This window comes from Castanea sativa, chromosome 11 (genome assembly GCF_040712315.1).
Source record: "Castanea sativa cultivar Marrone di Chiusa Pesio chromosome 11, ASM4071231v1".
NCBI lineage: Eukaryota > Viridiplantae > Streptophyta > Magnoliopsida > Fagales > Fagaceae > Castanea > Castanea sativa.
Window position 1 is genome coordinate 69,774,879 of NC_134023.1, and position 127,411 is coordinate 69,902,289.

The 127,411-nt window shown below is 32.8% G+C and overlaps 8 protein-coding genes and 3 pseudogenes across 11 annotated transcripts; 5 read left to right on the forward strand and 6 right to left on the reverse strand.

The window, feature by feature from the left end:
• Positions 1-7,153: 7,153 nt before the first annotated feature.
• Positions 7,154-9,060, reverse strand: LOC142617050 (carbamoyl phosphate synthase small chain, chloroplastic-like). The gene is made up of 4 exons (XM_075789748.1): positions 9,035-9,060; positions 8,590-8,896; positions 8,198-8,363; positions 7,154-7,182 (listed from the first exon to the last, which is right to left on the reverse strand). Exons 1-4 carry the CDS (start codon positions 9,058-9,060, stop codon positions 7,154-7,156), a joined length of 528 nt encoding a protein of 175 aa, XP_075645863.1.
• Positions 7,282-20,272, reverse strand: LOC142615699 (putative disease resistance protein RGA1; annotated as a pseudogene).
• An 8,199-nt stretch (positions 20,273-28,471) lies between these two features.
• LOC142614470 (uncharacterized) lies at positions 28,472-34,107 on the forward strand. The gene is made up of 7 exons (XM_075786990.1): positions 28,472-29,154; positions 29,916-29,965; positions 30,052-30,124; positions 31,214-31,291; positions 32,528-32,644; positions 33,465-33,544; positions 33,627-34,107. The coding sequence occupies exons 1-7, from the start codon at positions 28,630-28,632 to the stop codon at positions 33,733-33,735; spliced, it is 1,032 nt and encodes a 343-aa protein (XP_075643105.1). The 5' UTR covers positions 28,472-28,629; the 3' UTR covers positions 33,736-34,107.
• Positions 34,108-35,531: 1,424 nt separating this feature from the next.
• Positions 35,532-40,200, forward strand: LOC142614999 (protein N-terminal asparagine amidohydrolase). 2 transcript variants are annotated; one of them, XM_075787649.1, is made up of 10 exons: positions 35,532-35,743; positions 36,768-36,950; positions 37,173-37,237; positions 37,338-37,437; positions 37,547-37,585; positions 37,686-37,877; positions 38,651-38,829; positions 38,998-39,117; positions 39,907-40,005; positions 40,126-40,200. In XM_075787649.1, exons 1-10 carry the CDS (start codon positions 35,702-35,704, stop codon positions 40,130-40,132), a joined length of 1,026 nt encoding a protein of 341 aa, XP_075643764.1. In that variant the 5' UTR covers positions 35,532-35,701; the 3' UTR covers positions 40,133-40,200. The 2 variants fall into 2 exon arrangements, with proteins under 2 accessions (XP_075643764.1, XP_075643763.1); XM_075787648.1 differs by having other exon boundaries at positions 39,907-40,149.
• Positions 40,201-47,315: 7,115 nt separating this feature from the next.
• On the forward strand, positions 47,316-54,091 carry LOC142617113 (uncharacterized). Its single transcript, XM_075789812.1, has 3 exons — positions 47,316-47,805; positions 47,899-48,466; positions 52,710-54,091. The coding sequence occupies exons 1-3, from the start codon at positions 47,357-47,359 to the stop codon at positions 53,742-53,744; spliced, it is 2,052 nt and encodes a 683-aa protein (XP_075645927.1). The 5' UTR covers positions 47,316-47,356; the 3' UTR covers positions 53,745-54,091.
• A 540-nt stretch (positions 54,092-54,631) lies between these two features.
• Positions 54,632-58,244, reverse strand: LOC142614683 (zeaxanthin epoxidase, chloroplastic-like). The gene is made up of 10 exons (XM_075787241.1): positions 57,737-58,244; positions 57,129-57,291; positions 56,975-57,049; positions 56,778-56,878; positions 56,535-56,650; positions 56,125-56,336; positions 55,637-55,728; positions 55,446-55,560; positions 55,233-55,336; positions 54,632-55,124 (listed from the first exon to the last, which is right to left on the reverse strand). The coding sequence occupies exons 1-10, from the start codon at positions 58,165-58,167 to the stop codon at positions 55,094-55,096; spliced, it is 1,440 nt and encodes a 479-aa protein (XP_075643356.1). The 5' UTR covers positions 58,168-58,244; the 3' UTR covers positions 54,632-55,093.
• Positions 58,245-59,737: 1,493 nt separating this feature from the next.
• On the reverse strand, positions 59,738-66,534 carry LOC142615807 (protein EMSY-LIKE 3-like). 3 transcript variants are annotated; one of them, XM_075788648.1, is made up of 10 exons: positions 66,220-66,534; positions 64,313-64,518; positions 64,110-64,219; positions 63,779-64,031; positions 63,437-63,655; positions 63,287-63,355; positions 60,831-61,073; positions 60,681-60,749; positions 60,474-60,537; positions 59,738-60,164 (listed from the first exon to the last, which is right to left on the reverse strand). In XM_075788648.1, exons 1-10 carry the CDS (start codon positions 66,245-66,247, stop codon positions 60,115-60,117), a joined length of 1,311 nt encoding a protein of 436 aa, XP_075644763.1. In that variant the 5' UTR covers positions 66,248-66,534; the 3' UTR covers positions 59,738-60,114. The 3 variants fall into 3 exon arrangements, with proteins under 3 accessions (XP_075644763.1, XP_075644764.1, XP_075644765.1); XM_075788649.1 differs by lacking the exon at positions 63,287-63,355 and having other exon boundaries at positions 66,220-66,533; XM_075788650.1 differs by lacking the exon at positions 66,220-66,534 and having other exon boundaries at positions 64,110-64,256; positions 64,360-64,495.
• A 12,380-nt stretch (positions 66,535-78,914) lies between these two features.
• LOC142617051 (oxoglutarate-dependent flavonoid 7-O-demethylase 1-like) lies at positions 78,915-85,012 on the forward strand (annotated as a pseudogene).
• Positions 85,013-88,548: 3,536 nt separating this feature from the next.
• LOC142617052 (G-type lectin S-receptor-like serine/threonine-protein kinase RLK1) lies at positions 88,549-89,145 on the reverse strand (annotated as a pseudogene).
• Positions 89,146-95,432: 6,287 nt separating this feature from the next.
• LOC142617435 (oxoglutarate-dependent flavonoid 7-O-demethylase 1-like) lies at positions 95,433-100,045 on the forward strand. Its single transcript, XM_075790308.1, has 4 exons — positions 95,433-95,733; positions 97,577-97,824; positions 98,408-98,732; positions 99,588-100,045. The coding sequence occupies exons 1-4, from the start codon at positions 95,482-95,484 to the stop codon at positions 99,834-99,836; spliced, it is 1,074 nt and encodes a 357-aa protein (XP_075646423.1). The 5' UTR covers positions 95,433-95,481; the 3' UTR covers positions 99,837-100,045.
• Positions 100,046-105,074: 5,029 nt separating this feature from the next.
• On the reverse strand, positions 105,075-107,797 carry LOC142617312 (G-type lectin S-receptor-like serine/threonine-protein kinase LECRK3). The gene has a single exon (XM_075790099.1). It carries the CDS (start codon positions 107,785-107,787, stop codon positions 105,331-105,333), a length of 2,457 nt encoding a protein of 818 aa, XP_075646214.1. The 5' UTR covers positions 107,788-107,797; the 3' UTR covers positions 105,075-105,330.
• Positions 107,798-127,411: the final 19,614 nt, after the last annotated feature.

Consider the following 127,411-nt stretch of genomic DNA (forward strand, 5'->3'; position numbering starts at 1 on the left):
ATGCATTTTTCTAAGGTCTTCTCTGCTTGAATCTAAGAAAGGTCCGAATCTCATACCAGATCTCTTTAATATAATCATTTTTTCAACAAAAAAAAAACAAAAAGATACCCATACCTTGCAGTCGCTTCCATTTTTTTGGTAGCGACACCACTTCGCCGATCATTCTCCATCTCATCTTTGTCTTTGGTTTTTTTCTTCTTCATCTTTCGTCCAAACTTGCTCCACTTCTGTTTTTCTTCTTTATTGATTGATGTTTGTTTTAACTTTCTTTGCTTTTTGTTTTTATCAAATAAGAGACTTCACCTTTTGTTAAGTGTGGGAGTGTGGCCTGACACTACCCACGTCAACTTGGTCAACTTTAAATTTTAAATAGATTTTTATATTATTTTAATATTAACAGACACAAGTTTCGAAGGCCTCTGACACAAGTTTCCAAGGCATTTGACCATTCAAACTTGTATTACTTTGGCTAAAAGGATACAAGTGATCAGCCATTTACAACTACAAACTTATATTATTATTATTATTAATATAGAAGAAATGGAGTTGTTTTATAAGAGTTTAAATATATATTTTCAATTTTTAAGGGGGTGTTTGGGAGAATAATTTAAGTTATGTTATTTGAGTAATTTTGATATATATGTAGGTGAAAAAGTGTATGAAAAAGTATATAATGTTGTTTAAAATGTGTTATAATATATTAAAACTACGCTGCCAAACGGGCCCTAAATAATATTACACGTATTTTTATACATTTTTTTTATCCACATGTATTTTTTAGAAATACAAACAACATTACTAAAACAATATTATCAAATAGCCCTTAAATATTTTATTTTAGAAGAATTATCTAAGTATTTTCTTTTATTTATTATTAATTAGCTGACACTTTAATCACAAGATTCACATATTAAAGCATACATGTAAATTATCATTTTAAATATTTGTAATAAATTTTATAGGTTTTGAATAATGAATATATATATATATATATATATATATATATATATATATATATTAGTGATAATTTCGAAATAGTACACCAATGTTAACCAGTATCGAAATATTTCATTTTCTTAACTAAACGAATATGGTATCCAGTACGACTCCCTTGTTTAAGCTATATGTCTCTTTCACTATCTTCTTTTTTTTTTTTTTTTTTTTTTTTTTAAGGGTGTGTTTTCACATTTGACTGTAAAAATGATATTCTATTATAATTTTTTTTAATGATGATTTCAAAACCCGCTATTCCTATTATTGAAATATTGAAGGTTGAAAAAAAGCTAAGGTCAAGAATAGAAGCATTGAAGATGCACATTATAGTGAATAACGATAGTCATTTTATATGTCTACTTGTATATGAATAAGTTTTATATGTCTACTTGTATATGAATAAAATGATAAGCTAAAAGTCGTTCTACTTATGATTATATTAGCATTAGTGTAGGTGACGTGTTTGTTTTAATTGGTTTCTTGTAAGTTGGTTAGTTTGTATCTTTTCCTCTTACTCTGTTCAGTATATATATGACAGAATCTCTGTAACTTAGTTCGTCATGTGAATATAGAAATCATTTTCCAAAGTATTGGATCATCTACAAGTTCTATGGTTTCCTCAAGCAAGTTTAATATTAATAAAAAAGAATAACTCATAAAAATAATTTAAATTTTTTTAATGCACCACACATGTGAAGGTAGTTGTGTTTGTGTGTGATAATTGAATGATGGACAGTTGATGGGAAAATTAAGACTTGGTTGTACAATATGTATGTATTCAAAAGATATCAGTTTTGAGTGTGTGTGTGTGTATAACTATATATATAACTTTTGAGAGTTTTGTTTTATTAATTTAAAAATTGTGAATTATTTTGTAGCTAGGTTTTTGTAATTATGAACCTGCACCGAGTTGTTGACACACAAAAGCACATATGTCTAGTATTAACAATTTATATCTCTAGCTCCTAGCAACCCAATAACATTCTAGGTTACACAACACTTGTAAAACATGGAAAAGAATAGAAGTTAAATATTTCTTCCCATTGTATTTTATTTTATTTTATTATGAATTTTTTTTTTAATAAATGTTATCTTGCAAAATATCTATAATATGTATATTATTAACTCTAGTGCATCACATGAGTTTGCACGTGGTATTAGTATGTGTGTGTATGTATATATATATATATATATATATATATATATATATATATATATATATATATATATATTTTGAGAACTCTTATTATATTATGGGTGTAGCGAATGCTCAAAGACAATTGTTAACAAACTATTATAAAAAAGTTTTGATACCACTTTAATAAAAAAGTTGTCAAAATATAAATTGTTTTTTTTTTCTTTTCCCATAATTTTTTTTTTCTTAAAATGGTTCATTAACAAATACCCTTAGGTCATTCATTAACATTTCCCTTATATTATTCCCACATGTCATAGCCAACATTTTTTTAACATTTGGATCTCAACTCTCAACTAGTTCGCCAATTATAAAATATTTCTTTTAATAAGTATTTTATAAAATAAACCAAGAAAAATTGTCAATTGACATAGGATTATTATTGATATTTCCTGAACAAATACCCATCCCTTTGCCAAGTCATCATCTTCAGTATCAGTTTCGTTAATCCAACCCCACAAACCCACCTCTCCTTTTTCGAGTCATAAATGTCTTTGATGCATAGTATCTCCCATTTATCATACTTCAACTGAAGAGTGGATCCAATTAGATTTTAAATTGTGTGTGTGTATGTGTGTGTGTATATATATATATGTGTGTATATATATATATGATTGGTTTTAAATATACTCGTGCATATGTATGGAGTTACACACTAATACGATATAATGGACATGCAAGCACACAACATTTATCTCCTTCTTTTTTTGTTTTTATCACCTTCTACTTCTAGTGTTAAAAATGTTTCTAATACAGTAAAAAAATTTATAGTTAAAAATATTTATAACACAGTAAACAAATTTATAATTTAGTGATGTTGTTTTGAGTTCAAATCTTCAATTCATCCCTAATTATTGCCAGTTAAAAAGAAAAAGAAAATATAAAATATTCATAATATGAATTGAACTTCATCATAGCCAAACAGCCCAATTATTTTATCCATACTCCTGTAGAAAAATCAGATTTTAATTTTTAATGGATCTTATTAGTCATTAATAAACCAATAGAAATTAAATTTTTTTTTAATGAAAAACCAATAGCAATTAATTACTTAGTTTATGATTAATTTATAATATGTCTACTAAATCCGATCCTTTACTAATAGATCCGAATTGTATTTTGTAATGTGAGTGATATGACTCATGGTTACATTGGACACGATGCAATAAATGAATCAATCATCGTGCTTAAGGGTGTTCATTAAACCACACAAACCACAAAATTTGCACCAAAACTGTTCACATAACAACATAACCCCACCGAACCGCAAATAACAGTGCATTGCACTGTATAATGTAGTGCAGTCTGCAATTTTATAATAAGAAAACCGCATCACACCGCATCCTCTATATATATTAATATCTTTATTTTTTTAATATTAAATATATTATTAATAGTTTAATAACCCTAGTTTTGTACAAAAAAATAATAATAATAACTCTAGCAAGTGTTGATTAGGAAAACCAACCCAAAATATAGAAAAACTAACTCAATAGTTTAAAACAGGCCCAAAAGAAAGAGAAAAATTAGTTTTGGGCTAAGCAGGAAAATCCCAAAATTTGAAAATTAGACTTGCTTTAAACCACATCTTATACACTGCACCGCACATATAACCACAAAAATGAGTTACATTGCGGTTATGATTTTAGCCAAACTCTAAACTGTACTGCACATGTGATTACAAAAATACGGTGCGGTATAGTTATGGTTTTGGCTAAACTGCACCGCAAAATACAATGTTAAAAATGGCAAAAACCGCAATACACTGCACCATGAACACCACTAACCCTGCAAGCCAGAATCCTGTAGAACCAAATCACACCCTCTATGAAGTGCCAAACTAGTATCATCCTTGTCATTTTAATGATGCTTTAAATTTTAAAGACCAGATTGTGTACCAACAAAGATCCAACCCTTACCAAGAAGTTAAAAAAAGAAAAAGAAAAAGAAATTGATGGTTATGTTTGATTGCTGAGAAAGTGTACGAAGATACAAGAAAAACAAAGTCCCACATTTTTTTTCTCTTTCTCTTTTTAAATTGAAATTTCAATTTAGCTGTTGACATAACATTTTTTTAAAATTTTTAATTATTTTATTAGTTATGTCAACTTTAAAATTGTTTTTTTTTTTTTGGAGGTAAATGTCAACTTTTAAGCTTATTGGCATACAGACATTTTTCGTCAACAATAAGGAACAAATTAATTAAATTAATTTTAAAAAAATAATAATAACCAAATTGATCATGATCAAAATGTAGGACTAAAAATTATAATTTTTTGTAAAAGGTAAGAAATAAAATTGAATCAATCAATACATGGTAAAAGATCCCTCAAAATTTCCATCTCCCGCCCGGCACCAACTATTCCTAGAAAATTTGTCCTCTCAAATCTGAAATGAAAATTAAAAAGTTCAAATATACATACCTTTTCATCTCTCTCTCTCTCGCTCTGGGTTTTGTGGGTTTCACTGGGTTTTCTCAACAATTATTTTCCCATCAAAATTATCAGACACACAAACCCACAATTTTAGCTCAAAATGGTTCTTGATTTGTTCATCATTGAAGACAAGTTTAGCTATTGTCGTCTTTCCTAGGCCTCCGATTCCAACCATCGGAATGACCGAAACATTCTCTTTAGCATAATTGACACAATCCAACAGAGATTGAATAATAGTCTTCTTATCATCCTCCCTCCCAATAACAACTTCAGCATGTACATGAGAGTAAGTCTGCTCTCTTGTCTCTCCTCAAAACGTTCGTCTAAGTGAAGTCTGCTCTCTTGACTTTTGGAGCTCTTCGATGACAGTGAGGTCATAATACTATTAAGCATGTAGTTGTGTTGTGGGATACAACGATGCAAAGTTTCCCCATCAATGATCAAAAGCAGACAAAAGCAGTAGTCCAAAACTTCTCTTGATGGGCTTGAGTGTGGCCCATCACTTTTTTAAGGGTTAAGTAAGGCCCATGGTCCAATTGCTAATGGGATGATAATATTAGCATTTTTCACAGAATATCATACTTAACAGATTTCTACACTATTAGATCTTTTTCATATGTGAACTTAAATGGCTGGCATTCACCCTCATTTGTCTTTGAAGATAAAAATATAATTTTGATAGGATACCCATAAGAAGACAAATATCTTTCTATCGATTCTTTTTTGGCCTATTATGAATATGTACAATGCAATGTTGTACTTGTTTATTTAGTACATTTGATTGCTAAGCTCTTCAATTCTAGTCTATAGTTTCTTTTGGCTCTTTGTTTTATTTGAGGAAGCAATTTACCCTATCCACAGGAATTAAAGTTGGATTTATAGAATTCTTAGAGTATCATGTGAGAATTCATCATTGGGGTTTTTTGATGCATCACTACCTAGCATGCTAGCATTTGTCATGGGAACAAACAATCACTAGTATAAAAGATGTGAATTTTTCAAAGGTCTTCTCTGATTGAATCTATTTTATCCATTTCTTAAGTTTCATGCCATTAGAATCCCTTTAATGGACTCATTTTTCAAGAAATACTAGATTTAACAGTAAAGAACTATTGGTTAATTTGGTTTTAAATCATAGGTTTTCTCAAAAAAAGAAAAAGAAAATAAGCTATTAAAAAAAACTATTAGATAAATTTTTTTCTTAAAAAGTAGCACACTTTCTATCTAAATGTATCTCATGTACATTTGATACAATTTTTTCCAAAAAACTTGCACACACTAAACCCATCAGTTTACTCCATTTCAAATCCTAAATTTTAGTTTTATAAAAATCATTTTTGTATAACCTTACTAATCATAGATAAATTCATATTGAAAAATTATATTAAAAAAAAAAAAAGTCTTATCGCATGGGCGGAGTGCGTGTAATGAGGTGGATAGCATTCACATTAACTCATGCAAAACATTTTGTCTATTTTAGCATAAGAATAAATATATAGTCTAGATGAATTTTCATTTAAGAATAAATATAATAAGGTTACCATATCTATATATATTAATAGCTAAAGGTCAGAGAAAATCCAATCAGATTTTAATTGGATTCTCAATTTTGTGCCACGTGTCCTATTTAATTTTTAATTTTGTGCCAAGTAAATTATTGAATATAAAAAGTTCATCATCTCCTTTTACTTAGCAAACAAGAAATTTAAAAAAGAAAAAAGGTTCAATTATCAGCTTAGCTGCAATGCACTTTGTTTAAAATGAAGAAGTCAAGAAATACACATGTAAATAAATCGCTGGTTGCAGGACTTTTGAGTTTCCTAGTAGTTTTGGAAAAAAAAAAAAAATTGTGCAACAAATTGTGAAGCTTTCTACATCTTCCTAGAACTTAAACTTTTTTGTTGACATTTGGTGTTATGTTTTATCATGCATGGCTAAGATGCAGTTTGGTTGCCCCATTTATGGTCAAGTATGTAAGAGAGATTATACATTACACTTAAAGATGACTTTTTTTTACCTAATTAGCTTAGTAAATAACTTTTTAGTTTTCATTGGTCCATCTTCTATCACTAATGATGTCTTAAGGTTCAAGGAAGCAGTCTTTATGATGAGTATATATATATCCGTAATAGCCTTGAAAATTCACCTTGTACTCATCATTATATATATATATATATATATATATATATATATATATATATATATATATATATTACACTAATTTTATTATCAAGTAATTCGGTAAATTAAAAATGTGTTGTGAAATGAAAATTTTCATGTTTACTCAGCAAAATTGTGCCATGGCATGAATTTAAAAAATATTAGTAATAAAAAAATTGTATTATGATTTCATGTACATATATTTGAGTATTTCTGGAAGCAAGATGGAGAAATAATGGCTTCTTATGACCGCCATATTTGTTACACCATTTGAAGGGATGTATAACAAATATGTATACCATATTTCTGGAAGCAATCTTTTTGAGAGTTTGTTAATCCATTTTTAAGGTGACCATTGTTGGAATGATTACTAAGCAGAGCTGTACCGGCTGTACCACTCTTCAATTAGAAGTGAATAAGCAATTAGAATTTTAGAATGCTGAATATGGGTATAGATAAGAGGCACAAGCATCATCACAGACTTAACAAGACAGTATGCAGGCCAGCAAAAAATTTATTCTGAAATTTCTTCAAAAGTACCCTTGAATCTCTAGACATAGGGGAGGCATATAAATTCTCTCTCTCTCTTTCTCTCCCCCCTTCAACACACACAGAAAACTAAGACTAGGACTTGGACTAAACTTTATTATTATCCAATATGACTTTATTTTAAACTCCCAATGAGACTAGGACTTGGACTCCTTGGGCATTTTTACTAAACCTAAACTAAATAACTAAACTCAAATGAAACCAGAATAAAAACTGATGGACTAGCACAGCCCATCCTAGAAATTATGAAATTACAAAATTGCCCCTACCACTTAAAAATAAATAAAACAAGATAAAACTGAGATTTGACCCCTGCCTGCATCAGCATGTCTTAAATCATTCATTCTTCTAAAATCATCAATGGCTTGTTCAATTTAGCACATTGTCAATTATTTTATCAATCCTATAAACATTAACAAAACTGACAATACAACAGTAGTCTCCTCCACATAAAGTAGCCAATGTGAACTTCATGGACATTACTAAGATTGCTTAAACTGCCACCTTGTGTGCTTAAGTGTTTTCTTTTGCTCGCTTCATCAGCTCTATGAATTCCTGAAAAGCTGTAGCAAGAATACCTTATGTCAATATTGTGATGGAAGTTATGTCATACGTTCTATATAAACATAATTCACAATATGGGCATAGAGAAGCTGCAAAGAAGAATTAAAAAGGAAATCCACAAGACCAGCTCTTCTCTCATCCATGGACTCCAGAATTCTTTGAGATTTGCATTAGCCATGACTTTAATACATATCTTAAGGAATGCTCTAATACAAATGATGTGAGCACCTTCCCAATGGGTGAAAATGGATTCTATATGTGCATGTGAGAGAGAGAGACAGAGAGAGAGGGTGTCCATTACCATTGTCTGAATCATGAGGTCCTGGGGATGCTTCAGGGTGATATTGAAGAGACATGATGTTTTGTGCAGGGTAGGCAAGACCAGCACAGCTTCCATCATTAAGATTGACATGAGTTACTTCCACACCCTCAGGAAGTGATGCAGGGTCAACTGCATAATTGTGATTCTGCCAATTTATAAATTTATCGTGAAAACACTCCCATAGAAAATATATATATACTTTGACAAACTGTGAATTCTTAGTTTTAAATTACTAATGTATCAGTAGTACTGGGGGAAAAAAAAAAAAACCATTCGTCAATGTCATATTTAACTGTTCCTCAGAGAAAAGTTCAAATGTGATTAAGGGAGAGAAAAAGTTAATAGATAAGAGTTAAATAAAATTAACACACCTGAGCACTAATTTCAACATGGCCACTCCGAAGGTTACGAACCGGATGATTTCCACCATGGTGACCAAACTTCATCTCAAAGGTTTTACCTCCTAATGCCTGGCCAAGCAACTGATGACCCATGCATATTCCAAAAACAGGAAGCTTCCCCAGTATTTCCTTCACAGTTTCAGCAGCATAAGGAACCGCAGAAGGGTCTCCGGGGCCATTGCTGAAAAGAACCCCATTTGCCTTTATCTTTAGAGTCTCTGAAGCTGGCCACGTTGAAGGGACGACTGTAATCTTACAGCCATAGGATGCCAAGCGTCTAAGTATGTTATGTTTGATCCCAAAATCATATGCAATAACCTTCAGTTCATACAAAAACAACTAAAAATAGTAAGAACCAATGCCAAATTATTTAGGGATAGTAATTTCAAAAAAAAAAAACTTAAAAAATGCTTACATGAAAAGTGTTTTCATCTCTCCCATTGGCGTTAAAATCCCACTGTGACTTTGTGTTGTCAGTCCATTAATAAGGGGTCTTGCATGAAACACCACTTATCAAATCAACACCGGCAAATTAAAAGCAAGAAAACTATGGACTTAAATTTTGGCAGAAAAACTAGGGAATAGGGACTTAAAATTTTAATATTTGGCCAATGACCTTTATGTCAACTGGCACCTCTTAGTGTTTCCAATGGACATCTATGGAGACATCCAGGTAAAAATCCTCCATCCCCCACTTGAAATGTTAATATTTACAAATCCCTTTAACTAACAGCATCAAATCCTTACCAATAATGTCCCATGAACAGGACAATTCCACTAGTTCGTCATCTGTTTTAGATTCTTCTGTGCTCAAAACACCGATAAGGCTTCCATCTTGCCTTAATCTACAGGTAATAGCACGTGTGTCAACATCATCTGCAGGATAATGGCACAGCATCAAAAGCAGAAGGGAGGTCAGAAGTTACATGGAGAGAATAGCTCAATAATTTAAAATTGCACATGTCAAAAGTATTGGTCTTAAGATAACTCGTGCTATATTAAATAACTTACAAATCCCCATGATGTTCCTTTCTGCTAAATAATCACCAAGTGTTTCTGCACATCTCCAATTTGAAGTACTGGAAGCAATTTATAAAATAATAAATGAGCACAGCTCAACAACAAAGTTGCTAGCATGAAAGTCCAAAGCAACATTAACAAAGTGTACCTGATACTTAAGCTTCTAATGACTAGACCACCAAGGAAGCATTGCATTGATTCTTCATCATCTGACATGAAAGACATCGAAATTAGATTTCAAATAGTCTCCAAGACATCAGAGTTTGCAATGATTCAACGGACAAATTTCACCCACCAAAATTTACACCAGTGTTGCCGATATGCGGGTTTGTCATCAGGACAAACTGTCCAGCATAACTAGGGTCTGTAAGAATCTCTTGATACCTGCAGTATACATGTAATACAACCAAAAATCAAATTCCAAGAATGAGCAGGCACGTTGCACAACTAGTCAACTCATGAACCTTATTAAGTTCTCTCACTACTGTCAAAAGTGCACCTAGGCATGGTTAAAGCACAAAGTACCAAACGAAAAGCACTCCTTGATCTAAAATAGAAGCATATTTTAGGCATTGGTTTGTATTTTGTGACCTTATTTCGGTAGTAGGTTTTTTTAGGCCTTAATTTGTATTTTGTGATTCTAGAAAAATGCCTTCTCTCTTTTATTCAGTCCACTCCTTTGTATTTTCTATTATGCAATTTTGTAATCATAATATCTTAGCTTATATAAAACGTTTTAAGAATTTTCCATATTTGATGTCACACACTAGTCACATATTTAGATAAATGTACTGAACGATTTCCATATCCAGTTTGGCAACCTCAGAAAAATAGCACACCAATTTATGTAATCTAGTACAAGATGAGAGTTCAGATTAGATTTTGTGCAACAAACAGAATTGTCACTATATTTTGTCATCTTCAGACTGAAGGCATGCAAGTTTCTCAGGTGCCTGGAAGAATCACTATGATTTTGACCCAAACAGCAAATATTCATATGGAGTTTTTCATAAAGGTTATGAGGTTCTTGGCACAACCTTTATGAACAACTTTTTCCATCCCAGCCCTCTTGAAGACTCTTGGCTGCTTTCTAGGAAGGGTTCATCTCCAATCTGGGTGTTCAATCAGATATTCCTCTTGCCTGAAAAGGAAAATTTAGAAAATAAATTATAAATACAAAAACTATTTGTAATTTCTAATCAATCATTATTTCACGAGATATATGTGCTGCAAGTTTCCAACAAAACCGGTATGCATCTAATATTTCACAAGATATCCTCATCCCTCTCTGCATCTCATTTTCTTTTCTATTCTGTTTTATAAGATTTTGATTGCAGTTTGTGCTGCAAGTTTTCAACAACAATTGATTAGAAAACAAAAATATAGGTGCTGCAAGTTTCTTAAAAAGTCTTCATCCCTCTTTGCATCTCATTCTCATTTCTATTCTGTATTACATTTTGATTGCAGTTTGTGCGTGTAAGAAAAAATATTGCATTATACATGCCACCCCTTTATTTTCCCTTTCTGTTGAGGGTGAAGTGGTTGTTATTAAAGACACAGAAACCGATATATTTATTTTTTCTTAAATTATCATGTTCTCTATCCAGTCAATAGCTATCACATATTTGGCATCCAAAATGCAAATTGAGTAATGCTCATAAATATTGCCTAGTAAGTACTAGTTAAGACGCTTATGTCGCAGACTAACTGAGGACCCCAAAGGGTAGCACAATTGGCTGGGGACCATGCCTCATAAAGCAGAGGTCACAAGGTCCCATTCCCTTCCCCCTCTCCTTAAAGCCCAAAATGAACTAATAAAAAAACTGTAAATCCAAGATTTATTTTAATCAGACTATACCTTCTTCAATTATACAGAAAATCTGGGGCCTCAGCAGAAGGAGAAGTAGAACATCTGAGGAGAATTTCAAAATTAGAAAGGCTATGAAGTGTCCGAGAAATATATTTTTGGTGAAAGCTCCTGTGTCAAAGGAAAGAAGAGCTCAAAGCGTCAACATAAATGGTGGAAAGAGTGAGGAAATACATTTAAAAAATAAAAACCAGAGAATTGCTTTGGAAAGCAATGAATCCTGTGCTTTCTTTGAATGCAGATAATAGAAGTTGTAGTTTGTAGGTAGTTTAACAATTGTACAGGCAGCATGAAGCAATTCTGAATTGATCAGCTTGAGTATCATGTGTCTCAAGCAACTTGCCACTCCAACTAGGGTCCTCATAGGATGCGGTGACTCAAATTCTCCTAACAATCTCATTTGGACATCTTGAAGTTCTATCAAAACAGGCAGGGGTAACTAATCCAGTGGAAGCTTATACCTGAAAATTGTTGAAAAGATTAAAATCAATATTTTAGAAAATGGCTGCAAGCTTCAACTGCATGCATTAACCAATAAGGTCTGCAAACATTTCATAAAACTATAAAGACCACACAAGTAACTGGTTTAGTGATTATGCATCTTGCCATGCCATTAGTCAGTCCATACTAGAATCTGTCTTGCACATGTAACTAGTCTAGTCATTACTCATTAGATGCCCTTGCCTTGCCATTAAATAGATCCAAACTAAAATATGTCTCATATAGTAGTATAAATATATGCTTCTTGATGAACCAAAACTATATGATCCATACTAGTAATACTTGTTAGAAATCAATACTAAAATCAGAATGCATATCAAATAACTCTTTTGGCTTTTGTTTCAGCACAATTGGGTTTTTCTCTAACTGAGACTTCAAATATGGCAAATTCATCAGAACTACAGGCTTAAATCATTCACAGAAATGTAAAGAGAATATATGAGAATGCATATACCAAGTATCTAAATAGCTGCCTATTACATGATATTTCCCACATTTTTAAATTAATAAGTTCACTCACAAGAACTTTAGTTCAAGATTGAAGCTAAGGCTGTATATATGGGCCGGGAAAATAATTTTTTCCTCAACTACCTTGTCCACAACAGAAACTAACTAGCATTTTGCTAATTCAAGTTTGATATTCCCAAATTGAAAAAAGGCTCTATTTCTTTCAAGCAGGTCTTAATGCATTTGCATGTCCCTAAACATTGGTTAATAGAGAAGTAGATTTCCTAAGTAACTTTCCAACTTTGATAGGCAAGTGAAGGTTATATGTATAAGGAATTTGTTTTTCTCTCTACCTATAAAAGAGACATTCAGCTATCTAATCATATATGCTGAATAGTTAAAGGGAAAAGAGGGTCAAGAGAGAGAAACCAATCCTAGATTATAGTGTCTTTTATATTAAGACTTGATCTTAAGAAAATTTCAGCAATGGATTGAGGTAAGATCATTAGTTATTTTTGCGTAGATGTGAAAACATGATAATTCAATATTCTAGAATTTATATGATAATTTTTTATAATTTAACAACATAAAGAAAATATTTACACTAAACACAGACAATATTTAAATTATAGGGATCATAGAGTTGAAGCTGACCGCTAAACCATTGAAAATGGGGTATGCATTCCCTTTGGAATCCCTTCTAGTGTTATGCCCAAGAACGGAGAGATTCTGAACATGAAAATGCTCTGGTCATGTGAAATTTTTTTTAACAATTTTGTACACAATGGAAAGGAATCACCAACCAACTGTGCCTGGCTTTATGATCTAGTGCTAGAGTAAGCATATTGCACAAAAAGTTCAACACACTCAACTTCAATTATTCAAACCCTCGGATAACTACATCTTTGGAAAATCAACAATAACATAGAGGATCCTAAGCCAGACATTTGGTGAAACGTCTTCAAAACCACCAACAAGATGCACCTGCATTCATTTAATTATGCAGTCTTTTCAATTCGAGAAATAGTAATTCAGATCAATAAGGAGATGGCATTGTTGAGAAGCCAAAACTATAGAGAAATAGAGAGTACATCCAACTCAGCATCCAAATAGTGACCAATAACACAAGAGGACGTCTGGGAGAGTCCCATGTCCACAATATTTGGAGAATCCATATGAGCAACTGAGGTCCTGCACTTAAGAAAACAAAGTTAGAAGCAAAGAACCAACATTCGATCAATTCTTACACTCCATTTTGCTTGTGGTGAATAACTAGGCACACACATGCACTTAAGAAAACATAATCAGAAGCAAAGAACCAACATTCGATCAATTCTTACATTCTATTTTGCTTGTGGTGAATTACTAGGCACACATAAGTTGTTGCTTCATCAGTGCCAACAAACTTATCATATGAAAGGGGACAAAACTGACATTAAGAAGGAAGTTGGAAATGAGAATGCTAAATGGCGCTATAGTAATCTGTCTAGTGACAACTATTGTATAACACATTTCCAACATTGTAATCAATTCATAAAACCTTACAATTTTCTATCTGAAATTCCAAATGGGAGTATCTTAATGGTTTTTTTTTGGAACACAATCATCAACAAATGCAGGGCCAATACTCAATAGTTGCAAATTCAAATTGGAACACATAAACCCAATTATTCTTTGTCCATTTACTTAATCCCTCCATGCCAGACTCTTCATAAATGAGAACTTCCTCTTTGGGATAGCCTTGAATGAATTTGAGGCAGATACAAGAAGTGGGTCTTCCATCAAAGCAACCAGGGTATTACTTCCCTGTTCATAAGCAGAATTTTTCATGTTCTTTATTTAATTCATATAACCATGTTATTTGTCAGATAAAACCCAAGATTTCCAGTCCTAAAGGCAAGATTTTTCTCAGGGAAAATGTGATCATTTACAGAATTATATTTGCCCATTATGCAACCAAAAAAACATGAAATGAAAAAAACTTACGTAGGAACCACTGACAAAAGGTTTCAAATCTATTGTAGGACCAATATGAACTTTCTTTTTAATCTTCTGCCCAGGATCATGTGAATGAAAACGCTTTTAATGAATGGCTAGGACATATGGAGCCTTGTGCACAGTAAGCTGTTTGAGAGCCCTAACTTTCTGCTTGCATTGTTGGCACTGGCATTGCCTCTCTCCTCCATCTAACTGCTCTGCAGCAGTGATGTTCGCAAGTGCTTTATGCAAGGAATCTGCCTAGACTATTTCAAGACTCAAATCCAAGAATGGATCAAATTTATTGGAGCAATATGAACATTGCAAGCATTTAACCTGCAGAAGTAACAAGAAAACTTATCGAATAAATCTAAGTAAAAAAACTTCCAAGCTCATTTGCAAAATGTCTAAAAACTCTCTAAAACCAATTCCCAAAAAAACAGGTTGACCATTAACAAACATGTCAAATATTATACAAGGTAGAAACAAAGGGTTACCTGACTCCTGAGGCGACCTCCGAAGATCTTGTGTACCAAACTCTTCTCATAAGCACCAGGGGATTCACTCAGCACTCCAGAAGGTAAACAACATTTATGCATTGATTCCAGCAAGATTACCATGTACTCATGAGCACCTTCCTGTCTAGCTTTTCAAAAATTCCGTGATATGCCTAATAGTGTGGTTAAGATCAAAGCAAATGTTGAAATTGTATAAATTTAGATGCATTTTTTTTTTTAAGGTAATTGTATAAATTTAGATACAATTACCAAGAACCAAAACACCTCTTTTTAGTTTTCTTCACCAACCCCCTCACTGGCTAACACAGTATTTTTGGTTAAAATAATCAATAAAATTTCATCAACAGTCATCATGACAAAACACTGAACATTCCATTCAATTATCAAGAAAAAAAAAATACACTTAGAAGAACAGAAGGATACACTGCAAGGTCCTGACAAAATCGTTAGGTGCTAATATTCTTCCGGTTGACTGAAGAGCACAGCTAACATGTTTATGGATGGCGCACAAAACACAAAACCCAGCAATATGGCCTTCATCAAACAAGGAATGAAATTAGAAATGACATGAAACCTGCACTCAAAATTTTAAACCCAAAAACACATAATGTAGAACCTGTGAACATCAAGAGGCAATGTGGTTACCAACTATTCAAGAAATTAAAAGTTCACTTACTGTTCCTACTGAACTAAGTCAGTGTTTAAACAAACGAGTTAGGGCCTTCATTCTGTAATGAAAGTGGGATCAGTCAAAGAAAACGTGACTGATCACCGCTTTTCGACTATAGTGAGAGAGAAAGCAAAATTCAATTTGCACAACCTAAAATTAACACAGCAACAACAAAATCATTATATGAAAAGGTTCAGTTTATGCTCTGAGTTTAGTCATTTTTAAGAGAGAGAGAGAGAGAGAGACTGACAGCTGGAGGTTGGAGGAGGTGAGAATGGAGAGCTTGTGAGTTTCGATCTCCCATGGATGCCGAGACTGTGGCGGCCGTCGGGTAAGGGTTCAGTGCCAGCGGCTGAGTTCTTTCTCTTCCACTTTTTCTATCCGTAGAAAAAATAGCTTAAAAAAAAAGGAATCATCTTGACAGGTCAGTGGAAGATTTCTTTTTCCTTTTTTTCTTTTTTTTTTATAGCTCAAATCAACCAACAATATTAATCAACAAAGTGAGAAAACTTAGTTAGTTCATTGTTTTGTTGACATCTTCCTTTCTAAATATCAAGCTAAATTTCAAAATAAAGCATGATGCTTGAAAATTATATTTTACTATAAAGCATGATCCCATAGTGATTTGACTTAGATAAAAATTGTGATAAATGGTAAATCTGTAGACATAACAAAGAACTGGAATTTTATAAATATAAAAAGGAATTAAAGCAACAAAAATACCTGTAGAATAAGCTGATTCTTATGCCATGGTTACCCAGTTCAATTCTCCAATTTTGAATCTGTTTACACAATGGGAAACGAAGCACATCAATTACATCACCACATCAACCCGGTTGAAAATAGAAGGATGGAATTTATTGAAATGTAAGAAATTAGATAAAGGGAAAAGGAAAAGAAAAGAAAGGAGATAGTACCAGTGAGGGAGTTGTTGAGTTGTTGAACAATTCTGACGAGTAGGTTTCTTGCTTCTTCATTTGGTTCTTCTTCATCTGAAATTTAATCAACAAGAAATACAGATGTTGAGAGAGAACAACGGAGAAGAAGAATTGGGCTTTTGGATTTTTTTTTTTTTTTTAATCGAAGGTTGGGAGTAAAATGGTGACTTTTATATACCTGGCTCTTCTTCTTGCAGAGACAAATCTCCTTCCAAATTGGGAATGTGAGAAATTTTATGCCAATCTTCTCCGATTTGCTTCTTGCATCTGTTCAGTAAGAGGGGACATCCTTCAATGCGCAGTGTTTGCAAAGAGGTAAGGGCACCGATTCCTTCTGGCAATGATTCCAATTTAGGGCAATTCCGAATTTCAAGTGATTGAAGAGATATAAGTTTGCAGATCGACTCCGGTATAGCTATCAAACTATTACAGTACAAAATTTCGAGATATTGTAGAGAGCTGACATATTGAAGACCCATTGGGAGAGAGACCAACTTCGGAAGTTGAAACAATTTCAAAGAGGGAAGGGTCCTAAGTCCTTGCCATTCCGTCTCATCCCAATCATTGGATATATCAACCACCTCAGAAATCCCAACACTCAGATGTTGAAGTGCGGTAAGATATCGCATGCCTTGAGGAAAAGGACATTTGTATAAAAATAGAGTACGGAGAGAAATGAGATTTGGTAGGCACTCCTCTGGCAAAGCTTCTTCCGTGTTCTCTATATACATGTCACTTAATTTGGAGAGAGGGGCAACAATTGTAGCAGAAGAAGAAGAAGAAGAAGAAGCGATTGATGGTAGATTCCCTGAAGAAGTCTTGTTGTTTATCATCATCCTCTCCAATGACTGCTTCAAGTTCGAGCTACAATTACTTAGCCACAACGTTTCGAGATATGGAAACAAAGGAAAGGAAGTCAGCTGAGGGCAATCATAAATTCTTAAGTCGGAAAGACGAGGAAATGAAGGAAGAGAGTCCCTACTTCCCTGCCACCATCCCTTTAAATTAGGGCAACCCCAAATATTGAGTTTCTCCAAAGATGGGTAGAATAAAGAATCACTGTTATCTCTCTCTGAATCTGATATGTGCTCTAAACAACCCAATCCTTTCAAATTAATAATTTTAAGAGAAGGAAATTGGTCCAACGGTGGAAGATATTGGCATTTTTTACATAAATATAATTTAAATTGGACAAGATTTGTGAGCGTCTCAAGCCAAAGTGGAAATATCACTCCCCTGTACCGATTTAAACTCAATGCTTTGAGATTTTTATGTGGTTGCAAGGCTTCCAATGACATGTCACAACCAACACCCGTCTTATCAATGTCTACTTCTACCCAGTTTAAGTCCAACCTGTCAAGACGTTGTTTCTCTTTTAAATTTGCATCCTTATACTCTAATGCAACATCTTTTACTTGTTTGAGATTTTCAATTGAGAGATTTCCTCTTAGCTCATTTAGCTTGTTAAGTTCCTTCAATCCACCGTAACTACTTGGCACTGAATCGATCCTATCCTTACTCATCACAAATCTTGACAATGTCCGTAAATTAGTCAATTGGCCCAATCCATTTGGCATATGAGTCAACCCTGTACGCCAATCAATTTCAAGAAACTTGAGGTTGACTAATTTGTTAATATCTCTTGGCAATTCTTTAAGGTTTCTACACGCAGAGAGTTTAAGTGTTTGCAAATTGTACAACTTGACAATAGAATTAGGAAGCATCTCAATGTCTTCATTCATCGAAAGATCAAGATATCTTAGATGCTTCAACTTTTTTATAGAACTTGGAATTGTTTTAATCCCCATGTTATGCAAATCCAACAAGCGTATGAACTTAAAACTAGCAATAATTTCACTACAAATTGAATCATTTGAATTTCTAGTAATATACTTTGGTTGACATGGCAAAAAAAATGTTTTTATCCTTCTTGCTTTGGATAATGAGATCGGAATTTTTGACGATGAGTACAATGTATCCCCAAATGACACGTGACGAGTTTTCTCATCAATGACTTTGTCTTTTGAATAAATGGTGGTGCTCTCTGATCCCATTACTTGTATTGCTATATCATGCATGAGATCATGTATTTTGAATTTTGAAATATTGCCAAGTTCATCTTTTTCAACTTCTTGAAAGAATGATCTCCAAAGCAAATCCATAAAATACTCATGACCAACATCTTCCAAACATTGCTTTTCGTCATGCAATGTGATGAACCCCTGTGCCATCCACATATTAATCAAACTTGATTTGTCAATCTCGTAATCCTTTGGAAATAGACTACAATAAGCAAAGCATTGCTTCAAGTGTGACGGGAGATGATCGTAACTCAACTTTAATGTTGGTAAAATGTCACTCTCCTTTTGACATATTTTTGAAAGTTCATTGGTTTTGAATGATCTCCACTCTTTTTCGGATTTTTTGAAATACAATAAACCACCTATTGTTCTAATTGCAAGCGGAACCCCTACACACATTTTTAAAATTTCCTTCCCAATTTCTAAAAAGCTTGCATTCATCTTTTCTTCCCCCTCTTCAAATGCCATCTTCTTAAATAAAGACCAGGCAGATTGTTCTTCTAAACCCTTTAGCACGTGTGGTTGAATAGGCTGTGAAATCTTTGCCACGATTTCACTACGTGTAGTCACTAAGATTCTACTGCCTTTTGCACCACCCATTAAAATTTTTTTCAATTCACTCCATTTTTCCCGATCCTCATTCCACACATCGTCCAACACAAGCATATATCTCTTTCCATTAATTTCTCTTTCGAGATTAATGACTAATGTGTTCATTTCAAGGTCTTTTGGTTTCTCAGTTTTTATACATTCCAAGATTTTCTCAACAATTATCTTCACATCAAAATCGTCAGAGACACACACCCACAATTTTAGCTCAAAATGTTTCTTGATTTCTTCGTCATTGAAGACAAGTTGAGCAACTGTCGTCTTTCCTAGTCCTCCAATACCAACTATCGGAAGGACAGAAACATTCTCCTTAACATTGGGATTCAACAGAGATTCTATAATGGCCTTCTTATCATCGTCCCTCCCAATAACATCTTCAGCACGTACAACAGAATGAGTCTGCTGTCTTGCCTTATACCTGACTTGTCTCTCCTCACAACGTTCTTCCAAGGGAAACTGCCTGTCCGCAGCTATACCAACTAGCCTCTCCCTCATCTCCTTAACCTTATGACCCATTCTAACACCATATGCAAGCTGATTAGATTTAGAAAAGAAGATGCGTACCTCTTTGGCGTTCTTGTCCCGGGTCATCACTTCCCGTCCTAGGGCCTCAGTGCAGATTTCGTCCAGCTAGTCATCCGCATCACACATGGCATCCTTCAGCCTTTTCAGCCACAGTTTGATCACTTCACTGTTGTGTTGCTTCGCCTCTGCATCCAAAAGCACAGCACTGATTGTAGAAACTGTCTCCTTGAGTTTGTTGATCTCGTCATTGACACCCCAGATGAGCGCAACCTCTTTGAGTGCTAGGTCGCCCGCCTTCCCAATGATTTCCTTAGCAATGTCGAACAGAACTCCTTCCGCCATTTCTTGAATTAGAGAGAATTGAATGAATGTTGCTCTTTGTGAGAACTGTGATCTGTGATAAGGGATGGAATAGCAGATTGAACAATTGATAAAAGACTCTCCTACTTTTTGAGTGCTTGGATGATAGTAAAACACGTAGTTGTGGGGCACAACAATGTGAACAAAACATGCATCTTTCCCCAACTTGCATCAATTATTTAAAAGCTGGCAAAATACCCAGTGGCCCTCAGGACCACCGAAAGAAAACCGTGTGGACCCCAAGTGTTCCCTCTTCACTCTTCACCATTATTAAAGCAACCTTATCATATTCATATACTCACTCACGCACTACTGTAGTTTTTAACTTTCTATCTATCTTTTAGACCTTTTTCCAAATGGGTTCTTGTTGATTCACAGAGGGGGTATTTTTTTTTTTTAGAATGTGGCCTTCGAATTTTTTTTTGAGGGAAAGAGATTTTTTTTTGTGGAGAATGTGGGGGAAAGAGATTGCACCTAAGTTTTCCACTTCTTTTGGTTTGGTAGAACTAAGATAATTGACTCGAGGCAGTTTTCACATGTTAACACGGTTTTGCATATCATTTTGGATACTAATAATACATGAGTTTATCAAATTAAATAAGATGAATATGAATTTGTGCACTAAATTTGGCTTGCTTTTGTATATATAGTCATTTACATTTCACCGTCTTTGGGATTGGGAATGGGAACAGAAATACAATTTCAAAGGATAGTGATGGAAGACAAAAATCACAACAATTTATACATATATCTAATGTCTTACAACTTTTAAACGGTGCAAAGTTAATTTCATAAATATTACTATATTACAAATAAAATAAAGTACTTGAGTACTTAACTTGCCAATAGGCTAATAACCAACCGCATTCCAACATTATTATTATTATTTTTTTTTTTTTTTGATAATTCAATAGGTAGAGGAGTGGGGATTTGAATTATAAATGCGTTTGTTAGAAATATTATAAAGTGCTAATTAGTTGAATTACAAGACATTTTACCCTTGTTGATAGCTATCATTTATAGGTTTGATATGTTTGTATAAGAGCTTATGAGTTAACTTATGTGTTTGTTGGAAATATTATAAAGTGCTAATTAGTTGAATTACAAGACATTTTACCCTTGTTGATAGCTATCATTTATAGGTTTGATATGTTTGTATAAGAGCTTATGAGTTAACTTAGAATTTTTTTTTAAAATTGATATATTGTTGTTTATGAAGTATGAACAATGGGAGTAGTCATTGTTTACTAAATATCATCAACAATCCCTATTCAAAAAAATAAAACAACTCATCAACAATCCTAGAAAGACCAACCAAAGGACCAACGTTGCTTTCGTTACAGCCACTACTTGGTTTTGGTGTGGTATAGAAAGATCTAATCAATGAGTGAATTAAAAATGCTTTTGCTTAGTCATACTCCACTCTTTTGAAGGATTACAAATCTTCAGTGCCATTTTTTAAGTTTCATCCATCACAACTTGTGTTTTTTAAGTTTCATCCATCACAACTTGTGATGCATTTATTTCACTTTTTATATAAAATAATTAAAGTTTAAAATAGAAAAATAAAAATAAAAATAAAAACACATGACATACTATAATTGGTAGAATATAAAGTGAAACACAAAAAATAATACTCCTTCCGTCCCACTTTGTTTATTCTGTTTAAAAAGTCAAATTTTTTAAGGGAATATCATTTATTGTCTTATATACCTTATAAAAATGTATAAATTTACAAAACTGCCCTTAAATAAATTTATCAATTTTTTTTAAAAAAGAGTTATTCTTGATGAGGCAACTAAAAATATGCAAATTGATTTTTTAAATATTTGTTAGTTTTCTTTTCAAATAGTTTTGAAAATAAAGTAGGGGTATAATAGGAATATTAGTAAATTAATTAATTTTATTTTTGAAAACAACAATATTTTGGGACAACCCAAAATGGAATAGAGGACAAACAAACTGGGATAGAGGGAGTATTTTTTTTATCAAATGAAAAAACAAACAAAAAAGAAAGAAAAATGTTACGTCCACAATATTTTTCACAACACTTTTACAACAAATGCTAAATAATAGGTTGTTACAGCCTGTTATGAATGGCAAAATAATAATTATAATAGTGTTTTCAATTAGAAAACAAAAAGCAACTTAAAACCTAGGATTTGTTGTGAAAAATATTATAAATATTGCACTTCTAAAAAATAAAAAAAAATAATAAGAGTTGAGTTAGCAAACTTTTACTAGTTTTCATCTTAGGTCTACCATTAACCCACTCGTTTACTTATCATTATCAATCTGCCACATTAATAAGTGTGAAAACTTTTTTCAAATTTTGTGTCTATAAAATTTGTAAAGAATGAAAAAATTTACGTTGTTCATGTTAATTAGTAGTAATTTTTCATTTAAAACAATATAATCAATTTTTGTCTTAGACCCCTAAATGCATTAAGTCACCCCTACAGCCACTTTCCCTCTCCTCCAGTTAAACCCTCCAGTTTATGGTTAATGTGGGTGGATTGGTTTTGATATAGAAATTTTGTTTATTAAGTAGAGGCAGTTTTCTTTTCATTTGTGATCAAGAATCGAGGTCTTCTGCTTCACTCCACCGTAGAATATTAAAGTTGTTCATTGAATTTGGCTGGTGCAAAATTGCACGGGATTAGTTAGAAATCTTTAAGGTTGAGATGTCAATGTTTACTTCTTTAAGATGTATTGTTTTTTTCTAAAATTAGACCTTTTTTAATAGGTTTTTTAAGGTTCCTTCTTAGGTGATTTTTCTAAATTAAAATATTTTTAATTCTCTCACTTTTCTATTATTCCAACCTTTCAACCAACTAGAGCCTAACTTTCATTTATAACAATGAAATCATGATCCCAATATGCTTTCTTTGCAACTATTAGAATTAATCCTACAATATGCTTTCTATAAATGATTTGGCATTGTCAACCAACTTAGACTCTCAAGTACTTATTTTAACTTTTGAAACTTGAAATCCTATAAAGCCAGAACTCTGGAAGTTGAGGGGGAAGTAAGAAACAACGATAGAGCTCCAGATGATTTTGGTTTCTTCTTGGATATCTGTGAGGGCGTTGCTTTCTCAACTGGGTTGCTAGCATCATCTGAGACCCAACCTGATGATGACACAAAACAAGAAGAGATGGCCGAAAAGAGTTCCATTTTGAGGTTTATCTTGTTAACTAAATGGCCCTTGGAAGGTGAAAAGAGTCAAGATCAAGTTAGCCATGGTGTTACTCTTTGCTAACACGCGCCAAATTTTATTTCAAGTTAAGAGTGTTATTTATATAATTTATAAATACAAAAGTTTGAAATTTAAATATTTTATAGATGAGATTTCTATTAATCTTTTATCATCTTTGGATTTATCAAAGTACACATCTAATAAAAAAACATTGAATTGTGTAACATTGTCAAAACTCAAAAGTTAGATAAATGATGTGTCTACAACATTTTCACAATATTTTTACAATAAATCTTAAGTGGCAGGTTGTTACTGGTTGTTATTATTGGGGCAAAAAAATAATCTTAAAGTTAGGTTCAAATCTGAACCAATAACAACTAACCATCTTTGAATTATTGTAAAAATGTTGTTGACGTAGCACCCCTCAGTTATACTACATATGTGTTTGTTTGGGAACATTTTATTTAGCTTTTTGTTGAACATTTTTCGATGAAAGTGTATTCAAATATACTTGAACCTTGGAAAAATTTGAAAAATTGAGAAAAAAGAGAGAGAGAAAAAAAAATGGTTTTAAAAAGTTGTATATAAAAGTTAAAAGTTAAAAGCTAAAACTTAAAACTAGTGTGCGTTTGGATAGTGCTGAAAACCACTATCCTGCGTCTGCGTTTTCTTTTTCTTTTTTTGAGAAGCACGTTTTGTGGCTGTGGTGGCTTTTTCAATGGGTCTCGTGCACTGTTTACAAGAACCACAAACCTCTTTTTTCAACAAAACTTTCATTACAAATGGGTTTCACGGTACTATTTACACATTAAAATTTATTTTGCTACAATGTTTTCAGTTTTCAGCAAAATAAGCGGTATCCAAACCCACCTCTAATGTCAAACTCACTTGTAACTTCTTTTTTTTTGAATAAACTCACCCATAATTTTTACCCAACTCCTGATATATTATATATTTTCATACATATGACACTAGTATTATATCTATGCTCCCATAAAAAAAAAAAAAAGAAAAAAAGAAAAAAAGGAAAGTATTATACCTATGCTATGCATGGGTTAATATAAAATTATTTACAAATTAGTATTTTCTTAATGAATGGTGCACATGATGTGTGTGTTTGTTATCGAATGATATTAAGGTCATTAATGAGTGGCTTTGAACTAGTATTCACCATTTTGGATGCACCAATTAATATAATAATACCTATGCTTTCCCATCAGATTCTTTTTATACATTCAAGCATTCCTCGAAGCTGAGGCAATAGGTTGTAGTGTCCTTGCCCTATCAACCTTGCCATACCCTATTGCTAAGAAATGATTAGCAATGAGTGTTCAAATACTTCTAACTTGATGGCATCATGACTACACTGTTTGTTTCAGCTTTCCTAACCCAAAAAGCATGTTTTGAAACCATAAATGTAATATATGCGTTTGGTGGAAGCTAAAACGCAACTTTTTGGAAAAAGTTGCGTTTAGCTCATGTGAAGAGAATGTGCATTCTCTTAATGGAGCTGTGAGGAGCATTTTCCAAAAGCCCGTGCACTTTGAGAAATCCTATTGTTGGACTCTGGGTGAAGTTACCAAATTACCCTTTAATAAATCAAAAGATAAGCTTCACGCCATTCCTCATTCCTCTCATCTCTGCCCTCTGCCCTCTCATTAACAAATTTTCAAATCCAAACACAAAAAAATCTATAACAAGTTCCCCAATCAGTTAAGGAAAAAAAAATCTATCCCTTGCAATTAAGATTCCTCAAAATGCAAAACAAAAAAAATCAGAATATAGCAAAATCTTTCAAATGGAGTTTGTACCCATCTTGCGGTGGATGGATTATGGAGGTTTGGAGAAGAAGTTGAAGAGTCTCTCCAAGAGGATGGATGAGTTCTTGCGGTAGCTCTGTGGACGGATGAGTTCTTGCGGAAAAAAAAAAAAAGGAAAAAAAAAGGGAAGAAGGAACGTTCTGGAGTTTGGAGGAAGCGGTAGCTGGTAGGGCAAAAAAGAGGAAGAAGGAACGTTTTGGAGTTTGGAGCAAGTGGTAGCTGGTAGGGCAAAAAAGAGGAAAGAAGGATAAAAATAAAAGAGTAAGGGTACGTGTGTGCAGGAGAAAAAAAGAGGGGAAAAAAAAAGAAAAGAAAGAAATGCGGTACGTGGAGGATAAAAAAAGAGGTGAAAAAAAAAAAAAAATGTTATCACAATATTTTCACAATACTTTCACAATAAATTTTAAGTGGTAGGTTATTATTAGCTAATATTGGTGAGAAAAAAATAATTTTTTTAGAAAGAGAAAAAAATAATTTTAATAGTACATTCAAATTAAAATCAGTATCAATTTTTATCACAATATTTTCACAATACTTTCACAATAAATCTTAAGTGGTAGGTTATTATTAGCTAATATTAGTAAGAAAAAAATAATTTCACAATATTGATTTAAGTATGAAATAAACTCCGTTATATATATTTTGTCCTTTTTGGTAATTTACCACTCAAACCACCATTTTTATAAGTGTTAGCCAAACATTCAGTCTTTTTAAAAAGCATTTTTTAACAGTTTTAACCAAACACTCAACTTTTACAAAAAGCCCAGTTTTCATACTGCACTTTTTGAAAACCGCACTTTTCCAAAAAGCTCAATTTCAAAAAACTGAACCAAACTCCCCCTAAATTTGTTATCTAGCCAATATATAAGTGGTTTTGAAATCCGGACTGGACCGTATGGTCGAATCGGGATAATCAAGAATTGGTCATCATTCTAGTTTTTTAAACATATAAAATCTGAAATTATATTTTTCCTGTGAACCACTGTGAAAGAAAGATAATTTGTTGCTTTACTCTGTGTTTGAGAAATTGGGGAAGACAAGAGTGTAGAGACTGAGATGGGGAATAAGAAGTAAATGTTGGGAAGAAAAGCAAGAGACTAGAAGAAGCTATCAGATTTGGATTGCTTGGGAAAAACGTGATAGTAGGAATGAATTGGGCTTTCTAATTATTTGTTTAAATTATTTTTTAACTTAAAAGGCCAAGTATTTTCTTATTATTTGTTTAAAGGGTCTGATTAATGTATGCCCTTAGAGCAACATACATTAATCATCCATTTTGGAAAAGGTTTTATGGGAAGACTTAGCCTACAGGCCTAGTGACATGCTCATTGCTTAGCGAGATCTTAGATATCACGAGTTGAAAATTTGTTATTTCTTAAACGCAATTCACATTATCTATATATATTAAGAGTCTGAATTTGGTAAGAACAAGTGTAAAATCCATATTTTACACTATCCAATAAGAGATTGCCACATCGTAATTTTACTTAAAATTTAATATATCCTACCATACCTAATAACATCTCAATAAACTCTCAATTTGATTGAATTTATATTTGGGTATTAAAAATGATACAAGATAGAATTTATATTCTAGTCTAATCTAATTGTATATGTGTGTGAAGTTCCCTCCTAGAGACTTGAACTACGGCTCTTGTCCCCCACACCCTACAAGCATTTATACTTGTAGAGTGACCACCATGTTGATGTAGCATGTTGGGATTGAAGGGGTAAAACATGAGTTTTACACTATATCCTTACCGAATTTTGATCTCTTATATTAAAGAACTTATTTACTTGAAACTTGAAAGTATTATATAAATAATAATAATAATAAAACATACCAATAAAATGAGTAAATCTTTGTATTTCTTTTTATTTTTTGGAGAATCAAAACATAAAGTCATTATATCTATAAACTTGAATGATTAATGGTAATTTTAATGTAATGTTTTATGCTTTATTATTTTTATATTTATTTAAAAGTTGTGATAATGTACTTAAAATTTATTTAATATTTTTAAATCAAGATTGCTTATTTTTATAGTTTTTTCTTATTATTTTTTTTATTTTTTTATTAAATGTTTTATGACGCCATCACGGTTCAACTTCGGTTAAACCTTGGTTCACCCCAAAAAACCTTGAACCTTTCTCTTTTCGGTTCTATGAATGGACCAGGTTTCAAAACTAAGTTAATAACTTCTAACACCTCCTTGTTTCATAGAACAAACTCTTCTTTATAATGTAGTTTAGGCTTTTCGTATTGAATAAAATTCACTTATCTCCCATATATAATTAAAAAAAAAATTCTAGCACCATTAATATAATATTACTTGCTAATGTGAAATCTTTCCTATTTTCTAAAAATTATTTAACGAGATCCATTCACAAAATAAGAAATATGCTATTTAAGTTTATAGGATGCCCCAAGCTAAGGTAATAATTGATGATACAATTTTCTTTGTAAATCAATAAAGTAATAAATTATCAGCTCTTTAAGCTTAGACTTATTTTAATGTTCCATCATACTAGAAATTATCGTATAAGTCTGTCTCATGGAGCAAGCCTCTTACTAGCTTGTGAACCCTACAAGTGTAAGATCCATAAATATGTGAGATGCCTATCCCGTGAATTTTTTTTTTTTTGAGAGAGATAATTACAACATGTTGTTAACCTTGCAACTCGAACCCTTTCCCCCCCTAAACCCTCAAGTACTTTGTGCATGGGGAGGTGTCAATTCATTCATGAATTAGATGTACAAGATTCTATCTCTCTCAATATAGTGCCTATCGACGAATTTTCAAAAAATATTTTTTAATTGCCAAAAAAAACTTACAAAATAAATTATTTTTAGTTTTTTTGATTTTTTTAAATGAAAAAAAAAATTCAAAAAAACCTTTTTTTTTTAGAAACAATAATACTTATTAGAACATACACGAAAGTATATATACTAGTGTTTTAAAGTGTTTTTTTTATAGAAAATTCTCATTTTTTTTATACAAGATAGAAATCCTACTCTAACTTATAAATTCTATAACCTAATCTAAGTTTGTATGTGTGAATCTCCCTCTTAGAGACTTGAACTTCGGCCATAGCCTCCCACACTCTACAAATATATTTGTGAAATATCCATCTAATTGATAGTATGTGAAAATAGCTTCATTCTAAAACTGTATTTTCTTCAAATAATCTTGGAGAAAATATTTAATAAAAGTATAAAACTATATTTTCCATTATATTTGTAATTTATTTGAATCTCGCCCCCCACCCAAAAAAAAGAAAAAAGAAAAAAGAAAAAAGAAAATTGAAACCAAACAGCGGGCTCCAAACATGTAGGATAGATCTATCAAAATCAAAAGCACCTCTCTCTCTCTCTCTCTCTCTCTCTCTCTCTCTCAAATTTTCAAAAACCCCTATTTATTAGAACTTTTACCTCTCACCACTATTCCCCGCCATCACTTGCCGCCACACACCACCATGGCCTTGGATCCCCAACCCACTCCCACCACCACCACAACACCAACCGCAACCACCACCACCACCACACGTCCTCTCACAAACATAAACACAAACATAAACACAAACACATCCCCTGCACAACCAGCAAGACCCGTGTACGTTCAAAACCCACATCCCCACCAGCACCAGCACCACCAAATCCCCCATTTGTACCCACAAGTCCGATCCCCAAACCCCACCCAACAAGGAATCCTCTACCCTGTTGCCTCCTCTGGCCGTGGCTTCATTCCGAAACCACCTCTTCAAAACTCTGTCACTGTTGCCGCCAACAACAATGTTACAACAACAGCAACCGCTGCTGCTACTACTGCTCCAAGTGGTGTTGGTGTTGGTGTTGGGTACCCACCTCGGCCTTTGGTCTCTTACCCTCAAGTCCATGTGATGAGGCCTCCTCTTCACCACTTACACCAGCAACACCCAACTTCTCAGCTCCCCTCTGCTACAAACCCCATCAAGGGCATTCCTATCTCTACGCACCAAAAGGTTCCAGCTTTTTTTCTTTTTTGGGCTTTTTTGCTTAATGGGTTTTGACTGTTTGGTAAAGAAATTTGATGGGTTGGTTTTGGTTTTCTTTGAATTTCGTTTGTTTTGTATGTTCAATTGGGGTTTATGCGTGATGGGTGTTGTTTGTTTCTTCAAAACATATGGAAAACTTTGATGGGTTGCTTTTGGTTTCTCATTTTTTGTTTGTTTTCTATGTTCAATTTGGGATTTTTCGTGATGGGTTGCTTTGGATTTATCGTATTTTGTTTGTTTTCTGTGTTGAATTGGGGTTTATGCTTGATGGGTAAGGCTTTTTTTAATCAAAATTATATCAACAAAATTTGTGGCTTGCTTTGGTTTCTCATGATTTGTTTGTTTTCTATGTTCAATTGGGATTTTTTGTGATGGGTAGTGTTTATATAAAAAATGTATGAGCAGCTTTAATTGGTTGCTTCTGGTTTCTAATATTTTGTTTGTTTCTGCTTTCAATTGGATTTGTGAGTGATGGGTAGTGTTTAATTATCAAAATTAATTCTGAAAATTATGTGGTTTGCTTTGGTTTATCATTATTTTTTTGTTTTCTGTGTACAATTGGGATTTTTGAGTGATGGGCACTAGTTCGATATTTTCATCTTCATGAGCTCCATAACTGTTAGATAGGCTTGATTTTTATGCTGACATTGGCATGGTCAGACATGGGAATTCAGTGGCAATAGATAAAAACAATACCGCAGATATTGATTGTCTTCTCCTTGTTTTAGGTTGCTCCTCCAACTTCAGTTTCTGACTATAATGGCTATAAGGATCCCAGGTAACTTCTTTATAAGACATCATCGTTTTTCTTTCATTAATGCATATATGTGCAGATTAATTGATCTCTTGTGGTGCTTTATGTAGGGACAAAAGTTTGGATGCTTTCTCTAGAGGCAAAACTGTAGACGAGTCTTTGTACACGATCAGAGATCGAAAAGTAAGCATATGCTTTTTTTTCTTTTTTTTTTGTTGTTGATTGGATGTATATTTGCATCATGCATGCAGAAGGAACATGCACGACTTGATTCAGTATCACTGAAAATAGCTACCTGAGATATTGGTTTTTCAATTGTTCAAAAACTTTGGTTATGTTGTTCAAAGGATGCATTTTATTTACTAATTGTGGGATGCAAGATGCATGTGCAATGGGTTGATAAGAAAATTATTCTGTGTAATTTGAAGTACATTTGTCCCTACCCCCTTTCCAAAAAGAAAAAGAAGCAAAAACTCTGTAAGAACTTATCTCATTGCTTGGCTCATTTCTATTCCCTGTTACATCTCTGACCACCAAAGGTGAGCTGAGTAGGTTTGTTTAAAATCAATATAAAATTTTAACTTTCACAGTTCTGAACTTACAAAAGAAAAGGAGAAAAAACACATGTTGATAAACAGAGAGAGAAGCACATGATACTTCCCCAAAAAAGGAAAATCAATACGAGGGAAGTTACAGAAGGGAATAGAGTTTTGGACATTTAGTGAGACATGAGATATAGAGGCTGAAGCAACTTCATGTAATAGCTAGAAGGGGAAAGGATTTTTTTTTACAGAATTTCTATTTTCATTGTTTAGAATAGATGGAATCGTTAAAGTGTTTGGATTTTGTTTGGAAGGAAACCTGCTCTGCTTATCTTCTGCTAAAATTTTTTGGAATTGGCTGAACTAGATTTAGCTAAAGAGGAGTATTCATTTTGAACCCTTGTTTGATTTTATTTTGGAAAAAAACCATCAATATTAATATAAATCTGTCTTATATTCAAATATCACTCATTGCAAATCAGGAGATACAAATATATTTAATGCTGTCCTATTGCCATCCCTATCTCACTCGATTACCTCACCATCCAAAACTATAAAGCGGATAAGAAGAGAGATAAAAAAATCTTATGTTAGTGTCTATTATTTTTGTTAATTTGGAGTGTTAATCGTTTTAAATTTTTGGTGTACTGTTTATTATAACTAAAATGTCGACTTGAATTAACATTTTGGCCTTTCATCATGACACATTTGTTGCTGCTTATGTTTGTAGGTCAATATAACACCAGATGCTTCTCTATATGCACTTTGTCGATCATGGTTGAGGAATGGTATCTCTGAAGAATTTCAGGTTTGCATAATTTTGGATGGGGATTTTTCTTATAATGCGTTTGGAGTATGCTGTGTTTTTCATTCACTTTTACGTCAATGTTATTACTCGTAAGCAATCTCTGTGTAGATTCTTAATGTAGCTATCAACTTTTACATGTTAATCTTATGTATTAAAACAAATTTTGCATGTGCAGATTCTCTTTATGCAATTTTATTTTTGTTAGCTTTTATGCTAATGCCAGTTTCTTATTAATCAATATTTACATATTGACATGTGCATGTGCATCATTAGCTAAGAATATAGGAGGTAATGTAAATTTATTGCATATTTGATTTCAAAGAGCTTATACAGAGATGTGAGTATAATGTCATTTTAGAATGCTACTACCAATAGCCTTTTGATTCAGTACTGATCTTTTGTAGACTTCACTACAAACTTGGAGACACTGTTTTGTGCATGTGGCCAACTTTGACTAATCTTGTTGAAAATCCATAGTCAACCCCAAAAAATCTAAGACTAAAGCTTTTTTGTTGTTCTCTTTTTTGAGTATATTCAATAAAGTTCTATACTCTCTCTCTCTCTCTCTATATATATATATAATTCAGACCTATCTAGTCTTATTTTCTGTTCAGTACAGCCATTTCCCCACTATCTAAACTCGCATTTTTTGTTGTCATCCTCTTTTCTTTGTAATGTTTTTTAACTTGAATCAGATCGCACCTTATTGTTGTGGGCTCATTTATGGGCACCGTGTGTGCCTCCTAACATAATTTTGAAGATGCTGCTGAAATGATTGATAGTTTCAGCTTTCTTTGAGAATAAAAAATTATAGTACATATTTTCACTTTAACTCATTTTCTAGTTTATAATTCTACTATATGTGTATGATGACGTCTCCCCTGCTGTTTCTAATTCTCATCTTGTACCTAGTGGATTTCTAGCATGTAATGGTAGATGATTTAAGTTGATGATCAATATAAATCCTTTAGTTGAACCTTCATCAATGTTGTTGTTGAAGAATATCAAGAGTGTTTTAAGGAACTCCTCTCTATAAATTTTGTATTAGCAGTTCAGTGAAGCTGGCAATCAACTGAATTTTTGTGATTTCCTTGTAACTGCTTTTAAGAACATTGTTACACCAATTCAATTAAAGTTTATGTGGATTGTGCTCTTTGGTTTACTTTTCATCAATTGGGCCTTAAAAGTTGGTTGCATGAGTTAATGCTTTGTAAATTCATTTTTCCCAATTGGCAGCCACAATATGGGGATGTTGTGAGGCCTTTCCCAAAACCTTTGCCTATATCCACGGCAAGCACTCATCCGTCAAAGAAAAAGGAAGGTGAAGAAGAAGAAGAAGAAGAAGATGAGGAGGTTGGCTTATCTGATCATTATTATCATGATCTTTATAATTATAATTGTTATTTTTATCGTTTTCTATATAATCATTGTTTTTAACAACCAAAGAACTATCAGTATTATTGTCATAACAATAATGGGGTTTCCTAAATGAAAATGCCGTAGTGATCATTGTTATCGATGATCAATTATCTATTTCTGTTTATGTATTCATTTGGTATGGTGGGTTATTAGATGAGCCCTGAATCCTTTAACCATAATTTTGTTTTGGGGGCATTCCTTAAAAATGCCACTGTTATCATGAAATGATGTACTTCATGTTTTAAACTGAGGATAAAGCTATATTTTCAATTGCAGATTAGTGAGATGATTTTGAACTTATTTGTATTTAACAATTTAATGACAAGTTGACGTAGATTTATGAAAAATTATATAGTTCTATTTAATACGTATATGTTACAGAGTTGAATATGTATGTTACTGAATCTTCAGTCTTTTTTGGATGTTTAAGACTTTGGTGTGTTTGGGCCCAGCTTATCTGCTAAAAGCTTTTTGCTTTTTGTCTCAGCTTTTTTTTGCAAGTAACCTAACTTTTAGTTTTTTTTTTTTTTTTGGAAATAAGATATATATATATACACAACATATATATATATATATCTATCTTTTGATAAACACTACGCAAATAAGCTACTAGAAATAAGCTGCTAAATACTACAGGCTTAGGAACTTAAGTGAGGCTCTATTCTTATTTATCCATTTTCTAAACCTAAAATTCTGGTAAGTGTAGATACACATCTGCCTCCTTCAACACTAACTTGTTTGTTTCTGCTTTCAGGGTGACGAATCTGTTGAGGATTTATCACCGAAAGATCTGTTAAAGAGACACGTTAAGCATGCTAAAAAGGTTCGAGCGCGGTAAGTTTCTCTGTTCCCTATGGTATTGGTACCATTTTTGTAATTGCAACAAATAACATAGCTATTTAATGTTTTGATGTAGATTAAGGGAAGAGCGGTTACGACGAATTGCGAGGTATAAGAGTAGGCTTGCTCTTCTCCTTCCTCCCCTTGTAGAACAGTTCAGAAATGATACAGCTGCTAGAAACTGATGCACTTTGAACACGCATTATTGTCAACATTGGGGTATCCTCATGAGATGCATGCAAAGGCAGTAGATCAGTGTTTCAGGAACGACGAGAAAGTGAAAGTACTCAAATATGTTGGCAGGCTTTGATGATCAAGATTTAAGCAGACGATAGGAAAACCATTAGCGTCATATGCTTATGAATATACATAGAAATGTTGTCTTTGGTAAAATTTTTACAAACCAGAGTGCAAAAATTGTTCTCTTCTGTGTAATTAATTAAATTTTTTGTTCAAAGATGTTTTCTACTTCCTTAGAAACCCCCAGTCATTTGGTAGTAACAAACTTTGTCTTCTCTTGACGATTATAAATTCAAGGGCTGAGTTCTTGTTTGTTTTGTTTGTGTTTTTTTCCCCTTGAATAAAGCAAGGGGGCGACTATCCAAGGTTAACCTACTTGGGTGTGGGACTATATATGGAATCAATGTTTGAATGATCTGGATGGACTGTGTGTGTGCGCGTGCGTGCACACGTGTTTGAACTCAAGTTCTCTTATGGGAGAATTGTGTCATAAGGTTTTTAGCCTCCTTGAGTGCTGTGTAGCGAAGAATTTTATTTCAGCCTTTAATCATTTGGTGAGTTATAGAAAGTCTGTTATTAGCTTCATGTTCGAAAGTAGTACAATTCTTTGGTCCCAAAGCAAGAGGCCTTGATTCGTCCACAGGTATAACTAATTCAACGACCAACCTTTGAAGAAGATGCTTACCCTCTTCCTAATGCAAAAACAAGATATTGACTCAATAATGGAATCATGGCAATTTCTAATCAAATCAGGTTAATCCCAATTATAAAATGGGGAGAAGCTTAAACAAAAAACCATCAACACACTTATCATATACCCGTTGGGATCTTGTCCCTTTAGAAACCCATCCCATCATCCAAATACCATGCTGAATATCTAAGAAACCATGTCCATGTTCTCTTCTATGATCTATCCTAGCTTTCATCTTTTGATAAAAAAAAAAAAAAAAAAAAAAAACTATCAATTCGTCTATTAGAGCATCCACATTGGTGGGGCCATAAATTTAGTAATAAGGCTTTACAAAAAACTACTTTATCTATTTTATCTTTTCATTTTACAAAACATCCAATATCAGTAGTTTTATTTTAGCTTTTAACACAATAAAACAATATAAATTCTACTATAAAATAATATCTTCACTACAAAGTAGTGTGAACACATAAATAAAATAATATATTAATATAAATTAGTGTGAGTACATAATTTAATAATATTTTTTTTTACCTATGAACATTGTAACTGTGGAGCTAAATTTTTTGGTTTAGACTCCACCCATGTAGCATAAATTTGTATTTGATGGTGCTAAAAAAAAAAAAAAGTTTTTTAACATCATCGATACTAATGCTTTTTTAAGTTAGATCCATTCATCTATTATAAGTTAGTGCCACAAAATATAAAATATCTTTATATACTCGTGAGAGAGGCGCCCCGTAAGATAAACATATAAGTTACTGTCTCAAAAAAAGAAAAAGAAAAAGAAAAAAAAAAAAAGGTCGTAACAAGGGAATAGAGAAATTTATAACCGCATAAAAAACAGATTTTTACGGTTTTATAAAGAAATTTTGTACCCCTCAAGAGTGAAAATTTCTCTCTCATTCATCACTGATTTACATATTTATTCGCTAATATGTGATTTGCTCTTGAAAATGTCATCAGGTGCATAGATTTCTAGAGAGTTCTTAACCTTGGACTTGACCCTTCCTTAAGTCTAGGAAAAGTACCCAAGCAAACGAAAACATTCCTGTCAGCCCCCACAACTCACGAAGCTCGAACGTTAAATAGTGTCCTATTGTAGTCTCAGTCTGCCACTCCCAACTCAGAAAGTCAACAGAGTCTTCCTTTCTCTGCAACTCACTCTGAGAGATCAATCTATCAAAGAAATTTTCGGAGGCTATTTTTGCACCAAAATCATGATATTTGTTGGTGGGGTCCCATTTTCATCTTCGTCTCAGGTGCTTCCTTCACTGTTTCTTTCTTTCTTTCTTGTCCATTTCACTCTTTTAATTGCACTTTTTCAAATACCCATCTGCTTATTTAGCATTAACATAAATCTGTTTGGTAAAAATTCAATTTTTTTAAATTATGTGTTTCCTTGTGCATTTGTAGGAGTGATATTTGTAATCACTGTAGGTGTAAAGAGTGTAAATTTTGTGATTTGACTCTTTGTGACTATTGTTTATTTGATTTGGAGAGAGACTCTTTGATTGTCAGTTCTGTGTAGGATGATAATTTAACTTTCTTGGGTATGAAGTTTTGTGATGAAAGTTGTTGAAATGCAAATTGGGTTGGATTTTCCTTTCTTTTCTGCTCTACCTTCTTGTTGGGTTGTGAAATTTCATTGCTCTTATTATGGTCTGAGAAATTAGGATAGGTGTAAATGCAATTGGGGGGGAATTCCACCTTACAACTTGCTCTTATATGATGCTTAATGTCAAGATTGGGGCCTCAGTTAGCCTTTCTTATGGTTCCCAACTTCTGGAGTTTAGAATCTTTAATGATGACAAGCTTAGTTGAGTAGTTGATATTGTACATGTGAGAGCGTTCTTGTGGTTCAAATTTCTTATACTTGAAGAGAATGAAAAGGAAATAAATGTGTTGCACCATTTTGGTTTCATACTATGGCAATTTAATTCTGGAAAAGACAAAACTTAGGTACTATATCTTAGGTTTCCCAATTAAATTCAACCATGTAATTGCATTGACCAATAAACCACATGGTTGAATTTAATTGTCTTTGCAAAAAGATGTGCTGTATTGATTAATATATTATAGTGCCACGGAAGAACCTAAGGTACAACAACTAATGAACTATACCAAAATTTTATACTTCTGGAAATAATTACATTTTCTCTGAGAAGAATCTTTCCTGTAGGATTGTAAATTCTTGGTTTTATCTGACAAATAATCTGCTTGCATAATTCTGTCTTATATTATGTGTATAACTAACAAATGCGAAAAACTTGTGCTTATGAACAGGGAAATACTCTGGTTGCTTTGATGGAAGACCCTATATTGGTATCTGCCTCAAATTCATTCAAGGCTATTCCAGAGAGGAAGTTCTCAGTTTCTGAAGAGTCTGGCATGGATAGATTGACGAAGAATAAATGGGTTTATCTATTCCAAAGAGAATATGGAACTGTTGACCCTGCATTTGTTGATGTATGTATTCCAAAAAATAAATCTGTAAGATAGTCCCATTTGGAATTTCGGATATAAAATTGTGTGGTTTTATGAATTGAATTTACAATTTAATAGCCTTAGAGCAATGTTAGAAATGTTTTCGTACGATGAATTGTCACTTGATAGAGTACTGCAGTGCCGTTTAGTATTCTTATTTCCAACTTTCTTCTTAACATCAGTTTTCCCCTTTCATGTGATAAGTTTGTTGGCACTGATGAAGCAACAACCTGTGTGGGCATTGTTATTCGCAACAAGAAAAATGGAATGTAAGAACTGATCATATGTGGGAGACAGAATTATTAAAAATATCACAGTTTTATTCCGTTTGGTTCTTTGCATTTGATTCTGTTTTTTTTTTAAGTGCAGGACCTCAGTTTCTCATATGGATTCTCCAAATATTGTGGACATGGGCCTCTCCCAGATGTTATTGCATGTTGTTGATCACAATATGGATGCTGAGTTGGATGTACTTCCTCTATTTCTCTATAGTTTTGGCTTCTCAACAATGACATTTGCTTATTGGTCTTAATTACTATTACATGGACTGAAAAGACTGCATAATGAAATGAATGCAGGTGCATCTTGTCGGTGGCTTTGAAGATGTTTCACCAAATGTATGGTTTGGGATCCTGTACTTTATTATTGATTTTCCCATGATGTAGTTTTCCAAGAGTCAGAATAATTGAAGTTGAGTGCGTTGAACTTTTTATGCAGTATGCTTACTCTAGCACTAGATCAGAAAGCCAGGAACAGTTGGATGGTCATTCCTTTCCATTGTGTGCCAAAATAGTTGAAGCTTTGTTCACAAGACCAGAGAATTTTCATGTTCAGACTCTCTTTGTTCTTGGGCATAACACCAGAAAGGATTCCGAAGGGAATGCATACCCCATTTTCCATGGTTTAGTGGTCAGCTTCAACTCTATGATTCCTATATTTTAAATGTTTTGTCTGTGTTTAGTTCATGCAAATAAATTAAAACCTGCTTGAAAATAGAGCCAGATCTTTCTTTCAAACTGGGAATATCAAACTTGTATTAGCAAAATACTAGTTGGTTTCTACTGTGGACAAGGTGGTGGAGGAAAAAATGATTTACCCAGCCCATATATCTGCCTTGGCTTCAATCCTGGACTTATAAATTAAAAACAAAGTGAGAAATGTCATGGAAGAGGCAGCTATTTAGATACTGGGTATATGCATTCTCCCATATTCTCCTTGCAGTGCTGTAAACTTAATGATTTAAGCCTGTAGCTCTGATGAATTTGCCACATTTGAAGTCTCAGACAAAATCCCAAATGCACAGAAGCAAGGCCAAAAGATTTATTTGATATGCATTCTGATTTTAGCATTGATTTCTAGCAAAGTATTACTAGTATGGATCAAATAGTATCGGTTCATCAAGAAGTGTATATATATAATACGATTTGGGACAGATTCTAGTTTGGATCTGTTTAATGGCAAGGCAAAGACATCTGTTGAGTAGACTAGTTACATGTGTGAGACAGATTCTTGTATGGACTGACTTAATGACACATAGCAAGACACATAATAACTAAACCAGTTACTTGTGTGGTCTTCATAGTTTTTTGACATGTTTGCAGCCCTTATTGGTTAATGTATGTGGTTGAAGTTTGTAGCACTGTTCTAAAATATTGATTTTAATCTTTTTTAACATTTTTCAGGTAGAAACTTCCACTGGATTAGTTACCCCTGCCTGTTTTGATAGAACTTCAAGATGTCCGGATGAGATTGTTAGGAGAATTCGAGTAACCTCAGCCTATGAGGACTGCAGTTGGAGTGGCAAGTTGCTTGAGACATATGATACTCAAACTGATCAATTCAGAATTGCTTCATGCTGCTGGTACAATTGTTAATCTACCTACAAACTACAGCTTCTGTCATCTGCATTCAAAGAAAGCACAGGATTCATTTCTTTCCAAAGCAGTTTTCTGGTTTAAAAAAAAAAGTATTTCCTTGCTCTTTCGTGCATTTATGCTGATGCTTTGAGCTCTTCTTTCCATTGATACAGGAGCTTTCGCCAAAAACGTATTTCTTTGACACTGCAAAGTCTTTCTGATTCAGAAATTCTCCTTAGTTGTTCCACTTCTCCTTCTGCTGAGGCTCCAGATTTCGTGGATAATTTAAAAAGGTATAATCTGATTAAAATAAATCTGGGATTTACAGTTTTTTTCTTATAAGTACGTTTTGGGCTTAAGGGGAGGGGAAAGGGAATGGGTCATTCAAACTAGTGACCTCTGCTTCATGAGGCGTGGTCCAAAGCCAATTGTGCTACCCTTAGGGGTCCTTGGTCAGTCTGTGATATAAGCATCTTAACTACTACTTAATAGGCAATAGCTATTTGAGCATTACACAATTTGCTTTTTGGATGCCAATATACAAGTCAAAATGATAGCCATTGACTGGATAGAGAACAAAATAATTTAAGAATAAATAGATATGGTGGTTTTTGTGTCTTTAATAAGTCATGACTTGGGTTTATGGCATGATGTTTTGCTACCTAAAAGCCCCCGCACCCCCAACACACACACACACACACACAAAAACCCCAAAAGGAGCATGTTATAATGCAATATTTTTTTCATAGACACACAAACTCCAATCAAAATGTAATAAAAATAATAGAAATGAAAATGAGATGCAAAGAGGGATGAAGACTTTTTTTAAGCAACTTGCAGCACATATATTTTTATTTTCTAATCAATCGTTGTTGAAAACTTGCAGCACAAACTGCAATCAAAATCTTATAAAAGGAATAGAAAAGAAAATGAGATCCAAAGAGGGATGAAGATATCTTGTGAAAAATAAGATGTTTACCTGTTGAAAACTTGCAGCACATATATTTTGTGAAACAATTTTTGGTTAGAAAATAGTAATAGTTTTTATTTTTATAATTTATGTTCTAAATTTTTCTTTTTAGGCAATGGGAGTATCTGATTGAACACCCAGATTGGAGAGAAACCTTTCCTAGGAAGCAGCCACGAGTCTTCGAGAGGGCTGGGGATGGAGGATGGAAAAGGTGCTGATTACAGTTATGAATTTCTTGGCACAACCTTTATGAAGAACCAGATTGGAGAGAAACCTTTCCTAGGAAGCAGCTATGAGTCTTCGAGAGGGCTGGGGATGGAGGATGGAAAAGGTTGTGAAAAACTTCATTTGAATATTTCCCATTTGGAAATTGACTTTTTTGTTTGGGTCAAAATCATAGTGATTCTTCCAAGCACCTAAGAAACTTGCACATGTTTAGCTCGAAGATGAGTCTGTACAGTGACATTTCTGTTGTTGCACAAAATCCAATCTGAACTGCCATCTTGTACTAGATTAAACAAATTGGTGTGCTATTTTTCTGGGGTTGCCAAACTGGGTATGCAAATCAGTCAGTACATTGATCTAATATGTGACTGGTACGGTTCATTTGAATTGAAGATGTGATTCCAGTAAGCTTTTATAAGAGACCAATTTTACAAGTCAGTTGAATGCTGAATTGGTTCCCGGTTATTCAGCAGCTGTAGCATAGCTTAAAAATCTGTTTGTAGTGCTTTTGCTTTTGTTCCCAGAGGTGTATGGTGCACCAGGTTTTTTTTTTTTTTTTTTTGGTTTTCATTGATGCTTAAATGAGCTAGATGATCATGCAGTTTTTGTGGATTAGAGTAAAATGCAGCTAAAAAGCAATAGATCAGTGCATTGTCATCAAGGTTCTACTTCTGCATTTAGTAAAGTTTGATGAAGCTCAAATTTAAGCAATATCAGTTGTAGGTTTATATGTGTTGCCTTTGTTTGCTTATAGAACTGTAATTATACTACTACTATTTAGTGTTGAGGCAGGGCCGGCTTAAGAAAATTTGAGGCCTTAGGGCGAAAATTTTATATGGGGCCTCTTTATATGTACATATTAATTAAATAAAATTATATAATACTAATTAAATTAAGACTAATTTGATGTAAATACAAAAATTGATGAATAATACTAACTAAACTAAGGATAATTTCACATAGAGGATTGAATATCATAGTTGAACCATAAATTTAAACAAAAAGAACTAAAAAAAATATTATTTTTTTAAAAAAGAAACTTACTTTAAGTTGGATATGTGACTATGCATAGTTAAGTACAGTTGTAATCTAAATAATTTTATATATTTTTTTAAGAGAAAGAGATAGATAATATTTGGTGTATGGCTTTGTAGGAGATTAGTTTACAAAAACTAAGGTCTCAAACTATTAGAGGAGATTAGTCATCATTGATGATCTATAACATTTGCAGCATCTTTTTTGAAATATTTTAGGGTTTCTATTGGTTTAAATTTCTATTGGTCTCCTATTTTGGAGGCCTTGTTAGAAATGAAAAAAAAAGAATACTAAATATATTACAAAATATTCACAATATAATATAATAATGACTGTAATTGATGAATTTTAACAACTTAATTTATTTGTATTTGAATTACTCTTTTATGTGATTGGTGATTTGTTAATTAAACTTATAGTAAACTTTGTGATATATTTAGCATCAATCTTAAAAAAAAGTATCAATTATTTAAATATTATTATATTTTTATAAAATTTTGGGTCTTTTACGAAAGGAGATGAGACATTTTTTTAATAGGAAATTTTTTATTTTGTTATGGGGCCTTAGGCCTAGGCCTAATTTATGGGCCGCCCTGTGTTGAAAGTAAATTGCATTTTTGGTTCCTCGATTTTAAAAGGTTTGATTTTGGTCTTTCAAATTTTAAAATTTAACAATATAATCCCTCTGTCTAAAAGCCATAAAAGTTGAAATGTTGGCAAAAAAAAACCCATTTCCAAGGGTAAGTGCAACTCTACAAACTCAGCTGTAAAAAAGAAAAAGAAAAAGAATAATAATAATAAGAGCAGCATCGTTATGTTCAAATGGCAGGAAGCCACAATGGTGGACCACCAATCCATTTACAGAACAAAAATGTATTTATGTAAAGAATCTAATGAAACATCCATTTCACATGCACATTGGATTCCTTTGAGTGAATTATAGATATATGTAAGAGATTTTACAGCATTAGAAATAACTTCGAGTGAATTATATATGTAAACTTGATGAGAAAATATCTTATACATTTGTTTTATATATCCTCCTTTTTAGAGCATGTGAATTTTTTTACGGTTGTCGGGTTCTCACTTCACGTAATGTAAAAAGAAAGATACATATATCTAATGCGTGAGATTATTATTAAAATTTTACATGAATTTGAAAGAGACATTTTATAGATCTGTTATATAAGATGTTACACTTGTAAGGATTTTAGGTAGCTAGCGTTTTGAAATGTAGAATGGCTGCAAGGTCTAAGATGGAAAAAATCAACTTTAAACTGTGCCTCGTGTTGCATGTGGAGAATCCTGTACTCTTATTTTACTTGACAGAATTCCTGGATGCTTGCTTAGTGTGGATCTGGTCTTGCAATAGCTTAGCTTCTATGTGGTTTCTTGTTCAATCTATGTGTTGGCTAGCTTGTTTTTGGTGCTATCAACTTTTTCTTTTAAATTTTTTGGATACTTGTTTAACTAAATTTGAACAGATAGGCAACAAGTAATCAACAAAAGGTAACTTTCAAACACACACACACACACACGTGTTTTGCATAACATATTTTCATTTGGATAAAATTTATTGCTGAAAATTGAAAACTGAAAACACTGTAGCAAAATAATTTTTAAATGTGTAAATATTATTGTGGGACTTATTTTTAATAAAAAAATGTTGAAAAGTGAAGTTTGTGGGTCTCGTAAACAGTGCACGGGACCCACTTATACACAGAAAATGGCTAAAAAGTCTACTTTTGCGGCTATTGTTCATGCACAGTACATGAACAGTAGCCTTTGTCCCTTAAAAGCTGCGCAGAAGAAAAAAAAAAACTGAAACGTGAACGTAGATGCAGACGCTGGATCCAAACGCCACCTAAGTGTTTCTATTAAGGGTCTATTTAAATATCACTTATTTTGCTTAAAATTGAAAATTGAAAACACTGTAGCAAAATAATTTTTAAATGTGTGAATAGTACTGTAAGACCCAATTTTAAAACTTTTTTTTTTTTTTGGAATAAAGTACTTGTAGGTTCTATGAACTGTTCATAGGATCTACTGGAAAAACATAATCCCACATCTGAAAATGTGAAACACTCTTAAAAAAAAAAAAAAAAAAAGAAGAAGAAGAAAATGTGAAACGCAGATGCAGTGCTTTTTAACACTATCAGAAGGGATACTAACTATATAAAAAGAGTGAAACTCTCTATCTACAGTAACTTTTTGGCTTAATCATTTAGTGGGCAAAACTCATCCTTTTATCACTTGTTTTATTTGGGCATAAAATAAAAACACTTAACCCACACCTGTTATGGTTCACCAAATGTCCAAAAATGTTTTTTGTGGAAAAGAAAATCAAGTTCGACATGGGCAAAGAGCAAGAAATATCTTTTTCTTCTGACAAACTCATTAGAGAGATAAACTTGAGTTGAGTATGCATGTGTGTAGTGGTGGTGCAATCCGTACATATTTGGTGGGATAAGGCTCAGAGACAGAGGGTTCTAGGTTTGTAAGGGGAGAGGATTGTGTGGTTTAAAGGATGAGAAGAGACTTTGCTGGATATTATGGGTGGGTGTGGGTTTCTTGGAAGTTGAGAGAGAGAGAAGTAGAGGACGGTTTGGCATTCTCAGTTCATCACAATATAAGTATCTCTCACCCTAAAAGCATTTGTATAAAAGGTTGTATAAATATTATAATGTTATTTTAACATCTAAAACACTAAAAAGCAACTTACAACAAAGGTTGCATTCTTAAAAAAAATAGCAACTTAGCTACAATAAGCTTTCAAAGATGAAAGCTCACTATACGTCATATTTTTAAAAAATAATACTATTTTAATGCTTTTTCTTTCTTTTTCCCTTTAAAATTTTTTTTTTTGAAGTTTTATTTTATTTTAATAAGTTGTTTGTATTATTTTAATGAGATGAAGATAAAAATAGAACTTTTGATGTTGGATGTATTATAAAATAAATTTTTAAAATTGATAAAGTGGTTTTTTGAGATGCTAAATGCTAAAATTTTGATGGAAATACTCTAATATTGTGAAAAAGTACAATAATACTTGCATTTTTTTTATATAAGAAATTGAAGCCTAAAAAAATTGTATATTGCTAAGAGTCATATAACTCAACTGATATTTTATGATGTTTTTATTAAACAAGTCTAATTTTAAACTTAAATCTCCCTTCCAAAATTACAGTTTGGTAAGAGTCTAATTTCTAATAACGTTGTTTAAGTATTATGAAATTATATGTGGGTGAAAAAGTGTTGTAAAAATATGTGTTGTGGTGTTTAAATAATGAAAATTGTGGTTTAAATAACATCAAATGAACCCTGAATTATTAAAAAAAAAAAAACTGCATCTCCAAGGCAAACAACACGTTTAAAAGCTTGTATATCGTGGGTTTCAGTTAGCTCGATGGGTAAGTCTTTGATGGTTGAATAAGGGTCCATTTGGATACAGCTGAAAACTGAAAACTAAAAAATACTCTAGCAAAATAATTTTTAAATGTGTGAAAAGTTACTGTTCACGCCTAAAATCATTGTTCATAAGCCTAAAATCACTGTTCATGGCCAATGAACAATGACAAACAAGCGTCTGGAAAAAAAAAAGGGGCTGAAACGCAGATGCACTACGTTTCAGCCCAATCCAAACGTTACTTAAGAGATATGAATTTCAATCTCCGCCAACATAAAAAATTGATTGGTTTCTTAGTTTAATGATAAAGAGCTATTATCAGAAGCAGACACTATAAAGTTGAAACCCTCTCTCCCAAAAAAAAAAAAAAAAAAGCTTGTCCATCTGGACTCGCTTTATTTGTTTGGACTTTAGGTGTAAAATGATAGCACTTGGGGAGGAAATAGCCAAATTGGTCAATTGGGCCAAGCTAGGCTCTAAATCACACAAGTAGACCCTAATTTCATAGGCTAATTTCATTGGATCTAGACCCTAAATCCTAAACACCCACATTCAAAGCAAACCAAAAGTACACCAACCAAGATCGAAAACCAAAAACTGTTGGGCCAATTGGTGAATAAAAAAAGATTCGCTCCATAAACAATTCGAACAAAGGACAACCTAGCTATTCTAATCAATACACAGGGACAACAACGTAAATTATACAGAACATCACAGAGATGCTGAGTCACCGTACCCAGTTGCGTGCTCTGATAAATTATTCGGTACAATTCAATGTATTGCACTTTTCTTTTGGATTTTATTATTTTATTAATAAAATTAGGTATCACTATTCAAAAAATAAATAAAAAATAAAAATGAGGTATCACTTATCATATTTAATTTTACGTTAGTTTGTAAGATTTATGTTGTAAAAGTTATAATACTATTAGCATTTTTTTATATCTTTTATAAATGAGTTTAAGAATACATCCAATCACATACCTAATTTTGCAGCTTACTAATCATATAAATTATAAGTAGTGAATACTTTTTGTTTACTATTACTTTTCGTTAACCATTCACAATTTCATAAATTAATAATTTATTAAATTAAGATTCTAAGTGAGAATAGTTTATTTTGCTGAAATTGAAATGTTTTTTACTAAAAGTACCGTAGACAAAACTAAAAGATAGTTGAAATAATATTTGAGACTTATAAATAGTATCAAAAAGTACAACAGGACCTATAAATAGTACAAAAAATAAACTAAATAGTAATTAAAAAAAACTAGCTTTTTAAGCCAATCCCAAATGCACACTAAATATAAAAATGAGTCCATATATGATACATATATATAGAATTTACTTTTATACGAGAGAAAGATGTTAAATTTATAATATTTAATTAAAACTAGAATAAGAATTCATTCAAAACTAGAGGATTTCACAACTCTAAACTTATTGAAAGTTTTTTTTTAAAAAGAGTTTCAGTCTATGACGTTCTCTTCTGATGATCTAATGATAGCTTTTTATTATTAGACTATGACACCAATCAGCTTTTTATGTAAGCGAGAATTAAACTCCAAAATTTTTATTCAACTATTAGAGATTTTACTAGTTAAGCTAATTAGAATCGACTAAACCTATTGAAAGTTGAACTATTGTAATAAACATATCTTATCGTGTCAATATATAAATAAAAAAGAAGTAAATTTGTTTGTCTCTAGCATACAATTATTATCTTAAAACTTGTCTTGTTTAAAATAACCACATGTGGGGGGTAAAAAGACCTTGAGGGGAGTATGGGCCGTTGAGTCATGCTAAGGAAGGCCGACCTGCTCTTGGGTTTAGGACTTCTTAGTACTACGGGTCGGTCCATACGCCGAGGGTCCGAGGATCCAGCCGAGGATGATTTTTCCCTTCGGACTGACACCGAAGAACCCGGGACTTCATGGTAAAGGTTAGGGAAGGACACGGACAAAACCAATGGTTAAAGGGGTTGAACCCTTGAATGTCCTAGAAGCACCGATGTTGGAAAAATGTCAAAGATAAAGGCTGCTACCTCCACATTAAAGACCCTGCACCTACCACCCTGGCCGCATTAATGGGGAAGTGACACTTAAACAGTGGAAGAGAAACTTCTGGTTACTATTCAAAGGCACTAAGAAAAGAAATATCTAGGCTAAGGGGGAGTTGGGGCAACACATGTACAAAGTATTAAAAAGAGGAGTATTTAAGGAGGAACTTGGAAGGGAAAAAGGGACGGACTTTTTGTAACCTAAAAGGAAAAAGAAACAAAGAGAAAGATATAATATAAGAACAACTCTCGGCTTACATCCGAGGAAGCTGATTTACAATATTCCTTGTTGATTCCAAGTACTTGCAATCTTTAGTTTGTCATTGAATCCTCACACACTTCTAACCTGGGTTTCAAGCCCACACTCTACAAATTCATATTGTTTAAGGCTCATTGGGTCTGAGCCCATAACTGTTCTTGGGAACAGGTACAATTGTGCACTTACACCACAAACCCCAAAAAAGGAAAAGCAAAAACACTCATCCAAAATCTATCTCTTTCATATCAATATAAAGATTGAAGTAAGAGAAACACGTTTATTACACAATAACCTAAACCCACAAAAAAAAAAATGGACCCATTGCAATCATGACACATATCTATTTTCAGGCAAATATCATAATTATAACAGGTCTAATGCACTGGAAGCACTGGACAGAAGTCGTGCCAAAAGAAAAAGAAAAAAGATAACCCTAGCTAAACTTACTTTTTTATATATATATTTTTTATTTGAATGAAACCCAAGCCAAACCAAATTGGAGGGACAAGTTTATAGATACTATTAATATATATACATGGTAGTACCAAAAAAAAATAAACACAAAAAAAAAAAAAAAAATGAAAGAAACAGAAACAGAATCACAATCAGAAACAAAAACGAGTAGTAGTAATTGTATAACAACGACGACGACGACGTCGTCGTGGGGAACATGGGAGGAGCTATTGCTAGCGTTCGCGGTTAAACGACACGGTTTCAAGGACTGGGATTCCGTCGCTACCGAGCTCAGTCTCCACTCTTTAAAACCCTCCTCCTCCTCCTCCTCTTCCCCTCCTCCTCCTCTCCCTCTTCACTGTATGAACAAGTTTCGCGACCTCAAACGCCGCTTCTCTCTCCTCTCCAACAACCAAAACGACGTCGTTGCCGATGCTAGCGAGAACGAGAACGAGAACGAGAAAGAGAACGAAGAAAACGACGTCGTTTTTTACGATGCGTGGTTGGACGAGCTCAGAAAACGCCGTGTCGCCGAGCTGAAACGTGACCTCCAACGCTACGACCTTAACATCGTGTAATTATTATTATTTTAATTAATTAATTAATATTTTTTTTGAATTTTGGATCTGAGATTTTTTTTTTTTTTTTTTGGTTTTGGTTTTTGAAGGTTGTTGGAGAAGAAGGTGAAGAAGTTGGAGGAGGAGAGAGAGAGAGGCGAGGAAAAGCCAGATCTAGAACGAGATGGATCTGGAAATGGCGAACCGGAGGAGGACGAGGTGGCTCCGGTGACCGGAGAGAATTCCGACAAGGATAATCGGTCGTTTAACGAATCGAATTCCACCGAGGGTGAGAAGTCCGGGGAGGGAGCTAAATCGGAGGGTGAACCGGTTTTAAAAACCGGTTCGGACGGGCCGGATCCGGGCAGGGAGGACGTGGAATCGGAGGAGGAGGACGTGGCGGCGGCTCAGTCCGAGTCGGAGAGGAAAGGCGGCGGCGGTGGCGACTCGTCCGAGTTGCGTACGGACTCGGCGGCGAGGGGAAGCAGCGAGGTGCAGAGCTCGTCGGCGAGCCTGACGGGGAAGAGGATGAGGCGGAGGAGGAAGGAGGTTTCCGGCGGCGTTGAGTCGCCGGAGACGGTGGAGTTGGCGGTGAAATCAGAGCCGTTGGTTGAGATTTTGGAGATAATCCGTGCGTGTGAAAACAGCTCCTTATTCGAGCGCCGACTCGAAAGCCAGGTAATTGGTCCGTTTGTTCTTCAAGGGCATTTTAGGTATTTAAAAATCATTTCTATATTTTACAATAAAAAAATTAATTTTTTTTTTTAAAACTTAATTTTTTGGATAAAGTAAATGAAATAAATAACGACAAACTAATACCCGAACTTACACAAGTAGATTCTTTGTACATGCGTGTCAAGTGTCGTTAGCGAGAAAAAAAAATAATTTTTATTTTATTTTATATATGTTTAAAAGATTTTGATATTTATTTTAAAAAATAAAATATGCATAAAAATATGAATTAGTTGTCATATCATATCTTTATTTTTAATAAATTTTAAAAAAGAGAAATGATATGTCCATAACATTTTTACAACAAATCTTAAGTGGCAGGTTGTTACTGGTTGTTATTATTGGGGCAAAAAAGTAATCTTAGTGTTAAGTTCAAATTTGAACCAATAATAACTAACCACCTATGATTTGTTGTGAAAATGTTGTAAAAATATTATGGACGTAGTACCTCTCTTTAAAAAATTATTGTGAGGAGTTGTGTTCGTGTGTTTACTTCTTAGATCAAATGTTTATTAGGAACATTGAACGTTACAGACTTACGATGATAGTGGTTTTATGATAATTTGATAGTTACCGTAAAAATAGATTTGAATTTTGGATAATTAAAATGACAAAAGTTTCTAACTATTAGGTGATAGTTATTGCATGATATTAGATAACTAAAATAGAGACAGAGTTATAGTTACTATAAAGGGAGGATGATTTGAATATTTGGACATTTAAAATGACAAATGGCTCCAACTATTAGATGACAGTAGTTTTATGATAATTCGATGGTTATAATAGAGTAAGAGTGATTTGAAAATTGAATGTCTAAAATGTCAAAAAATTTCCACTAATAACGCGGAATGCTAGAAATAATTTAAAAAAAAAAAAAGAAGGTTGAATGTGTAGGTGCATTAGGATAGTATAGAGGTTCACATGCAATGGTTTCTGTGATTTGTTGGTGGGTTTTTTATTTATATTGGACACTTTAGGTCATGTGCAGTCGAGTATTAATTATTGTCCAATAATTTAGGACCACTTTTGAATAGTTTGGCTTTGGTTTTACAACTTGGGGTTAAATGGTCTGACCCACATTTCGGTACGGGTCCATTCACCACTCCGAGAGAAAAAAAAGAAAAAAAAAGAAAAAAAGAAGAAGCAGCATGCCGCATGCGCGTGAATTACTTACCACAATTTCGTCCTACCTTCTCCAAACTCCAAAGGATACTCTGGTACAAGCCAAGGTAGATAAGGAATGCTTCTCCAAAAAAAAAAAAAAAAAAAAGTAGATAAGAAAAAGTCATTGACCAATTGAGAGAGTTATGAGAGGAGTCAAGTTTAGGTCCAGTGTCCAATGATATTAGACTCGTTAAGATGATAATATGTGTTTACATTTGAATACGTATCATCATTTGATTCAGTTCAGTACACTGGATACATAAGACCTAAACTAAGCCTTTATGACAACTCCAGTAGCGGTTAACGATGTTAAGTCAAGAAGGCTTGTTTACCAATTTTACGTTTTTTTTTTGTTAAAAGATAGTTGTTAAAAGTTCTTTGAGAGTCTAACTATTTCTTCGAGAATCTAATACTCATACATATTAAATAATTATTTTTTGAGAGTCTTACTATTCTTTGGGAGTCTCATACTTATATTATTAAATAATTACAAGGAATAGTTGTTTGGGACTATTTCATGATGTTGGAGTCATGTAGATTTAATAAAATCTTAGAAACCGGACCACCTCTTTGAAATTATAATTATTCAATATTTTGAGTTTTATCATAAATTTAATTAGTGAAATTCATTGATTTAAGAAGGAAATAAATATTATTTTGGAACTATCCAATAATTACTAGGGTTTTTGAAAATTTGCATCCATATGAAGACAATGAAATTTTGCATGCTGATTTCATAACAGTTGGATAGTCTTGGATAAAATAGCTGACGTGTGGTGTAAATTATAATTCGAAATTTAAAATTTTCATGTTTTATATACCAAATTCTATAATTTATTGAATCAAGTCATGAACCCACTTTTTGTTCCTTTTACCCAAAAGAAGATAATAGAATTATTTGTTTGTTTCCTCTTTATATAGGAAAGTAACAAATATATTTTGGGACAAAACAAAGTGACGTCGTTCCGATTTCTCACACACGAACCACTTTGGAGGGCTAGGAAAAAAAGAGCAATTTTTTTTTTTTGGGGGATTAAAAAAAAATTAAAAAAAATTTGTCGCTTAAAATAGTGCAACGTGGTCGTGTAGCTTCTTTACTTTTTAATCGGAAATACGTGGCATACATGCGGTGCATGTCAACCTCCACGGACCCACTTGGCGTGTCTTCTTTATGTCTTTGCCTTGTTTTAACGTCCCAACCGTTCATATTTCTTTGGTCTTTTGTGTTGGAATAATTGCTACTTTTTTTTATTATAAAGAAGAATGAATAATTGGTACTTTGATACGGAAAAGTATTTTGTATAAATTAATATCATATTATTTGTATCAAAATTTAATAAATGAGAGATTTGTGTATAAAAGTAACTGAATTTTTTGTTGATATTTTTTACACTTATTGAATTTTGATACTGCTAAGATATATCATTTGATACTAAATGCTTTTGGCAGAGAAAGTTAGGCCAACTGTTAGGAGCTTTTATGAGGTTTTTCCCCTTACCTATAGGTTTGAGGATGGAGATAATTCGTATCAAAACAGTTTTCTAGATAAGAAAAATGAATGTTTAAAGTTTTTGATAAGCTCCTTCGAAATATTTTTAAGATTTTTTAAATGTAGTTTTGATAAACACGTGTATCCTCATGTAGCTATTAATGCTTGAAAGCGAGCGTGATTTTTCCTACTCAATTGACTATAAAAAGGGTAGTTCTAGAAGGAGCTCACGGCAACAAGACTAGAGTTTGAAATAACCTCTTATTCTTTTTTTTTTATTAAGTCTTTGTTTGGCTAGCTTAGTTATCCATTTATTTTATTATTTAGCTTATTTTTTGTATTATGTACCTTACAGAATTTTTCGGTACTATTCATGGGTCATACTGTATTATTTCAATTAATATTTATTTTTATTTATATTATTTTTAGCAAAAAATTTTCAATTTTAATAAAATAAGTAGATCCTAAGAATTTTTTTTTTGTCATCATAATTTTCAAAGTGTAATTAATTAAGTAGTTAAAACTAGTATATATATATATAGTCTTCGTTTGAATTTAGAACCTCTGGTTTTTGCTTGGGACAAGGTCTTTTTCTATTTATTTTATAAAAAAATTATAATGTATTTGGTAGCGACAAGGTGGTGGTTTTCACTTTTCACTTGTTTACCGTGTGTGTGAGTATTTCCATGCAACGTGCTTAATTGGTTGCCGTGAAAGAGGCTCATGAGTTGGTTGATGTTGTGTCATCATTATCACTCTACCTAAATGTTTTATAAAACCTGATCATCTCATTGACTTTCTGGTTTTGTGGGCCTACCAAGGCAAAAAAAAAGAGGGAAAAAAAATGGGCCCCCAATTTTCCATTTATCGTTCGAAATGCTTCTCGATTTTGATGTATCCCTTTAGGGCCATAACTCGGACCAAAAAACCAGAGATGCTTTCAATTACATGAACTGTACATTTCATTGTTAAAATTGGCTTTAGCCCGTTTGGAAAAAACAATACTTCTGCCCATTCTGCAAAGTGCAAAAGAACTATATATTTATTAGGCAAAACTTACGTAGTTGCTGTTTTTTAGGTTTTTTTTTTAAGATTATTTCATATGACTATTTAACTTAAAAAATACACTTTAATCTATGAAAAAAAGTTACGTGGTAGAATCTTAAGAAATGAATTTAAAGAATTGACATTTAAGTATTGTAACTAAGTCTTGCTTTTATTTATTTGGTTGTATTTATGACGAGTAAAATTTACACATTACAAAACTTAAGATAAAAAATCTTACATAAAAAAAAAAGTTTTAGTCTTTTAGTTTTACTTTTTTTTTTGGCTGGATAGTGTACTATACTACTATATATTCAACAACTTTAACATTATTATTTGAATGATAGGTATCATTTATATAAATTATGGTGGGTTTTGTTGGTTGAAAGAGTTCTCTACCTGTTATCAAGTTCTTTGAAGAAACAGTATATTTGTTGATGAAATTTCAAAAGGAACAAAATGAGAAACAAATTTTGTCTAATTACTTTGCAGGAAACTGACAATTACAAAAACATGGTCCGGCAACACTTGGATTTGGAAACAATACAAAGCAAACTTCAAAAGGGCACCTATTCCTCTAGCACCCTCACATTCTACCGGGACCTCTTGCTCCTCTTCAACAATGCCACCATATTCTTCCCCAAATCCTCCATTGAATTAACCACTGCCCACCAACTTCGCCACCTTGTGTTAAACAAAATCAAGAATAAAATCCCAAAACCAAACCCAAAAGAAGATTCACCTCCACCTTCCCCTTCACCTTCACCAGTAACAATAACAATACCAGCAAAAACACCAACACCAAATGCAATTCCAGAACCTAAACCTGAACTAGAAAGAACTGATTCATTGCTTGCAAAACAGAAGTCATCAGCTCCTATAATAGTTTGCCGTAAACGAAGTTCCATGTCAGCTAAACCTTCCTCTGCTGTCTTTGGTCAAAAGGACAAGCAAGTGAGTGATGAGAAGAAGTCGGTTATTGATATAAAGCCACCTCCAATTAAGCCCTCTTCCACCAATACAGTGGAAGACAATAGTGTGATTAAAACTCACTCGAAAGAGAAGCCTATCACTGGAGCTAGAAGCTTAAGAAGGGGCAACAAGAACTTGACAAACAATGTTAGTGCTTCTAGCAAGAAACAAAGCACGAGTCCTGGATCAAAAGCCAGTTCAGGTAACAAAGTAGAGAGTTCCAAAACTGACAAGAAGAAAATTGAAGCATTGCCATTGGAGAAAAAGCGAAGTGCCGCGGATTTCTTGAAAAGGATTAAGAGTGGTGGTGGTAGTAGTAAAGAGCAGAAAAGGAAACTTAGTGGGAAGGAAGATAATAGTAGGAAAGAGAGGGGGTTGAGGCAAAGTAGCGATAAGAAACTTGTAAAGGAGGAGAGTAGTCCATCAAAGAGGAGTGTTGGAAGGCCACCAAAAAGGGCAGCCGAGGTGAGCCCAGTTTCAGCGAAGCGTGGAAAGAACAGTGGGGGAAAGGAAGCGGCGGCCTCGAATCGGCCAAGAAAGCGGGCTAGGAGGTGATGAAAATGGCTTCTGCGGTTGGTTTTGTATATTATGTAACTTTAGGTTAAAATTATTTACCACTGATTAGTATTTGTAGATCTTTGGGTGCCTATGAGACTTAGCTCAAATGGTATCTTCTTCTCTCTTAGAAGCTAGGAAAGCTAAGATGAGGTCGTGGATTTAAGACCTATTGATGTATGTGTAACTTGAAAAAAGAAAGTAGTTTGTAGACCGTCTGGTCTCTGTAAGTTGTATTTTTTCCTTTTGCCTGTTGGTAGGTACAATGTGTTTCAGACGGAATGCATGACTAGTGTGTACTGTTGTTTAGTTTGTGAATGAATTCATCCTTTTCCAATGCTCTATAACTCTCAAAGTACATAGCCATTGGATACAAAAATCTTTAAAAAGCATGATGAAAATGAGAGTTAGTCATAGGCATCGTAATAGATCAGAAACAAGGAGTTGCTTCAATCCTATGTGCATGATGTTTGTGCAAAGTGGTCGGATTATCAAACCAAAAAGCAAAAAGAAAAAGAAAGACTAGTGAAGTAATCTCTTTAGATTATGGCTAAAGTGATGGTCAAGATGACTCGTACATCCAATAGTATGAAAGAAATTCAGCAAAAGCACCCTCCATTTTTCTTGAATTTGAGCAGGGTTGATTACGATTAAAGTGTGATTTCAACTAGGTCTTTCTAAAGCTTAACCAAACCCGAGCTTGAACATGCCCAGCAAGTATGAGCCTGCTTCATTCACACCACTTCAGGCATAGTAGGAATTAAGAAACAAACCCAGCTACGTTTGCATAAATAATTTAAAAAAAAAAAATTTAAATAAAGCATAATGTTCATCAAATATGGTCTCACTTGCCATACAAATTTTCCATATAGACAAATCTTACTGTATTTACTTATAAAGTCTTTTTCTTTATATATGAGAATATTGAGGTGCAGCAATGCAGAATTCGTGTCTCTTGCTAATGTAATGGTCCCATTGGAATTGTCCAATCTACAAAATAGTGAAAATACAAATCATAGAGATTAAAGTACATGTAACTTCTGGTTTTTAAGGAATCTAGCATTGGAGAGTTTGGCGTTTATCAGAAATTAACCCATCTAATCATTTTCTCACACTTCCCCCCACTCTGCATATAGGTATCATATTTGTTTCAACAACATAAACGTTAGCCTAGCCATATGAAAAATCTGCAGAATACTGTTATATGGTCTGCAGTTTGTGATAGTCTCCATGACTTCTTGTTCAAATCTTCTCCGTCTTCTCTGGACATCACCATTGAATAACATATTTTGCACAAAAGTCAGGTGTTGTGATCACTAATGAAACTGCTCTTAGTTTGTTGTATTTGTTCATGCACTTTTTTTCCTCTTTATGTGGAACCTGCAAGAACAGCAGCATGGAAAATTAGAGAAGGCAAGGGAGGGAAAGATGGTGGAGAGGGGGTGGAAATTGTTTAATTCTATTTTCTACATGGGATCCTTCTCTTACCCATGTCCTGCTACCATCCAAGTCAGGAAGTGTGGCAAACAGAACTGCAAAATTGCACGAGCCACGTGAATTGAAGGATGTTTAATCCTTAGTGTTGATAGATGCTGCCACAAAAAGAACAACATGAAATACACTTCATTTCTAATTCAAGCAATGAAGCAAAGAGAAGCATTAACATGATGTGATGCAAAAAGCAGGAGGAAGATAACTCACAGACAGAGGGCCAGGTGAAAATTCCATGTAAGGTTGGTAAGTGTCAATCATTTTTGATGCCATTCTGCTAGCTGCATGCACTGTGCTAATACGGAACATTCTTTTCTTCTCGTATCTATTCATGATGAAGCCACAGAATTAGAATGCAGGGTAACCAAGTAAGAGTTTTTTCTCCCACTAAGACAGATTACCTTCTAAGTGTTGGGGCAATTTCATAAGACTGTTGAACATCTGAGCCACTTTTGGCCAACTTATCAAGCTCAAGTATAAGCTGGTAACAGTCCTGCAGATATAATTGTTACCATAATGAGCCTATAGGAACTTGGAAGAGATATTTATCACCAACCTCAGGCATCCATTAGTAATAAATTTCATTTGCAATCTATCTGCATTTTCTGAGTACCAATGACCAAAGTATCCAGTAGCCATGCCAGATAATTTTCATTGCATTTGACAGGACATGGTTATGCTTAAATGAATATATAACAAAAGAATGCTACATAAAAATAGAATTTCACGAGAACATTCATTTCTCAAAATCCTAAAATTATCCATTTCAGAAATGGTTCTAATAAAATTACTTTGTTGCCATGAGAAACAAATAACAAGGGTTATCCACATGCTCCTTAGAATGTCTAAGTAGCTAGAGAGTATATACATCTATTCACAGATAAGATACCTCAATTGCCATGCAACCCCCTTGACCAAAATTAGGCTGCATAGGATGAGCAGCATCACCTAACAGGGTAACTCGTCCATTTCCCCAGCTGTAGATCATGTCCCTGTCGTAGATGTCTCTCCGCAAAATCATGTGCTCAGGTGTTTCCCTGATTAAAGTAATCACTTCATTACACCAGTTTCCGAACAGCTCCAGAAGCCTCTTCTTTTTACCTGCGACATTTAATGCATGAATACATGTAATTGACTCTTATTAGTCTGTTAAGGATCCATAGCCAATCCCAAAATTTTAGGACTAAGGCCTCTTCGTTAGTTGTTTCAGTTACGTAAGTGAGATGAACTTAGTTAGCCAAAACATTATCATGAGAGAGAGAGAGAGAGAGAGAGAGAGAGAGAGAGAGAGAGAGTTACCTTTGGGAGGATCGGTATTTCTTTGGGGTTCCTTATGGAAGGCATACCATTGCATTTTCCCATTCCCAACATCTGAAGCAACAAAGTACTGATTCAATCCTAGGAACACCCGATACCTTCAAACAGAACACTAAAATAAACAAACAAACAGAATGCATAACTACTCAGCATCTCTACATATTCTTATGTCATTTTAAATACATCTATAAGCTAAGGTTGTGAATATAAAACCAGGTAACATACCCTACAATATCGATATATGGTGGCACAAAGTTAGTTAGTCCACTATAGCATGTATAACTTGAATAATTTGCTTCCTGCTCCCCAAATAATTTTGAACGCACCTAAAGGGAAAGTTGAACAATAATTTGAAACTTGAAAGTGAGGAAGAAGAAATATTGCGTTGGAGTTCAATGATAAAGAAGGGTTAGATAACATACTATTGACCAAATTCCATCTGCTCCAACTAATATATCTCCATCATACTGCTGTCCATCTTGAAGTATAGCTGTTACCTAATAAACCATGAAAGGGCAATGAAATACATACAGAAATTGGTTTATTAGAATTCAAGTTGTTAAAACATTCCAAAACCTTGTTGGGGTCTTCCATGAAGTCCACAACTTTAGACTTGTTTCTCACAATTTCAGACCCAACTGCATTGATTAAGATGTCTTGCAATTCCATCCTACATATTACTTGAGTGATAGGAAGTCCCTTCCTTACAGCAGGAGTAAAAAGGTCTAACTTAGTAAACCTGAAGCAGAAGGGACACAGAAATTTTGACATCAATTACCAGCAAATAAACACTAATTTAACTTCTAAGAGGGTCTTATGGGAATAAGAACCATAAATTTGACAACATGCATTAACTGTCATGACTAATAGCTATTCAACTAATGGTGGGTATCTTTGCTTATGACATTCAGCACTCTTTTAAGTACAGTTCCTAACGCATACTTTAGATTCTTCAATTGAATACAACCACATGATCAGTATAAATAATGGTATCTTTTTCAAGGACAATTAAATTCAATGATGTAGTTTGTTGGTCAAAGCAACCATATGGTTAAATTTAATTGGAGAACATAAGCTACAACACCAAAGAACTGTCGATCTGAGAAAATCAACTACATGAAAAGCCAGCCAAAGAGCTTAATAGGCAATCAAGAAAGACTATGAGAGAAAAGGTCACCACTTACCATTCACCAGAGACACCATCTGCAAGGCCATTGATCCTATTGCCAGTAACACAACCTGCTTTCATAATTTGCTCAGCAACATTCTCATCTATCTCTTGCAACACAGCCAAAGCACTACTTAAGAGTTGAATAGGACCACGGTGCCTACCCTCCCCTCTCACTGCACTCAAATCCTTCTCAAAAACCTTTACTTCAAACCCTCTATGCTTTGCAGCCAGAGCCAAGACTAGCCCCCCTATGCCCCCACCTGCTATCAGAATCTTAAGTCTCTTTCTTTCTTCACTTTTCTTTTCATCTGACTTTAGATCATCATTACCACCTTCACATCTAGCAAAATAGCTTCTCATACTGGCTTTTTTGGCTCCAAGGTGAGGAATTTTATTATATGTCTGGTTTTGATTGCATGGATTAAGGTACAAAAGAGATGCCATTCTTGTTCAAGAAACAAAATGTTAGAACATATGCTTAATGGGGTGCTGTGTTTATTAGGAAAGCAACGAGTTGACAGTCACTGTATAACACGTGTACTTTTGCCTGTTATGCAATGCATGAGGTAGGTCCGTTGAAAAGACTTCTTGTTCTCAGATGGTGCTAACCAAACTATACGCACCAAAGGCAAGGAAAAGTCCAGAGATAACAATTATATCTAGGAATTCACAAAAAGAAAAAAGTTAAGAATGGTAAGAACCGAGTCATGTTATTGATTTCTACGTAGATTCAATATTGACAACATTTTATTATCTTTCACTGATAAGTTGTTGCTTCAATTGTTATGAAAAATATTATGCCGACAGATTTCTTGTTAAGACTTTCAATTTATTCTAATTTTTATTTAGATATAAGACATATAATATTTAAAAATCAAATGCAAAATGAAAATGAGAAGGAAATGGAGGATTTAGTGGGACAGATCCTTTCTCAAAGATGTGCTACAGCTTTAAAAAAAAAAAAAAAAGTGCTCGACTTTTTATGACAAACATTCATCAAGAAATGAATAAAAATGTGGGAGGCATGGAGCACATAAATAAGGAGTCATTGGCTCATTGCAAGTGAATTAAGTGCGAAAATATTTTAAAAGATAAGATCTTTAGCAATATATTAAAGGGTTTCATTTGCTTCAGTTCCCTTTTTGGTAAACAATTTGCTTCCATTTTCACATGCTGCTTAGTGAAGCCTATAAAATATTGGACGGGTCTGGTATAATATCCAATACACTAGCACGCACATGCCAAACTCAATAATATTAATGTTTCAAAAGAACTATCATTCCAATAGAAACATTGAACCATGATTTATTTACTTGTTTCAATACTGTTTTCCTTGTAGTCTTTCTAAAAGCAGATAAAAAGTGGGGAAGTTACTTCAAGTAAAATTAATGTCACTTTCTTGATTTGTTTGAAGGGTAACATGAATGAGATGTAAAAGATGCACATTGTCTGAGCATAGTTAAAGTTCAATGGATGACACATGTTCTAATTTGTTTGGAGAGAAGAGCTGTCTACTAAGAAATAATTGCATGGTGGGGCCGGCCTAAAGACTGCATATTGAGCTTTTGGTCCTCATAAGTCACTGTCACACAAAAGGGTGAGCATAGAGCTTGGCTTATTGGGAAGTTATTAAAAATACGTTTATCTTGCCATTTAATTGAAAGTATTTTCTTTTATTTTCTATCTATTTTTGGAGAAACAAATGTACTAGAGATTACCAACTATTTACAGAAAACAGGATATATATATATATATATATCTCCTGCTAAGTGGTTGCCCAAAACTTTTATTAAAATTTTAGTACTAAGAAAATAAAATTGCTATTGTCCGATATAAATAAATAATAAAGATTAAAGTACTCATCAAAACAAATAAGTAGTACCTGGTACTAAATAGAAGATGAGGTGAGAGGCCAAATGAAAACAATTTTAAAAGAACATGCCACGGCAAAACCTCATGTTAAATATATACCGATGATTTGTGAGAGAGAGAGAGAGAGAGAGAGAGAGAGATGTTACGCATGAATAACACAAATTTATACAGGACCACCACACGTTAATCACTAACCAAATAATGTATTGTACACTAGCATCAGCATCTCCTAAGTGAACTCAGTTAACCAATAAATTATTAACCCAGCAGCAGCTACAACAATACCCATCCATCCCTACAATAGCACTATCCTACTAATTGTCCCAAGCCCAGAGTCATCCCCAGCGGGGGAGAGAGAGAGAGAGAGAGAGAGTTGGAAGATGGTAGTATTATACTAGAAAGTAACCTTCAAATCAGATTTTTCCATTATAAAATCTTAACACTATCCATCATATTAACCTTCCTCCAGCCTTAAAATTGTATGTTATAATCCTGCTTTCTGTTGTAACCAGTCCCTAATCAATCTCGATCCATCGACTGCCCAAGCGAGAACTGGTGGCCACCCTCATCTGTTTAAAACAGAACAAAAATGGGGCATTAAAATGGAATCAAGTCTAATAATTAGCTTTAATTAGGGGGGTAAAAGGTATGAATTATGGGTCCACGGAATAAAAAACAAGATCATTCTATTTCCAAAGCTAAGGAATAAAAAGGACTTCTTTGATGAGATTTATCATCGAATGCTAAAGAACAAAGAGGACACATTCAATATCCATGGACTGCTTAAACAGCCCTTATTGGACACAGTTCTAAAGTTAGCTTACATAGGGCAACCCAAGCTCCTATAAATAATGCAAGGTAAGATCAAATAATTGTACCGCTTTCACCATCAGAAATCTCATTAAGCCTTGAAATTGCGTCAACAAGTGCTTGTTCTTGCTCCTGCAATGATGTATACATGCTGGTTGAGCAAAGAGATGTAAAAGCAACAAAAGCATGAGAAAAAACTCAGGAGTGGGGGCACCCTCGACAAAGTACTTGAGAAGGGGAAGGGAGGGTGGGGTGGGGTGTTATTCCTTTCTTACCTTTAATGCTTTCTTGGCTCTCTCAATTTCAAGAGGATCTGGATGATTTGCACCAAAAACTCTCTCCACCTATCCAAATTCCCCAGAAAATTATACAAATGTAAAGACATTAACAAGTTTACAATTACAGATGATGGAGATTTCACTTACCTCCTTGATTAGAGTATCTGTGTGAAGAATTTTTATATCATCTGGTGCTTTCTTTCCAATTCCATTTTGCGATGGCAGAAAATCTTTTCTGGCATGACCCTTTGTAGCCCCTCTGCCTCTTCCTGCACCTGGTATACCATCACGGCCAACAGGTCTATTCATCCCATGACCTGATCCACCATAACCCCCCCGACGGGGGATTCCAGGATCCTCGCCAACCCATTGGATATCCTCAGGGGAGATCTGCATTAAGAACTATGAATCAATAAAAGCAAAATAGAATATGTATGGAACTAATATATTGTTTCTTCAGGGAGCAAGAAAAAAATCTTAATGCAAGAAGCTACGACACAATGTTCTGATTTGAACCTACAAAGGCAAAATGGAAGATAACACAATATATTAACTGCCAGATTATACCATACAAAGGGACATCTTAGGCATCCCAACACTCAGCTTTGCAGCATATAATACATGTCGTGTAGATGTGAAAAGTGCTCTTTTTTAGTCTACATGAAAGTCCCAACCACATTAATTTTTTTTATAGGAAATAAAAATTTTATTGATGAAGGATTATTTTTGACAAAGAATAATGAAATAGCCAAAAAAATATGTACAAAAACAATGAAAAAAAGGTTTATGTACAAGAAAAAAGGGAATCTATAAACAACGGAATGGAATCACTTGAAGTGAATCACCAAGCTTGAGACCAATATAACATCCCTGCAAACAATGCTATGAGCCAGTCCCCTAAATGCTCAGAATCCTCACAAAAAAAGACTATTACGCTCCTTCCAAATGATCCACATCACACAATGCAGTACCAAATTCCAAATATTCGACGTGTGCTTCCCGAACCAATTCCTCCATTCAGCCAATAGATCAACCACCCTCTTAGGTAAGACCCAAGAGACTCCAAAGGATCTAAAAGCATAACTCCATAACCAGGAAGCCCCTACACAATGAATCAAGAGATGATCAACATTCTCCCCACTACACCAACACATACAACACCAATCCATAATTGTGAAGCCTCATCTCCTCAAATTATCACTAGTAAGAATCCTCCCCCATGTGGCCGTCCAAACAGAAAGATACCCTCTGTGGAGCCTTCACACCCCAAATACTTTTTAAAGGAAAAGTGTCAGCACCAGGATCCTCAAAGCATTATAGAAAGAGCAAATATCAAAACCTCCATCCATTTTCAACCTCCACCTCACTCGATCCCCATCCTCATTACGAAGAGTAAGACTCCAGTAAATGAAGAAAACCCCCCACCAACTCCACCTCACATCCCAACTCCCTCTTTCCCCTTCACTTTGCCACTCCAACAAATTTGCCACCAACACCTCCCAATTAGCAGCATTCTCAAATAGATTCTATATGTTTCACAAAACCTATGCAAGTGTTAAAAAGTCATAATACAGAAGTTTGAGGAATATAGTTGGTACAATTTTGAAGTGATTCCTTGTAAACTGGATCAATTTCAGCTGAAACACGTCTATGACATATAAAAATGATGCAAGGCATGGAAGAAACAAACCAAGGCCAAATGACCAAATAGTCCACTTAGGTCGGCCCAGTAATTAGCATAGAATCTAGCAATCTTGTCATTTTATGTTGGCCTTTAATACTATGACTTAAGTTAATTTTATAAATTCATGACATTATCCTGCTAAAAGAACTGAACAGCATTTGACTTTTAATGGCTTAGCTGGAAGGAATTGGAGGGAGGGAGGGAGGGAGGGAGGGAAAAATAAAAGTGGGAAGAGTTCCTAACCACAGACTAGATGGAGAAAAAAAAAAGAATGGGAAAGAAGCTCTCCATCCCAGGCCCACTTCTACAACCTGCCCAATTGTGGCTAGATATGGATGGAGGTACCAACAAATTTTACTTTCAACTTGTTAAATGAGAAAGGGCATAATGGTCCATAAATGATGTAAGGTTTTCTATTCTCTTTTCTCTTTTTAACATCCAATCAACATGAGAGAGAATATATATACTTTCCCCTCCTCCCGTTTCCCAAAAGATAAAGCTTTTCTCTCTTCTCCTTTCTATACAAAACTCCAAATTGTGTGGCATTAGTAAACTTGAAAAGGCTGAAATTAAAAGGACATGACAAATCAAGGGCTGGTATTGTATGGTGTACTAAGGGCCTAGTATCTTTTAGAGTCTTTTAAGCAGCCTTTTGCCATCCAATATTTCAGGCTTTAGCTTGGGTCCCTTGAATTGAACTCAAACACCAGCTTAAATCATTTCCCTATCATCCTTTCTATTCTGTTTCTTCTTGGATCATACTCTTGGTGCTTATTGTTGCTTCAATCAGCTAGAAAGGCGCTGCACCTTTTCTCTGCAACAAGCAGATCTAAGCCCTTTCTACCACCTTAAAAAGCTTCAGAAAGCTGCAGGTTAGAGAAAGTTTCTGTAGGCCATGGGGAAAAAGCATCAGATATACCTCCGAGAGATTAACCCATTCCCATGTCTCATTTGCACTGCCAATATCATAGACCAGAGCATGTCGCCCCTGACAAAAATTAAAGATTAATATTCAGCCACATAGATTGCTGCAATATAGATTTAAATGCAATCAAGACCAAATATACACCTCAACTGGATTGTGGTCAGTTATAACAGCTTCGTAAAAGTTATTGTCATCAGGCCACCTGGTCCTCACTCTCCTCCCAATCAATGGATCAAAAGTCGCTCCTTCGGGATGCTCACCCGCAAGAGCACCAGAAGAAACCCTATTAGCAACCTGACCCCTCCCAGTAGGGCCTGACAAAGGATACTGCTTCATTGAAGAAGCACCAGGCAAAACCTGACCCTGTAAACAAAATGGAACAGTATGGGAACAAACCAATCAAATGCAAAACTTGCAAGAAATCATACACATGAATCACTTACAAATTTTTTATGTTCAACTCCAAATTTCATGAATTTAACTTACAGGTTTCTGCTTCTTGCCCTTTGGTCCTGGGATTGATCCTCGCTTTGCGGTGGACGAAGATGGCTGGTGAGATGCTGCTACTGCTTGTTGGTGAAATGTAGGAGATGGTCCACCATAGGATTGTGACGGTACTGGCTGAGAAATCTTTTGTTTCTTGCGAGATGCAGAGACAGTAGGACTGGGTATTGGATCATGAGCAGCTTGACCAGTACCGAGCATGCCAGATTGATGCCCACCTGCCTGTCTCCACTCCCTAATGACATTACCCAATTCAGCACCCATTAAAAGATGAGAGAAAAAAGCTGTCTACAATTTAACATATCGTACAGACCTTATCCTTCGAATGACATCATCTGCATTAACCCGTCCTAGAAGCTCTCTGTGTTCCTCATTTGATAGTCTCAACTCTTTTCTAAGTTCTGTTATTAAACTTTCCTTCTCCTGAAGAAAATACATTTCATGTAGCAGTCATTTAACCCTGATCAAGCAAATTTAAAGACATTAGATTCCTGATTAAAATAAATGACAAAGTACCCAAGTAATGGCATCAGCTTGAGCTTTAAAGGCTCTTAGAACTGAACTGTATGCTTCTTGCTCGAGTTGGTGAATTTGGGTCTCCATATCAGTTTCACCATACATCCTAGGGTATGGAACAGAAGCCACAGCAGATCTTCCATTTCCGGCAACACGCCCTCTAGGAATTCTATTTTGATGTGATGGAGGAAGATCATCATCAGTTCCTGCCATTTTTTTTGAATGCAAAAAAACCTTTATTAAAGCCAAAGAGTATTGGACACAGCCCAAATTCGGTGAAATAATTTTTTTAGAAAAAATCATGCCAGGGGATGATCACACATGAAGCATGGAAAAATGATCTAATTTGGTTATTGCAAGTTCTAGAAAATGGCTTCTTACAAACAAAGACAATTTGCATGGGTTGATCCATATAACTATAACACAAGAAATTACATGGCAAACAAATAGGTCAATTCATTAAGACTCATTTGATCAAAAAGCATGTGATGACAAAGATCAGTGACATTTTTTTCAGCAAATAGGCCACTTTCATAGCATGTTCATTTAGAAAGTTACTGTAGCACTTACAAAACAAAAAGGAAAAAAAAAAATAATCTATTAGTTGGTGATAAAAATTAGAGAATAAGAACTCAAAACAAATGCAAATGGAACTGCACGTACATCGTAGAGAAAACTACAGAAAAAAATAGTAAACACAGTACGTCAAAGGTGTTCTTAAGTAGCACTCGAGCCAATAAAACTTATGCACTTCAAAACAAATGTGCATTGCTCAATGGAAAAGATGATAGCTGATGTGCAACTAGAAGTTTTGGCCCTTCAGGCATTAAGCAAATGCTTTGTACCTCAGATTTATGATCCCAACATTCAACTGGCTCCATTGAGGTAATGGGTTTAAACAAAAGGATCATAGGCCAGGAAAGAGTGGGCAGGGGGTTAAAGAAACGGGGGGACAAATGGCCAAGTGTAAGGAAAGCAGTAGAGAATACTCGTTATCCATTTAAGGTTAAGACTGATGAGGAGTACATCAACCAGATTTTCTCCCTTTCTGGACATAAAGTTATTCACCATTAAACTAAAAAAATTCCCTTTCAGGAAGAACAAGAAGTTCTCCTGAAACTCACGATATCAAGAAACTGCTCCTAGCTTATGAAAAAGAGGTGCAATTTTTTAATGAGTATGTTTTTGGCCTCGAGGATATGGGGATGGCGGGATTCGAACTAGTAACTGCTGCTTCTTGAGGCGTGACCCCAGCCCATTGTGCCTACCACTAGGGATTAACTAGTAGAAACAATAACTCCAGTAAGCTTTAGAAATCTAAACTCTCGGCTGTTTTGATGTAGCTTAACATACATCATACAAAGCATTATTGCAAAATTTCATTCAGGTTTTCTCATTCCAATGCGAACTTCCCTGAAGTCAAAACAAAAAGATTTTCTTTTTAACACCATATCTAACCTATTGATAACTTTAACAGTTTTAATCTAAAAAACTCATACATACAAAAGCTCCAATAACATTCAAAGACTAAGTCTTTCCATTCTCTAAAACCCCATTGATAAGCTAAAAATAGTTAAGCTCATAAATCATACAAAAAGCTCAAAACTTTAACACTCAAAAACCCCTAAATTAACAGACCCAGAAACCAAATTCTCATACAATCCCAATCCCAATCCCAATCCATCAATAATTTCATCACAGTCCAAAAACCCTAAAACCCTAAGTTTCTTTCACTCCAAGAAAACCCAAAAACCCCCATCAAGAACATTGACGAAGAAAAATTAAAGCAGATAATCCCCAACCCTAATTTCCCCAAAAAAACAAAACACACCCACATAGCAAAAAAACCCTAATAACCCAAAAAACACAGCAAAAATTGAAAATTTAGAATAGAAAAAAATGCTTACCACTGCTATCGTAGGGCTCGTAGTCCATAGCCAGCTTAGTACCAAAGCTTTTCTCCCCCAATTTGAAGAGCGAATAGAAGAAAACCCTAAAAGCTTTTCACAGAGAAAAATTGGGAGCGAAAATTGGTTTTAGAGAGAGCTGAGCTTGAATTTGAGCTTGAAAAAAGTGGAGCTTGAGAAACGACAACGTTTGGATGTGGATTTGTGATTCTGTGAAGGCGAGGGATTCAACGGCAACTCTCTGATTATTGATGAGAGAGAGAGAGAAAGAGAGAGTTTGGGGTTTTTCGGACTTTGTGTGAGAGAGTGAGTAATACGTGCCACTTTTTTTTTTTTTTCCTTAAAATTTTTTTTTTTTTTTTGTGTGTGAGAGGAGAGAGAGAGAGAGAGAGAGAGAGAGAGTGTGTGTGTCGGATTTCAAATGGGTTTATGAAGTGGGGGGATGTGAGTTTGTTTTCAATTTATGGAATTACTTTGAGTTCCGCTGTCTATTATCTATAGACTTTGATTCCAATTTACTTTGAGAAGAATGTAAACATAACTAAGCATCAATAAAAGTATCATGCATCAACCTCGTCACTTTTATCATTCACAAATCGCGACAAAATTGTTGAGGATAAGATAGAGTAGGCAAAAATAACCAAATACCATCTTTGGCTGAAAAGCTTGAAATCATTAGTAATCTATCACTGTTTAAGAAATATTTAACAATCTACAACCTTTTTAAAACTCGAGTACCATAATGGTGTCCAATAAGTTGGAATTTTTTAATTAAAAAACTTTATGTGGAACTCGAGTTCCTTGTAAATAAAACTCGAGCTTTATAAGCTCAAGTTATGTAAAAACTTTTATGCATACTCTGTGTGACTTCTTGTATCACATAAATAAATTGATGTTTGAGAGTGCAAAACAGTCTTATGAACTGCTAATGTTTTTAAAGCTTTGCTTTACAGATATGTACAAGTGGCAGATTAGAGTAATTGCAGGATAGCACCAATGCTAGTGTGGCTAATTGTAGAGGGCAGCAGCTGTTTCTAACAGACAGAGAAATCGTAGACTTCTTATTTTTCGAAAAGCATTAACTAATGCTATACAACTTGGTTTTTGCCGACTTCTTATTTTGATCAGTACTAGAGGAGTGGATGACTGCAATTTGGGAACTCGAGTTTTATTCCCTCGTTCAAATTTTCACTTATAAAGCTCAATGTCCACATTGCAAACAACTCGAGTTCCATGTGGACTTTTTAATTAAAAAAATGTCAAGTCAGGACATAACTCAAGTTTATGGAATTCGAGTTACATGTAAAACTTGATTTTCACAAACTTGAGTTCCAAAAGAGTGGTATTTCATTAATTATTTCGCAAACGGTGGTAAATCACTAATTATTTCTGCCAAAGATGGTATTTGACCATTTTCGCCTAAGGTAGAAGAACCCCTATTAATGTTGGTGCAACCCAACGCACATCTCTCTCCAACCACCACACCATTACCATAGACCACCATCAATCCACCCTAATGTGGATCTCTTTTGCTATGAACTCTTTTGGGGCCATCGCTTCCATGCCAACAACGATCCATCTACCACGCAAGCCCTAGGGTCGATATAGGTGGAGATAGGGGCTCTAGAGTATTTAGAGTAACTTGGTTTGGTAGAGAGGGCTTTGAGATTGGGGATAGAGATTGAAAATTTGTGATTTTATTGCGAGGACTTTGTGGGACTTAAAGGCAAAGTGAGAGGCTGCAATGGAGTTGATTATGGCCCATAAATTGGTTGAGTCAGAGTCAATTGGTTGTTGGCACTACTAAAAAGATCTGATTCTAGGCTAGGTTTGATAGTGGTGGATGCTTCAATTAAAGTGACAAATGTGTAAATGAGTAAATGAATAAAGAAATAGGATAGAGATAACATTTAAATAGAGTAGTGATAAAGTCTTTAGGCTAACGTAGGTGAACAGAAAATAGGTTGACTAAAAAAAATACAACTTTTTTAATGTCAATTTAGCTAAAACACCATTGAGGTTAGCGTACATGCTATAACACTTCCCCCCCCCACCACACACCCTTATGCAAGAATGATTTGTAATCTTTGTTCTGATGTTTGGTTGGAGTGAAATGAGAGTGGATAAAGTTTTCCACCTAAGTCCACCATTGTTTTCCTTCCAAATTGGTTATAAAAAAGGGGGAAAGAAATAACATTAAAGAATAAAAGTACAAAATTATCCTCACTATTCATCCTTTTACTTGATAGCATAATACTATAATAGTACTTTACTCTTTTTTTGTTCCACGTTCGCCCTTTCATTTCTGTACAAGTATTGCTTAAAAAAAAAAAAAAAGAGGATAGTTGTGTAAGTTTATCTCTTTAAAATTTAATAAGTAGTAAAAATTTGATAGCAATGCAAGTTTATTAGATATGCCATGACATCTACACCCATGAAACACAAATAAATCAAATTGTCACACTTTAACGTAATAACCTTACATAAATTTTTTTGTTAGTGTTAGTGTTAGTGTTACATTACATTTGCATTACCCTAAAACATGGGGTTTAAACTTTAAACATTTTTTTTTTTTGAAAAATCGTGATTTATAGCTTGAGTTTAGATTAAGTAGAGTATGTGATTTTTGTTTTGTTTTGTGTTTTGTTTTTTTTGGTTAAGTGAACCAATGGGAGGGTGAAACATGTGTGGTATAGGTTGATTTAAAAAAAAAATTATGGAAGTTTATATTTGTGTGTGTATGTATTGTTTTAAAGTAAAAAGTTATGTTTGGTAATGATGAAGAGTGTAGTGATAAAAAGGTAGTTTACATAGAAAATGCGTGTGATTATTATGGTATCTTCGATTTTAATATTGAGACAATCCATGAAGCAGCCTGACCTCCTTTGATTGCGTAGTTCGACCCTATCCTCATGTGTGGAGGAAGGATCAGGCTTGTGGACATTGACACTGTTGATACCTTATTTTGTCCGCCTCGATTTGCATGCCGGACCCCGAAAAATTCAAAAATATCATTTTCTCTCCATGGGGTCACAAGAACATATATAATGGTGTGGCGTAACCTGTTCAGACATCGGAGCGCTCAAAGTGCATTTTTCAGCCAATATGCTCCTAGTCAACTCTAGGTTGACCAAAGGTCAAACAAGATCAAAATCCTCACAAAACAACATTTTTCATGGTTTTATATCAAACCTGAGTTCCTCGGAGATTTTTAGCAACTTTGACCAAGTTTGACCTGAAGTTGACTCTTGGTGGGCCCCAAAAACCCTAATCTTGATTTGATTTTCAAAACAAGTTGAGACCAACGCCATTGTGAAAATAATCAAATTTTCATTCCAATGACTATTCATGGGTTGGAATCGGAGCTAAAACGGTTGAGATATTAAGAAAACCATGAAAAGCGTGTCAGCACGCTTCTTGAGGTCATAACTTATGGGAGCTCTTTGCGCGTTTTTTGGGCATTTTTTTCTCCCTCTTTTCTCACCATATTTCTCTCCCAAAAAACACAAAAACACATCACATTTTCTTGATTCTTCTCTCTTATCCAAAAATACAAGGTAGTGTTCATACCTTCCATCTTCCTCTCCTTGGTTCCATACATTGGATTTGAGGTTTAAGGGGTATGGATGTAGCTTTTTAGCTACTATCCATACCCCTTTTTCTTTAAAGCTTCATTAAGGTTTTTATCCTTTCTTTTTGCTTAAATAACATGATTTATTGCTTTCTTTAGCATGTTTCTTGCTTTATTTGTGCTTCTAGCCTAAATCTCCTTGCTTTTTTATGCCTTATGCCATGTTTTATGATCAGATCTACATCCTTACATGCTTATATGTCTAGATCTACATGTTTTATGCTTTATGCCATGCTTTAGATGCTTAGATCTTCTCTTTGCCATGTGTTGTTGTTTAGATCCACATGCCACATGCTTAATATTGTGTATGTCTTGCTTAGATCTATATGTGTGTATGTGTGTTCTATGCTCCTATGCCTATGTCTATGCCTTCACATGCTTGTATGCTTGAATTTGTGTCCTTCCATGCTTTTATGCTTACATCCACATGCTTAGATGTACATTTACATACCTTCATGCATATTTCCATGCTTATATGTGTAGATCGGTGTGTTTACACGCTTAGATCGATGTTCTCTACGTGCTTTATACCATCATCTATGTGCTTGCGTGCTTCACACCATGTTTATGTGCTTAGGCTTAGACCTTGTTTGTCATGTCATGTGCTATTGTAGCCCTTTTGTTCCTTTATCGCATTTTCTTGTGCTATTGTAGCTTTGCTTTACAAGCATGTACAAGTGGTAGATCAGAGTAATTGCAGGAGAGTATCAATGCTAGTGTGACTAGTTGTAGAGGGTAGTAGGTGTTTCTAATAGTTGAGGGGCAATGGCAGGGAGATCGCAGACTTCTTGTTTTTTGAAAAGCATTAACTAATGCTATACAACTTAGTTTTTGTTGACTTCTTGTTTTGATCAGTATTAGAGGAGTGGATGACTTCAATTTGGGAACTCAAGTTTATTCTTTTGTTCAAATTTTCACACAACTCGATTTTATAAAGCTCAATTTCCACATTGTAAACAACTCAAGTTTAAAAAACTCGAGTTCCATGTGGACTTTTTAATTAAAAAAAAAATGTCAGGTCAACACATAACTTGAATTTATGGAACTTGAGTTGCATGTAAAACTCAATCTTCATTAACTCAAGTTCCAAAAGAGTGATATTTCACTAATTATTTCGCAAACGGTGGTAAATCACTAATTATTTCCAACAAGGATGGTATTTGACCATTTTTGCCTAAGGTGGAAGAACCCCTATTAATGTCGGTGCAACACAACCCACATCTCTCTCCAACCACCGCACCATTACCATAGACCACCATCAATCCACCCTAATGCAGACCTGTTTTGCTATTAACTCATTCGGGGCCATCGTCGCCACGCCAACACCGATCCAACCCCCACGCAAGCCCTAGGGTTGGTATTGTTGGAAAATCTGGTTTTGTATCTCATACAAAACACACAGCGGAAGCAACAATCACGGATCTACTTCATTCATGAGAGATAACATATAACCTTGAATTCTAAAATAAAGAATAGAAAGCGTACTTTGAATCAGTGAAATTCAAAACCAAGACTTGAGAATATCTCTAATCTTCATCTCAATTCCACATGATTCCCAAGAAGTGTGGTTTCTCAATCAGTCTTTTTGTATGTTGATTCTCAAAGAAAAATCATTCTTCTTTTTCTTGTAGAGAAAAACTGTTTTCTTTCTTTTCATTATACGTACATCTTAACTACCTTGGCAGTTACTTTATTTAATAACTCTTATTAAATAAAAACTGATTATTTAATTGGGTTAGCCTTTTGGGCCTACCCAATTGGGCTTTAGTTTGTGGTTTGAGATGGGACCAAAGGGAACAAATAAAACTCTAGCTCCAATGAGTTTTGGGCTTATTTGTTAACTCTTAACAAGTTCAAAGTTATCATTAATTATATTTAATACTACTATATAAATATAATTGCACTTTAGGCCTTATTAATAAATTATATCCCAAGACTCTAATGATATCATTTGACCCATTCAGGAAATATCAATAGTGAACAAAGTCATAATGAACTGTCACTTGTAAACAACTATTTTATCTATGAATACCCGGTTTAATCTTTTAGTTATTCACATTTATTGAACTTCAATTTCAATAAAGTGGGCGCCTTGAATAACCAGGTCCCATTAAACTTATCTCAAGGGGATATTTCATGTCTCTACAAAAGAGATTATGAATTCCACTATTCTCTCAAGATTGAGAGTCTATGAAATTAGAAGTCATGAGATTAATTATTCAAGTGATAGTTGTTGATTGAATAATTAATTTCACAACAGTCTAGTTCAATATGTCTTAAATCTTAAGACACATCAACACATCAACTAGAAGTCTCCACTTCCATGATCAAGACAAATCATCTTAGTTGCTGTGTTATAGTTTTTATAGATGAAACACCTAATTTCATCATCGACTACGAACTACATTTTGAGTTTACAAGGAACTTGTGATTTACATCTTCTATGACTAAATCACATACAATGCATCTCATGGATTATGATAATGTCCCATTAGTTCATTTATAAATAGTCTCATATAATTAAACAATCTAATTATTTATAACATGTCAATAAATTGGATTTTAGGGCATAAACCCCAATAGGTATAGGTGGAGATGGGGGCTCTAGAGTATTTAGAGTAACTTGGTTTGGTAGTGAGGACTTTGAGATTGGGGATAGAGATTGGAAATTTGTGATTTGGTTGCGAGGACTTTATGTGACTTAAATGCAGAGTGAGAGGCTGCAATGGAGTTGATTATGACCCATAAATTGGTGGAGTCAGAGTCAATTAGTTGTTGGCACTACTAAAAAGATTTGATTATAGGCAAGGTTTGATTGAGGTTGATGCTTCAGTTAAAGTGACAAATGTGTAAATGAATAAAGAAATAGGATAGAGATAGCATTTAAATAGAGTACTGATAAAGTCTTGAGGCTAATGTAAGTGAACAGAAAATAGGTTGACTAAAAAAAATACAACTTTTTTTTTTAATGTCAATTTGGCTAAAATACCATTAAGGTTGGCGTACATGCTATAACACTCCTCCCCCCCCCCCCCCCCCCCCCACACACACACACACACACACACACACACACACACACACACCCTTATGCGAGTATGGTTTGTAACCTTTGTTCTGATGTTTGGTTGGAGTGAAATGAGAGTGGATAAAGTTTTCCACCTAAGTCCAACATTGTTTTCCTTCCAAGTTGGTTATAAAAAATGGGGAAAGAAATAACATTAAAGAATAAAAGTACAAAATTAACCTCACTTTTCATCCTTTTACTTAATAGCATAATACTATAATAGTACTATAGTCTTTTTTTGTCCCACTTTCACCCTTTCATAACTGTACAAGTATTGCTTAAAAAAAAAGAGAGGATAGTTTTATAAGTTTATCTCTATAGAATTTGATAAGTAGTAAAAATTTGATAGCAAGGCAATTTGATTGGATATACCACAACATCTACACCCATTAAAAACAAATAAATCAAATTGTCACACTTTAACGTAATAACCTTACATAGATTTTTTTGTTAGTGTTAGTGTTACATTCCATTTCCATTATCCTAAAACATGGGCTTTAAACATTTTTTTTTTGTTGAAAAACCGTGATTTATAGCTTGAGTTTAGATTAAGTAAAGTAGGTGATTTTTGTTTTGTTTTGTTTTTATTTATTTTTAAATTTTGGTTAAGTGAACTAATGGGCGGGTGAAACATGCGTGGTATAGGTTGATTTTAAAAAAAAAAAATTATGGAAGTTTATATTTGTGTGTATGTATTGTTTTAAAGTAAAAAATTATGTCGTGTAACGTTGAAGAGTGCAGTGATAAGAAGGTTGTTTACATAGTAAATGTGTGTGATTATTGTGGTATCTTCGATTTTAATATTGAGACAATCCATGAAGCAGCCTAACCTCCTTTGATTGCGTAGTTCAACCCTATCCTCATGTGTGGAGGAAGGATCAGGCTTGTGGACACTGACGCTAGTGAGTATATACATTGGCCCCAAATAGGGATTGAATTTAGATTTTCATTAGGCTTCAATTTTATATTTTATATATATATATATATATATATATATATATATATATATGATAAGTAAATCTCATTCATAATTTTCTTAAAAAATAAAATAAAAGAAAAATTATTATTTATTTTTCATTTAGTGAGTTCGCGAAGAATGCATAAATATATTTGTTTTCATTTGAATACAAAGATGCCATGAATTTTATGATTAAAAGTTTAGGTCATACTCTGCTTTATCATACATACAGAAGAGGAAAAAAAATTTCATTTTGCTTTTTTCATTATTTTATTTCTCGTCATATTGTATGTGTATATATATATATTAAAATTTTTTTTTATGAAAACATTGTATATGTTAAAGCATGTAAAAATGATTGGGTGTGTATTGGTAATATACTTTTATATATATATATATATATATATATATATATATATATATATTCTCATTTGTCACATAAGTTTTTCTTTAAATGTTCCAATTCAATGAATATTTAAACTTAGAATATCCAATTTTTTACAAAACAAAGAGATTGCCAAAGTATAAAAAAAAACTTTAAATAAATTAATTCTGGCCAAAAAAAAAAAAAAAAGGAAATGAAGTAGGCACTCAGGGAGTGCAAAAAAGAGAAGTTCCATTGAAAGGAAATGGACCAAAAATTACAAAGAAAAGCCGATCAGAACAACCGAAGATAAAGAAGTGGTTCTATAAATGTGTTTATGAATTAATTTTGGATGTGGTTGTACATTTTTCTTAGATACCTAGGGTGTTTGGATATCGTTTATTTGCTGAAAACTGAAAACTTATTGTTAAAAATATTGTAACAAAATAATTTTTAAAGGTGTGAATGCTATGAGACCCAAATTTACCTAGAAATTTGTAAAAAAAGTGAGTTTGGTGGTACGTGAACAATACCACAGAGACCCACTAAAAAAACGTGAACTCGGGATTGGACAAAACGCCCAATCCAAACGCATGCCTAGTGTCCGTTTGGCATGATTAATTTTGCTAGCTTATTTTATTATTCAGCTTATTTTTGTTACTATTCATGAACCCACTGCACTTTTTTATACTATTCATGGGTCTCCCTGTACTATTTCAGCTAATTTTTACCTTTATTTACAGTACTTTCAGCAAAAGGTTTTCAGTTTCAGCAAAATAAGCGGATCTCAAAAGTGCAGTGGGTTCATGAATAGTAGCAAAAATAAACTGAATAATAAAATAAGCTAACTTTTTAATTTGAAGCCAAACGTACGCTAAGAGTCTATTTGAGATCCTCTTATTTTGCTGAAACTAAAAACGCTTTGCTGAAAGTATTGTAGATAAAGGTAAAAGTTAACTGAAATAGTACAGTGCGATCCATAAATAGTACCAAAAAGTGCAGTGGAGTCCATGAACAATAACAAAAATAAGTTGAATAGATGAGTTTTACTGTACTTTTTGATACTATTCATGAGTCACACTGTACTATTTCAGCTAACTTTTACCTTTATTTACAATACTTTTAGTAAAAAAATTTCAGTTTCAGCAAAATAGCTGATCTTTAGTACAATAAAATCCGTGAATAGTACCAAAAAGTATAATAAAACTTATGAATAGTACAAAAAAAACTAAATAAAAAAAAAACTTTTTAAGTGAATGCCAAACGCACACTAAATAGAGTAAGTTGGTTTTTATTTTTTATTCAATATAACGTATATTCAAAAATGATTTAAGAAATATTAATCATGATTAAGGGGGATTTCATGGGGAGTGTGCTGCTACTCTTTTATTATATATTTTTATAAACTAATAATAAATAGAAAGTTGTGCTTTAGGACCTACCTCCGATGGAGTATGATCTAGATTCTAGAGTGGATTAGTACAGTTTTGGTGGTACCCACTGAAGTCAGCAGCTTGGTAAATTATATGTGTTGTGTCTATTTAGCAAAAATTATTTTTATTAACTTATTTTATTATTTTACTTATTTTTATTACTACTTATGAGTTTTATTGTATTTTTTTGTATTATTTATTGGTTCATTATACTATTTTAGTTGACTTTTACTTATATTTACTATTTAGATTTTTTGTTTAAAATTTAAATTTTATTTTGATATTCTATATATTATTATTGGGTCATGATAACGAAATTTATACCTTATTTCGGCATATACATCATCGCTCATACAGAAGGTGGGTCTCCTAAATGTGTGCGACTTACTAGAGAGAGAAATTATTCTGTGTTACGGTTGTATGTTTCTTTTCTCTCACATAAAAGTGAACTCCACAAGTGAGAGTAGACTCCACGTTTGTGAGGTACACCCTTGTGAGGAATTTTTTTTACCTGCGGAGTGGGTTAGTACACTTCCAATGGTCTCCACTGAAGTTGCCAGCTTTAGTATTTTTTTTTTTTAATAAACAAAGTCGTCAGCTCAGTAAATTTTACTTGTTGACTTGCTTTTAATATATTTTAGCATTTTTTTTTCCACCCTTGAGTTCTATATATCATTATTGAGTTATGTTAACGGAAAATTATTACAACAGGTGGGTCCTGCAAATGTGTTCGATGTTCTACTTGTTGAGCAGGTTAGTACTGTTCCGGTGGTCTCTACTGAAGTTGCCAGCTCGGCAAAATTTTTACTTGTCGGCTTGATTTTATATGTTTTAGGCTTTTTTACCTTGAAAAAAAAAATTATGCCTCTCGGAAGGAATGTTCACAAGAAAAAGTGATTCATATATTCCTATTTTGAACACAAAAAACCAAAGAACTAATAGAATTCTTGGAAGTAATAAGTTATTTATTATCTTGCAAGTTTGGATCCTTAGCACTCAAATCTCACTAACAGTGTTGCATGTTTGAATTCCTTGGTGTGATGATGCATCATCATCATCATTATTACGCAATTTGAGAGGGAAGAGATAGGAAGATGTGATCCAAGATGAATGTGAAGGAATATTAATTAGTACCATCTTATTGCCTTTTTTAAGTCACAATTGAATTCCAAGATGAATGTGTATTTTATACTTACCTTTTTAATCCATGTTGAGGAAGAGATCAGCCAATCATGACACTTCAAAAGACATTTTCTTATTTAGGACAACTGGGGACAATGACACTAGCTTACAAAACATCAATGCAAAACTTTTTAATTAGGTTCTAATACTTTTTATTTTTTTTAATGAAGTTTGCCTCTATGTTTCTCATAAAAAAAAAGTTATAATACTTTTTGGTCCCTCAAGTTTTGGTTCTTTGTTATTTTGGTCCATTAAGTATAAAAGCTTGCAACTAACATCTCTTACTTTATATCTATCTTTTATCTCAAAAAAAAAAAATCTCTTACTTTAAAATCGTTTTTAATATTATCTTCTTGTCAAGATCTATTAACTGTAAACATTATATACTTTTTTTTATATATAAAAAATACTTTTTAAACTACGTCTTAAGATTCATGGCCAAAAAAAAAAAAGACACATAAATTAGAGGTTTTTTTTTCCTCCCATGAGGCTAGTTTCTTCATAGGTTCTAATATTTTAAGTAATATTTGTTGGAAAATTTCTTGTATGAGATGGTCTTATGAGATCTTTGTCTAAATGACATGTGGGTTTCACATGTCATTAAGACACAGGTCTCATGAGACTGTCTCACACAATACTTACTCTATTTGTTGTCGTGTTTCACCGTAGCTGGACCCACAAGGCTCCAAGAAAAAATTATAATATAGCTAGGGATCTTGTACATGAGCTTTAAAATGTAAATAAAAACAAAGAGATCTTTTAAATTCGTTTAGAAAATGAACTATGCTATCTATGCGTAAGAGGTGGATGGATTTAAAGGAAAAACGTTTCAAAAAGACTCTTTACTTTTCCATAAACGACTTTTATTATGCTAAGGTATTTTATAGTTTCAAAATGACTTTTATTATAGGATTTTTGTACTGCTTTTTGATTTTATTATTAGCTTAAAAATATTAATTCTTGTTATCTTAATTATCGCTGAGATTAAAATTGATCGAAATAGGAAAAAATTCTTTTAATTGTCATAATCCATTTCATACTTCCTAAAATAAAAGTCTAATAAGTGGATTTGAGGAACAAGATCCTCTTAATTTCACTTTAAATGAAGAGAGTCAATTTCACTTAAATGATACAACACTTATTAGTGTTATTTATTTTATAATCAATTATTATAACAAGTAGAAGAGAGATTTGAACATTTGTTTTCCATATAAAGAAAACGTTACACAAATACAAGATTTGATTTAAATCATATTGAATATTTAGTAATATTACAAGACATTTAGTACTTGTTTATATTGGTAATATTTAATCTAAATCATAAAATGAATTTATCAAATGGAGAAATTTTTTTTTCCTGCATTTAAAAAAAAAATTAAGGATTATTGATTTTATTTTTAAATAAAAAGGATTGCTGAATTTTTTTTTTGAATGTAGGATATTACTAAACTTGAGATAAAAGAATCCAACTATATACATGTTTTTGTTTCCTTTTGTTTCATCACAACAACAATATGATTTTTTATTTTGTTGTTGAAGAGAGAATGTAAATCTTTCTAGTCCACAACAATAATATGAACACTAATTAGTTTTTAGACAAGTCCACACTTTATAGCCTACAGCTTTTTTCCTTTAGCCTTTATAGCCTATAGCTGATTATTCAATATTCAACTCCTCTAGTAGAAACTTCTGAAGCAGTTTATTCAAAGTAAACATGGCATCTTAAACAACATGCGGGGTTCTTAATATTCTCAAACCTCATTATGACACCAAAAGAGGTAATAAAAAAAGCCAAAAACAATACTCTCTTTCTTAATTTTTGGTAAGAGTTTTGAAGAGAGATGATGTCATTTATGTAAATGCATGTGTGAACTTCCTAATTAGCATAAGCAATAAAAAATAAAAATTACCAAATGATGTGATATTTGTATAAATAACAACATTTTATTGATTGGGAGGTCAGGAGGACCACATTAATAGTTCTTCTGGTAGATCAAATAATTTCTCTTAAGACTATAGCACAATATCCAATTCATTGATCAAAAACCAAAAGAGTTTGAGTAATGGCTTTAGCACCATCAGAGAGCCTTGAATGGACTCTACCAGTTCCAAGTGTTCAAGAGCTTGCAATCCAAAGGCTTGATAAGGTGCCACTTAGATATGTAATGGATGACTTGGACCTGATAACTCCTTCCAATCCTTCTCTTCGTGCATCTTTGATTGATATGAACAAGTTGGTCAACCCAGAATTCCATGAAAAAGAGCTCCAAAAGCTTCACTTTGCATGTCAAGAATGGGAGTTTTTCAGGTAATTAATACAAAAACATTAGGCACTACACTAGTACTTCTTTTTTGTTATTGTTCTTTCTTCTTCTTCTTCTTATAATATGAGACATTAGGTAATATATATTGCTTTTCTTTCATTTTCCTTCATTACCTTAGAAAAATATGATCTTGGGGAATATTGTGCTTAGATATTTCTAATCAAAACATGCTTGTTTATGGCTTTTGTTGTTCATATACTAATGAAGCTCTTCCTATTGATCAAAATTCACCTTTTATAATTGCATTTCTCTTTCTTCTTCCCTTATCTTTATTCTCCAAATTCTTTACTAATTAATGAGATTCAAAAGACCATGCTTTCTTCTTAAAAGCAACTTTCAATGATATGAAATAGATCGCAAACTTCAAGGGCTCTTAAAGACAAATCAGATGTCCAACAAAGTGATAATGATTATGACTTGTAGATGTGGCTTACATAGATTGTAACTTATATATGTGGCTCAAATAGGTTATGTTTATTTTCATGTGCACTGTGCAGAGTTCATGTTACAGTTCATTAAGATGCAATCTCATTAATTATATTATTATTCTTTGTTTTTCATACATATATATATATATATATATATATATATGTATGTATGTATATGTATGTATGTATGTATATATAAGTAGCTAGTTATTGATTAAACGCTATAATTTATACTAGTGTTACAGTTATGTCGGCTTAAACAACCACTCGTCTGGTTATGGTTTTGAACTAATAATCATAAATTATAGAGTAAATTGCAAATTACACCCCTAAAATTTAGAAGGTGATTAGATTTTACACCCTAAAGTTTTAGAATTCGGATTTTACCTCTTGAAATTTGAGGTGTTTAGATTTTACACCCTAACGTTTTAGAACTTGGATTTTACCTCTTAAAGTTTAGGGTTGTTTGGATTTTACACCCTTAGAACTTGGATTTTATCCCATAAAGTTTAAGGTTGTTTGGATTTTACACCCTGAGTAAAATCCAAACACTCATAAAATATAGGGGATAAAATCCAAATTCTAAAACATTAGGATGTAAAATCTAAACATCACCAAACTTCAGCAGGTAAAATCTAAATTCTGAAATTTCAGAGTGTAAAATTCAATCACTCCCAAACTCGCAAAATCAATCTTTCTTAATAGACAAAGTTAGTTGACTAATTACAAATTAACTTAATTTCAAAATTCAATGTACACTGGCACTTTAGGATATTACTAAACAATTGAGAAAGCAGTTCCTAGTGAACCATGCATGCATAAGGTCTAATTTATGAAATAATAAAATATTTTGCTTGCCTTTTGTTTCGTTTTGTTTTTTGTTTTTTATTTTTTTGTTTTTTCTCTTCTTCTAAATGAAGTAATAGATAACAGATAAAAAACATCATCATGCCTGCATGACGTGTAAGGAAAGGAAAATTCCAGTCAAGAATATAAGTATAAATTACAAGCATATGATAGAGACAAGCCAAAGTTTCTGTGCAGCTATCTTGAATCACTCAGAATAATTGTAAATTAAATTGAAGGGAGACTGTTTTGAAAGTATTTTTTTAAAGAAAATTTTATTGCCCTTGGACCAAAAGTTTTTCATATTTTCCAAAAAAGGAAAAGATTCAAAAAGAGAGAGAGAGAGAGAGAGAGAGAGTAAAATAGTAGACAAGAAATGCATTCATGACATGAAAGTCTTCCGATTGAAAATTTGTTATCCATAAGTCCATACCGTTTGCCAATTAATAAGCCTTTTTGCCTCCTTCAGTTATGCTAATTTGATTTTTCAATAGTGTCAAATTAAAAGAATCAAAAGCTTGTTGGCTGAGTCAAAAGTAATCACTTAAGACACGTTTGGTAGATTGTAAACCTAATTACATAGGAATAGAAATAGATATTATAAAGAATATAAGACGCTGTAATGTAATACTTATTGCAATTCATTTGTTTGGTGACAACACAACAATAGAACCCTAAAGATAATGGAATGAAAGTATTTTTAAATCAAATTTAATATATATTTTAGGAAATATTTTACTCATAATATTATATTTCTTAAAAAATAATATTTTAAGTTGAAAGGGAGATTAATTATTTTTTAATGATTTTTTATTTTCATAATTGTTACGTGCATATGGAAAGTTTGTTTATTTGGAAAAATATTAATTTTTGAAATTAATACACTTACTAAGAAATAACTATTATAACCCTTTTAGATATGAATAATTATTAATTATTCCTCATTTTAAAAGAATAACTATTTATAAGGAATGACTATTCCCGGTAATAAAAGCATGACCAAACTACTGAATAGCTAAACTATATGAATAACTATTACATTACCGTGCTTATTATAGTTTACCAAACGTATTATTATTATTATTATTATTATTATTATTATTATTATTATTATTATTATTATTATTATTATTATTATTATTATTATTATTATTATTATTATTATTATTATTATTATAATATGGTAAGTACCACTTGTGAGATGCTTTAGTGGTAAGAAGCCTACCAACTCTTTGCCTTATGTGTTTGAAGTTGAGAGTTCAAGCATTGATATATCCCATTAATTGTGTGCATGGTTTCACATCATTCATAAATAGGGTTTAAGTGGATCTGAGAATGTAGACAATAAACTCACATGCAAGCTCTTTTTTTTTTTTTTTTAATTTTTCTTCAATTCAAAAAAATAAGAGTTCTGGTCCAAAAAACAAAACAAAATAATAAGATCAATATTTCTTCCTCTTATATATATACTAACTAGTAACAGATGTCAATATGGTGAGACCCACCATGTGTGTTTCATGTGCTAGTTAGAAATGAATATCACTTAACTCTATCCATAGCCACATTAAGACATATTTCAATTTCGGGAAAGATCCAAACAAGTCAATTTTTTAAGTATTAATAATGCATTATTACAAGTCCAATCATATATGATGATGTTTAATGGGCTTAAAACACTGTATGTACTAATCATTGCTAAACTTTAAACACGATTCAATAGTTTGTTTATTCCTTAATCTTGCAGATAATAAACCACGGAGTTTTTGATGAATCACTAAGCAACATGAGAGAGCAAGCTCAAAAGTTCTTTGACCTTCCTTTGCAAGAGAAGAAACGTTGTGCTCAGAAACCAGCAGGAAGTCTAGAAGGTTATGGTCAAGCATTTGTAACTTCTGTGAAACAACAGCTACCGTGGAATGACACGCTCTTCCTCAAAACTCTTCCCCTTCAATTTCGAAATTTGAATTTCTGGCCAGAAAACCCTCAAGAGTTCAGGTAAATTCTAACTGAGTCATACGATTGACCAATTGATATACCTTCACGTTTCATTCATGCATATAGATATACACACCCAGCAATATGCTCACATGATGGGATGCTAGCTTATGCATAAATTTATCTAAGTCATCATATATGGGTGAAGTGGATTTTCTTTTCTCCAAGTGTTGTCTATATTGCTAACGGTATTCCTAAAATATCTAGGATATTCTAAACTAGAAGATCATATATATATATATATATATATATAGAGGATTGAACTCTATAATAATTACACTTTACAATTAATTCAAGAATCTAATGAATCTTTTTTCAGTGTAGGTGAAATTTGAATCCAAATCCCTCATTTAATTATAGGAGATTTTACTTGCCGAATGTCGGGGACGTTTTTGCGACAAGGGTCGAAAATGTGAAAACGGCCCAAATCTCCCCTTGGGTTCTTTAGAAGTGTTTATTATGGAGAATCAAGCTCAAAATGCCAAAAGATTAATGAACAAAAGGCTAATAGTGCTTTGACAAGAGATAATCAAAATGCTAATAACAAAAGTGCAGGAAAAACATAAAAACATAACAGGTCTGAAAGTTTGACCCACAGTTAGCAAGAAGAGGAAATTGAGAAAGGTTGTGAGGAAGAGAGGGAAGGTTCTCCTGTACCCATATTTTCATCCCTAAGGTTCAGAATTGTGAGAATGTTTCCTGACTCAGTAAGCTTTTACTCTCAAGTTTCAGCTTTATGGGGAAAATGTGGTTTTGTTCCTTTTGAATCTAATTGGGGCCTTTTGTATTGAACTTGGCGTGCTCTAAGTAACTATTTTTGGTCAATAAAAGAGGCTTTGAACCCCAAGGTATCAATCAAAGAAGTTATGGTCAGATTTGATTTAATTGGGTAAGAGGGATGCCTTGCTTTTTGCATAATTTGGGAAATAAAGTAGCCTAAATTCGTGGGTTGATGTTTCCTAGACATAGCAGCTCCTTGGAGATTGCATTTGGTTGTTGTAGCAGACAAGGCCAGCCACTTAAGGCCATTTATGTGTTTTAGGCAAAAAATGGTAGAGTAGAAAAGTTGGGCCACAGTTAACTAGAGCATAAAAGCTCTTTTGAGGTGGAAATTTCGGGTACAAGACCTTTTCCATGAGTCAAAGGTACTACCAGTGTCTCTTGCCCACTTGGTAGCACGCATGGGCAAGGCTTATGCAAAAGGTCTGAAAGGAAACCTACCCATACACTCTAAACCACATTTCCTCAATTTTCTCTAGTAAGTTGCATGAGCTTAGGCTATGCTTAAAAGAATAGAATATAATACAATACATGAATTAAGCCACAAGGAAGTGGAGCTTGATTGAATTGGGCTTGTACAAAATGTATTGCGAAAATGAGTATCAACACCTAGTCAAATGGAACTCACATAATAATAAGTGGCCTTCTCATTCATTATTCATATTTTAGAGTCCGGAAGAAGTACTTAAACAATTTTTTTCTTTTCTAGAGTATAATTTTTTTTTTCAATTTAATTGGTGTGAATTAGAAAAACTCTGGAAACTTTATGAAGATATGAGTAATGTGGCAGTATCTATTTGTGAAATTAATAACCATGGGGCTTGGACTTGAGGCTCAAAATTTTTGTGACAGTGAAGGTCCGTTTGGGATCTGCTTATTTTGATGAAACTGAAAATTTTTTGCTGAAAGTATTGTAAATAAATGTAAAAATTAGTTGAAATAGTATAATAGGACTCATGAATAGTAGCAAAAATAAGTTGAATAGTAAAATAAGTTGGTAAAAATAATTTTTGCCAAACAGACACTTATAAAGAAGGAAAGTACCAAGTAAGGATGAATTTCTATCCTCCTTGTCCTGAACCTGAGCGTGTTATTGGGCTCAATCGACAGTTGACATCTCCGGTATAACTCTTTTACTTTAGTGCGGCGACACACCAGGATTGCAGGTTTTGAAAGACGAAAACTGGGTTAATGTTGAACCTGTCAATGGTGCAATTGTTGTAAACCTTGGCCATATCATGGAGGTAAATACTACAAGTTACATGTTAATATTTGTTAGATTGTCATAGCAATATTGTAGATATGTACTGTTAACTATGGTTTTTAAATTTTTATTATTATTTATTTTATGTATAATATCTCTTTAGTATTCTGAAATTTTAATGTGAGTTATGGTACCGTAAAATCCCTTGTTGTTAAATAAATGACTACTTGAAATACGTAACCCCACACCCGAATTATTTGAAGATAACAGACTATAAGATTGCAGTAGAAAAAGTACAAATGCAAGGTAAACATAGTTGACAAACTTATAGCATTTACTTTGATCATGTAGATTATAAGCAATGGGAATTACAAAGCCCCAGATCATAGAGCAGTGGTGAACAAATCAAAACAAAGGCTGTCAATCGTGACTTTCTGCTATCCCAATTCATCAGTGGATATTGGACCAGCTAAGAAAGCTTATCAAGTCCACCTGTATACAGGACCCTAACAAATGCAAAGTATTTTCATAGCTTTTACAATCGGAAACTTGAAGTTTCATTCATTGATAACCTGAAATTCTAGTTGTCATAGATTGGGCATTTAATGGTGAACCCTGCAGTGGACTTAATCTAAGATGCTAGCTGGCCCATCTCAGCTCAAGTTGTAACATTTAAGTAATGGGGTAGTAGTGAGGAATAAACTTCTATACTAGATAATTTGCGCAACAGCTTTCAGATTTTGGTTGTTTTGGCAAAAAGATAAGGCATGCAGTGCATGCAATATATCTTCAACTTAGCATAAGAAAATTGCGAGGAAAAAAAAAAAAAGTAAAGAATTAACAAAGAAATCTGTTTGATATTTATTAATATACTTTGCCAGATGGATTGATGTGTCTGAAATAGATCCCATGTTCTACAATACTATTGATTTTTCACCCAACATCATCATTCTTTTACAATTCACATTCTTTCAAAAGCTTCACAATATAATCCCCCCCCCCCTCCTTATTCTCTTACCTCTCTTTCACAAATTAATATGGTCCTTTAATTACCATTCCAAGAAAAAATAATGAAAAATCTAGGAAAAAGAAATTTGACATATAATAAAATAGTTATAAAAAGTACATGAATATCTTTAGAAACAAATGACTAGAAAAATCACAAAAAAAGACTTAGAAAATTAAAATACAAAAAATTACAAATATAAAACATTACAAGATTAACATTCTTTTTCCCTACTATATATTATGCACTGAAAAAGAAAAAAGAATAAAAAGAGGCTCATTAATTAGTATTCAAAGCATCAAAGTCAAAAGCATGCTTAAAAGCACTTTTAGCCTAAATTTTTTTTTTTGGTAAATCTTTTAGCCTAAATTTATTAGTTTATTAATAAGACAAATTAATAAACCTCCGTGCCCATCAAACTGTCCATAACTCAACCGAATCCAACTCAGATTATAAAATTCTTATGATTTAAGTTATTAGGAGTTCGACTTGGTCAACTAGTGATGCTTTGCTTTGTCCAAATTTGAGGTACATTATAATTCACTTTTATGTTTGAATTTGTCCATAGGTAGGGTAATAGAAAGATTACAGACATATGGATCCAAAATTCCATACAATACCTAGGTTATGCACAAGATGCAATACTAGTGAATGACTCGGAGCAAAAGTTAAAAAGTTAACTTTTCTCTTCAATTGTCTGATCTGGAAAAAATAGTAACTTTTAAGTCTCTACCTTTCATTTTTTCTTTTTAATGGATAGCTAGGGAGTTAACTTTGTAATTTTTGCTCCTAACCGTCTATATAAGGTATATATGGTCATTGCATGGGATAAAGATCCTAGATTCATGCTTGTAACGAGTTATTGTGAAGGGTGAAGATCTCTAATGTTGTCAAATTGTTATTCATGGTCTCTTTTTAATTATTTATTTAATGTATTGTAATAGTTATTCATGGTCTCTAGGACATAGAGTTTATCAATTGTGTTTTTTAATTATTTATTTATAATAGTTATTCATGGTCTCTAGGACATAAGAGTTAAAAAAAAAATTGATTTTCAGGCTATTAATGAATAAAACTTCAAGCTTTCGATTGAAAAAACTATGAAAATAGTCTTTATTTGTAAGAGTCTTGTATGCAGGTGGGCTTCCTGACTTGATAAGCTTCTCAGTTGGTCCAATATGCACTAATGAATTAAGATAGTAGAAAATAACGATTGACAGTCTTTGCTTTGACTTGTTCACCACTGCTCTCTTTGATATGGGGCTGTGTAACTCCCATTGCTCATAATCTGCAGGCTCAAGTGAATGCCATGAATTTATTAACAATGTTTACCTTGCATATGTCAATGCAGTTCTACTTTTTCTACTGCAATTTTATTGTCTATTATATTCAATTATATTAAGGTGTGGTTATGTATTTTGTCATACTTTATTCAACGACAAGAGACTTTATCAATTAAGTTAATGTAAAAACATATCATTTATAATTTTTTTTTAAAATTTAAATCATAGTTAACAGTACATACAATAATATTGCTACGACGGTCTAACCAATATTAACATGTAACTTATAGTATTTACCTCCATGACATGGCCAAGGTTTAGGTTCAACATTAACCCAGTGTTCATCTTTCAAAATCTGCAATCCTGGCGTGTCGCCACACTCAAGTAAGAGAGTTATCCTGGAGATGTTTGTATGCGGATTAACCCCAATGACACGCTCAGGACAAGGAGGATAGCAATTCATCCTTACATGATACGTTCCTTCTTTGTATGTGTCAGGGAATTTTTGAGCCTTGAAGTCCAAGTTTCATGGCTATGAACCTTACAATAGAAACCGCTACCTTCCTCATATCTCCAAAATAAGTTTCCAGAGATTTTCTAATACACACAAAATTGGAAAAATTATATAACACTAGAGAAAAGAGGGAAAAAACTCTTACTAATTACTTTTCTCCTAACTCTAAAATGAGAGTAGTATCATTAGAATAATGAATAAGAGGACTGATATTTATTCATTAAATAAAAAAAGGAGGACTATTTACTATCATGTGGGTTACATTTAGTTCAATAGGTAAAGTCCCTAATAATAAAATAAGAAGGCTAGATTCTTTTTTTGAGAAACAAACACACGCATGCACAAGGGAGAGGGAAATGGATTCTAACACAAAGGCACATCACAATTTCACTCAAAAGATTCAAATCTTGTTTATCTGTTTGGATTTTAAAATTTTTCTTGGTCTTTCTCTTTTTAGAAATAAACTAGTTTTTTGCTTTTTGTCACCTATTTAATATAAAAATTACTAAAATATGCAAATAAATTACCAAAAACAAAAGTCAAATGCACTTCAAAGAGACATTGGCCAAATTCTGATACCATAGTAAAAATAAGAAAAGGTGTGTTGCACCAAACCTTTAAAAATGATTGCTAAATACTCAGTTGACCCAAGTGGATAGTTACAAGATACAGAGCATGTTTGCTTCAAGATAATAATCCTCAAATCCAAAAGGAGAATTTTAGAATCCACTAGAAAACATAGGAGAAACCTCTCTAAAATGATATGAATGAGAAAAACTTTATTCTGAATTGAAAATCTGATTATAGAGTTGTCGGCTAATTTAAAGGCTCTATAAAACCTAATTGATATGAAAAAACATTCTAAAAGAAATCTTAATTGATATCCTACAATAATAAAACCCCAATTTGACTAAAAAAGTATTTAACCTAAAATCAAGGAAATAACAATCCTAAACCAAAATATTTGAAAATTAGATGAACATAGATGTACAAAGTTGCCCGCTATCACCTATCACAAATGGTCACAAGTATGGCAATGAAAACTCGAGAGCTAGTTTTTTAATGAAGGTGGAGAAGATGTAAACAATGAAGGGCTTGGGGGCACATAAACTTCAATCACTCCCTCAAGATTTGTGTGACCTCATCGAGGGCCTCAGTAAAGGATCTTCTTGAATACACCAAATCGCCACAATCACAAGTCTTTCTAGCTTCTTCATGTCATTCCTTGCCTCATCATTTTCTATCAACTTCTCTAATTTTTCTTTTTAAAATCTTTGTAGCATGCATAAGCCCAATCTATCAATGCCTCCTCTTCTCCTAGCGCAAACGCAACACTACACTAGACTTACAACAAATGATCTCTAGTAAAATTACACCAAAACTGTAAACATCAACCATAACTGAATTGGATGCTTTTTAAACCATTTAGGTGCAAAGCATCCAATTGTCCCTCTTATTGCTGTATTAGCTACTTGAGTTTGTTCTGCCAACAAAAGCTTTGCTAATCCAAAATCAGCAATCCTTGGCGTAAAATACTTGTCCAAGAGTATGTTTTGAGGCTTTATGTCACATCGGATGATTTGGGTGCTGCACTCTTCATGTAAGTACATTAGGCCTCGTGCTATTCCAAAAGCAATTTTTACTCTTTGGTTCCAATGAGGTCCGAATATCCCAAAGATAAAGCTAGCTGAAGAGCCATTACTCATGTACTCATATACTAGAAGCTGGTGCTGCCCCTCATCACAATAACCGAGCAAATGAACTAAATTCTTGTGATGAGTCTGACTGATCACGCTCACTTCTGTTTTGAATTCCTTCTCACCTTCTTCTACCACCTTACCTAACCTCTTTGACTGCAACAAATATTTTAGAATCTGATGGAAGGACCCATTTATAAACAGTTCCGAAAGCACATTATCCCACTGTTTGCTTGAAGCCCCTGGTTGCTTCTTCGAGCTCTTTATATGTATAGCTTTTCACATTTGTTGCAAGTGTGCTATCAATATTCCATTGCGAATTCAGCCTTTTGCGGTACAAGTAGATAAAAGCCACAATACTAGCTATGAAGAATAGGATATTAAGAAATGCAGAGCTGCAAAGGAGTAGTGCCAAGACAACTACCATAGACTGGTCTTTCTCATCTTAACCTATATTTTCCTTGGTGAGAACTATGCTAGTATTACTTTCGCGATATCTTCCATTGGACAGAGGAAACTTCTTCTTCCAACATGCTTATAAAGTCCTTTGAATACCGCAACAAACTGATCACATATGATAGAAGATTAAGAAAGAATTTACAATTAATTAAATTAATAATAATGATACCTATTTTTTGTTTGTGGCTATGTGAGCGTAGGTAGGAATTAGGGAATGAATAATACAATATAGAAAAAATTAACAAATACCCTAAAGACATTGGTTTAGAAGGTATTTTTAAAAACTTTTTACATGAAAAGAAAAAAGTAATTGATTTTTTAACAGTTTTTATATTTATCATAAAAGTAATATTAAAACGGTTTTAAAATAGTCTATTAACAAATGTTTTAAGGGTGCCTGTTAACAAGACTTTACAATATAATGCACCCCTACTTATATTTGGGACTAACCTAACTTTTCTTTTTTCTTTTTAGAATCTGCCGACCTAAGCCCTAAATTTAATTTTTTTTAATTATATATTTCTTATTATATAAATCTAAAACCGTAACTTCACCAAACAAAACGTGTTGTGTTGCGGTCTCGGTCGGCTCTTCTTCAAGTGTTTATCTTCTTTGTACTTCTAAGTAAAATTTTATTATATAGCTAAGTTTTAAGAAAAAAAAAATTATCTTCTAAAAAAAAGTTTCAATAAATTTAAAATTCTACATTGACTATAGTTCATTTTGCTAAAACTCTGTTAGTTAAGTTACAACAAATTTTAAATTCTACTTCAATTAAAATTCTATTTAAAAAAAAATCAAGAATTTTAAAATGAAATTTAAAATTTATTTTAATAATCTATCAAAAATTTGTATATTTTTAATATAATATAAAATTTATATAAGAAATAATGGACTGAATAGAATTAATGGACAAAATAGGACTGAAATGGATAGAATGGACCAAACGGGGCCAAATTGGACTGAAGGGGATCAATATGGACTGAAGTGGATATAATGGATCAAATAGAACCAAAGTGGGAAAAATGGGCCGAATAGAACGAAAGTGGATCGAACGGCCCGAATAGAATTGAAGTGTATCAAAGTGGACATAATGGACTGAATAGAACCAATGGATAGAATATGACCAATGTGGATTGAATAGGGAAAATGTAGACTTATTGGACCGAAATGGATAGAATAAGACCAATGTGGACTGAATAGGACAAATGTAGACTGATTGGACGTAATAGAACTTTAGTGGACAAAATAGACTAAATAGGACCGGATAGGGCCAAATTGAACCAAAAAGGATAGAATGAACTGAATAGAACCAATGTGGACCAAATAAGACTTTTGAATATTTTTCATTTTCATTGCATTTTTAGGGCTCATATTTCTAACTTCTAATGTCTATTTTAGTATTTTCTTTGTATTTTTTTAACTCAAAACTAAATATTTTAGCCTAAATATAATAAAATTTCGTACTTTTCAACTCAAAAATTAAGAAAAAAGTGAATTTTTGAGCTAAACTTGAAAATTATACCTACAAAAAGAAATGATTTAAGGCCCAATTAAATAGACTGAAGGAAGACTGAAATTGACTGAGTGTACCAAATTGGACCGAGTATAACAAATAGGGCTGAATGGGATCGAAGTAGACTTAATTGGACCGAATAAAAATTGCTTAATTTTTAGAGAGAACAAATTATTTTTAAAAATTTTAGAGAAAAAATTATACATTATATTTCAATACAAAATAATTATTTATTTTCATACATCGCATGGGTCTGCGATTAGTTATATTAAAAGTGAAAAGACAAACAATTACAACACTACTGATGACAAGAAGCATTACATCTCATGTTCACACAAGTCATCCAAATAGAAGTCCGATATTATAGCATCTCAAGTGAATTAATTTTAATTTCATCTAATAAACATGATAGATGGAAATTGTATGAATCTTAGGATAGAAGACCAATATTATAACATCTCAAGTGAATTAATTTTAATATAGACGGAAATTGTATGAAACTTAGGATAATGAAACTCGGTAGTAAATAAGATGTATTTTAATAAAGAAAAAAGTGGGTTCCAGTTAGCTCAACTAGTAAAGTCTTTGATGGTTGAATAAAAGATCTGGGTTCAATCCCCGCCTACACCAAAAACTGAATGGTGTCTTGGTCTGATGATAAAGAGCATCATCAGGAACGGACGCCATATGTTGAAACTCTCTCTCAAAAAATAATAATAATAAAGAAAAAAAATTTTCTTCAAAAATAATTACAAGTTGTAATGCTAAAATTCAAAGCCATTAATTATGAAAATTGAAAAGAAGAGCAACAGGAAAAGACTTGTGTTGTGGGTCTGTTCTTCGGGTTGATATATGTTTCGGAACTGCGGTCTTATAGTTTACAAATTCAACAAAAATAAATAGCCCAAACAGTGGGCTTTGGTTTTGTGGGTCGATTCTTCAGCTTGGACCTAAAATATATAAGCCTAACATATATATATATATATATATATATATTCAATTGATTTGGAAAATTTTATGGGCACGGGGGTTATTATTTGGATATATAGCATGATTTTAGCATATCAAGTAAAAGAAAAAGGTCTGTTTAATACATATAGATACAACTTTTCTACATAACTCTCTTTTTTTCTTTTCATTTCCTCTTGTCACCATTGTGTTAGAAGTAAAAAGATAAACAATTACAGCACTACTGATGACAAGAAGCATTACATCTCATTTTCACACAAGTCATCCAAACAGATCGAAGACCAATATTATAACGTCTCAAGTTAATTAATTTTATTTCATCCAATGAACATTCTAGATTGAACTTGTTTCAATCTTAGGATAATGAAATACTGTAGTATATAAGTATTTTGAAAATCTTTATATTGGATATGAATTTTGAAAATCTACCGATAGATTGCACAAAGTTCCGAGAAGATCAAAGATCAATAATTATTTATTAATCAAATATTTAAATTTCAAAATTTTGTTGTTTAAAATTGTACATAAATAATAATTTTATTGATAGAATAATAAATTAAATAAAATCCAATAAATAGTTTCGGTGGCCGTGGGTTGGTAATGGCCTTGCTGCGTTTTGGTGGCCATAAGTTTGGTTCGAACATCAATCTGAATTCCATTGCTGTTAAGATGAATCTTATTGTGTTTAGAATGACGTGGATAAATTGGCAAGTGGAATGATTTAATTGGAGAACCTAAGGAATTGTTTAAGAATGATGTGTACATTATAAATCTATAATACATATATTTAAAATTTTTTTTTGATACAAGATAGAATTTCTACTTTAGCCTAATAAACCATACAATGGTGTTCTCTTATTTGGAATTAATAAGCTTAGACAACAAGTAGTGATGTGTGTTATTGCAATTGATATATAATAAAAATGGTGACAATGATGAGTATATACGAAAATAATATTATCTTGATCTCAATTTGTCACACGTGAAAATATTTGCTCCTCATATTGCTAGTTTAGTATGGTTTATTTTGTTAAGTGCAACTTTTAAAGATCTCTCTTTAGGTACATATTATTTTAACTTAACTTATTTCTTGAAGTCAAATAAGCAAATGTATTCTTTCTCAAAAAAAAAAAAATGCAGAGGAATTTAAATTTTTCTAAACGACACTTATCCTTAATTTTAAAGTAAATATTATTAGGAATGATTGATTTGTCACAATAGATATTAATTATTCAAATTGAAAATATAATTAGGGTGAGCAAATGTGAATGACTTGACCCACTTATGTCATCCGACTCGGCCAATATAGTGGATTTCAACTATTTTCAACTGCTTCTTCTATAACATGCAAATTGATGTTCATGTTAAGTGGAATAATGAAATTTATAAAACCTCACAATTTTAGAAGGCCTCAATATTATTTAAAATTTTAAATGAAGTCACATTACATATACTTTTAAATTGGTAATATTTGTTAAGTGACACTTGTTAGTATTTCTAAAGGAGATGACATTGTCCCAAGTCCTAACACTCAACTATCGAAATTATAAAAATATACACCCTAAAATAGATCAATTTAATATTTAGTAATATTTTTTGTCGTGTTCCCACCATTGTTGGACCCACATGTATGGTTATCAAAATTTTAATTTGGATTGTACGATTTTACGATTACACCTGCCTAATACTATCTGGATCTTTCAAGGACCTTTCGTAAGATTGCTACGATCGTTCAAGATCGGTAGAATTGTATGATTTTGACAATCCCAAATAATTCTGATATCTTGTAGTCTTCTTTAACTCAACAGAAGATTTAGTTGGACTCAAATAAAAAATAAAATCTTAATAGACCCAATTTGGCTATTCTAAGGTAGAGAGATAGAGTGTCAGTTGGACTTAAATGAAAAATAACATCCCAATAGAGTGTTACGTTTTGAGGTTTTTGGTTTCTTTCTTTAAATGATGCTTACAAATGGATGTAGTGGTGTATGATAATTACATTAAATAGATGCAATTTTTTTATTTTTTTATGAATGAATGTATAATTTATATTATAATTTAATATATCAATGTGTTCTTTTTTGTTTTTTTTTTTCTCAAATAATATAAGATTTTATAATCCACGATCTGATTCTACGATCTTCGATCTCACCTACCTCCTATAATCCTATGTAGGACCCCGATTTTGACAACCTTGCCCACAAGGCTCCAAGAAAAAATTATCATATAGCCAGGGATCTTATACATGAGCTTTAAAATGTAAATAAGAACAAAGAAATCTTTTAATTTTGTTTAGAAATTGAACATTAATTAAGAAAAGAAAGATTTAAACCTTTGTTTTCCCCGTAAAGAAAACGCTACACACATACAAGATTTGATTTAAATGACATTGAATATTCAGTAATACTATAAATCATTTAATACACATTTATATTTGTAATATTGTTAGGTTCTAAAGATTTAGGATAAAATATTTAGATTCCTATTTTGTGTATATTGGCAAACCAAGAACAAAAACATGTCTAAATTATGTGTTAGATATTGCTCAAGATTATACAAATAAAGATTCAAGAATATTCAAGCTGTAGAAAGGAGAGTTCAAGTTTTGTGAAGCTCAACTGATCGAAAATTAGATTCGCTCAATTGAATTTTGTTTAGCAAGTCCAAGAGAGAAGAGTCAGTAGAGTTGGAGTTGCACATGGTCGTGTTAGTAAGTTCTACTAGAGGTATCATTAGATTTATGGCTAAATCTTTTGTAAACTTCAATTCTTTCTAATAGATATGTTTATCTTGAGGATAGTTAGGTCAAATCTTCCCCAAGTTTTTACCTTGAAACAATTTATTTCATTAGTTTTTCTAAGTAATCATATCGTTGTGTCTCTTTCTTTTCTGCTGTGCATGATATGATATTTTGCTGTTTAACCTAGAACTCATAATTAATCTAAGTAACTACTTGGCTAATTCACTAGGTTTAAACAATCTGTTTTAAAGGGTTTAAACAAACAAACAAATATTAATCCAAATCATGAAATATGAATTTATTGAATGGAGAAGAATTTTTTTTTGAATTAAAAAAAAAGATTATTGATTTTATTTTTAAATAAAAAGGATTACTGAACTGATTTTTTTTAATCATATTTTTGTTTCCTTTCGTTTAAACAACAAAGATGAGATTTTTTTCTCAAAAAAAAAAAAAAAAACAACGATGTGATTTTTTTTTTGTTGTTGTTGTTGTTGAAGAGAGAATGTGAATCTTAGGCCATGTACAACAATAATGTGAACACTAATTAGCCTTAGACAAGTCCTATACTTTATAGCCTATAGCTGAATATTCAATACTTCAATTCCTCGAAACTTTTGGAGCAATTTTTTATTTTTATTTTTTGAGAAACACTTTTGGAGCAATTTATTCAACGCGCGGGATTCTTAATATTCTCAAACCTCATTATGACACGAAAAGAGGTAATAAAAAAAAGCCAAAAACAACACTCTTAATTTGTTAATAATTATCTTTGGTAAACTCTGAAGATATTATATAAAGGGCTTTGAGTACTAAAACTAGTAGCCAAATATCCATTTTCATTAAACTAAACCAAAAGAGTCTGAGAAATGGCTTTGGCACCTTCAGACTCAGAGAGCCTTGAATGGTCTCTACCAGTTCCAAGTGTTCAAGAGCTTGCAATCCAAAAGCTTGATAAGGTGCCACTTAGATATGTAAGGGATGACTTAGACCAGATTACTCCTTCCAATCCTTCTCTTCGTGTACCTTTGATTGATATGAACAAGTTGGCCAACCCAGAATCCCATGAAAAAGAGCTCCAAAAGCTTCACTTTGCATGTCAAGAATGGGGAGTTTTTCAGGTAATTAATTAATACAAAAAACATTAGGCAGTACTTTTTGTTGTTGTTGTTGTTGCTCTTTCTTCTTCTTATAATACAAGAACATTAGGCACTATATATTGCTTTTCCTTCATTTTCCTTCACCACCTTAGAAAAATATTGATCTTGAGGAATATTTTGCTTAGAGATTTCTAATCAAAGCATGCCTGTTTATGGCTTTTGTAGTTCATGTACTACTGAAACTCTTCCTATTGATCAAAATTCACCTTTCATAATTGCACTTTCTCTTTCTTCTTCTCTTTTTATTCCTCAAATTATTTACTAATTTATGAGATTCAAAAGACCATACTTTCTTCTTAAAACAACTTTATCTATGATATGAACTAGAACCAATAACTTATAGTTTTCTTGGGTTCCAATTAGTTTAATTGATAAAGTATCTAATGGTTGAATAAAAAATTTAGGATCCAATTTTCGTTTACATAAAAAGCCGATTGAAGTTTTAATCTAATAATAAACAACTATCATCAATAGTGAATGTCATAAATTGAAACTCTAAAAAAAAAAAAAACTTATAGCCTTCAACAGCTCTTGAAGACAAATCTGATGTACAACAAAGTGGTAATAATTAATTTTGACTTATCTATGTCGCTCAAATAGATTACGTTTATTTTCATGTGCAGAGTTCATGTTACAGTTCATTAAGATGCAATCTCATTAGTTATAATATTATTCTTTGTTTTCCATATATATATATATATATATATATATATATATATATATATATATATATATATATATATATATATATATATATATATATATATCTAATTAATTAGCTAGTTGTTAATGAAACGCAATAATTTATACTTGTGTTACGTACAATTATGTCTACTTAAATTAAGTATGAACAGAGAGTACTCATCTGGTTATGGTTTTGAACAAATAATCATAAATTATTAGGTATTAGTTGACCAATTACAAACTTAATTTTAAAATTCAATATCGTGTACTAAACAATTGAGAAAGCAATTCCTCGTGAACCACACATGCATAAAGTCTAATTTATGAAATAATAAAATATTTTGTTTTTTTTTTCTTCTAAATGAAGTACTAATAGATTATAGATAATAAAAAAAGAAAAGAAAAAACACCGTCATGCCTGCATAACGTGTAAGGATAGAAAATAAAATTCCAGTCAAGAAGATATGATAGAGATAAGCCAAATTTTCTGTGCAGCTATCTTGACCCACTGAGAGAATAATTCAATTAGCAACATTATTATACAGTATTTTTTTTTTTATTTAAAATGTTGTAGCGTTAAATTGTAGGGAGAGTGTTTTAAAAGTATTTTTTTAAAGAAATTTTTATTGCCCTTTGACCAATAGTTTTTCATAGTTTTCTAAAAAGGAAAAAGATAAAAAAAAGAGAGTTAAATTGTTTGAATAGACAAAGAATGCATTCATAACATGAATGTCATCTGACTGACAATTTGTTAGCCAAAAGTCCATAATGTTTGCCAAGACAATAAGACTTTTTGCCCCCTTCAGTTATGCTAATTTGAATTTTCAATATAGTAAAACAGAACCGAAAGCTTGTTGGCTGAGTCAAAATTAATTACTTCGTAGTATTATTATTATAAGGGGTAATTATTTAGTAAGCAACACTCGTGGAGGTGCTTTAGTAGTAAGAAGCATAGCAACTCTTCACCGTTTGTGTCCGAATTCAATTTTTTGAGTGTTAATAATGCATTACTAGTCCAATCATATATGATGATGTTTAATGGGGTTGAAACACCGTATGTACTAATCATTACTAAACTTTAAACATGATTCAATAGTTTGTTTATTCCTTAATCTTGCAGATAATAAACCATGGAGTTTTTGATGAATCACTAAGCAAAATGAGACAGCAAGTTCAAGAGTTCTTTGACCTTCCTTTGCAAGAGAAGAAACGTTGGGCTCAGAAACCAGGAAGTCTCGAAGGTTATGGTCAGGCATTTGTGACTTCAGAGGAACAAAAGTTGGAGTGGAATGACATGATCTTCCTCAAAACTCTTCCCCTTCAAGATAGAAGTTTGAATTTCTGGCCAGAAAACCCTCAAGAGTTCAGGTAATAAATTCTAAGTGATCGAGTCATAAGATTGACCAACTGATATACATACACGTATGATTCATGCATATAGATATAGACACCTAGCAATATGCTCATATGATGGGATGCTAGCTTAAGCATAAATTTATCGAAGTCATAATGGGTGAGGTGGATTTTCCTTTTCCCAAAGTATAAGAATAATATAAGATAAGAATACAAAATCATTCTCCATGGAATTAATGGTATTCCTAAAATATCTTGGATATTAATTTTAAAATAGAAGGTCTTTTATTTATTTTATATATATTGAAGATATGGTAGGTTAATTTGGACTCTATAATAATTACACTTTATGATTAATTCAAGAATTTAGTGATTTTTTTTTTCTAGTGGAGGTGAAATTTAAATCCAGTTTCCCTATTCAATTATAAGAGATTTTAGTTGCCGAGTTAAGTGGAACTCACATAATAATAAATAGTCTTCTTATTCATTATTCATATGATTCTACACTCATATTTTTGAGTTTGGAAAAGTACTTAACATTTTTTTTTCTTTTCTGGAGTATAATTTGTTTTTTTCTTCCCAATTTGGTGTGAATTAGAAAAACTCTGGAAACTTATTCTGAAGATATGAGGAATGTGGCAGTTTCTATCGTAAGGTTCATAACCATGGGGCTTGGACTTGAGGCTCAAAAATTTTGTGACACTTTTAAAGAAGGAACGTACGAAATAAGGATGAATTGCTATCCTCCTTGTCCCGAACCTGAACGTGTTATTGGCCTTAATCCACATGCCGACATCTCTGGTATAACTCTCTTACTTGAGTGCGGCGACACACCAGGATTGCAGGTTTTGAAAGACGAACACTGGGTTAATGTTGAACCTGTCAATGGTGCAATTGTTGTAAACCTTGGCCATATCATGGAGGTAAATACTATGACTTACATTTTAATATTTGTTAGATTGTCATAGCAATATTGTAGATACCTACCGTTAACTATGATTTTTTTTTTTAAATTTAATTTAATTTAATGTATAATATCTCTTTAATATTCTGAAATTTTAATGTGGGTTTTGGTACCGTAAAGTCCACTGCTATTAAATAAACTAGCACGTAACTCTGTGCACATGTATAGGTACATTTAAAACCAATCACAATTAGACTTTTCAGTTTTTGCACCTAATAATTCACTTGCCGTAAAGATTAAAAAAATTAGATGGGGTACATGACACAAAATTGAACTTCAATTAAAATATAATTTAGAATCTAATTGAATTTAAACTCTTTGATTTTAGCACCTAATAATTTACTTGACACAAAAATTTAAAAAAAAATTAGATTAAACACATAGCGCAAAATTAGACATGATTTAAAATCTAATTGGATCTAGACTTTTCATTTTTGCACCCAATAATTCATTTACCACAAAAATTAAAAAATTATATGGGGCACATAGCACAAAATTGAACTTTAATTAAAATTCAATTTAGAATCTAATTGAATTTAAACTCTTTGATTTTTGCTCCTAATAATTCATTTGACACATAAATTTAAAATTAAATAAGACACGTGACACAAAATTATATTTCAATTTAGAATTTAATTGTATTTTCTTTCAGCTTTACCTATTATTATATATATAGATGATTACTTCCTTGAAATACATAACCACGTACACCCGAATTATTTGAAGATAACAGACTATAAGTTTGCAGTAGAAAAAGCACAAATGCAAGGTAAACATAGTTAACAAAATTATAGCATTTGCTTTGATCATGCAGATTATAAGCAATGGGAAGTACAAAGCCCCAGATCATAGAGCAGTGGTGAACAATTCAAAACAAAGAATGTCAATTGTTACTTTCTGCTATCCCAATCCATCTGCGGATATTGGACCCGCAGAGAAGCTTATCAAGTCAGGAAGCCCACCTGTATACAAGACCCTAACAAATGCTGAGTATTTTCATAGCTTTTTCAATCGAAAGCTTGAAGTTTCATTCATTGACAGCCTGAAAATCTCATTGTCATAAATTGGGCATTTAATGGTGAGCCCTACAATGGACTTAATCAAGTTGTAACATTTAAGTAATGGGTTAGTAGTGAGGAATAAACTTCTATACTAAATAATTTTGAATACGAATGTGTCAAAACGTGGCCTCCCTCGATATTGACATAAGACGGGTCATATTTGTATAATAGTGTTGTTAATCGAATCATGAGAGACTGAGAGTGTTGTTAATCTATCCTTGTACATCATGTGGGCATGATGGTGTTTTTTTTTTTTTTTTAACTTCATATTTAAAAAAAAATATTATTTCATAAATTAGAATTTATTTTCTGCATGGTTCATGGGGAACTTTAATTTCTCAATTGTTTAGTAATTTCCTTTGGCTGGCAGAATACATTGAATCTTGAAATTACGTGGTTGACTAACTTACTTCCATTAAGAAAGATTTATTTTGGGTGTTATCCTATCATTTATGATTATTTGTTCAATACCACATGTAAGGTTGTCAAAATCGAGATACTACATAGGATTGTTGAAGGTATGTGGAATTGTAGATTATAGGATTAAATCGTAAATCATAAGATCTTATATATTTTTAGATTTAAAGCAAAAAACACATTGATAATGACTTTGTATGTTAAATAATCACGTAAATTATAAATTCATCCATAAAAAAAATTAAGATTTCCATTATATGATGTAATTTGCATGTTCTACATCGCTAAGTCTATACTAACAAAAAAAATATATTTAAGTTTTGACCAAATATATTTAAAAAGTTCAATAACTGTTTAATTAGCAACCAAATACCAAAATATTTATCAAAACAAATGGAAAATATTTTCTAAGTTCTAAGTTCCAAGTTTGAAATCCAAAATAAGTTAGCAAATTGAAACTAGCTAACTACAATATAAAATCCAAAAGCAAGATGAATTTTAAGGTAAAGTGAACATTTAATTATTTTCATTCTAAGGTTTTTATAACCACCGTCCTAAATTCCTAATCATCATCATCCATTTCATCAACTATGTAGACATTATATATTAGTGTACTAGAGCTGCAACAGACATCAAGATACAATTTCACACTCAACTATTCAAGTTATACCACTTAGTAACAATTAAAGAGCATGCTAAAAAAAAATCAATCAATTAATATACAAATACTAGCATAACTAATAAAATTATATATATGAAAAATATTTTAGTAATATTAGAACACAAATTAGTATATTGATCAAAAAAAATTTAACAACATTATAGCTTAAAAGAAATCAAAGCCAACATCAAATTCTTCATTTTGAAATCCAAAATAAGTTAGCAAATGGAAACTAGCTAACTATAATATGGAATCCAAAAGCAGGATGAATATTAAGGTAAAGTGAACATTTAATTATTCTCATACTAAGGTTTTTGTAACTACTGTCCTAAACTCCTAATCATCATCATCATCCATTTCATCATCTATGTAGACATTATATATTTGTATACTAGAGCTGTAAAAGACATTAAGATACAATTTCACACTCAACTATTCAAATTATATCACTCAGCAACAATTAAAGAGCATGCTCAAAAAAAATCAATCAATCAATATTCAAACACTAGCAAAACTGATAAAATTATATATATATATATATATATATATATATATATATATATATATAATATTTTAGTAATATTAGAACACAAATTAGTATATTGATCAAAAAATTAACAACATTATATCTTAAAAGGCAGCAAAGCCAACATCAAATTCTTCATTTAGAAATGATGAAGCATTTATTCATTTTGATTATAAGTGAACTAGAAATTAGAAAACATTTTCTTAGGTTAACATAATTTTATAAAAATAAAATAAAAAGTCATACCATCACAACATGACAAAATAAAAACCCTTAAAGTTTCATTAAAACAAAAAAAATTTCCTAAAAAAAAAAACCAAATTTTTTTGTTTTTAGTAGGATCGGTAGGATTCCATACGATCTTATGATCCTATACGATCCTACCATTTTAAAAATCAGAGGGCGATTCTAAACGTTTTGGTGATGTGGGATCGTAAAATTGTGCGATTCTACGATCCAGTTCGCAATTTTGACAACTATGACCATATGTGTTCGCACTTAGTTTAAGCTTTTACTGAATATCATATAAGCAACACACCTAATTGTAACAGTATAATAAATCATAGCGTATCATCATCTAGCTGATTAAATAGTATATAGAAATTAAGAGTACGTTATAATGAGACAACATTTAACTGTAATGTGAACGCTGTGCGTAATTGACTTTTATATATATATATATATATAAGTGAATTATTATCACTTCATCGTTGGACATCTAATTTGTCTTCAAGATCTCTTGAAGCTAGTACTGCCTAATGTGAACAAAGAATAGAGAAGAAGAAAAAGAGTTGCATTTATAATAGGTGAATTTTGATCAATATAGGAAGAGCTTCATGAACTACAAAAGCCACAAACAAGCATGCTTTAGAAATCTCTAAGCAAAGTATTCCCCCAGAAGTACTACCTAATGTTCTAGTATTAATCACCTGAAAAAACTCCCCATTAATTCATGGCATGCAAAGTGAAGCTTTTGAAGTTCTTTTTCATGGGACTCTAGGTTGACCAACTTGTTCATATCAATCAAGGGTACACGAAGAGAAGGATTGGAAGGTGTATTGGTCACAATCTGGTCCAAGTCATCTCTTGCATATCTAAGTGGCACCTTATCAAGCCTTTGGTTTGAAAGCTCTTGAACTTTCTAATACCCTACTGTACGTACCTATGAATTCATCAATAAACTAATTAAGATGAGGTAGGACGCAATGCATGTGACAAAGTTACAAAGTATATTAGATGGAGCAAAATCAAAATAATTTAGGGAAAAATATAATAGCAGAATAGAATAAGTAATGATTTTAATTAATTGGGTACCTCTTGGTTAGAGTAAGAGGTGGGCTTGACCCTAATAAATTTAACCACTTGACCTTGAATAGCATCATAGACCAAAGCTTAAAAGGTTTCACTAGCACCAGTGGAAGCATTTTCAATGGAAGAAAGGGATCCTCAATGTAAGTGTAGGAGTCATACAAATCAAAGCCCTGGGAGAGAGAGACCATATATATATTAAGAGGATTTAAAAAGTTAGTTATGGCTTCATAAAATGTTAAAAAATACCTCTAATTTAATTAGATAATTTTTATTCTTAAAAAAAAAATTAAGGTTAAAATTGTAATTCAACAAAACTTAGATATTTCTTCATTTTTTTTTCTTTTCTTTTTGACAAATTACACCCATGCGTTCGTTGATTCAATTACCCAATCACGTACCATTTTATTTATTTTAAAAATATATATGGGCTAATAATTGGTTGTCAATTTTTTTTTTTTTTTTTTTGGTTAAATTTTTAGAGTTGATCATCTATGGATTGTGCTTGCTTGGGCTGATATGTGGTTGTTTGAGCTAATTTGTGATGGTATCCGGGCTGATCTGTGGAGACGGGGCAAGATTTTGGAGGGAGGGGGGCCAAATTTTATTTTCCTTTGGCCCAATTTGAATTAAGCCTTAATATATCTTCAAAGTGGGGAGGTCAAGGTCACTTTGAGGACGTCATCTCTACTCATAGATGTGTTCATCTTACATGTTGTGAGAGGAAGTGTAGCATCGTGGACATCGGTTGATGCAACAATGTCTAAAAAAATAACTCACAACATGTGAATGAAGTTTCTGAGTATATGGTCTCCACCAACGGTGAGACATTGTTTGCTTGCAACCAATGTAAGATAAATTTTCCTCATCGAACTACCATGAGATAAACCAAGAGAGAAAAGGAAAGAAAAAACTTTTTTTTCTTTCAGATTTGTATGGTCTTTATCATTTCAGGCTCTGTCCTGCTCCTGAGTCCTGATGCAGCTCCTTTTGTTTCTTAGTTGAATACATTCTCCAGTTTACCCAAAAAATAAATAAAAACCAAGATAGGTTCATGGAATAAGGCATTCATTTACTATGAAGGACTTGTTGGCTTGTTGCACTTAATATAAGTGCACTAACTAGTTTCTTCTCAAAAAGATCAAATACACCTTTTCTTTCGTGCGAAACTTTCTATTATCATGTGACACATTATGTTTCGAACGTTGCCTTGGTACGGGGTTTTTTTTTTTCATTCATTTTTTAGCAAAAAAAATCAATTTTCTTATCAGGCCAAAACAGAAAACCTTTATTGTTTTTGCAAATTAATCCTTTGAGATTGTCTTCAACTATGTTTAGAATGCCACACATGACAATTTGTACACCTGTAGCATTACTCATTTTTTTGGCCTTCTAAAAAGTGTTGAGGGAAAAAAAAAATTCAACTTACATTTTTCATTTTGTCAAAAAAAAAAAAAATCACTTATTTATCTCCAATTTGGGGGCCTCTCTTTTAGTAGGAGGCGCAGGCAATGATCTAAGCCCTTATTGTGAGATTGAAGCAATCAATTCATAATTCAAATTGTGATTAATTTGTGTATGTAATCCCCACATAATCAAAACGGGTTCTATTGCAATGTATTATTTAAATAAAGAAAATGTAATCTTTTACTTTTATTTAGTGGATGTAGACGATGTGGCTGAATCACGTAAAATTCTAACTTCTCTCTCTTCTTTTTTTCATACTCTATAACAAATTTCTACAAGATTGCAAGACGTAGAAAGTTCTTAAAAGTCGCTTCATTGCCTCAGTTTGAGAAGCTTGGCTTTGTTCAAAAAACCATGGGATCCTTTATTGGCAGCTCTAGAATATTCGACAGGTAAATAAAGAAAAATTCAACTTTTATTTCAGGTAAATAAAGAAAAGTCTCATTGTGGAGGGCTAACCTCCAGTCTTTTACGCCAAGGTCAAAGATATGGGCTTTATCATATAAAGGAAGAAAGGGCCGCCTCACCTGACTTGACAAGCACAAATGGAAATTGTGCCTGTTGTTGACAGTCGTAACCATTATATTGGATTGTATTTAGAACCAAAATTATGTATTTTTTCTTCTTTCTATAGGCACTTTTATAGTTTATTTTTTTTTTTTGTAAATTTTATTTTGAGGCTTTTGTTAATTTTTTCCTTTAACATAAATTAAAGTATGTTATATATCCACAACTGATCTCCACCATGAGATTCGTAATTGAGGTATGCTAAGAATCTGAGTCTCCTTTAGTCTCGGTTCTCATATTACAAATCCAAATCAACCCAAACACAAGAAATCTTTAATCTGACAAGAATCACGCAAAAAATGATTATATAAACCAATAAAACAAAATCATTTTGAACAAGGAATCCAAGCTTACAAGTTATAACTAAGAAGGTGAAATACACCAAAGGGATAATACACGAGAGCCTTATAGTAGAAAACAAACCGCAATGCAAGAGACAGGAAACCAACCACTATTGGCCAAATTCTGATACCATAATACAAATAAGAAAAGGTATTTCACCAAACGTTGCAAATGGTCACAACTATGGACAATGAAAACTCAAGATGACCTATTTTTTGAATGAAGGCGGAGAAGAAGTAAACAATGAAGGGCTTGGGGGCACGGAAACTTCAATCACTCCCTCAAGCATTTGTGTGACCTTTTTCATTGAGGGCCTCAGTGAAGGATCTTCTTGAATACACCAAATCGCTACAATCACAAGCCTTTCTAGCCTCTTCATATCATTTCTTGCCTCTTCATCATTTTCTATCAACTTATCTAATTTTTTATCTTTGTAGCATTCATAAGCCCAATCTATCAATGCCTCCTCTTCTCCCAGTGCAAATGCGACGCTAGACTTGCAACAAATAATCTCTAGTAACATCACACCAAAACTGTACACATCAACCTTAACCGAAATAGATGCTTTCCTAAACCATTCAGGTGCAAAGTACCCAATTGTCCCTCTTATTCCTGTCCGAGCTGCTCGAGTTTGCTCGGCCAACAAAAGCTTTGCTAATCCAAAATCAGCAATTCTTGGTGTATAGTACTCGTCTAGGAGTATGTTTTGAGGTTTTATGTCGCAGTGGATAATCTGAGTGCTGCACTCTTCATGTAAGTACATTAAACCTCTTGCTATTCCAAAAGCAATTTGCACCCTTTGGTTCCAATGAGGCCTAGATATCCCAAAGAGAAAGCTAGCTAAAGAGCCATTACTCATGTACTCATAAACTAGAAGCCGGTTCTGCCCCTCATCGCAATAACCGAGCAAACGGACTAAATTCTTGTGATGAGTCTGACCGATCACGCTAACTTCTGTTTTGAATTCCTTCTTACCTTCCTCTACCACCTTACCTAACTTCTTGACTGCGACAAATCTTTTAGAATCTGATGCAAGGACACCTTTATAAACCGTTCCAAAAGCACCTTTTCCCACTGTTTGCTTGAAGCCTCTAGTCGCTTCATCCAGCTCTTTATATGTATAGCTTCTCACATTTGTTGCAAGTGTGCTATCAATATTCCATCCTGAATTCCGTCTTTTGTGGTACATGTAGATAATAGCCACTATACTAGCTGAGAAGAAAAGGATATTGAGAAATGCAGAGCTGCCAAGGAGTAGTGCCAAAACAACTACCGCAGACTGGCCTTTCTTCTCTGAACCAGGGTCTATAAGTACCTTGATGAAAGCTTTTCTCGTAATATTTGCGCTAATTCTTCCATTGGACAGAGGATACTTCTTCTTCCAACAATAATCACCTGCTTTTTCATAAATGGTCACAACACACATGCAATCGTCAAGGCATTGTTGTTTACACTCTGTCTCATTAACCCCTTGAAGAAAGCTGTAATCCGACAACGGCCAGTCCATATTTGAGAGCTGTACAAACTTTACACGCTCTTTATTTGCTTCCCATCCATTATCGCAGCTGGGTAATGGAAAATTTGGTTTACACCCTGCCCAACCATTGGATGGGTCTAAGGGAGAAAATCCAGTAGGACACGTACAAAATGTTCTTCCGTTCCCACTTGATTCATCTGAGGTTTGACAAATGCCGTTGAGTCCACATAACCCACCTACAAAAGTATTAGCATCAAATCTGCCACATGTATCATCAGGAATGCTTTGCACTTCAATCCAGGATGAAGAAGAACAGCTCTCAAGTCCATCACTTGTGGGCTTCTCCTTTCTGGGGTGACTGTATAATCTGAATCCTCCATCAGGATCAATTCTAGCCATGTGGTAGAAGGATTCTTTTGAGCCTGGATTTTTCTCAGTAAGGCTGTAGCTGTTGGTGGAGTTGTTTGCGTCTAGGATGTACATGCGTCCATCCTCAGTAAAGTTCAACACTGATTTCCATTGCATTGTCATAGTGGCATAATAAGGTCTTCTAATTTTTTCAGACAATAAATAATAAAGCACGAAATTGCCATCCAACTGTAACGAAGCTTCAAAGCGCCCATCAGAATAATTAGTGTCAGATTGGTGAGACCTGAGTGCGGTGTCCATGGGCAGTATTTGGCCAGGCAAAATTGTATCAGTAGGCTCATTGAAGCTTTCCCATATAATATTATACTGTTCATCTAAAATCACCAAGTTCCCACTATCCAGCATAACAAAGCAACTGGATTTGGAAGAACCATTCATTTGAGGCTTCCATAACTCACTGTCTTGATCAGGGTCATTGAGAACAAACTCTTTGTTGCTCGACTGCTTCAGTACTGAACCTTGTGGTGCTGGTTTATTGCCATTTGCAGACCAAACTATAGTTGGATCTTTTGTTTTATTAAACCAAACTGCAAGCAAAAATTGATTCTTTTTCTCACTACTTTCAAGGGGATGGAATCCAAAGGCAAATTCACCTGAAGGGGACTTGATAAATGGATCAATTCCTGGCAGTGCAACAAAAGGTGATTTCGGCATTTTTTTACAGTCATCTTTGGTGTCGGTGAAAACAGTGGGAAGGAGAGGAACAAGTAGAAGTAGAAGCAAGAGAGAACAACAATGAGGAAGTGTTGAAGAAACCATTGCAGGTTTTGTATGGCTTATGGGTTAATGAGTTAGAAAGAACCCATGACAGAGTTTATATGGAAGAAAATGTCTAAGCAGTAGTTCCAAGTCTTACTATTAATTTTCATGGTCTGACTTTTTCAGATGTGTAGCATGAATACTTCAACAATTCAACTGGTGGCAATATCCGTATCCATGTGAGTACGATTAGACATGTATCCAACTTTTGAATTCCTTTAATCAATAGCTTCTTAAGAATCTAATAAAAAAAAGAATCTAAAGTCTTAGAAACGTGACATTCTAAATTTATAATATTTGTTCCCTTTCAAAAGATAAAATTATAAGAAAAAGGTTTTGCGGCTAATAGTTGGGCTCTTGGACATATGTTTTTTTTTTTTTGGTTGCCACATAACTCGTTATGTAGCAATTATTGCATACTCGTATGCAGTAAAACCTTTCTCAAATTATAATATATGTTCTAAACCAAGAAATTGCTATTTCAAGAGGAAAGAATTACTAGTCTTTTAGTTTATGTTTTGAATTGATTTTTTTTTTTTGGAAACTGAATTGATTTTTTTTTTTTGGAAACTAAACTGAATTGAAAATTATTATATGTACTTAAAACATTTATTTATTTTAAAGTAAGAGTAGTTAAAGTATTTATATTAGAATAATGCTAGAGATACAAACTATTTTATAAAAACTGATAAAAATTGCTGATGTGGTGAGTGATTATTAGTAAATGAAAAAGTGATATTAATTGTGGATTTAGATGAAAACTAATAAAAGGTTGGCTATATCAACATTTTATAAAATTGTTGTAAAATAGTATGTAGCAGTAGCATTACTCATCATATCAGATCAAATCTTAGATTTTCAAAATGGCAATTGCACACAGTTTATTGAATTTTTTTTATGCATTTATGGCATGTCACTTTTATTTCTTTGTCTTACCAACAAGTAATTTTTAGATATTTTTAGAGTACAAAAAATGATGTTTCTTCCTCTTACATTCATGAGAAGGAAACATAATTTATTCATATTATGAGAGTATCGAGAATTTTCCCTTACGAATTGCCACCATTTTTGTACTTTCAGTGTCCTTAAATGCATTTCCAGGAAAAAGAGAAAATTAGTTTTAATGTTCTAGACTTCTAGTGCAACCCAAGCCAAGTCCTTGCCCAACACATGATGCACATTCATACATGACACCCTCCGTGACTGATATTTCTACGTTGAATTATTTTTTTAATTTATTATGGGATTTACGGTGACTTCTAAGGTAGCTTCTCTAATTTAGAAAGTTCAATTTGGACCGTTTCAACATGTATAGTTATTTCTTGATGTGATAGTCTTGATTTTTTTGCGGAGTTTGAAAAATTAATTAATGGCTAAAAAACTTGTACATTTTCTAGTCTTGTTCGTTAAGGCAAGACTGACTTTGCATCCCTCACTTATTGTTTTTTTGTTTTGTTTTGTTTTTGTTTAAAATTCCTCATTCAATCATGATTCGGGTCCACTTTTCTCATGCAATTTGGGTTTTGTGGAATTCATCTTGCGCCGTATTTGGTGACCATCGGGTTAGATTCTTGGCCACTTTCCTTTAATTACTTACATTCCAACGGGTTAGATTTTTGATTAATTAAGGTTATTTAATTTTCATTCCATTCTTTTTCATTTATTTTTCTTAGCATTTCATCTAAACCTTTCAAGAGGATTTTTTTTTTTTTTTGAGAAAAGAAAGAGGGACTTGCGTATAGTAGTCATTGTCCTACGCTCCACGGTAATGGAAATTACAATGCAGTAATAGACAATGCAGTAATATAAATATTTTCATTTCTAAATGATGAAGATCCATCCATTCCTTGAAAAGGATCAAAACTTTGGAGTGTCTGTTGTGTGTGAAGATCTTTTTGTCAGCTTTGGGCGATACCAGCTTTATAAAGTGAGATCTTTTTGCCACATGAACATGAAGCACAACTGGTTTTTCATATGAATCGTATCCCCTTGAATTCGAGGACAACAAGTGATGCTTTAATTTGGGCAGCGTGGCCAATTTACAGTCGACAAAAGTGCTTATAATTTGTTGATGGAGGATTGGTGCTGAAACACAACGATGCATTGAAAAAAAATTCTGTGGTGTGCATTGACAGCTATGTGGCAACCAAAAGAAAGCAATATGTGTCCAAGAGCTCAAGTGTTCGTAGCAAAACCTTTTTCTTATAATTTTATCTTTTGAAAGGGAATAAATACAAATTTAAAATGTCACGTTTTAAAGATTTTAGATGGTTAAGAAGCTATTAATTAGAGGAATCCAAATGTTACTCACATTAATACGGAGGAAAGAATTATTATAATATTTGTTCTAAACCGAGAAATTGATATTTGATGAGGAAAAAATTACTAGTCTTCTAGTTTATGTTTTGAATTGAAAATTATTATATGTACTTAAAATGTTTATTAATTTTAAAGTAAGAGTAGTTAAAGTATTCATATTATTTCAAATCTTAGATTTTCACCTAGTAAAAAAAATCTTAGATTTTCAAAATGGCAATTGCACACGGTTTACTGACTTTTTTTTTTTATTATGCATTTATGGCATGTCACTTTTATTTCTTTGTATTACTTACCCAACACATGATGCACATTTGACATACATGACACCCTCCGTGGCTGATATTTCTATGTTGAATTATTTTTTTTAATTTATTATGGGGTCTATGTTGATTTTTAAGGTAGCTTCTCTAATTCAGAAAGTTCAATTTGGCTCGTGTCATTGTTCTTTCTTTTCCATGGTGCCTTAGATACTCCCAGAGTGCAACTCACATACCTTGAAAAGGAAAAAAATAATTTTCTTCTTTGGTTTCACCAATCCACGGTTGATTTTAATAAGAAGTCACATAATCTTTCCCATAATTAAAATATAAAGATATGAGCATGTGGCTTGAAATCATCACATAACAAATTGGCATTTCCTTTAAGCAATTGCTTCAAATCAGGTTGTTTAACAATGACCTTAAAAGTTAAAACACTTTAAGAATACTTGCAACCAAATCACGAATCAATTTCAAGACTTGACTTATACGTTTATATAATTGCCCATATCGACCTGCATGTACTAGAACCTACACTGCATTTTCACACCAAACTGTCAGCTTTATTCGGATTTTAAAGTGGGGAAGTGTGCAGTGAATACATTCCAAGCACGTTCTATTTATTTGTGAAAGGGCATGAAGAGTACTACCAACTATCAAAACTTTACGGACCATTTTGAATTGTGATTGAGCATGAAATATAGACAATAAAGTACCCTTATATTTGCATGTTTAGTCTTATTTTTATGCTATTTTGTGGTTGATTATAGTTTATCTTTGTTTTACAGGTAAGAAAGGATTTAAATGCTAATGATAATTGGAGAAGAAAAAATGTGATTAAGTCATCACCCTTCATAATAATAATAAAATAAATAAATAAAAGTTTGTTCAGCAAATTGGGTTTTGATCTGAGATGTTATTTTAGGCTTCTTTTTGTACCAATTTTGCAACTTGAATGACACTTTTTGTACGCATTTTGCAACTTGAAATCCGTAACGCCCAGTTTGAAGATATTTGGATTGCAATAGGGATACATTTGACTTGAAGTATTTGGACCACATCTCAGTATGGATTTGAGCCCAGCCCAATCCATCCACTGATTTTTTTTTTGAAAGAGCCCAATTAACTTGTCATTGAAGTCCAATTTTGTTTTTAAGGGTAAGCAGACATTATGAGAAAGTAAAATGTCAATGGACTGCATAAGTGTAGGTTCTATTACATGCAGGTCGATCTGGGCCTAATCGTATCAACCCTATAAAATGTAAAATGTTTTGTTGATCTTGATTTGGCATGTCTCATGTATATGATGGGGTTGACCTAGGAGAGAGAGAGAGGGGAAGATAAACATTAGCGGGATGATCTGGTTGAAAGGAACATAGGTAGAGGAAGAAAGATTATAACGGTGTACTTCATTTTGGTTGGAGAGGAACACCGAAACAGATGAAGAAAAAATCAGAGGGTAAAAATAATAAATAAAGAACAAAATAATATTTTCAAAACAAGAGTACTGGGTCTTCTAAGCTAAGGGTTATTTTTTCTTTTTTATTTATTTATTATAAATTTTAGGTCGAAATGGCAAATCAAGTAGTAGTCTTATGTAGTCTAAAACTAATATTTTATTTTGACTGTTAATCATATCAGCATTTTTCATCCACTGCATAACAGGAATGATTATTTTGACACAATACCAAAATGTTAAGGACCATATTGACACATTTGAAAAGTTAAGAACTAAATTGACATTTAGTGTAAAAATTAGGGACCAAATATGAAGTTTACCTTAAAAATTATTAACACAGTGGGCTTTAATTGAAATTCTATTTTCAAAGTTTCAGGAAGTTTAAACAGATTACACTGATTAATTATAATCTTATATTCTAAAGTTTAAAAACGTAGTTTGTCATCTGCTTCCTTAACTGCAAAAGTTCACTCTTTGCTGCTGTTGAGTATTAGAAGTTAGATCTATATGAATACCCCTACAAACCTACACTGAGGCCTCACTAAACAACTTTGCAAATAGCAGCGAAAGACAAATTTACAGACAACGCTAGAACCACGCAACTTTCTTCTCTTGAATTTAGACAGAAAAATCAAATTAAAAAAAAAAAAAAAAAAGTTGAGATGAATGCAGTTGCTTAACAGAGTTTTAACTTATTCCAATTCAAAGTATAGAACATTATATAAAGCAAGAGATGTGGAATAATTCCTCCATAAGAATGATAGCTAAAAAAATAACAAAAGTGAGTGGAAGAAATTTTTTTCCTTGAATAAGAAAGTTGGTTCTCCCTCCATCCTTCACTTCTTGGATGGCTTTAGTAGGTAGGAGCGATTTCATCACATGATTTGGAGCACCTCCAACGCTCAAAGAGCTAAGGATAGAACCTTTTTCAGCCCTAGTTCACCATGCTCTTCTTGCGCATCAAAGTATCATAAGTTTTTTCTTGGAACGACAAGTTGGTGTGAGAAACATCATCTTTTTGCTGGTTTTGCATCTTCAAATACATGACATCTCTTGTTTCTGCTGCTTGACTCTCCAGTGGAGTCGCCAAAATGTTGGGGACGTTTTGCGACAAGGGCCAAAAATGTGAGAATGACTCAAATCTCCCCTTGGATTCTTTAGAAGAGTTTATTGTGGAGAATCAAGCCCAAAATTCCAAATGTATAATGAACAAAAGGCTAATGGTGCTTTTACAAGAGAAAATCAAAATGATAAAAACAAAAGTGTAGAAAAAGTATAAAAACATAACAGATCCGAAACTTTGACCCATAGTCACCGAGAAGAGGAAAATGAGGGAGGTTATGAGGAAGAGAGGGAAGGTTCCCCTGTACCCATATTTCCACCCCAAAGGTTCAGAATTGTGAGAATGTTTCTTGGCTCAGTGGGTTTTTTCTCTGCTCAGTGGGTTTTTTCTCTCAAGTGTCATCTCTATGGGGAAAACATGGTTCAACAGGTCTGAAACTTCGACCCACAATCACCGAGAAGAGGAAATTGAGAGAGGTTGTGAGGAAGAGAGGGAAGGCTCCCCTGTACCCATATTTCCACCCCTAAGGTTCAGAATTGTGAGATTGTTGACTGGATGAATGAGTTTTTTCTCTGAAGTTTCAAGTCTCTAGGTAGAACGTGGTTGCTTTATTTATGAGTTGAAGAGAGAGTTTTATAGAGTTTGGGGTGTTGCTCTTGACTAGTTTTTGAGTAGTGGAAGATGCTTTTATCTCCTATGATACTATTTTGGTGTTTTGGCTTGGGTTGCTTTTGTTTAGGGAAGAGTTTGGTATGCTTTTAGCATGATTTTGGAAATAAAGTGGGTTTTCTTTAATTGGTTGCCTTTGGTCAGAAATTTCAGACCATTAGGAGGCTCATCTAAGTGAGGGTTAGCAGATGGAGTTGGCCAATGGGAGCCAACTATGTTTAAAGGGGAAAAAAAAAAAAAAAGGTTTGGGCAGAAACTTTGGACCATAGTCACCCAGAGCATAAAAGCTGTTTTGAGGTGAAAATTTTGGATACAAGATCTCCTCCATGAGCCTGAGGTGCTACCAGTGTCCCTTACCCACTTGGTACCTCACATGGGCAAGGCTCATGCAAAAAGTCCAAATGGAACCGACCCGTACCCTCCAAACCACACTTCCTCAATTTCTCCCAATAAGTCGCATAGGCTTGGACCATGCTTAAAAGAATAAAATATAATATAATATATGAATTGAGCCCATAAGGAAGTCGGGCTTGGTTGAATCGGGCTTGTAGAAAATGTGTCGCAAAAACGAGTATCAACAACAACCAAACACTATAAAATGAAAAATATTTTCCTACAAATATTTTACTTGTAAAATATTTTACTTCTATAAATATTTTACATCAAAATAAACGGAGCGTAAAATACAAAAAAATTAATTAGAAATTTTATATCTCAAAATGTAATAAGAAAGGGGTTTTAGCCAAAAAAATTTAATATAGAAAGTCAAATATATATCATTTAATTAATATTTAAAAAATCCACCTAAATATATTCCTAATCTCAATTCTCAAACTAAATCCAGTCAGTCCTGAAATGTATTATTTTTTTAATTTAATTTTGTTCTTGATTTATATTATATATTATATAATTTGAAAGGTATATATACTATATAGTACAATACTATTTTAAGATAGTATACTCTTAGTCATAGATACAAGAAACAATAATATTTTTTCAAATCTTAACTACCAAATAAATGCTAAACAACAAAAATTAATTAAGAAGTTTTAATTTAGGGTGTGTTTATTTGGATGTGAAACAAAGTAGATGGAAAATTTTGGAGAGAAAATGGGAAGAAATTTTTTTTTTAAAGTGTGTTTGGTTGGGTGAAGAGAAAGGAAAATAAATGATGGGGCCCAGGTATATTTTCTTCCCGGACCTACCAAAAAGTTTTCTCTCCAAAATGGAGAGAAAAATAAGTGAGGATAAATTTTTTCTTGATTGACAAAAATACCCATGTGCACATGGGCTTCTTCAAGTTTTCGTTCTTTTTTTTTTTCTTCTCCCCTTGATAGTCATTGCCTTTTTTTTTTCTTTTCTTTTGATTTTCTAGGGCCTGGGTGTGTGCTTCTTCTTTTTTTTTCCCCCTTTTCTAGGCAATAATGTTGCTCTTTTTTTCTGTTATTTTTTTTCCCTAAGGCCTGAGTGGGGTAGTTGTTTTTTTAAAACTAGACGTGATTTTTTTTTTGGACATGATTTATATATTTTTAATAAATTTGGGTGATTACTCTTTGTTTTTTTTGTTGTTATTTGTCACTTTTTTATTTTAATTGGACATTATTCTTTAACAAGGGTATATGAGTATATTTACTTAAATTCTTTTTTTTTTTTCATCTCTCCACTTTTCCACTTCTAACCAAATAAAAAGGAAAGAAAATAATATTATTTCTAATATCCCACTTTTCCACTCCTCCAACCAAACGGACCCTTAAGATAGCAGTGTTAAAGAGACATCTTAAGGTATTCAAAAGTATTCACATTGGATAGGCATCCATGCATTCTTGACGCTAATGTAACTAGTTTGACATTTTCCAAACAATTTTTTGTTATTATTACATATCCGAAGAAGACTCAGACCAAGAAAAAAGACATTGGATCTTTATTACAAGATTTAAAACCAAGTTTAAAACCAACCAAACATTTTCTTCTATAAAGGTTGTCGTGGATTTCTTTCTAACTCATGAACCCAAAAACCTGTGCAATGGTTTCTTCAACACTTCCTCATTGTTGTTTTCTCTTGCTTATATATACTTCTGCTTCTTCCTCTCCTTCCCACTGTTTTCACCTACACCACAGATGACCGTAACATACAGCAACGAACTGGTCAACACTCAGTTATTTAAAACGTAACCTATTATCATATATCTCAAATGCTTACCTTTCAACTGAGAGTGATTATACGTACAATGAAGGACTTGGGGGCACAAAAACTTCAATTTCATCCTCAAGCATTTGTGTGATCGTTTTCTTGAATACACCAAATTGCCACAATTACAAGCCTCTCTAGCCTCTTCATGTCACTGCTTGCTTGCTCATCGTTTTCTATCAACTTAACTAATATTTTTTTTTTAGTGAATTAATGAATTTCATTGATACGGCACCATTTTGCCATAGATTTTCTAAAGGATTTAATGAAACGGTGTCGCAGCACTTAAGTGCAATGAGCTTAGTAGTTTGTTATAAAAAATTGAACACGTGTGGTATTACTCTTATTGGCAATTAAGTGTGACGAACTTTCCCAATAATCCTGAAATTAGTTTCAGAGTTTTCTTCTTCTTCAATTAGAACGTATATAAACAAATAAATAACACTAAAAAAAAATGTATATAAATAGCTAGTCTTTGTAATCTATTCTTACAACTGTTTGGAATTTCCTTATTTTGTTGAATCTAAATTTTTTTTATTGAAAGTACTATAGATAAAGGTAAAAATTAGATGAAATAGTACAGTGGGACTCATGAGTAATATCAAAAAATAAAGTAGGACCCACAAAAAGTAGCAAAAATAAATTGAATAGTAAAATAAGCTAGTAAAAAATAAGCTATCCAAATGAATATCTCTCTTTTCATTCTAGGGCTGTCCAAAGACTCGGCCAACCCGACCCACCCGCCGCCACTGACCAAACCCGACCCTCCGCCGACCGAACCGACTTCTCCGGTGGTCGGCAAGGGGTTTGTTCCTCCAAAAACCCGAGTTTGGCGGGTCGGACGTCGGTTTTCCTTCTCCAAAATCCGATCAAAACCGATCCGACCGATCCACAAGATTACCGGCGATATTTGGTAGATTGGGTGAGACCTAGAGCATTTTTGTCAAGATCTCGGCGAGATTTCACCGGATCTAGCCAAGATCTTGCCGAAAACGGCCTAGATTAGGCTGGATCTGGAGAAACCTCAAATATTTTGGCCGGATTTTCTTCGTTTTCATGCCAATTTTCGCCATTTTCACGCTGGTTTTCGCCGTTTTCTGGATTTTCGGCCCCGACCGACTCATCCGCCGCCCTCTGATGGTCTGATCCGCCCGATCCGTTCACTCCGGCGGTCGGTGACAGGTGCATTTTTTTGTCACCCGATTCTGGCAGGTCGGTTTCGGGTTGGGTACAAACCCGACCCGGACAAACCCATGGACAGCCCTATTTCATTCAATAAAACTGTGAGGTTTATTTTTGTAGAGATTCTTCATGTGTTTAGAGGTACCAATAAATTTGTTCAACATTAATAATATCTTTTTTTTTTCTTTTTCTTTTATTTTTCTTTATTTGAGAAGAAACATTAATAGTATCTAGGTGTCTCAAATGATGAAGCATTGATGACTTTAATAGCGAATTATCCAGTTCCTAGTTCTCTCACAATATTATTGCCCAATTAATGTTCAAAGCCTGCCCCAAATACAATGAATGTCAAATTAAACTTGCTAGTTGCTACAGGTCATGTACCAACTGAATCGTAATGATTCCAACACCATGCATAATATAAAGCACAGTGAGACTAAAATTATACGCTCATGAACACATATTCAGTCTCTTCAATATGTAAATCCTTTACATGCGACTCAGAAAGGCCATGCACAAATTAATTAAGGGAAAAAATGGGATCGTCTCACTTTTCTTTCATCAAGGGGGTTAGAATATGACATCAATCGCATGAGGTATAATCATGTGAGAGTATGGGTTCAATTTATGCGTACATTAATTCGTCAAATTTATGTTAAAATACATCTTAACATTAACACTCATTATAAGCGCAAAATATAATTGGTGCAAACACAAAGAAATTGGAAGTAGAACAAGAGAAACTGAATAGACACACTTCTGGATAAATCTTATTTGAGATAATTACACAACAAAATTTTGGCTGTGGCATGATGCTCACCCTCTTTAAAATGAGATTCAAACCCTCGATTGGCCGGTATAGACCTTCTCTGACTTGTCTCTCCAAGATACAACAGTCCAAGAAATGCCATATGGCTTGAACAACTTCTAAACAAAGTATTAAAGCTCAAAGATGGTATTTTTCACCTCAACATTGACCACAATTTGGTTATTGAACCATGATTTGGTTCTTGGGTTTGGGCAGTGGCGGCTCTAAAATTTTTTTTCAAGGTAATAATTACGAAACTTAAATTATACAAAATATAATTAGAAAATAACTTCATATATTGACAAAAAAAAGCACAAATACATAAAAGTTTTATAGTTTTCTTCTATAAGTTTTCATATTTTAAAACTGTTGCACAATAATCTTATTACCAATATTGCAAGCTACATCTCTTTTAATGTACTCAACCAAGCAATTATTCATCCATTGATCTCTCATTCGATTGGGCAGCTCATTCTTTTATTTAATAAATCAACTCAATTTAGTAGTCATACATTGTATTAAGAAGAATTTTTGTTGTGTTCATAGATTAGTTTAATAAGAATTCAAGTCAACAATTCAATAAATAAAATAAAAATTGTCTTTCACCGCCTCAAAATTTAGTCTTTAAGCTTTTTTAAAGACCATAGTTCCATCGGTCTGACTGACCCATGTCCCACAACACAACCACGCAAATTAATTATTCATATTTCGTAAAACTAGACAAACACTTGTTATAATTAAAATACTATGCGCATCTGGTGTTGTTTGGTTACAATAATTAATACCAAAACTCAGGGATGCTATAATCTTATTCAATATTTTTTTATTAGAAGTAAATTTTGACAAATTCATCATTGGATGCTATAATCTTCTTCTTAATCGCTATGTTATCAATAAATTATTTAAATTGTACATTTTTAAGTTTTTATCACAATAAAGTTATTATCAAGTTTAAGTTAGATTATAAGTTATATAATCTGATGAATTAAGCAGGTTTGTTTGAATAGGTCCATTGGCCTTTCATGTCAACCCCATAGGTTTGGAAGGCCCATGACCTAAGATCCAATACCCATCACCTAGGAGGAGTTAATTTTCTAGGCCCCTTTAGAAATTAAAGTTTATAGAGTGAGCACATTCTGACTTTGAAGTTTTAAAGTTTCAAATGAGCATTATTGGTTCTTAATGTTTCTGAAATAATTAAGGATCATTCTGTTAATAGATATTATTCTCATTTTCTATGTGGCTGATTGAACAATGCCATAATATTTAGTCATTTAATAACGACATGATGATAATTTTAATATTAACAAATTGCACATTAAAAAGCACAAGACCTATGGAAGATCGAAGATCAAAGCCAAACCCGCTTGAAATGGCTTTTCTTCAAATCAAAACCGAGCTAAAATTTCCATTAAAAAAAAAAAAATCAAGCTAAACTAATGACTTTAGGGACCAATTAAAATTATTTGAAATTTCAAGAATGAAAGTCTAACCATGTATTTTGGCCATTTTTTAAAAGAAAATTCAAGGCAATAATCTACTTTATATCCTATTACTTTCGCCCATTGTTATTTTAGTCCATTAACTTTTATCAATTGTCATCTTAATCCACAATGTTTAAATACTGTCATTTCAGTTCATTAACTTTGAATAATTGTCATTTTAGTCCGTTGAATTTAAATATTTTCAGTTTTTGGGTTTAGATAAATTAATAAAATAATCATTTGTAACGATAACCTGGTGTGTGTGGAATTGGAAATGCATATGTCCGATATAATAGTTAAATACTCAAAGAAGTTTAGATACCAATTTTATTTATAAAAAAAAAAAATTTATTTTCCTGAAATTGCATATTGATAATATGAATTACCTATGATTGTAGTGATCAACAAGGAGAAGCAAAGTTATATGATTTCTCGTTTGTCTATTCATCCCAGCCTAACCATATAATACTAGAGGAATTTAAAAAAAAAAAATTACTTCCTGTATGTGTGGATACAACTTTAAACTTTGAAGGTGTGTAACATGCATTTTAGCCTAATAATTATTAACAGAGTGGGTTTTGATTGAAATTCTATTTTCTAAGTTTCAGGACTACACTGATTAATTATAATACTATAACCAAAAGTTTGAAAACGTAGTTTGTCATCTGCTTCCTTAACTGCAAAAGTACACTCTTTGCTGCTGTTGAGTATTAGAAGTTAGGGTTAGATCTGTATGAATAACCCTACAAAGCTACACCGAGGCTTTGACGCTTTGTTTTGTCTTTTCAAATAGCAGCGCCAGAAGCACGCCACTTTCTTCTCTTGATTTTAGACAGAAAAATCACATTAAAAAAGACATTTATGGATACTTGGAGGTTACAGAGTTTTAACTTATTCCAATTCTTTTCTGAAAGTTTCAAACCATGATTAAAGTCAATACAGTTACGATCACTATTTTATGAAATTATGGTTTCAATGCATGACCTCTTTAAATTAGATTTTTTGATTACCAGAAAATATTTTAGACCTTTCAAATAGTGGAGAGGCTAACTAGAATTACATCATTTGGCCCCAACCTCCAGGAGGACCAGGACCTAAAGTGTTGGCATGCAGGTTCATGCTCTTGTTATCCAAACAAAAAGCTATAGTTTGTTAAAGTTACAATAAACTTCACAGCATGCTCATATAGTACTGGCATTTGGTTCCATTGCTAGCAGTGAATTGATTTGCAATTTAAACCGACAATAAAGGAAATTTAAATAAGATTTAATAATCCAATCAGAAAAACAGCAAAACCCATACCAAATCAAGTGATTGACGGCCAAAAAAACCCAAACCCATTGATATTTCGAAATTAAAAATAGGAGAAAACCATCAAATCATGAGAAAATTAACCTTGAGATTGTAACACTAGACTAACGGTGGGATGAAGGTCCGGTGTGAGGATGAGGAGCAAAGTTTTCCTTTAGTTTGCCGTTTGGAGAAGAAACTTTGAACGTGGTTGAGGAATATTTGAGGTTTTAATTGGGTTATAATTGCATGTAATAAGGTGTATTGAGTTTAAATTTGTTGGCTGATGTGTCACTCCAGGATTAGTTGGCATAAACAGTGTCTTTTACACCAGCTCCGCATCTAACTTATTCTCTGGTCTGCCACTTAATCCTGAAAAGTACTGCTTAATTACCCAACCTAACCTAATCAGTGGACCACTAAGGCAAGGTCATATGTGAACAAGAAGATGCTCTGTGAGTAAAAGACAACCCACCTAACCATTTTGAAATTATATACTACCATGTAATTGGTATTTACCAAGTAACATCACATACATCAAATATATGTGGACCACACCTAATTGACCTTGAGTCAGTCAATTGCAGTTTGTATCAACCGTAAATTAAGGGCAACCCTTTTCTCACTGCATTCACATATGGCAACATTTAATTCAATCACCTATCTGGTTCTCAAAAAAAAAAAAAACAACAACAAAAAGCTTATCAGTGTGGTGTGGGACATAGACGACATTGCTAGTTTGAAATATCATGAGTTACTGCTAATTGCGATAAGAAAATGTTGCAATTTTTTGAATGATCGTAAAGATTGGAAATAAAATTAATAATTATTGCAAAAATTGTTAACTTATAAAACGTACGTAAACATTGGTTTAGAATTGTCTTTGAGCCTCATCCAGCATTCCATGATCAAAGCAAAGGACAAATGATGACTATTTGAGTATTATAAAGCTACTTTTCGCACGTGCTCTTTCAGTGAAGAAATTTGCATCAGGTGGTGGGATCGGGCCATGGGTACAGGCCACACTACTTTATGTCAAGACTTGAAAAATATCATCGGATGCTTTATTGTTCTCTCTGTAGACTTTAAATGAGTAAAATTTATAAGGACAATTTATTAGTTTAATTTTCATCTGCTATTAATGTAATTTGTACACAATTGCACGCCAGTGTGTACAATATAATGTTTGTAGTATAAACGTGTACAGTATTGTATATATTTATATAGTCTATAATCATGCAAGTTTTACATGTGTAGTAGAAAGTAAACTAATAATTTTTCAATTTATAGTTAACATGGATATGGTTTTATAAACCTCATGTATAGCTTCTATCGTTTTCGTCAAACTCATACGATGATTAAATTGTAACAATTTGAAGTCATGTAGTTGTGCATATTAAACTTTAGACTTTTATTTTATAAAATATTGAATCATGATGTTTACTTTATAATTATTTCCAAATGTGATTATTTATTTACTCATTTTTACGGAAAATAATAAATTATTATAAAAAGAGCTAACTATGTGAATTTAAGAGTCCATTTGGAAACAACATATTTAGATTTTTGTTGAAAACATTATCGATAAAAGTTAAAAGATTAATAAAATAAGCAGACGATACAAGTGAGATTTAGAGAAAGTAGGAAAAAAAGAAGAAGAAGAAATAAGCTGGTTTATAATCAAGACCTTAGCGCATACTAAGTCATATAATTGCCCATACGTGTTTCACATAGTTTGATTGACCACAATGACCCCGGCATGGTTCGTTGAAAGTTCAAAGAGTTATTTTGGGCTTTACTCAGAAACTTCCATGATATTGCAATCAATGTAAAATGCGTGTCATATTTTGAAAGCAAGAGTACAATAAAGTCTAGCCTCTTGCATCCATTCACTCACTCTCTTCCTGTTCACTTTCCTCACTTTATATTGACACCGCTTTCACGGCTAAAGCTGCGACTTAGTATATGATATTCTTTGAATATTTTTTGAAAAAATTACTACCAAATTTGGTCATTAAAGCTGCTCCTCTTCACTAAATGAAATTCTCTAAGAATTTGATAGTTATCCTACTTTAAACATGATTGCAATAAAGTGCATCTATAAATGAAAATTCACAGTTTTTTTTTTTAATTTTCTTTCAAATCTTGACTTCTATGTTTGATAACCATAATGGCAATCCTTAAATAATTGGTGACATATTTGCATCTCTTGGAATGAAGGTCCATGATGGCAAAAATGGCCCTTATGTGTTGGACATTGCTTTTGGTATTAGTTCTTGCTATGTAAGACTTGGGATTAGTGGCAAAAGATATATTTCTTATTATATTTAGCTATAATTAATGTGTATGGGAAGCTTCAAGGAGGCTGAAAAATCATTATAGATGAATCATTACGGTTTTGTTAATAAGTTGAACAAAATAATTGTGGTTGACTTCCTGCTAGACTCATCTTCTTGCTGGACTATAAAGATTGTTTCTTTTTCCTTTTCCTCTTTTTACTAATATAATATAATTGAAGTTAATTCTTCAAAGTACCGTTTGGATCACGTCCAGCATGTTCAAGTTTGGCGTTTTTGGCTTTTTTTTTTCTTTTTTTTTTCTTCTTCTTTTACCAGCGTCTATTGCACTATTAATGGGACATGAACAGTAGGTAAATGAACAGTATTTTGTGTGTATGAACAGTAATCGAAAATTATTTTTTTATTATTTTAAATTTTCACCAAAATAAACGGTATCCAAACGCACTTAAAATGTGTAGCACAAGGTTCAATGTTATATATCGGTCATAAAGAATAGCAAGAAACTATTTCAAACTAAAATTATAAAGTATTCGTGCGTCGCGTGGGATATCATCTAGTTTATATTTATATTATTACTAAAAGCTGAAACGTAGCATTTATTACTGCTGAGCTCCTGCTACGTCACCTCATTACCACATCATTCGCCACATAATTATTCTTTTTTTTACAAAAAAAAAATATGAATAGATTATTGATTTTACATATTTATCTTTGTTGGTTTGAACACCTATATATATTTCCTTTTTATTTTCAATTTTTCTATAATTTTTTTTTTGACATTCGCTTATTTTTTAAATATTTACACTTTCCAGCAAAATAAGCGGTATCTAAACGCACCCAAAATGCGTAGCACAAGGTTCAAGGTTATATATAGGTCATAAAGAATAGCAAGAAACTATTTCAAAATAAAATTATAAAGTATTCGTACATCGCGTGGAATACCATCTAGTTTATATCTATATTATTATTAAAAGTTGAAGCGTAGCATTTATTACTTTTGAGCTCCTGTTGCGCCACCTCATCACCACATCATTCGCCACATAATTATTGTTTTTTTATTCCTTTTTTTTTACAAAAAAATATAAATAGATTATTGACTTTACATATTCATCTTTATTGGTTTTAACACCTATATATATTTCATTTTTATTTCCAATTTTCCTATAATTTTTTTTTTTTTTACATTCACTTTTTTTTTTAATATTTACACTTTCTTCAACTTTCTTTCTTTCCTTACCTTTTCATCTCCTCAATACCCTCTACTTTGATATCACTATTAATATTTCCCTTCATCTTTCATTATTTGTCTCTTCTTATTCACTCCCTCTTACTATAATTTAGAATGCAAAAAAGTAATTTATCTTTTATTTTTACATTCAAACCATAAAGAACATTTTTTCCTTTTCATCTCTTTTTTTCCCTTTTCTTTAATCGTTTTCCACTTCTTTTTCCTTCCTTTAAAAGCAGTGTTAATTTTAGAGAGTAATTATAAATTTGACTCCATCTTCACAATATTTGTATTGTGTTGGAACTAAACCTCTTGGCTCCCATCACAGATTCACAACACAAAATTGTGAGAGCATGTATATGAAATTTTTGGTGAAATTTAGGATGTGTCTACTAGAATTTTTCTTGAAAGAGACGGAAAGAAAGAACAAGCACAACTTTGGAGGTTTAGGCGCACATAAGAAATTTCCAACCCTTCTTCCCAATGTGTGAGCCTACCCCATATGAGAGCTCAAAGTAGTCTGCACAATAATTTTCCTTCAGCTAACGGAACAATTATTGTATCAATCTCAACATCCAAAAACATTGTGCTAATTTCAAAGAGAGAGAGGCAAAGTGGGGATGATGGGCACAACTTTTGAGAAGCAAACTGTAGAATGATTCTACGTAATGTGAAAGTTTCTTACCCGAATCTCTTCATTTTTCCACCAAACAGTGTTAATGTCAGAGAATCTTAGTCCTCTGCGAAACTTTGTGTCATGTTAATTCAAAGAGAGGACAATGTAGTTGTGGAAATTTCCAACCAATTCTTTGCTCCACCAAGCACTCTGAGAGAGGGAGAAGACAAACAAGTTTGACATGGCGTATGAAATTTCCAATCCTTCGTTTGACGTTTTAGGAGCAGATTGCAGATCACGTGCATGTCGAAAATTTCCTAGAAACCTTCATTAGAGCATAAAAGAGGACAAACAACTTGTTATCATAATGCTTTGTGACCTGTTTTTTTCTTTTTTCTAAATATTGTGACCCATTCATTATTTCTTTTTACATTGCTTTTCACAAGCTTTTTAAGTGATTTTTACATTACTTTTTTACCACTATAAAGATTTTTATTTTTACATTACTTTTTGACTAGAAATAACGGTTTACATCATTTAATAAAGAGTTAAATAAATCTTAACTCAAACTCAACTTGGGTTCCATATAAGATAGAAAATTATATGATCTTAGAATTTTAATAATTAGCTCGATTTAGTTTAGCACAATTAAAACCTATCTTACAAAACCCAAGAATACTTTATTATTGCCCATGTTATTCAAACAAATTTAAACATACTTTGAGGAGGACCTGAGTTTCAAGTTTCAAGAAGTGAAAATCACAACCGCCCTGTCATTTTTCCTCGGATATATTTATGGTGAAATTACCAATTCAAAAAATTCTCCCACAAAAGTTGGCATACACCATGTATTTAGCTTATGTTTGGATAGTGGCCTCGTCTAGCATTTTGGCTACGCTTCAGCTTTTAATAATATATAAATATAGATATAGACTAGATGATATCTCATGCAATGCACGAATACTTTATAATTTTATTTTGAAATAGTTTATTGCTATTCTTTATGACCTATATATAACCTTTAACCTTGTGCTACGCATTTTGAAGAATCAACTTCAATAATATTATACTAGGCTTTGGAATCGTAAAACTCTTATTAATTGATTGGGATTTTGTGCCAAAATTTCGAGTCTAAGGGAAAAACATGATCTCCTTTTTGTGGGCTGATGGTGAGTATTTGCCTCTCTTCATTTGTCTAGGGGTGAGCCTCCTGACTTTTTAAATTTCTCCCCTTTATTTTTATAAATTCAATAGAATTGCCTCTCTTCATTTTTTTTTCCTTTTAATATCTACTTTTTCCCAACATATATAACAAAAGTTTTTCATTTTTGTTTTATAATATACTTTATATATAAATATTTCTTTTTTTCTTTTCAATTTCATGAATAATTGAATATAGAATATCTAATTGGCCACTTTAAAAATATTATAGAATTTTTTATGAAAAAACTGTTTTTATTATATTTTTGTTTTAAAAATAATAGGAGACAAAAAATAAGTTTTTTTTTAGCAAAGACAAAAAATAAAGTTTGTGACTCTAGATAAATTATTATTTTTTTTAATTTTAGAAACAGACTTTAGATAAAGCTAATCGGTTAGATGAAGGTATAGGAAAAAATTAAGGGACATTTTGGTTTGGTTGCAAAATAACTTCATCTTCCCTTCAAAGCTGACCGTCTGATGACCCACACCTAACACTCACATCCAGCTTTTTCCTACTCCCAAAAACATTAGTATTTTAATGTAATTTTATACCACGTTAACGGGTGCTGCACAGCAATTCGTTAACAAGGCCCATAAATACATTTACCATTTCATCGTAATTTTCTGGACAGAGCCACAGGGGGATGCATATTTATTGTGATAGGATGGGATAGGGGCCACAGGGCCGAGTGGGGATGCATTTTTATTATGATGGGACAGGGACCATGCATTTGTTATGATAGAATTGATGGGCATGATGTTCATGTATTCAGACTTCTTAATTAGATTTTAATGCAATCCTATTCTTGGTGAGGGTTAGGTGAGCACTTGCGTCTTCCAAGTTGACAAGCCTGTTGGATTCCAACAATACAGTCAATGGCTCTACCAAGTTTCATGGAACCGAAACCGATGTCAAGATATCGTGGGAACCTTGTCACGTTTTTTCTTTATAAAAAAAAAATTATCATAATAAAACTAATTACAATTAAAAAAAAATTTATTGTGAAAAATTATAATATTTTTAGTATTGTCATAATATTTTTATAATTTTTAAGATGTCAGTTGCGTATAGATAAAATAAAATAAAAATAAGATATATTATATGAGCACGTACCATAACTTAAAATAAATGTATTGTTAAAATGTAACATTTTATTGTTGATATATATGTGTGTAATTTTGAAAAGAAAGATACAAAAAAAAAATAATGGAAAAAAAAACTGATTTAAAAAATTAATTTTTTTTGTTTTGTATTCTCTAATTTCAAAATACGATGTGGCAACAAAAAAGGACAATCTCGAATTTCCCATTTATTTTTTTATCTTTCCTATAAGATTTTATATATAAGAATTTGGTAATTATGTGTAAAAATATGTTTTAGAGAGAGAGAGAGAGAGAGAGAGAGGGGGAGATGGTAAAGAAAAAAAATACAAAGTAATAAAGAGTAGATAAAAAAAAAAATAGCAAACGTTAATTAGTAACCATTGATTGGAAAACAAAAAGGTTATAAGGAGAAGTAAAAAAAATAAATAAATAGAGAGATTACTGTGTAGAGAAC

Coding starts and splice junctions, on each gene's coding strand:
- LOC142614470 (XM_075786990.1), top strand. CDS start 28,630: ATGGCCTTGGATCCCCAACCCACTCCCACCACCACCACAACACCAACC. Junction 29,155..29,915: donor CTATCTCTACGCACCAAAAG/GTTCCAGCTTTT, acceptor TCCTTGTTTTAG/GTTGCTCCTCCAACTTCAGT. Junction 32,645..33,464: donor AAGAAGAAGAAGATGAGGAG/GTTGGCTTATCT, acceptor TTCTGCTTTCAG/GGTGACGAATCTGTTGAGGA.
- LOC142617113 (XM_075789812.1), top strand. CDS start 47,357: ATGAAAGAAACAGAAACAGAATCACAATCAGAAACAAAAACGAGTAGT. Junction 47,806..47,898: donor CGCTACGACCTTAACATCGT/GTAATTATTATT, acceptor TGGTTTTTGAAG/GTTGTTGGAGAAGAAGGTGA. Junction 48,467..52,709: donor AGCGCCGACTCGAAAGCCAG/GTAATTGGTCCG, acceptor ATTACTTTGCAG/GAAACTGACAATTACAAAAA.
- LOC142615807 (XM_075788648.1), bottom strand. CDS start 66,247: ATGGACTACGAGCCCTACGATAGCAGTG. Junction 63,356..63,436: donor CTGACCACAATCCAGTTGAG/GTGTATATTTGG, acceptor AATTTTTGTCAG/GGGCGACATGCTCTGGTCTA. Junction 60,165..60,473: donor GATTTCTGATGGTGAAAGCG/GTACAATTATTT, acceptor TGTTTTAAACAG/ATGAGGGTGGCCACCAGTTC.
- LOC142617435 (XM_075790308.1), top strand. CDS start 95,482: ATGGCTTTGGCACCTTCAGACTCAGAGAGCCTTGAATGGTCTCTACCA. Junction 95,734..97,576: donor AAGAATGGGGAGTTTTTCAG/GTAATTAATTAA, acceptor TTAATCTTGCAG/ATAATAAACCATGGAGTTTT. Junction 98,733..99,587: donor ACCTTGGCCATATCATGGAG/GTAAATACTATG, acceptor TTGATCATGCAG/ATTATAAGCAATGGGAAGTA.
- LOC142617050 (XM_075789748.1), bottom strand. CDS start 9,060: ATGGGAGAGATGAAAACACTTTTCAT. Junction 8,897..9,034: donor GAGATGAAAACACTTTTCAT/GTAAGCATTTTT, acceptor TAACATACTTAG/ACGCTTGGCATCCTATGGCT. Junction 7,183..8,197: donor ACCTCATGATTCAGACAATG/GTAATGGACACC, acceptor TTCTAATTGAAG/AGTGGTACAGCCGGTACAGC.
- LOC142614683 (XM_075787241.1), bottom strand. CDS start 58,167: ATGGCATCTCTTTTGTACCTTAATCCATGCAATCAAAACCAGACATAT. Junction 56,879..56,974: donor CAGATGGAATTTGGTCAATA/GTATGTTATCTA, acceptor CTTTCCCTTTAG/GTGCGTTCAAAATTATTTGG. Junction 55,337..55,445: donor TTTCACCTGGCCCTCTGTCT/GTGAGTTATCTT, acceptor TTTTTGTGGCAG/CATCTATCAACACTAAGGAT.
- LOC142617312 (XM_075790099.1), bottom strand. CDS start 107,787: ATGGTTTCTTCAACACTTCCTCATTGTTGTTCTCTCTTGCTTCTACTT.
- LOC142614999 (XM_075787649.1), top strand. CDS start 35,702: ATGATATTTGTTGGTGGGGTCCCATTTTCATCTTCGTCTCAG. Junction 35,744..36,767: donor CATTTTCATCTTCGTCTCAG/GTGCTTCCTTCA, acceptor GCTTATGAACAG/GGAAATACTCTGGTTGCTTT. Junction 37,238..37,337: donor CGCAACAAGAAAAATGGAAT/GTAAGAACTGAT, acceptor TTTTAAGTGCAG/GACCTCAGTTTCTCATATGG.